The 144,179-nt window shown below is 37.9% G+C and overlaps 2 protein-coding genes across 4 annotated transcripts; both read right to left on the reverse strand.

The window, feature by feature from the left end:
* Positions 1–997: 997 nt before the first annotated feature.
* On the reverse strand, positions 998–22,304 carry LOC123805043 (nuclear RNA export factor 2-like). The gene is given in 23 exon segments (XM_045817471.1): positions 998–1,042; positions 1,180–1,240; positions 5,762–5,944; positions 6,461–6,533; positions 7,093–7,135; positions 7,231–7,346; positions 7,452–7,507; positions 7,640–7,747; positions 7,889–7,944; positions 8,029–8,094; positions 8,566–8,602; positions 10,439–10,557; positions 10,731–10,835; positions 10,954–11,042; positions 11,189–11,258; positions 11,370–11,450; positions 11,564–11,623; positions 11,736–11,819; positions 12,427–12,580; positions 12,801–12,936; positions 12,939–12,980; positions 18,017–18,167; positions 22,185–22,304. Coding segments are annotated over 23 exon segments (2,055 nt in total).
* Positions 22,305–26,278: 3,974 nt separating this feature from the next.
* ZMAT1 (zinc finger matrin-type 1) lies at positions 26,279–88,537 on the reverse strand. Of its 3 annotated transcripts, none has more exons than XM_045817570.1 (7): positions 88,181–88,537; positions 46,637–46,743; positions 42,636–42,737; positions 42,384–42,558; positions 40,509–40,574; positions 30,018–30,117; positions 26,279–28,802 (listed from the first exon to the last, which is right to left on the reverse strand). In XM_045817570.1, exons 1-7 carry the CDS (start codon positions 88,479–88,481, stop codon positions 27,494–27,496), a joined length of 2,160 nt encoding a protein of 719 aa, XP_045673526.1. In that variant the 5' UTR covers positions 88,482–88,537; the 3' UTR covers positions 26,279–27,493. The 3 variants fall into 3 exon arrangements, with proteins under 3 accessions (XP_045673526.1, XP_045673524.1, XP_045673525.1); XM_045817568.1 differs by having other exon boundaries at positions 40,293–40,574; XM_045817569.1 differs by lacking the exon at positions 42,636–42,737 and having other exon boundaries at positions 40,293–40,574.
* Positions 88,538–144,179: the final 55,642 nt, after the last annotated feature.

Below are 144,179 nucleotides of genomic sequence, written 5' to 3' on the forward strand. Positions count from 1 at the left end.
CACCCAAGCCCTGGCAACCACAAATCTGCTTTTTGCCATTGTTGCTTTACCTGTTCTGGACATTTCATATAAATGGCTTTTTTTTTCCACTCAGGAAAGTATTTTCAGGATATATCCACATTTCAGTGTTTTTTTTTATCGTGGAAAAAATCATGTAACATAAACTTACTCTTTTTACCATTTTTGAGTGAACAATTCAGTGGCATTTAGTACAATCAAATTTTGTACAACTATCACCATTATCTAGTCCAGGAACACTTTCAAAACCCTAAAAGGAGACCCTATATCTATTGAGCAGTCATGTCTTCTTTTCCCTTTGCTCCTGACCCTGGCAAACACTAATCTACTTTCTGTGTCTGTGAATATTCATATTCTGAATGTTTCATATATATGGAATCATACAACATGTAGTCCTTTGTGACTTCCTTCGTTTAGACTAATGCTTTTAAGGTTTATCCATGTTGTGCAGGCAACCATTGCAAAGTCCTGTGTGCTAGGACCCATGCCTGCTTCTGTGGGCCTCTAGGTAAAGCATCTGACTGAGTCATGCTGTCTCCAAAGGCTGACCCTGGAAGTAATCTATGTCCCTTCTTATCAGAATTTATTGACAAACTACCTATGGAGTCAAGCCTGACATAACTGCTAGGGAATGCCAAGGTGAATGGCAGAGTTGAAGGTGGGGAAGGGAGGACCTTTAAGTCCTGCACCCATTAGCTAATGGCTGTGCAGGGGAAGAGCAATCCAAGACATACAACATACTATATGTAACATCACTCTTTATTATGAAAAAAACAACAAAACAAAACCAGCAATTGTGAATGGGGAAAATAAACAAAACAAATGACCCTTCAGATGGTTATGTTACCTGACCTATAAAGTAACTTCAGCCTCTTGGTCAGCCAGGCCACCAGCCCAGTCATGGGTATGGCCTTAGGCTGGAGAAAACACAAAACAGAACTACGGGGATGAAGGCAAAGATGACAACTGAGGGGTCTTTTTAAGATATTTGTTTGAAGGCCTCCTCTGGGATCATGCCCTTCATCTTCAGAGGAAGAGTTGGGATGTCAGAAGAGCCAGTTCCCTCATTGAGTTTCATTCCAGGGCACCAGGTTCCACTTTCTTGGCCTTCCCAAAGGCCCAGAAACACTCATCATAACCCACTTGAGACCCAGACCTCACCTTGAGCATAGTGAAGACCTGAGCAGCTCTGGTGTAGTGCCACTCATTGTCCTGAAGGCACCTGGAGTGGGAGAACAGGTCATCTCCCTTAGTACCACAGGGCAGACACTCAGACCAGGCAATGCCACCACTAAGTCTATGTCGCTATATCTATGCTGGGACAGATGTGCCAGAAAAGAGCACAACGTGTAATGATGAGGAAAGGCCTAGTGAAAACCAAAACCTCTGTCACTAGCATCCATACCCACTAGAATACAAAACAAAACTAGAAGTGTTCAGAAGAACGCAGGAGCTTAATAATGTTGATAAAGAAAGATGGTTGAAAAAATAACAAACGGAAACCTAAAAATGCAAGTTTTCAATTATACTTTATTGCGCTATAGTGCACATAACATAGTGCTTGCCATTTCAAAGTATACAATTCAGTGCTTTTTAGTATATTACACAAATGTGTAACCATTACAAGTACCTAATTCCAAAATATTTTCATCAGCTCAAAAACTCCTTAAGCATGAGAGATCACTCCATATTCCTTCCCTTTCCCTAGACCCTGGCAATTGCAAATTTGTTTTCAGTACCTATGGATTTTCCTATACTGGACATTTCATGTAAATAAAATCATACAATATGTGAGCTTTTGCGGCTGGCTTCTTTCACTTAGTGTAACATTCTCAGGGTTTATCTATGTCATGATGTATGTAAGAACTGTGTTCTATTTATGAATTTATAATATGCTGTTATATGAATGTACCATATTTTTAATCAGTTCATCTGGGTTGTTTCCTAGTGGAAGAAAACTGCGATGAACCTTCCTGTACAAGCTTTTGCTTGAATGTATGTTTTATTTCTCTTGTCATATATTTAGGAGTGGGATTACTAAGAAATATGGTAACTCCATGTTTAACATTTTGTGAAACTTCCAAAAAGTTTTCTGCAGTGGGTGCTTCATTTTGCATTTGTACCAGTAATATATGAAAGTTCTAATATTCCCACATCCTCATCTACACTTACCTTCTATTTCACTTAAAAGCCGTCTTAGTGTATGTGAAGTGGTATCTCATTTTTTATTTGCATTTCTCTAATGATGCTGAATATATTTTCATGTGTTTGTTTTTCAACATATCATCTTTAGAGAAATATCTATTCAAATCATTTTCTCATTTTCAAATTAGGTTGTTGTTTGTCTTTATTGTTGAGTTGTAAATGTCCTCCAGATATTCTGGAAAGTATACCTTACCAGATATGAGATTTGAAAATATTTTCTACCATTGTTTGCTTGTATTTTCACTTTCTTGATAGGGTCTTTGAACACATAAAATATTTTTATTTTGATGAAGTGAAAGTTGTTTGTTTCTTTAGTTGCTTGTAGTTTATGACTCATATTTAAGAAACTGCTGCCTAATTCAAGGTCATGAAGATATACACATATGTTTTTTCTTAAGAGTTTTTATAGCTGTAGATGTTACATTTAAGTATTTGAGCCATTTTAAGTAATATTTAAATAAAATGTTTGGTAATGGTCAAAATTCATTTTTTTGCATGCAGATACAGAGGTGTCCCAGCACAATTTGTTGAAAAGCCTAGGTTTTTTTTTTAATTTAAAAAATTGACACCTAGTTGAAAATCAAATGACTATAAATGCTATGGTTTATTTCTAAACTCTCAATTCCATTGTATTGATCTATATCTCTACCAAAATATTAGTACCATACAATGTATTTTTTCTTTTTTATTGAATTTACTAGATGACAATAGTTAAAAAATTATATAGATTTCATAATGCAGTCTTGATTAAAATAACTTTGCAGTAAGCTTTGAAATTCTTAGGATTGAGAATCATGAGCCCTTCAAATTTATTCTTCCTGTTTGATATTGTTTGTAGTATTCTAAATCCACTGCATTTCCATGTGAATGGATGACCTTATCAATTTCTTGAAAAGAGCCAGCTTAGGATTTTGATTAGAATGGTATTGAATCTTTGGGCCAGTCTGAATAGTATTACCATCTTAACAATATCACATCTTGAAAACCAAAACACAGCATGTCCTTCCACTTTTAGGTGTTCTTTAATTCATTTAAAAAATATCTAGCTGTGGCTGGTGTGGCTCAATGGATTGATTGAGTGCTGGCCTGCAAACCAAAATATCTTCACTTTGATTCCCAGTCAGGGCATATGCCTGAGTTGCAGGCCAGAACCCCAGTTTGGGGTGCACAAGAGGCAACCACATATTGATGTTTCTCTTTTTTTCTCCCTTCCTCCCACTCTCTCTAAAAAGAAATAAAATCTTAAAAAAATTAAAAAAAACTATATTTCAAACACTTTGAAATGTAAGGTTTTTACTACATTAAGTCTTCCTAAGTATTTATTATTTTTATTCTATTATAAATGAAATCATTTCCTTAATCTCATTTTAGGATTGCTCATTGTAGGACAAAGAAATGCAAATGATTTTTCTATATTGATCTTCTTTATCTTTCTGGTATTTTTTCCATTACCATTTAGTCCCTCATAACCCATGCTGCCAGAAATCACCACACTGTTCACCATGCCCACCAGCCCTTTTTCCTTTTTGATCAATCCCTCCACAACCTAACCTCGGCCCCATTAGTTGTCATCCTGCTCTCCATCTATGAGTCTGTCCTCATTTTCCTTGATAGTTCAGTTTGTTCATTAGATTCCACATATGAGTGAAATCATAGGGTACATGTCTTTCTCTAAATGGCTTATTTCACTTAGCATAATGTTCTCCAGGCCCATCCATACTGTCACAAAAGGTAAAATTTTCTTTTTTTATGGCTAAGCAGTATTCCATTGTGTAAATGTCCCACAGTTGATTTATCCACTCATCTACTGATGGACAATTGGGCTGTTTCCATATCTTGGTGATTGTAAATAACACTGCAATGAATACAAGGGTGCTTATATTCTTTTGAAATAGTGTTTTAGGTTCCTTCAGATATATTTCCAGAAGCAGAATAGCTGGGTTGAAAGGCAGATCCATCTTTATTTTTTTGTGGTATCTCCATACTGCTTTCCACAGTGGCTGCACTAGTCTGCATCCCCACCAACAATGCGAAATGGTTCCCCTTTTCCCACAACTTTGCCAGCACTTGTTTTTTGATTTACTGATGATAAACATTCTGAGCAGCGTGAGGTGATATCTCATTGTGGTTTTAATTTGCATTTCTCTGTTGGTTAGTGACACTGAGCATCTTTCCATAGCTCTATTGGCCATCTGTATGTCCTTCTTGGATAATTGTTTATTCAGATTCTTTGTGCATTTTTAATTGGGTTGTTCAGATTTTTTATTGAGTGTTCCAAGTACTTTATAAATTTTGGATATTAGCCTCTTACCAGATGTATTTGTGAATATGTTCTCCCATTCTGTGGGTTGTTTTTGTTGTTGTTGTTGATGATGATAATGATCATTTCCTTTGCTGTGAAAAGATTTTTTGTTTGATGTAGTCCCCTTTATTTTTTCTTTTGTTTCCCTTTCCAGGGAACATATATCAAAAAAAAAAAAAAACATTGCTACAAGCAATATCTGAGATTTGTCTATGTTTTCTTCTAACATTTTGATGGTTTTGGGTCTAATATTTAAGTATTTGAACCATTTTAAATTTATTCTTGTGTGTGGTGTAAAAAGATGTTCTACTTCCATTTTTCTTTGCATATCTGTCCAATTTCCCAAACATCATTTACTGAATAAACTATATTTAGCCGATTATATGTGCTTGCTTCCTCTGTCGAACATTAACTGACTATAACATTTTGGGTTTATTTTTAGGCCCTTCAATTCTGTCACATTGACCTATGTGTCTATTTTCATGCCAGCACCAGGCTGTTTTGATTACTATTGCCATGTTGTACAGTTTGAGAATAGGTAGCGTGATTCCCTCAATTTTTTTCTTCTTTCTCAGGATTGCTGTTACCATGTGGGGTCTTTTGTGGTTGCACATAAAGTTTTGAAATATTTGTTCTAGTTCTGTGAAATGTGTCATTGGAATCTTGATAGGAATTGCATTGAATCTATAGATTGCTTTGTGTAATGGGGACATTTTAATGATGTGAATGCTTGCTATCCATGAACATGGCAGATGCTTCCACTTATTTATATCTTTTTTAACTTCTTTCTTCAATGTCTTATAATTTTCAGAGTACAGGTTTTTATATCCTTGGTTAGGTTTACCCAAGGTATTTCATTCTTTATAAAGCAATTATGTATAAAACTGTTTACTTAATTTCCCTTTCTGTTAGTTCATCATCAACATATAAAAATGAAACTGATTTCTGGATACTAATTTTGTATCCTGAAACTGCTAAAGTCATTCAGCTTTTCTAATATTTTCCAAATGGATTTGTTAGGATTTCCAAGTAAAAGATCATGCCATCTGATTATTACACTGTTAAAAAAAAACTTTACATATATCAATATAAAATTTGGTTATTTTTTCATTGGCCTACTACTTTTGAAAGCAAAACTATCCAAATGCATATTTCTCCAAATTACCTATGTGTTCCCATTATTTAGCCAAACAATCTGTGATCTACCTCCTACCCTCGAGCAAATCCAATACTCACTTCTGAGACCACTGTGGTTTCATGCCAGACTGGATAGAGAAAAGCAGCATCATATCTTGTTGCTCCTGGGAGAGGGTGGTCTCAGAACTGCAGGAGGATGTGAGCACGGGGATGGAGAAAGTCCTCTGAGTCTCCCTGGTGGTAGCATCTCTCACAAACAGCTCATCATTCAAGGTGTACATACTGGAAGGGAAAATGTGTCCACAGACAACAGACTAATAAACAAACCCGAACCCTAAACAATGATCCTACTTCCATCACCACTAAGGATCCAGATCTTCCCTAACGTGACTAAGTTTACCCACTGGATTCCTTACGTGGAAGCTCCACCACTCCCACTAAGCTTACCCTTTGAGAGAAAGTCTACCACTTTCACTAGATTTTTACATATAACCCCCTTCCAATGACTCTGAAAAACAGTCCAAGAACGAGGACAGTCTAAAACCATTTTCAGAGGAACACATAATGTCACAGAAGTCATGTCATTTCACTAAAGTAAAAATGTAGTTAGTGTTGGTATCATGAAGAGAACCCAGTGTTCTAACTCCAGAGCTCACACTCTTAACCCCAATGCTGGACTGTTTCTTGGATCTACCTGTTGACTTTCCACAATAATGAAAAAAAAATCTGCACTGCCACATACCCACACCCTTGACACTGGGCTGTGCTACCAGTTTCTACCATGAGCACAACACTCACCTGGAACTGCTGGCAGGGGTAGCAATGAAGGTTCGGGAGAAGGCACACACACAACCCTGAGACTGTCCTTCCACTTCAACAACACTAACAATTCCACCTCAAGAGTCACAATGCTTCACAAGCTCCCACTGCATTCCTCAGTAAGGGTCGGACTCCACACATGCCCAAGGGGACAACAGTTCACTGGGAGTCAGGGTGACAGGAATGGGGAGGGCAAGGATAGGTGCAATCTTCTCCCACTAACATGGACCCTACTATGCCCTGGGACAACCACTTCACAAGTTCATTCGATTCATTTTTAGCAGCTACCCAAGAGGTGGGCATTATTAGCCCCAGTTTGCAAAAGAGGAAAAAAGAGTTCCGTGTAACTAGCCCAAGGTCTCAGAGTAAGGATCAGGGATGAAAGCCACCAAAACCCACACTTGTATCCCTAAGAGCTCAGCTGTGTGGGGCTGACAGGCATGGGTGCAGGTCAGAGCAGGATGGGTTCGGGGCAGAGTGGAAGCAGGAGAACACAGAGGGAACAGGAAAAAAGGGGAGGGGTCAGGGAAGTCGAGAGAGTTCTGAGAGAGGTCCCAGGCTGCAGGAGGGACAAGTGGGGCATCTGGAGGGGGGGGTCTACACACACTCACCCTCCTTCAACACTCCACTGACCCAGACAAAGATCATGCTTTCCTGAAAGAAAAGAGTGCAGGTGCTCAGTCACCATCTACACCTCCCAACCACCTACATCTTTCTGGGTCAGCCCAAGGGAAGAAGTGGATTCTCACCGACAGGAACCACATGTCCAAGATGAAGGAGCTGAAGTCATTCTGAGTTTTGGGCAACACACAGAGGGAGCACACAACATCACGTTTTGTATGTTTCAGCAGTTGAAAGCGCAGGTCTGTGGGGGAAGGACTGCAAAGGTCAAGGCTGCCACACCCAGGGATCTATGACTGGCCCCTTCATGACCCCTTTGGCTGCCCAATCTTCCCCATCCTACACACACTGGGGTCCTTGAGGTTCTTCATATTCCTGTTATTTTTGAAGTACTCAAACAAGCTGCTTCCTGGAGACACAAAACAAAGAAAAGACCAGGATGTGGTAGTCTGGCCAGTGTGGGTGTTGCTACAAGCTGGCCTGTGTCTGCTTGGGAGACACACAGCCCAGGAGCAGAGTCCAAGCTGTGATACTCACGGATCTGGATCATTCGGGTTGAAGGGAATGGTTAAGGAGAAACAGGCCTCATCGTGATAAGCACCAAGGAGACTCTGTCTGTCTCCAGAGTCATAGATCAAGTAATATCTGTGAGGGGACACTGAAGACAGTATATCTCCATGGTCTGGACCTCAAATGGGACTTGAAGACTCCCATGAGCAGTCTTGTGCTTGTTGGCCCAGTGTGTCCCAGCCATCTCTCATTCCTGGTGGGTCCCAGGGTACTCACTGCTGGAGGAATTGCAGCATCAGGCTCTTCACAACATCAGGTCCTTTATAGCTTTCCTGCAATGAAAGACATTTGAGGCAATGTGGCTGATAAAGCCTCCCTTGCAATAAATACCCCAAATGTTGACCTTTCTCCCTCACTTTGTAAGGCTTTAAGTTGGGCTTGGCAATGTCAGCAGTAATTGGTGGGGTTAAATCCTGGCCATCCTGGAGAAGGGAAGAGGAAGTTGACTGTGTAGACAAAGGAAACTTGTCCTCAATAATTAGGGGAATGGATGGGTTCATGGGATAGTGAAGGACAGAAGTCAGGAATGAAAAGAACTTAGAAATTTAATGGGAAATATTACAGTGGGTATCTGCATCATGAGGTCCTGGAAGTCTCTACTGTTCTATGCAACTTTTGTGTGTGTGTGGCTGTGTATGTGTTTCTGTCTGTGTGTGTCTCTGTTCCTCCCTCTCTTCCTCCCCACCTCCTTCCCTCCCTCCCTTTCTTCTTGTCTCACTCTGTGTCTGTGTACATTTCCACAGAGACCATATTCATATCTTTTACAGAAGTCCATGTACCCCAAAATGCATAAGGATCTGAAGCAAACGTGTAATTTAGGCAAGACTCAAAGTGCTTGAGTGCAGGTGTGCAGGTCGTCATTGTGAGTAGAGATGATGAATTAAGGCACTTACCAAGCGTAACAACTTGGGGAAACATTTCCTGATGGCACTGTCCAAATCCAAAAACAGAAAGAAGTGGTTAAAAGTTTGGGTTGCAATGCTTCCATTTAGTGAAAACACTGATGACATGAACAGAGACAGGTGTTCTCCCCACATAGCGGCCCCCTCGTCGGCCTCTGAACTCAAGGAATCTGGGTCCATTGCCTGCTGAGCACTGGCCATTTGCCATATGGAATCTCAGAAACACAGAGTCTCCTCATCTCTTTCCACACCTTCAGATTTATATTTCCTCCCACCCTCCATCAAGTTTTCCATCCTGCCCTCCCTCTCTCTCAAGCCCTCTGCATCCTGCTAGTTAGCTCCTGTCCAGAGGGCCATGATTCCTTTTTCCAGTGCTTTAAGACACAGCATTTAGACCCAGACTCCAAGGCTTCTTAACCTTCTCTGCATCCCTGTGTTCCTCCTGCTCCCCAGTAAGGGCTCCAGAGAAGCGGTAGGGGGTGGGAGCCCAAAGCTCTGCTACCTCACTGGGGGCCCTGCATCCTACCAGGACCAGGGCCAACCCCATGCATGGTCCAAAATGTTGGGGCAAGGAGGTGAGCAAGGGAGGGATAAGGAAGCAGGAAGGGGAAAGGGGAAGGAAACGAAGATAGAAAAGGAGATCGGGAAGACATAGGGGAGTGGGGAAAAAAGAAAAAGGGGAAAAAGTGAAGGGAAAGATGTGTGGCCCTGAGTGGAGGATGGGGGCCAAATAAGGAGAAAGAAAAAGGGAACAGGACACCCCTACAACAGCCCTTTCCTTCATCTGTTCTTGGATGGCCCTGAGTCTCCAGGTAAGAATGGAAATCATGCACTTGGTGGTCTAAGGGCCATGGGATGCTGGTTGAGGCTTTGTCAACTGTAGGAGCTCAGTCCAAACTGAGAGTTGGAAATGCAGCAGCCATGGGGTCAGGTGACCTCTCCTAGAAGGAGGAAAGGCCAGACCCCAGCTCAGCATGGGCTTGGGGGTCTCTGATCCCCTCTTATGATCACCACCTTCTCTCCTTATGGTTCCTGAGCATCTGTGCCGGTCCTAGTTGGTTCCTTGCCCGAGGAATCCTACCTGTGTGGAGTATCCAGGGCTCCTCTGAAGGACAAGGCAGGTGTGTCATGAGTGGAGTGAGGGGCAGTGCCCCTAATAGGATTGTCTTCTGTCTCCTCAACCCCCTATGCCCTCTGCCTTCCATTGCTGCCTCAGGAGGCCCTTTGCTCACTGGTGCTGGCTCACTTCTGACCCTGACTCAGGAAACCCTGGATTTTCCCAAGGATGCCCCATCCCCTGGCATTGTAGTAAAACAAGGGTTGTCATGATGACAGCCACCCAAGTACTGGGCCCTTGGCATGGGGTGGGAAAGTTGCCATGTCAGCCTGGGATTGGAGGGGACACAGCTTTTGAAGCATGGGAAAGAAGGTTCCTCCCAGAATAGGATAGGGATCCTCTATGTCATCTCAGAAGCAGGAAGGCCTATCTGAGTCTGACTCTGAGGTGGAAGATATTTCCTAGTCCAGGCCACAGTATCTGCCTTGAGCCTCAACACTCAATCCTGGTGACTAGGGGGAGCCCTGCATTCTAGAGCATACCTTTAGGTTGGCAGGCTAGAGAAACGTAGATGGAGAGAAAGAAACCAGACCCCTAGAGAAAACTAGATGCAGAGTCAGGAACCAGACGCCAGACATGGGGAACAGGTGAGCAGGTCAGAGGAAGGATGAGAGACCTTTACACATAGGTAAGGGACACAGAAAAGAGAAGGTGGAGTTTGTGGTTCTCTCAAAGACCCAGGGTGCCAACTTCTGTGACAGGGTTCCCAGGGATCAAAGGTGTCCAGGAGGGCTGACAGGGCTTCACACTGATCTTTTGTAGGTGGATTGGTCTGGGAAGGTGTCACACAAGGGATTCCCTTCCAGCCACAGCTCTTCGAGCTTCAGGCCTTTGATCTTCCCCAACTCCCAGGTGGAGTTAAGTTGCACAATGCGTGGAGGAAATTAAAAAATGGTCCCAGGGAAAGAGGGACATCCAAGCCCCTGAACCCACAGCCCCCTCCTTTACCCACAGGTTCCTGTGTCTGACCACCATCAGCACTCTCATAACCACTACCCACTACCCTCAACCACTCTTTGATCTGTCCCTCTCTCACCTCATTTTTGGACAGGTTCAGGATCCTGATTGTGGGGACCATCTGTGTAATATCAGATAGGCCATCCAGCTGAAACAGTCTGTTGTTGTGCAAGTTCAAGGACAACAGCTTTGGGAAAGAAGAGTTAGAGTGATGGTTACTATCTGGGACTTGGGAGGCAAAACTGCTCTCTGTCCCACCTGTTCCACCCCCAACCATAACACCAGGACTGGACCCATGGCCTCACCTCAGGGAAACTCATTTTGATGATCTGCAGAGTGGCAGTCATGCAGTTTCTGTGATTCAGTATTATATCAATATCATGGTGCACCAAGTCTTCAGGAAATCCAGAGTGGAGAATGAGAAGGTTGAGAGGTGGCCAGGACAAGAACCAAACCTTCCCTCATAACCATCCCTAAGGCTCGCTCCCAAGCAGTAACCTCTGTCCTCACCTGCCCCAAAATTTCTGCTGTCAACCGTACCTGGGTCATAGCATAGACTCTGGAGATCAAGAGCTTTCTGGGAGACATCATATCTTTTGCTCATGGTCAGCTGCACAGAGAGATGGAGACTGAGCTCTGATGTGGTGGTGACAGGGAAATCAGGGTTGTGAGGTCGAACTGCTGGGTCTGGGGCTAACATGTACCCTTGAGACTGTGTTACCTTTAGTTGTGTCGTTTTTTCTGGTGCCAACTTATCCCGCACAGAGTAAGGTACAGCAGAAGTATCTACAAAGATAGGTATCTGCAGGGAGAAGAGGAAGGGTAAGCACTGGGAAATCAAGTTCCAAAGACAAGGACCAGCCCTTCGTGTTTTCCTTTCTCAAACTAAGTACAGACAATGCCCTCAACACACACCTTTTTGTTTTCCTCATCACAAATCTTGTAGCTCTGAACCCTGTGCTGTGTGTAGTGGAACTACAGGGATTCAAGCAATGACAACAGTGTCAGGGGCTCATGGCCACAGCTGAGCTAGGCCTCTCCGCATTCCCTGTGTGCCCCCTCATCTGGCTTCACCATCCTGTCTTACGTCCACTGGAGTGAAGGGGACACTGCAATGGCTCTGGATTGAATTCATTAGCCAGGTCTTGTCACACTTTTTTCCAAAGGGAATCTAAGGGTCAAAAGAAGGGCACAGAGACAGGAGAAACAATGTGGGATAAGGCTGGAGAACAGACCTGACACAGCACTTTTCCAAACTGCTACTCAGCTTTAAAGGGCTCTTAAAGAAGAGATCAGTGGCACGATTTCTTATGTTTCTGCCAAATTGGGGTTCTTACAACCATTACCTCACCATTCAAAGCTCTCCTCCCCATAATCAACTTAAAATGTTAGACATTTTCCTTCTTTTATAAAGTTCCAGGTGATCCTATCTAGGACACTGCTCGACCCTCTGACAAGCTTTCCAGAGACTCAGCGCCCCATCTCCCACACTCAGTGTGAGACACACAGAGACATCCAGTATGAACTTGCTCCATTTCCATGGCAGTAGTTCCACTTTTGCCTTTAGACAGCCTCCTCCATTTTCCTTACAGTCAGCCTGTTTCCTTTTATTGCTTCTCTGAATGTGCCCTTAGATGAGTAAAGAATGTTAAGTCCTAGTAATAAAAAGGGAAGATTGTAAACTGTCCCCAGCAGAGTACTATCTCTACATGAGACCAACAGAGGTTCGCCTGACCTTTCCCTCCAGCACACTCCATACATTATTCCAGGATACTCACTGTGATCTTGAACCAACTAGACTGGGTTCCATCTTGTTTGTCCTCCACCATCTCTCTCTTGAGATGCTTTCTATTGCTCCACAGAGTGACACGGATTTGGCCTTCATTATGCCATTTCACTCTCCACTTGTCGTATCTCATAGAATAGGGAGTACTGTGGAGAAGGAGTGGAGGAGAAGGGTGGCCATAAATGATAAGAAAATCTTCTATACACTCTTCCTTCTCTGACATCAAGACTGCAATTGGTGAATCATGATTTAACCTCTAGCACTCCTCAGTTTGCCAGTGAGATAATAAAAAAAAAACATTGACAGTGAAAGAACTGCATGGTCCCAAGGGCTGCTACATGCAAACCAGGCTGCCTGGTCACTTACTGTCTTACTTGGTACTTCAGGACACCCCTCCTGTCAACATTTCCACCATCCTTCTGGATGTGTGAAGGCTGAAGCTCATATCCACCATGCGGACAATGAGGGTTCCTCTTGCCAAAATCACCTCGAAAGGACTCCAACCTTGCTTTCTTCCTTGGAGTGGTCTACCAGTATCATTGTCTTCTGAAACAAGGAAAACAAGTGCAAGTTTGGAGACATGCCTCTTCCTGCTTGCCATGTACCATTTCTTAGGCTATCAGCATAGTAGGGCAAAGTTCCAATCTTCCCTAAGGGACCAGTCCCTCAAACCCCAGAAAGGAAACTCCTCTGCCTGCTCACATAGGAGAGCCTTTTCTGACAGGTGATGCTAGCCAGGGACAAATCCTGCAGGATGAAGCAGGAAGAGCAGGATGAAGAGGAGGAGGGGAGAGGGGAAGAGGAGGAGGAAACTGTGTTGAAACTTTTTAAAAATGGAGCAGGGTGTATAAAGAACAGAGGTGTATGCCTCCAAGGGTTGCATAGACTGGACACCAGCCATACATCAGAAAGCCATGTGAATCTTGCCTCTCTCAGGGCTCTCTAACTACCTCAGCAATACATGGGAGGCCATCTCTCTCATGCTTCTCAAACTCAATGAGCCACTAAACTGATTCCACTAACACTCAGCAAGCTGTGCTTCCTTTGCTGGTGCAGTACAAGCTTTAGTGTCAGGTGCAACACAGGTAGCAGCCTCCTAAACTGTCCCCCTCCCTCCAACCTCGGTCCGAACAGTACTCTATTTGAAATATCCAGAGAAAGCTTTCTCTTCGTCCAGTCTGAAATGCTTTTGAGACCAGGCAACAACTCTTTCTAATCTCAGCTCTTCTATAACATGGAAACTGGAATGGTGTTTCAAGTACTATTTCCCAATCTCTACAGGTTCCTCCTTTCTCTTTCTGTTATTGATTTCCAATTTGATCCCTTTATGGACAGAGAACATCCTGCATGTAATTTCATTTTTTTTAAAACCATAGAGATTTCTTTAAAGATTTTATTTATTTATTTTTAGAGAGGGAAGGGATGGAGGGAGGGAGGGAGGGAGGGAGGGGGAGAGAGAGAGAGAGAGAGAGAGAGAGAGAGAGAGAGAGAGAGAGAGAGAGAGAGGGAGAGACAAACATCAATGTGCAGTTGCTGGGGGTTCTGGCCTGCAACCCAGGAATGTACCCTGGCTGGGAATCGAACCTGGGACACTTTGGTTCCCAGGCCACACTCAATCCACTGAGCTACGCCAGCCAGGCTGTAATTTCATTTTTTAAACGTGTGGGGGTTTGTTTAGGTGCCCAGGTCATGGCCTGTCTTGATGAATGTTACAGACACACGAAAAACACTGTATGCTGCCGCTGTTGGGTGGAGTGTTCTATTTGTCAGCTGGATCCTGTTAGTTTACTGCATTATTCGAATCTCTTCCATCCTTGTTCATTTTCCCTCTAGCAATTTTGTCTCTTGCTGAGAGTGGCTGCTGAAGACCCCAACTGTCATTTTGGACTTTGCTACTTCTCCTTTCAACACCATCAGTTTTAGCTTTATGTAGTTTTTGGCCATATTGTTAGTAGTGTACATCCTTAGGATCAGGATGTCTCCCTGGTTGAGTCATTCTTTTATCTCCATATCATGCTTCTCATCTCTTAAAATTTTCAGCCCTGACATCTACCCTATGGGAGATTGTAACCACAAGTATGCTCCTAAAGTGTCTTGGTAATGCTGCACTCTGTGCTCTCTCCTAGGAGTTGTGTTGCTGTCCACCCCTCACCTCCACAAACACTCCCAACAATGTATGTTAGTTCTCCACATGGAGGGAGTTGGCTTTTTGTTTCCATCTACATAAACGAGGTAGTCTCGATTCTCTATCCCATATGTGGATTCACTAATGGTATTTTATCTTTACCACATGCACTTGAAACAGTGCACCAGCAAACAACAACACCAGTGCTTTGAGTGGGCAGGAAAATTACAGAAATTAGACTGTTAGAAGCCAGCTTCCTTTGGGGTCTCATATTTAAGGCGCTCTAGGTTTGTGTGTTGCACATTTGTACATCAATTACCCCATGTTTCCTCAGGGCCACTCGTGAGTAAAATTCTGATCATGGCTGATCATTCAGCAATGTGCTGATGACAACCAGGCCTCAGGTTAATGCTTCCAGAGAGTCATTGCTCTCACTGTGTGGCCCACTGTCAGGACAATCTTAAAAGTCACAGGCCTTGAGACCTTCCATGTGTGTGGCACTGGAAGTGAAATTGAACATGGGTAGAGCATTTTACCCATGAATACCACTTGCTTAGTTCCCAAAACTTGGAGGACACTTGAGTGCTCTCTTTCTCTGACACTGCACAACCCAGCAATCAGGACATTCTCTAGGCCCCGCTCCGAAAGTCTATCCAGAATCTAGCCACTTCTCACTACCTCCATTACTACGTGCTCTGCACAAGATACCAACATCTATATGGCATTCCATCTAGTCCTCTGGTTTCATCCCTGCCCCCTCACTGGTGGTTTTCAATCCAACAGCAGAGCACAGGTCTACACACTTCACTCTGCTCAAACATGCAATAAAATCGTTTGAAGCCCACGAGCATGTTAAAAAGTCATGAGTTCGTAACACCAGTAAACAACAATAACCACACCAAAGTGGCACCTTATTTGGAAGTGTTGGTGAATGCCAGGAAATCAAACCATGTCCATGAAAATCAAATACAAGTAAAAAAAAATAAAATATTAAAAGGGAGCAGTAAGGGTAAGGAGTGAACACATGGTTTACAGGAAGAGCTAGAGTAATTTTTGAGAACTGACATTACTTCAGCAATAACGTTGCCGAGGAAAAAGTAAAAAAGTGAGTTTGCTAACAGCTGCAGCACTTTTCAGACCAACCAAGTGATTACAGTGCCTGAACAGGGGCCAAGGCTTCCCTCATCAAGGTGCTTCATATACAAGGCACCTCAGTCATGGCCTTGTTTTGGGAATCTCTCAGGAGAGTGGATTTGTGATAAAAGCCACAGAGGGATACTACCACACACACCCACACACAGACACCCATACACACATACAGACATCCACTTATTGAATATTTGCATCTCAGCACAATCTCTGTTTCACAGTCTTGCTGCCAGAATCAAAAGTGGTAACAGGGCCATTATAAAGCAGCTAGTACCTTCCACTTTGAACGATGCAGCCAACTTTCCTTGTTCCCAAATTACTTATAGGTGAAAATCACCTATTAAGGCTCACCACCATCGTAATAAAGGTATAAAGCATATGCCACACTCCAAAATGTTCCCAATTAATTTCCTCTTTATCTCCCAGGTCTATTTAAACCTTGATCTGCTTTCTGTCACCATATATTACTTTTGTCTGCTCAAGAATTTCATGTGACTAGGACCATGCATTTCATAGGCCTTCGTGTCTAGCTTCTTTAAATCAGCATAATTTCTCAAGCTGCATCCGTGTTCTTGGATTTCTGGCTGCTGAGTGAGATCCCCTTGTATGTATCTGCTCACCTTTGATGTTGCCTTAATGAGGTTTCAGGAAGAAGTGAAAGTAGATCTTTGTGTTCAACAAGCCATCTTTCCTGAATAGTCTTCTACTTGTTTGCAATGGATATGACCTCTTCCTCTGTCACTCCTTTATCTCTCTAGGGAAATATTATCTGAAGACCCTTACCAGCCTTTTCTATCAGTCTATTCCCTCAGTGAAAATCATTTGATTTGTTGAGTTTGCTCTGTCCCTTCCTTGCTTACCCTGGGCTATGACTCTCTCCTGCAGGGGAGGCTTCACTGCCCAGTAGCCCTGGGCTTGTGGGTGGCTTGGGTTTAATCCATCCCTTGGCTCTGGTCTCACCAGTGGATTAGCTTCCACCCTGGCCCTTCCACTGGTGGCCCCTGCTTACCATTGTGTCTTCCCATGTCCTTTCTGTTTTATAGACAGATTATTCTCTCTTCCTTGCATGGGAATTATTCTTTCATGTTTCCTACTACAGTTATTTATTTATTATTAACATATGATATGTATTCATTATTAGAAGTTATTCATTATTCCAAAACCACGAGTATAAAAATTACAAATTTAACACTGTAAAATGTTTGCACTCTCAACCCTTAAATTGTTTTGGCAATATTCAACCTTGTTTACACACTAGAGTAACTTGGGGAGACTGAAATAGCCACTAGCATTTAGCAACACCCATAACAATCAAAGAGAATTGGGGTCAGACCCAGACCACCATATTTTTTAAACCTTTCACGTGACTTCAGTGTGCAACCAATGTTGAAAACCACTGCGGTAAAATACCAACTTTTGGTTTATGCATGCCAGAAGATCCTAGGAATGACTGCCACCTCATTTTGCTGACTGTCCACTCAGTGTTTGAGGTGCTAGTGATTCCAGTAGCTTGGATCAGGGACTGGTAAACTATGGCCTATGGGCCGAACTTAGCCTGTGGCCTGTTTTGTGGAGCCTGTAAGTTGGGCATGTTTTTTTCATATTTGAATTGTTGAAAATCAAAAGAATAATATTTCTTGACACATAAAGGTTCTTTGAAATTCACACATCAGCACCCATACATAAAGGTTTACTGCAACACAGCCATACTGTTTCTATGGTGGCTTTCACCTTACACTAGCAGAGTTGAATGGTGACAACAGAGACCAAACAGCCCGCACAGCCTCAAATATTTATGCTCTGGCCCTTTCCAGAAGAAGTTTCTTCAGCTCTGGTTTAGAGCAAGTGTCCCTAAAGCAAGTGCACAGTACCTTGAGTGAACGGTTGGAGGTCCCTTTAGCGAAGCCCAGGGAAATTTATTACAGTTAATTGTTTCAATGTAGGGTCTTTCCTCAGCAATCTTTCATGGTCAGGGTCAGGGTCAGGTGTGGGAACTGAGTAAGGGACCATCATTAGACATCAAGCTGGCTGAAGTCACCAGATCCAGAATTTCATTTATTTATATTAAGCTCTTCTGTGTTTATTTCAAATAAATATTTATATTGCATTTCTTTTCCACTAATCAGACTTTTGAGACTGCTCAGATTTTTCAAGATCCAAGGTACCCGTTGACCAATAAGCCACCTTCAAAGGTTCCTGTACATCAAAACATGTTACCTGCGAGGTTAAGTGCTTCCACTTAGCCTGTGTCTCTAGGATTCCAATATCTCCACTGAGATAAGGGGACTGTGTCAATGGCAGTATCTACCATCCCATCTCCTCTGTAGCTTACACAAGTCATCCACTTCAGAATACTTCAGAGATGAAGATGTCCTTCCAATATGTTTCTCAATGCTGTCGGGGAAAGGAGTGTCCTCTGAGTCCTTAACAGCAGCTCCTTGGTCCACCAACATGCTGGCCTTAAATGCATTTCAATGCAGATTACTGCAAGTGATAACTTTTGCAGCTGTTTTACCACTGCATGCTTTGGGACGCCAAAGAATCATCCAACATCAACTGGATCTTTTCTATCTTCACATCTTCCTAGGTCAGATAACCTATTTGAAATCCCCATTTCCTCTCGGGCCCTTCAGTTGCAACCCATTTTAAGGTCAAGTACTCTACCTATGACTTTAGAGTTCATTCTAAGTATTTCATAAAAATAAGGCATCTGCCCTGGCTGGTGTGGCTCAGTGGATTGAGTGCCGGTCTGCGAACCAAAGGGCTGCTGGTTCGATTCCCCGGTCGGGACACATGCATGGTTGCTGGCCAGGTGCTCGGATGGGGGGGCGAGCAAGAGGCAACCACACATTGATGTTTCTCTCCCTCTCTTTCTCCCTCCCTTGCCCTCTCTCCAAAGATAAATAAAATCTTTAAAAAAAAATTTAAAGTAAGACATCTTTAATGACATTTATTACATAGCCTACAAAACCTCTGTGAGGGCCTGGAAAGTGGGCTTAGATGCCACACAGCCAGGAGAAGCTCATTCATGCTATGAGACCTCTATATGTACCAGAAACACCACTGCTGTCTGCCTGCTACTTGACATGTATGACAGAGCCTGAATTCCACAAAATCTGCTGTGGTTGTTCCATAAAACACAGACACCTCCTTCATCATACATAGCTGACCACATCATTGACCTATATGTGCCTCCCATGTCATTCAGTTACACCTCCAAGTCTCAGGATGGTATGCTTGATACGTGGAGAACTGTTTGGGGAGCCTGTATGCAAGGGGTTCTAGCACGCACATGCACACACTCACTCAGTGACTCACATAAGTCTCTACTTTTGTTTTAAGCTTTTTGGTCTCCACAGTACAGCAAAGTACATGAGTATTTACAAGCGTTGCAGTACTTTCCAAATTAGCCAATTCACTGTATATTTCACGGAGCCAAATTTGTAAGACTGTAAATGAAACTGTTCACAATGAAAATGTTATTTTTTTATTTGTTGCAATTATTTTGGAAATATTAGTCTTACATCCAAATCGCTATTACCATAGTTTGGTAGATTTTCTTCAGTCTTATACAAAGGCAATTATATTTAGAGTGTTGCTTCTCTTCATATTTACACCATTATTAACTATGTAATTATGTGTGTATTTTTTCTTGCCTTACTGCAATGCCCAGGAGTCTCAGCTTAGATCTTGAACAAAAGCGGTTATTTATGAGTCATTTTTGCCAATTCTGTCTTCAAATGAAGTGCTTTGGATGTTTCACTGTTATGTATGGTGTTCATTATAAATTTTTTACATACCTGTTATCAGTTTTTACAAGTATTTTTGTATTCTTGGTTAGCTGAGTTATTGGTGTTCATGTTTAATTTCCATGGGTTGTTGAATTTTATTGTATGCCTGGTTTTTCTCCAGAATCTTTGTGATAATCACCCTATTCTTAGTCCTTTTTCTTATTAATGTATTAAGTTACATGGTGCACCTCCTAATGTTAAACCAGCATTGCAAATGTAGGATAAACACAACTTTGTCATGCCGTATTATGTGTTTTGCGCCATTGCCGCATTTAGTTTGCTATTGTCTTATTTCTACTTTTCACATTTCTATACCTATTTAAGATGGACCAGTGATTATGTCTTCTCACTGTTTGTCAAGAATATTGCTTCAATATCAAAGGGTTTTTTTCCCTGGAATTCATCCATATAAAATTTCAAATTATGCACCTGTCTTATCTTTTATAGCTTTGCTGTAAGTGCAAGCATGATATGATACCATTTCCACTCACAAGTGGCTGCTGATCTGTGCCTCCTAATTTTCTCAACCCACTATACTAGAGGTTTGTGTTCTTACATTTTGAAAGCACTAACATCTAGCACTTTCTCCAACTCTTTCATATCTGTTATCAATTTCATTGTTTTTTGCTCTTATTTTACATAGGTACAAAGTATTAATGTGCTAGAAGAAGATTAGGTTGAACAAGGTCTACCCTAAAACGTTTTCTAAAACACAGTAGTACCTCAAATAGTCTGTGGGGAAAAAAGTTCCATTCCCATATAAGTTGAGGAAACTAGCTGCTTTAGACTGAATGTTTATGTTTCAACTTCACACCCCTAACTTGATGATACCTGAAGACGCGGCCTTTGGGAAGTGATCAGGTCACGGGGGAAGTGCCCTCACCTATGGGATTATTGTCCTTATAAAAGAGACCCAGAGAGCCCCTTTGGCCTTTCTGCCAGGTGAGGACACAGGGAGAAGACAGCCACTTGTGAACCAGGAAATGGGCTCTCACCAGACACCGACCCTGCCAGTGCCTTGATTTTGGACTTCTCAGTCTCCAGAACTGCTAGAAATAAACTTGTGTTGTTTATAGGCGACCCAGTCCAGGGTGTCCCCTTGTAGGAGCCTGGACCAACTAAAACACTACCCATCCCTTTGAGATTCAAGTTGCATATTAGCATATTACCTTAAGAAACGTTACAGTATGGAAATCCTTTTACCTTCATTTCTGTATGTCCCAGATTCCTTTAATGGAAGATCACATTTTTGTTGTTGCTGTCTATCGGACATATTGTGTCGCTGAACAAACTTGGAAGTGCTGAACTGAGAGAAAAATAAGGTGGATATAATATAATAAAAATAAGAGCAAAAGTAATAATATTCTTTAACCATCCATCAAATAATATGTAAATTGCCCACGATGTAAACACAGTCCTTTATTTCCTGAATTGCGCTGACTCCATAGCATCTACATGATTTTTATGAACAATACCCCTCCTGATTTTACTTAACATGTTTTTCTTAAATGCATTGTCTATTGTTTTCCACATGAAGAAAAGCAGGGAGTTTTCAAGGGGTCTAAGAAGCAATGGTTAGAAAATCAAAACCTAGGAGTGTTTGGTTGGAATGGTTTAAACTCTTTAGGGACCCCAAGCACAGAAAGATTGAGGCATCCCACCCCACATGCAGTTTAAAGAAACTACTGAGTCCTGGCTTGGTGGCTCAGTTGGTCAGAGCGTCCTGCCATACACTGGAGCATGGACTGGTACACCAAGATCGCGGGTTCGATCCCAGTCAGGGCACACACTTAGGCTGTGGGGTTCACTCGCTGGAGTTCGCTCGGGCGGGGGGAGGGGGAGAGGCAACTGATGGATGTTTCTCTCTCATATCGCTGTTTCCCCTCCCTCTCCTCTCCCGCTCTCCCTTCCTCTTTCTCCAAAATCAATAAACATATCCTCAGGTGAGGATTTAAAAAATAATGATACAAAAAGAAACTGCTAAGCACCAAAGAAAATATTATAAATAAATTCTGAAACTTTGCATGATGCTTCTTTCACACTTTTACTGAAAACAATCAAATTCCTTTGAAAATTATTTCTCTCTTTCTCTTTGGTAGCAAATAAGGGACAGACACGGAAATCAGATTTGTAATCCTGTATACAAAGTGGCATCTAAGAGGTCACTGGCGTCCTTAAGAACACATGAACAGAGAAGGGCAGAGCCATCACACAGTACAGACAGTGAATATGGGAGGGTGAAAACAAGAGCAGGACTTTGATGTGGGGACAGGGAGGGGAGGCAAGGCGCGGGTCTTACCCGGTTTCTCGAGCCTGGGCACTGAGAGAAGCCCACAAACCCCTGCCGCGCTGCCCTGTGCCACGGCCAATTCTCTCAGAAAACTTGTGCTAGGGACTCCCAGTCCTCTTACCTAAATGGTGCCCCTCCTACCCAGTACCACCCAGCGCTCACCCAGGCAGGATGTAAATGGGTGGGAAGGTTAGTGTTTGAGCCAGTCTCGTCAAAATTTCCCGAGCCAGGGCACAGACTACAATTTTCACAGTCTTCTGAACCTACAGGTGAGACTCCCCAGAAAGCTAAGCCGAGCTACAGTTTTGGAGTTACCACACACTTCAGTGGCAGACATGGCCACAGGGCGTAACATGGCTGCAAGACCCATGTAGCATGCAGCTGTGGAGCCCTACCTGACTCCCAAGACCTCTCGACAGAGGCTCCAAGATGGAAAGATGCAGGTTTGAAGAGCCCTCAATCTTCCTGTGACTGAGAACTGAGTCTCGCGTGATCACAGTGCTGTACGCGATCATAGCGCGGTACAAGACCGTAGGGATATACATGACCCACAGTGATTGGGTTATACATGACCCACAGTGATTGGGTAGTGGCAGTGCTCACGTAACTGCCAGAGCTTTGCCTGTCCAGTGATAGTAGGAGCCTCGAAACTGCTGGCTTAAGAATCGGCAGCCTGCCGTAGTCTTCAATCTTTACTCCCATAGTCCTCAGTCTTTACATGATCAAGGTGGCTGAACCGGACATGTGATCATAGCGGCATACGTGACCGTAGTATCCACACAACTCTAAGAAGCCATTCATTTATGTAATTTTGTGGGCTGGAGCTTCCACATGCCACTAAGTAGTAAGGGCCACACGACAGGGGGAATACACATGGTGGGCAAGGTTTTTAGGAGTCCACGGTGCTCTAGTGGCTTGAAGAGCTAGATCTACCTCATGACTGTAGTGGCAACAGATCCAGAGAGACCACAGGAACTCAGGTGCAGATGTGACCAGTAGCTCCGGGCCTGCCATGTAACTATAGCACCCACATGATGGCAGCATCCGCGTGACCACAGCTTTAGGAATTCACAATGCTCACAAGCTGGGTACAATGACAGCAGGGTCTCCTGATCTGCGTGTTTCAGGAGACCATCCTCTTCACAACACCCTGCGATCTGAGGTTGCCCATATTCCTGGCTTCCCCAGTGATAGTTGTGCCTCCAAGTGACTTTTCTCAATACACAACTTGGGCTTCACCTGCCCCCACTTCTTCTCTAGTGTGCTAATTTTATGGGTGTTTTCTGATACGTTAAACATAATATGTAAATTAATACGTGGCAACAAAGCAGGTCCTTCCTAAAATCATAGTCGTTGCCTTATTGTAGCAATTACTTCAAAAGACTAAGCTATGGGCAATTAAAATAAGCATTTGTATTGATCATCTTGAAGACAGACTTTAAAAAATTTACTCACTTCCAATTTCAATGGATATCTCTACATGTGGTAAATGTTCCTAACATTCTGATTAGGTACATATCCGCAGTGTTCCATGTTAAACAATGCTCTGATTCAACATTACTTTATGCAAAGAAAACAGCATTCAACCTAAAACGACATTAAAGAAAGAAGACTAAGCTTTGGGTACAGGTAAGTGTTGTTGACTTCATTTCGTGTGAGTCTGAAGAAAACATATTTCTGGGTGCTCTTTTTGATTTATGCTGTTTCAAAGCTCTAAATGTTTTCTTTCAACTTGTTTTCTTTTTTTTTCAAATACTAAGGGTAGAGTTTCCATTTGCTTTGTGTCTGTTTTTCTCCTGTGTTTACATGCCACAGGTCTTGACTTCCAAGGTGTTATTCTTTTCCTTTAGAAGTGTATTTTCCTGTCATAATACTGCCTAGGATCAGCTTTCTCTGGATTCTTGCTCCATCTCCTTCCCCACAAATGTGTTCACTCAATTTGATTTCTGAAACCAGCATTTTTCATTTTGTTGTTCTAGTGGAAACTATATGCTTGCTAGTCTGAAATCCCTAAGGGCTTAGTTCACCACAGCACTCCGATCTGTTGCTGACTTTGTGCAGTTTTTCCTGCTCACCTGTAATTCAGAACTTGGCAACTTTGCCCAATGTTTCAGTTACTTTCAAACACAGTTTTGCAGTTTGATCAAAAAATAATACTGTTTCAGATTAGAGTGGTGGCAGTGACGATGAAAAGAACTGGACATTAAGAGAAATACTTCGGTGAGATGATCAAAGGGAATTGCTTGTGGTCTAATGTAGGAATGAAGATGTGCCCAAATGGTGTTTGGTTAAGGAACTGGATGAAGATTTTACAGAAATGGAAAAAAAGAACTGGGAGATGAATGGCTGGTAATGGCAGAAATAGGCACCCTAGTTGGCTATATTAAGTTTGAAGTACCTAAAAGATAGTTGAGCGGATATATCAAAGAAATAGTCTTTGAATTGAGAAGGAAAAAAAAAGTCCATTTTAGATGTCACGTTCTTTGAGAAACCTTTCCTGAATGCCCACTTCCCATCCCTTTCAGCTTGTTACCCTTGCTACCCACAGCATCCATCATCACTCCTACTGGAGTCTTTATTAAATTTATGTTGCAATTTCCTATTTATTGGTTCAATTTCTCTGTGAGTGTGAGCTGTTTGTGGAATAGAGCTTATGTCCTCATATTTTTCTCAGGCGCTTTCTTGCCTCAATGCTGACAGTCATTTCTTATTTCCATGACAAGGTAGTCAATTCAACTTTTTACATAGCTCCAAGTATTGAAAATCATTTTCCAAATTCAGCCAGATTTGCCTTTGTCTACCTTCTATTCAATTGAGGATATACCTATGAAGCTACAGGCTAGTCATTTACTTGTCTGAACAGCACCTTCAATAATTTGCCTTAGAGCATATGTGACCTTAGGTCTGGATGAGCATACTACTTCTTTAAACCAAGCATGTAATAAAAATCCCAACACTTTTCCACGTGTAATATCTTAAACTATGTCTCCTCACATATGTTTTTTGTAGTGTCTCCCATAGGCAAATGCAGGATTTAATACTTATTCATTAAATTTCATCTTACTAGATTCAGCACTTAACTCCAGAAGTAGAGCTCATTTGGGATCCTGTGTATGTCTCGACTTACACTCTTACCGCCAAGTGCTCAGATGTAGAAGTTGGGAGCAAAGCAAATGTGTCAAAGTTGGGCACACGTCCTTTTACCCAGCTTTAACCAGGAAACAACACTTCCTGGTTAACAGAAAATGTATTTTATGGTGGCATAACACTAAGTGTATTTTTGTCCTAAAGTTTCTGAAAACCATTTTCTAGAGCAATTCACTGGTGACCCTCTCAGTAATGTAGTCAACACCACATCCTTATCCCTCCCCCAATATGCCATGCCATCCAATTTAAGTGATTTTACTGTTTAAAATTTGTATGACTTACCCAGTATTGATTCAAATTGTGTGGCTAATTTTAATGAATTTTTATCTATTTAAGTTATTTTGAAAAGATCACAGTAACTTGGTATCTTAGTGAATATTCTTACGACATATAGTTTTGAATTCCCATCCCCCAGATTTAATCACAAAATGGACTTCTGCAGAAGAACTTACCAATTCTAAAGATGCTCACAATTTAAATTGGCTCACATTCTTTTTGTGAAAAAATGTTGCTCTCTTGGCATGTTCAGAGGAGAGAATTTGCCATTTTTGTGGCTAGTTGACAATCTATTTGTTTGATTGGTGTTCCTCTTTACCCTTTTCTCCAGTACATCAGATGTGTTAAAAACAGGGAAAGTGATAATATAGCACCAAATAATCTTATACCAAAAGGCTTGTGGAATAAAAGTTCATTTGGGTACCATCTAAATCCCCTCTGGGCTATTCATTCAACTAGATATAAACCCACCCAATCATAATTTTACCATTTTATTCAAATCTTAAGGAAAGCCAACTATTAAATGACTTGCCTAAGTGCACATACATCGCCATCTAAATTTATTTACATCTTGATAGGATGAGCATATCAAGGGATACTATAGCCTATTTTCTCCTGTCCCTAATGACTTCATATTGAATTCTCATGGTATTCCCTCAAGGTCACACAGAAACTTGACGGTACTACTGAAACCAGAATCCTGAGATTTCAATTTCCAGGCTATCACTCCTCCTATACTATAGTGATGTTCAAATGCTTGCAGGAGGTGCTTATCATAAAAAAGGGGAGCACTAGAGTAAAACAATAAGCAAGATGAAATGATTTAAAGGTAACGTACCCTCATAACCCATTCCCAGTTATAAATTCTTCCTTCTTCAGCTTTAAGTATATATAGTCAGTCGGATTCTCTATCTTAAAACTGAGCTCAAGTCTGAATATTTGCTTCTACTAAGCAAGATGTAGAAGAAATAAAATTATTACAGCTTTATAATGTGACCTCCCCAGAGGTACACACTGTTTATTTCCCCTCTCACTCTCAAAGTAAAATCATCTTTGGTTGGAAATGATCATTTACATAAAACAATATGTAGAAAACACTTTAATATAATATAAACATTTCCAGAATAGAGACTGACATTGTATCAGTACTTTTAAAACTATATATCATCTAAGATTATTATAGACTGTTTCATTTTCCACTTTGAGCACTATAAAATACAAAAATACACTTCAAATTAGATTTAACAAACAAAGAAGTCAGTCTAAATCTCTTCATAAATTTTTCTTGGAGAAAATCAAGAAACATAAACAAACACACAATAGCAATAAAGTACTGACAACACTAACGCAAACCCAAACAGAAAATGGATTCTGTAATGCCTGGTAATTCTTTCACTTAAAATAGATTATCTACCATGAGTAAATAATTCACTATCACAACAATTGATGAATAGAAATAGAGACAACTTCATTAAGGAAAATTACATTATATGTAAGAAACACATAATTTCTCCTTTTTTTTAAGGAAAATGAGAAAAAGTAACTTGACAAAAAGGCATACTGAATACTTTTACATCACTTGGCTCTTTCTAGAGGTTCAAGTCACTGTCCGCTTAGGAAACTCAAATAACATGAATTTCATGGAAACAAACTATTCAACTTATTTCTTTAATTCAACCTTAACTTAGCAAAGGCAAAAAATTCAAAATCTAAGAGCAGATTCACCCCAAAGAATGACTCTCCTGTCTTTTATTCAACAAGTTTCCTTTTTTCTTATGTTCCTGTGTTCTTACCATCTTATATTCTTCCTTAGAGACTAGAGTTAGACTTGTTTATTCTTTTGGTTTACTTTATTTCCATTAATAAAAGAACAGCAAGCTGTCCTGAACTGACACTGACTGTAACTGCCTCTCTTTTTCGTCATTTAATGTTCTTTTTTCTAAGTCAGTTTTCTTAACTGACTTTTTCATTGCATCTTTGGGTAAACAATATTAAAAGTTTAAATTCCTAGAACAGACTCATCCCAAAGCATTTCCTCTTTTGTTTTTTCTTCATCAGGTTTCCTTTTGTCTTATGTTCTTGTGTTCATATGTTCTTTCGCAACAACTAGGTTTAGGCTTGCTTGTTTCTTCTTTTAATTCAATTTAAATTTTTACACACACACAATAAAAACTTTCCTGAACCGACACTGACTGTATGCACCTCTCTTTTTCTTCACTGAATATTTGTCTAAATCCATATTCTTGTCTTCATGAATCTTTGGGTAAATAAAATTTGAAGATCAAAATCCAAGTATAGATTCATCCCAAAGCATTTCCTCTTCTGTCTTTTCTTGAACAGACTTCTTTTTCTCTTTCCTGTGCTTATGTTCTCCTTTCGTAGAGGTTATACCATGGCTTTTTTTCTTTTTTCGGTGTTTAAGTTTTCCTGAACTGACACTAACTTCATCTCCTCTTTTCTTTTGTCGGATGCTCTTGTCCTTGCCTAGCTCTACATCTCCATCACTCTTTTTTCTTTTATGCTTGGACTGCTCTTTCTCTGCCTTTTCTTTACCTTCCTCCAGGTGCCTTCTTCTCTTCTGATGTCTCCGTTTATGACCTCCTTGAGGGTCACTGGTATTTTTTTCCGAGGAGAGGTGCTTGTAAACTTCTGATTCTGCACTGTATAAGCCAGAGTTATTTTCTTGCTGACTAAGGCTTAGGGGTACTGGTTTTTCTGCAAAATAATCTCTGGTGGGTTGACTGTAGGTCATACAGTCTAATTTCTGTTTGCTGTCATGAGCTGGTAAGCAATGAGGTAACTGATTTTCCACTGCTTGTGAAACATTGTAAAATTCTGGGTAGGTCTGAGAAGTCTCAAATGGGAGTCTTTGCTCGGACATTCTATATCTAGGTCTGGAATCAACCATGTCTCTGTACTTAGGGGTTTCTATAGAGCTATCACTTATCTTTCTGAAACAAGTCTTTGGATGTAGTCCTCTAGCTTTCTGCACTTTGATGTAATCTTCCAGTTCATCTTGGAAAGAGTCATATGTCCTCTTTGAATAAGCTGGTAACCAATAATATAACTGGTTTTCCACTGGTGAAATATTATATGGTCGTTGGTAGGTATGGGAAGACTGAACTGAAAATCTTTGCTCATACATTCTTTGTCTGGGTCCAGAATCAACTTCTCTGTACTCATGTGTTTCCATAGAATTCTCTCTTATCTTTCTGAAACAAGTCTTTGGGTGTAATCCTCTGGCTTTCTGCACTTTGATGTAATCTTCCAGTTCATCTTGGAAAGAGTCGTATGTCTTCTTTGAATAAGCAGGTAAGTAATGAGGTAACTGATTTTTGACTGTTTGTGAAATTTTATATGATTCTGGGTATGTCCGGAAAGTCTCACGTGGGTGTCTTTGTTCATACATTCTACGTCTGGATCGGGAATCAATAACTTTTCTGTACCCACGGGTTTCCAAAGAACTCTCTTCCACCTTTCTGAAACAAGTCTTGGGCTTTGGTTCTCTGACTTTCTGCACCTTGATGTAATCTTCACTTTCATCTTGTATCTTCTTTGAATTCTTCACTAGATTAATAATAATGGATTCTCTGCAAAGAAGACCATAGAAAGTTATTATTACTGGATTATTTTAGCTGAATATTTTCTTTGCTTTCAAAAACAGTAGTCTAAAATACCAAAAAACAACAAAAACCAAAAATTTAAAAACCTACCTCAATATAAAAGCTATAAATCATGACTTATTATGCCAAAAAGAATCAGCAAGGATAGTCAGATACCTCCCAGGTACCTCACAATATTTTGCACATAAAAACTTTTTCAGGCCTAGGAAGATGGGTACAAAGAAGCAGACATATCTGATATTATTATAGTACTTAAAATGTAAGGCAAGTTGGGATGTGTGGGAAAGGACCAATAATATTTAATGTCCTAAAGATGGTCTCATCTGAATGTCATGCTGTTTTAAAAGTTTTGGTACTCAGTTCCTTGTACAGATTTTTTAAATGTGGTGGCTATTTATTCTGGAACATTGAGTTTTTTTAGAAGACTAACTGAAAGTTAATTTGGTGACTCAGACAATTTAGTTCCTAAGTGTTCAGACACTATAGTATAAATCTTTTCTACTAGAATAAAATCAGGTAATACTATGCTTTGACTTTCAAAGCAACAAACTAATATACAATAGCTAAGTGACCCCCTGTCCTGCTACTTGACTTATACAGCCCCCAATTGTCCACGATCCTCTCCTTCTTAAAATAATAGAGTGGAATAAACATTTATTGAGCTCCTACTATGTTCCAGGCCAGGCACCTTACACATATTTTTATATTTCATTATAACCACTTTATATCAGAGCTGTCCAAAGTTATATACTTGATATAGAGATACATCTGGTAATCCAACCCAGGTCTAACAGCAAGACCTTTGTTATTAACCACAATACTTCAGTGGAAGGATGATGACCAGATCACCGAGTCCCTGAAATTAATACAACCTACCAGGGATTATTTGAATGTGTATGGTTAAGCAGAGAATGAGCCTTTAACAATTTCTCCAGAGGAGGAAAATGCTGTCTGGTAAGAAAGAGGGCCAGTTAACCAGCTCTGCCAATATACTATCATGATTAGAGAACTTACTGGGGGATACTAGCATGCAATGTGTTATAAATACCATAAACCATACACAGGATTAACTCATAGGGAAATTATTGCCCAGAAAATTTATAAAATACATGCAAGAGTACTTGACAGAAGCCCTGGTCTTTGGTATCACAGGAGCATTTTGGCAAAAAAAAAAATACTTACTTAATTTGATGTTCACTTCCTTGCATATGGGACCGGAACATTTCTAACGATGTAAATGTGATATTGCAAATATGACAAACATAGGTTCTGGTACTAAATGCTGAAAAAAACAGAGTTAAAGTTAAAAAGGTTAGTATGGATATACTTAGAATCACACAGTTGGACAGAAATTTACTAGATATCATCTACTTACACTTTCCCAATTTAAAGATAAGGCCCAGAGAGGTCAAGTGACTTTATCAAAGTCACAGAGATAGTAATAGGGATATCCTCTCAGAGCCCATGTATCTTAATTTAAAGCCCAGAATTCTTTTTTTTAAAGATTTTATTTATTTATTTACGGAGGGAAGGGAGGGGGGAAGAGAGAGAGAGAGAGAGAGAGAGAGAAACATCAATGTGCGGTTGCTGGGGGTTATGGCCTGCAACCCAGGAATGTACCCTGGCTGGGAATTGAACCTGGGACACTTTGGTTCCCGGCCCGTGCTCAATCCACTGAGCTACGCCAGCCAGGGAGCCCAGAATTCTTTACATGATACCATACTGCTTCTCTAGCCTTGGCTTTTTTCCTAAAAATCTGCTATCTGTCTGCTTATTCTTTCTATGTGGGAATACAGCAGGCACTTTAAATTTAGCATGCCCAATGAACGAACCTTTGCCTCTAAACCCCTCAACCAACCTTTTTGTTTCTTCCTAGTTCTCTTTACACTCAACAAAACCTTAAATATCTCAAAAGATTAAAGACAAAAGCAAATTTTCACACTGTTATCTGAAATCATGTAGTACATTAGTTTACCAAAAGTCATTTCCACAGACAGATTTTAGAAAGGAGAGAGGTTTAATGAGATCCACTATCAGGACAAAAGCTGAAAGCAAAATTCTACAACAAAACTACTAGTTACCACTTTAAAAGAGCCAAGAGCTACAGAATAGGTATATTAGCTACATTCTGCTTCCTAGGTAGAATTGGAAACAGGACAAATTAATTTTTATTTACTTAATCTCATCATCTTTCCACTTCTCTTTGGTCAGAAGAAGCAAATAAATAAATACCCTAAAAAAGAGGTAATAAATTGGTGGTTGCAGATATTTTAGGATCAAGAAAGATCGTCTTTGAAATCAAGTAACAACTCAATTGTTTAAAGGATGTGCAGATAATCATTACAAAGTGTACCGACCTTTCCCAAGCAAAGATTGTTCATGGAAACAGGAGACTACTGTCAAGGGGAAAGAGATGCTGACTTTGAAGAACATGAAAACTCTATGCACTTCTGACATACACGTACTCAATAGTGGGCCCAGAAGAGCTCAGCAGGTTATGCCTAAGTTTGAATGAATAATTCCTTAAAACTATTCTCTCTCACAGTGCTTTGATCCTGTGCTAACAAAGTCATTTTCTGATTATAATTTGGTTTCCCATATTCTTTGATACCAAAAAGAGGATAGCCTGGATATTTTTTAAACCCCGAGAACTGGAAATATGTACAAAGTGGGGCAAAAATAGTTTTACAGTTATTAGTACATGAAACACAGACTTTATTCTTGTATTAATTATTGTATTATTTTCCCCACAAACTCTAAAACTACTTTTGCTCCACCATTTATATATGTCCCCCTGCTGTAAATCAATACCAGAATGACAGTGTGTTAACTTAAGCGGCAATGTTTCTCAGACTTCTCTGATAAGAATCACCTGGAGTGTTAGTTTAAAATACAGATCTCTGGGCCCTTGCCCTGGAGAACATGATTGGCTGCCTCTGGGGCAGGGAATTTGGATTTTAATGATACCCTTGGTTATGGTTATCAGTGAATGTGTGAGAAATGCACCAAGGGAATACTTTCCAGTTCCTTAGTTATTTGTCTGCATCTTCCAAGTCTGTCTGTGGTTTGGTGATCCCCTAATTTGAAGGTGATCAACTTTGAAGATTCTGGACTTGATTTTTAAAATAATTTTTAAAGATTTTATTTATTTATTTTCAGGGGAAGGGAGGGAGAGAAACATCTATGTGTGGCTGCCTCTCATGTGCCCCTTACTGGAGACCTGGTCCATAACCCAGACTTGTGCCCTGACTGGGAATTGAACAGGCGACACCTTGGTTCACAGGCCCACACTCAATCCACTTAGCCACACCAGCCAGGGCAGATTCTGGACTTCTTGCAAAGCTAAGGACTAAATTCAGGACTCTACATGTTCACAACAACACTTTACAGGAAATTATTACTATACGTATTTAACAGGTGTGAAAATTAAGGCTCAGATTTGCTTGGTCGACACCATATACTTTGAGGGCATCTAAGATATGCAAGATAAGCAAAAATCTCAGTTTCCTCTAAATTAGTGTTTCCAAATGTTACTTACACATTAGAACCACATGGAGAACTTTAATACTTTTCATGTTGCAGTCCACATCATATCCATTAAATCAGAAGAGTGGACCCAGGCTTTCTGACTTTTTGAAAGCATTCTAAACCATTTTTCTGTGCAACCATTGTTGAGAATCACTACCCTAGATTATTAAGCCAAAGATATTCACTATAATTATGAACTCATATTTCAGAGGTTTTACATATCTGTTTAGAGCTATAAAGTATATGGTATATAATGTTCTTCTCAGTTCTTCCATTGTTTCTTAAAATTATATCAGAAGATTACCTATATTATTATAGGTAATACAAGAGTTTAGAGGAGCTGCAGGTCACACATGAAATATCCAGAGGCAGTTCTGAAAATGTGGTCTCATTACTATTGACTTAGCCATTGTCTTTTTCACACACCTTATCTTTTTCTAAGCTATTGATATCTCAGAAAATAATATATAAAAATGGTGTAAACCCTTTCTGTGAAGATTTAAAGCCTATTTATTGGTCCCAATATCAAAATTCCTGGTCTAATACTCCTGGCACCTGCCTCCATATGTTTCTTATACTCTCAACTCTCCCCCTCCCCGCAATCTGAATCTTCCCCTTGGCCCCATCCAGCTTTGTTGCCCTCAGCCTTGCTAGGATTCCTTGTTTTTGACTTCACCCCAAAACTCAAGTTTCTTTGCATCTTGTACCTTTCAGAATCTTCCATAACCACTTGTGGGTCCCACATTTCTCCCAATCACAGCTCAATCTTGTAACTCCCTCGATTAAGGTGTTTGTTTTCAAAGCACAGATATGGGAAGTGCTGTTTGTCTTTATAGTCTAACATTGTGGTTCTCAATCTTGGCTCCATATTTCAATTATTTGGGTAGTTAATAAAGAGAAAATAAAATACTAATGTGTAGGTCCCAGGGATTCTAATTTAATTATTTGAGAGATGGCCTGAGCACTGGGATTTGTAAAAGCTCCCTGCATTATTCTAATATGTAGTCAAGGATAAGAACCATAGGTCCAATGTCTTAAACAAAGAAAAATCAGTTGAGAGAAATGTGTAAGCAAAAATACAATTAATATGGGATTAGGTTTGTGAAAAAATGTGTCTAATTTAACTGTTTTTAATATTATGATAGGAAAACAAAACACTTTTTAAAACTAACATTTGTTGAAGACCTATTCTGTGATGGACACCATATATACTGCTTTATTTCATCCTTTTTCAATACTATGAAGAAGCCTTATTTTCATTTTATACCTGTAGAATCTGAGGTTCAACTAGGCAAGTAACTTCGAATATGCCTCTTGATTTATGTTTACCCCTTTACAAGACATTGTTCTCAATAAACAATTACCAAATATGAATTGAGGAAAACTATAGTCATTACCATGTAAAGCACTGAGAAGAATATTGCAGAATAAAATATAATCCTATGTCTGAAGGAGGCTATTTTACTTAAGGAGCTATAGTTAATGCAATTGTCAGTGAACAATAAAGTCCATGAGAAATCAGAGGAAAGGAATAATACCAAGAGCTAGAGCAGTGAGGAAAGTCATGATATATCTTGGAGGACAAGTTTTTGAACTATAAGGAAAGCAGATATGGGCATTCCAGAAGATGAAAGCAGTATCAGGTATGGCAGAGACAGAAATAGGCATGATGTGTTGAATTCAAATAATCTGTTCAATAAACACTGAGGACCAATGTGGCACCAAGCGGCATGCTAGATCCTAAGGGTACGAGATGCATAAAACAGGCAGGTTGTTCACAAATCCAAGTCATAAAGATATGTGAACAGAGGATTTCAATCTCATTTGGTAAAAAGTAAGAAAAGTGTGCTAACATGTATGGCAGCTCAAAGAAGCAGAGTCAGTGAGAACATTACAAGGATCTGAAGAGGGATACTGGAAGAAATGCTTCCTTCGTTAAACTTGGAAGGAAGAAAAAAATTGTTAACTTGATGAAAAGAGTTGATGAAAAGAATTAAGGTAGGCCCTGGCTGGCGTAGCTCAGTGGATTGAGCGCAGGCTGCGAACCAAAGTATCACAGGTTTGATTCCCAGTCAGGGCACACGCCTGGGTTGCAGGCCATGGCCCCCAGCAACCACACATTGATGTTTCTCTCTCTCTCTCTTTCTCCCTCCCTTCACTCTCTAAAAATAAACAAATAAAATCTTTTTAAAAAGTTTAAGAAAGAGTTAAGGCAGAGTAGATAGCATTGAAAAAGCAGATATGGCATATATATGTACACATGGAAAATTACGCAGCCACAAGAAAAGATGAAATACTGCCATTTGCGACAACATGGTTGAATCTTGAGAATATCATGCTAAGCAAAATAAATAAGACAGGAAAAGTAAAAAACCCTATGATTTCACTTGTATGTGAGACATAAAACTGAAAGCTTCAAATGAACAGACAAGGCAAATAAACAAAAACTCATAGACACAGACAACAGTAGCATTGTTATCAGAGGACAGAGGGGTGGGGGAAAATACAGGGTAAAGGGGGTCATATATATGGTGACAGAAGGATATTTGATTTTGGGTGGTGGAAACACAATGTGATACCCAGATGATGTATCATAGATGTACACTTGAAACCAATGTTAACCCAATAAATTTAATTAAAAAGAAAAGAAAAAAAGCACAGAAGTATGTGAAAGAACTTTTTTAAAAATACATATTTTATTTATTTATTTTTAGAGGGAAAGGAAAGGAAGGAGAAAGGGAGGGAGAGTACATCAGTGTGTGGTTGCCTCTAGTGTGCCCCCTACTGGAGATCTGGTCCACAACCCAGACATGTACCCTGGCTGGGAATTGGACTGGTGAACCTTTGGTTTGCAGGCCAGCATCCAATCCATTGAGCCACACCAGCCATGGTTGAAGGAACTTCTTAATAATTTGGAATTATTGTAGAATTAAATATAAGGGGGTGAGATGGGAGAGGCCAAAGGGTGCCAGATTAAAGAGAGATTTGAAAGTTATGATAAAGAACCTAGACTTTTTATTTTGTGCATTAGGAACCTTGAAGCAATTTAAGCATTAAGTGACATGGTCAACTGTGTGTTTTAGAGAAATCACTCCTCTAGCTACAGTATGAAGGATGAGTTTGACAAGAGCAAGCCTGGAAATAAGGAGACCATAGTTATATACTAGACCAGGAAAGAGACTGGAATGGGCTAGAAAGGTCACACAGTAGGGGCAGAGAAGAACAGGGAGATTAGTGAAATACTTAAATATTTAGCATCAGAACTGGCAAAACTTAGTGACTAAGTGAATGTGGGAGATAAGGGGAAAGGAGAAATATTGAGCAATCTAAAATAACTCTCAGCATCTTAGTTTGGCACCTGAGTGGGTGGTGATCCTGTTAACTAAAATTGGAATGTCAGAAGGAAATGTTATTTTAGGAGGTGGGAGAATAAGCAATGATGAGCTTGAGTTTAGATACACAGAATCTGAGATGTCTGTTATATTTCCATGTAAATGTGTCCAACAGGCAGTTAGATATAGGAGTTTGAAAGGTAGAAGATAAGTTAAGAGTTATTTTGGAGAAATCAGAGCATGGGAGTAGTTAAAATAATCAGAGTGGATGAGATCTTCTGAGGACAATGGATGGGTGGGCATTAGAATAGCAACACAATGATAAAACCCTCAAAAGTACCACTCTTTAAGATGATAGAGAAAGAGGGGGGGCATGTAAAGGCCACAAAATAAAGGGCAGAGTTATGAGAATGAACAGGAGAGAGTGATGTCAAAGGGGCTAAGAAATCAGAGATTTTAAAAGAGGAATGATTAGTAAATGGAGTAAAGCTGTACCTTGGATTTAGAAATTTAGATGTCACCATGACTCTGTGAGGAATAGTTTCAGTGGAGTGGTGGAATAGTGTTGTCGAGGGCTAGGGAAATGTATGTCAACAAATGGCAGTGAGTTGAGGAGTAACCAAAGATATACATATTTGAAAAAACAACAAAAACTTGGCTAAGAAGGGAAGGGTAAAGTGTAGCAGTTAAAAGAGATCTCATGGTTAAGGGATAATTTGGTTGAGGCAAGAGACTTGGTAATCCATATTTAATGGCCATTTTTTTTCTTGATGAAATAAGGAATAAGCTTGCCTTACAGGTGTGAGGAGGGGGAGAATAGAACTGTAGAAGGGTATCTTAGAGAGGGGTGTAGATATAAAAATCACTGCTGAGAGAAAAATGAAAGGATTTAAGTAGGACCAAAAGTCCATGCAGGTTGGATACCAAGACTCTGCAGAGGTACCCAATTTACCCTACATAATTTTCTATAACATCACTCAGTATCCTGAATATAAAAGTAGAAAAGGTGGACTGTGCAATTGATCCAGGGCTGAAATCTTACTACTAGGGAATGAGAGAATAACAATGAGGTATAAGTAAAGCCTATCAGAAGGTTGTTATAGCACTGAAGTGTGAGATGATGTAGTGGAAATGTAATGGAAGGGTACAGGGTGGAGAAATAGTTCTAAGAAAACTTGGCAACACTGCCTGATGGACAAGGATATAGGGAATTATGAAGTAAAAAATGCTCTCAAAGATTCTAGTGTAGGTGACAAATAGTGGTACTACTAGTAAAGACAGAAAACTTGGGAAATTCAAGTTGGTTTTAGAGGACATTATTAATTAAATTTTAGATATATTGAGTTACAGGTGAGGATGAGACATCTAAGTGCAATAGTGCTAAGTGCAAAGGTCTAGAGATTAGTAAGGTAAACAAAACAAATACAATAAAAAAATACATACATACTTTAGTTCCATATCGTTATGGTAGCCATTCCTGTGCTAAAAAGATCTGGGCTGGATGAGAGACAGGAGGAAACAGTGAGAATGAAGAAGAAAGAGAGAAAGAGATTAGATACAGTAAAAACATAAACTATAGCAGATGGAAAAGGCTGCAGAGACAGGAAGAAGGGAGAACATGGCTGGAGAGTGAAATAGGTAAGGTGGCACATGTCAAATGGTTTTTGTCTTACCTCTTGCTCACTTGTAATATGGGCTTCTGATGTTACCATTCTTTGAAATTCTCATTGGCTAATTTAAATTCTCCAGCTATTTTTAATCTCCAAAAAGTTACTGTTCTCAAAAATGGAATGTCAAGGCCAGGTTGACAATCTCTTTTTGAGCTCTAGCTTCAGAGGTTCATGTAAAAATGACTTCACTGAATGGATTAAATTATGTTTATGATCAGCATCCTCTCCCCAGCCAGATGAAAAGATCACCCAAATCCTCTTTCTCTTATTCTAATAACCCTGAAACTTCAGAGTACTACCATGATCCTCCCTTTAGAGTGCAAACACTTCTCATAGCTGACTCAGTTTCAACTTTACCTAATGCTACTAAACTAGAAGCCACTTATTTCAGATACCCTCAGCCAAACAATAAAAAAAAAAACCTTGACCAAGTGGAAGTTCGCCATTTCTTCAAACATCTACTACTTTCAGAAGTCCTGTGACTTCTATTTCTACACTTGCCTAAACCAACATTTTTTAAAATCCTGAATAAAAATTCATATATCTGCATAACTTTTGGGGATATGTTGAATCACATTAAGCAGGAAACTTAAGAAGTACAATCACATAGTTGGCACTCAATATATAAAAGTTAAATACTTCACTGACTCATACATTAGACTAATCTCTATTGAAATAGGTATACTCTTGCCAGTTTCTATCTCTAGCACTGGAAATAGAGGAGTTAAATGAAGTTTCTCCCCTCAAAGTCCTTACAGTCTAATGGGAGACAAAGATACATGGAGAGATAATTAGAAATGTAGGTTAAGGAGGCACAGGAGACATGTCTGATGCAAGTAAAAAGGCTTCCAAGGAAGTAGTATGTTAAAGAATGAGTAGAAGTTCGCCAAGAGGGACATGGAGGTGTTCCAGGCAACATGGCAACATGAACAAGGACACAGAGATAAGAAATAGCATAATTATTTCTGGAAACCATAAAGAGTTTGTAGGTTCCAACTTATGTAAATCATGGCAGGGAGTAGCAGAGGGCAAGTCTGGAGAAGGTAGGCAGGGACAAGGTGGTAAAGAGCTATCAAGCTTAAATTTTATCTTTAGAAAATAGAAAAACAATTAAGAATTTTTAAGAAGGGAGGGTAATGATATGGACAGATGTGCACTTTAGGTGAAACATTCTAGTGGTTAAATTGAGGGCAGATTTGTAGAGACAAAACTGATGGCAGAGAGAGCAGTTAGGAGATTGTGGCAATACTGTAGAACAATGCTTCTCAAAATCTACTGAGTACAAATCACCTAGGAGGTCTTGTTAGAATGCATATTTTGATTCAGTAGGTCTGCAGGGAGGCCTGAAATACTTTTTTCTAATAAGCTATCAAATGATACCAATGATGTTGGCCACAAATCATACTTTGAGTAGTAAGGCTCTAGGAAAGATGTTGAGGGTCTGAACTAGTGTGAGAAGAGTAGGCTGGAGATATGGTAAAAGTAATATTTTGGAGGTAAAACAGTCATAGCTTGGTACTTCATTAGATACAGAAAGTGAAGAAGGTGATTTTGGAGAATTCATGGTTAACTTCAGGTTTCTACTTTGAATGATTGTATGGATTTGAAATAGCTATGAGGTATCCAGAGGAAATAATAGCTGCCATTTGGATACATATATGAATCTAAAGCTACACAGAAAGGTCATAAGCATACACATGTGAGATGAAATCAGGGGGTAGATTAGATCACATTTGTATAGTAAGATCAAGAATAGAACCATGGGACTATCTGTATTTAGGTAATTACCATATTTTTCAGACTATAAGATGCACCCCACCCCCAATTTGGGAGGAATAGTGGTTGTTAATGCTGCCGTTGAGTTCTGTTTACATTTACATTAGTGAAATATTACTTTATTTATGTTATTAAATATTTTACCACATTTTTTGCTTCATTTTTCCCCATTTTTCTCCTCTAAAACCTAGGTGCGTCTTATGGTCCAAAAATATGGTAATTTTAAGAAGAGCCCTCAAAGAAAAAAGATAAGACATAGGATCATAGGAGAAGAACCAGAGCATAAGGAGTTACATATGACAAAGAATAGAGCTTCAAGAAGAAGGAAGTAATGCACATTTTCACATGAAGCAGAAAAAGTCTTGTAAGGAAAAAAATTAAAAATAACAGTGAGTGAAGGGAAAGAGGTAGGTGAAAGGAAGAATATGAAAAGGGAATAAAATACACTAGTAGTGAGAAGGTACCTGTGGGGGAAAATGAAAAAAAAGATATGGTTAGAAGAGCAAGTGGATCACTTGGATTAGGATTAGAATCTTTATTGTGCTTGAATTCTTGTCACTCCATCTTAGCACCTTTGTTCATCCTCTCCTTCCCACTCTTAACAATCTAAATCATGTATTTCCTCTAAGAAGATTTTTTTGAACCATGATGTTTTATTCCTCTGGTTACTATAAATATGTACACAGAAATCCATGTCTGTAGCCTCGTGCAATGAAGTATTAATAACCCAAGTAATTTATACATTTGCTCTGGGAAAATGGTATACCCATCTCATTTGTATTCCCAAGAATGACTATGCTATCACCCAAGAGACACTTAACCCATACTTAGTGAATGAATGGTATAAGCACCCAATACTAATTTAAAACATTTCTTTATATATGTATGATATAACAAGGAGCCATGGAAATACCTATATTTGATTCTGTAATTAATAAGGGTGATCTAAAACTTTCTGGTTCTCATGCTCTAAAAAACAATAGACGGAACTAAGTCCTTACTCTAAGTCTTTACTTACCTAAAAATTCTATGATCCCATGAGTACTTACAACATCCTAATCAATAAGAGTAAAATTGTAGGTATATAAGTCAGTATGTATTTTAAAATATAAACTTCCTATGAAAGAGTTTTGTGATATTTTACTGTTTACCATTTGCATCTGATTTTGCTAGAAGAGGTTTCTCTCTTATCTTGTCTACAAACTTCTTTTTAGCTTCATTTCTTTTGTGTTTTTTTCCAACATAATGTTGTTGGGCCATTAACGGACTATTAAAGGAAGCAGGGCAGAGCTTGCAATACTTGGTTGGATTATTCAAATCCAAAGCAGTGTTGGAAGAGGAAGGCATAGTCTTGTCTTTAATCCCACCTGGAGGAGGCTTGACTGCAAGGGGCTTCGGAAAAGTTGACTCTGCAGAAGTAGTAACAGGCACATCTGTTGAAATAGTCATAATGAGAAGTGATTAACATGTGTTCAGCTATTAGAGCTACACTGATTATAAAATATTAGGAAAATTTAGAATTCTTTTAAAACCTACTATCTTTGGACTTTTTCCACACAGCTGTAAGATAAAGGAACTCAGGTTAAAAAGAACTGCTTTCTGTGAGAAAGGAAATTTGAATACAAATCTGTCCTCAAGTTTCTCCAACAAAGATGCAGGAAGGAATGTTTGGCATCAGGAATTCACTAATTATATTAATTAGAAAAATCAATCAAGGCATGAGAGCTGTCTTAGGATGGTTCTTGAAATTACTGAGAGTAAAATAGATGGTACCAAATACTAAGTTGCTGTACTTGAGCAGCACATTAAGTCATCTGTGTAGCCCAGATTTATTGTCTGTATCAAAATAAAATGTATGCAGTTGTTTGAGGCTATGAAATTATATGATTTCACAATTACAGTTATTTCAGAGCTCCTTCATTTAGTCTCCTCCCTGAGCCCAAATTGATGTATTTAAGTGGCTGAAGGTAAGGCTTTACAAGATACTTTCTTTTGTAGGGCAGACTGATTCTGACCCTTTTTAGACTGATAGGCAGAAAAACAAAAATATAAAAATTACAGAGGCTAGAATAAATTTTACAATAATTCTGGTTTTATTTATTAAGACAATATGTTTTAATGCTGGATGAGGCCTATACTATTATTTGGAAATTAATGTTGGTAAAATTTCCATGCCAGGCATGTTATATTCTTTAATTGCTGAAGCTAGCAAAAATGTGGTAAATTATTTATTCCAGAGATTAGTTATCTTATTTTTGTGCTAGCATACAAATTTTTCAAAGTACATGTTAGGTTTTCCATGGTATACTCTGCCACCTCAGGCCAGAAGTGAGATCTTTAGGTCAAATTTCTCATGTACTTCTGGTCCAACATCACTGGAAGGAGGAAAGAGGCAATGCTTTATATTTATAGTTCACTGTATCTTTAGGATCTAGCATAAAACAAGTATTCAATAACTACTGACTGATAATGCTGCCATACTTTTTCTTTTTTATATGACAATTTTTAAAATATTTTATTTATTTATTTTTAGAGGGAAAGGGAGGGAGAAAGAGAGGGAAAGAAACATCAAAGTGTGGTTGCCTCTCATGCACCCCGCACAGGGGACCTGGCCTGCAACCCTGGCATGTGTCCTGACTGGGAATCAAATCAGCAACCCTTTGGTTGATAGGCCTGTGCTTAATCCACTGAGCTACACCAGACAGAGACATACTTTTTCTTTATATTCGTAGGAGAAAGAAATGAGCAATAAGAGTAAAAGGAGATTCCATAACTTACTTATTTTTTGCCTACAGTTATAGCCAGGAAAGGCAGCATCATAACTATATTATGGGGTCTGAACCCACATATAAAACAATGTTCTGGAAAGTACTACAGCAAAACAAGAATGAGATAGATGCTAAGGGGAAGAAGTAAGGAGCTATGGATTGATTAGAAACTGAAGAGCTCAGGCTGCTTATTGTTTATTCTTTATAGTAACATAGAGAATCACTTGCTTTTATTTGGATTTAATAAGCTGAAAAGGAGAAGTCAAAACATTTCTTAAAATTCAGCTAACAATTATAATCTCCACAATAAATGAAAAGAAGACAGAATGAGATTAACTGGGCAGCAGAAGAAGAATCAGTATAAATCAATAGACTTTCTCAGAGTTTAAGTCTCTGAGAAAAAATGGATGACAGAGTTGGGGAAAATGACAGAGAAACCCTGTATTGAAGCTAAAGAAGTAAACATAATCTTACCCATATCTGGCTGAAATCCTGATGGAGATACCTGATCATGTTCCTCCATTAACTGCTTCAATTTTTTAGCATGGACTTTCCCCACATAGTGAGATTGAGCAACAACTGGAGAACTAAAAATCATATTGCAAAGATCACAAAATTTGTTTCTGTCCACTACTTCACTCTTATGCACCTGAAATAAGGACAATATTGTTAGAAAGATACAGTAACTCAAAATTTAGAATTACAACATCAACATAAGGCACTCACCTGAAAATTTCTAACATCCATCTTCATTTTTTTACTAGGCACTTCATTTTGTTCTCCATATATTTGAAAATAAAACCTAACATTTTGAGCATGTTTTTCACTCTGAAAAAAGATATAATATGATTTTGTTTATTCATTAACAGAGGCACCTCAAATTTATACCTCTTTGAATTTGAGGGCATTAGTGAGTTGTAATATATTTGCTGCATACCAAGTTTACGAAAGAGCTATACATGCTTTCAAATCTCTAACTCTCAGTGAAAGTGAAAATAGTGCTATAATTTAGAGGCCAGTAACATTTAGGATCTTATTTTTGACAGGGACTCCTAGTTGTTGTCTAATATCAATTTTCTTCCTCTTCCTTAGTTATACATCTTAGTCAATATAACCAGTTTAAAAACTGCATGTTCCAGCCTCCCTTTCAGCAAGATAGAACCATGTGACTAGATTCTGGCCAGTAAGTTGTAAGTTTTTTGTGGAACTTCTTGGAAGTCTCCTTAACAGGGTGGGTAATGAGCCCATTTTCTAATCTTTCCTCCTACTTCTGGAATTGAGATGTAAAAGTCAGAGCTCCAACAGTCATCTGGGTCTATGGAGGATCTCGAGGACAGAAACTAATTTGTAGGAGCAGAAATACAGAAAATGCCTGGGTCCCTAATGATGCCATGGAACTATAGTATCAGCCCTGCACTACCTATGTCTTAAATTCTCTTTTTGTAAGTAGATTAACCCTTCTAGGTTAAGCACGTTAGAAAAATCTCTGAACAAACATATAACAAAATACATAAGAACCATAAAAATGTTCGTGTAGATAAAAGGGAAACTAACATTCCTGAGCACATACTGTGAGTCAATCACTCTCTCTCTACAGAATTTTAAGTTATAAAATATATTCATCATATAGAAAAGCACAAGAAATAATATAGCTGAAGCCCATACCCATTATCCAGTTTTAACATTTTGCTATGTTTCTTTCAGATCTCCTTTTTAAAAGAGGTAAAATTTTACATATACAGTCCTATCTCCTCATGCCCATAATCCCTTTATCTTTGCTCTCTCACCATAGGTAACCATTATCTTAAAGTTGGTCTGTATAATTTCCTTTCATGCTTTTATTCTTTTACTACATATGCATGTACCCTTAAACAGTTTTATATACTATTGTCATTTAAAAATCTTTATGAATATGGAATAATTCTGTTCATACTTTTTTTCAACTTGCTGTTTATAAACTTAGTATTACACTTCTAATATTTACTCATATTGATCCATATAGCTGTAGTTCATTTGTGTTACAAATGAATATTATGCTATATAATATTCCACTACATATGCCATTGAAAGCAGTTATGTTTTTATTTATTTTGCTATTGCAAGTATTTCTGTACTGAACATATATAAACTTATTTCCTAGTATACATGTCAAAGAGTTCTTTCAAAGTAGATACCTAGAGGAGAAATTCTTAGTTTACAAGGTATAAGGATTTTTCAAGTTTGAATAAGTGTTATAAAATTTCTCTGCAAATATGTTGAAACAGATAGCAACTCCAAATGCAGTGTATATAAGTGTTTCTGTCTTCCTATATACTCCCAAAGTGTTAAGTGCTATTATATATTAATTTTTTGCCAGCATTATGGTTTTGATAAGGTAGCTCATTATCACTTTAACTTTCATATCATGTATGATTACTAGTGAAGTTGGATATCTCATCTATATCCTGTTTATATTACTTTTCCATTTTTCTACTGAGTTTCTTATTCTAATTGATGTACAAGTCCTTTATACACATATATTCTAGACACTAATCCTGTTAGTTATATGAGTTATAAATATGACTGAATATGTGGTTTGTATTTTAACTTTTTAAAAAATATTTTATGTATTTTAACTTTCATGATGCTATTTTTATCATGTAAAATTTCCCTATTGGATATCATGACTTATTTTAAATCTACAATAACAACCTAAAGTTATTGTAGACAAAGGCAAACAGAGAAATACAAAAACAGAATAGAGTCAAACACACACTCATATATATTATATATATATGAAAATTAGTACATGATAGAGGTGTCACTACAAATCAGTGAGGCAAGAATAGATAGTCAAATGAATAGTGCTGGGACACCAGGCTATCTGTATTTGTAAAATGTTGTTACCATTCTCCATATGTGAAAATCAATACCAGATAGATTAAACACTTTAACATAAAAAATAAAATTTTAAGTGTATTAGAAGAAAATATGAGATATCTATATGATAAAAGTACAGAGTGGTTTCTTAAACATGTATAAATAAAACCTCATTAAAATTCAAAACTCCTGCAGAACTGTTTTTTTACATATACAATATACACTATACTGCAATAGTCTAACAGTATTAAACAAGCTGTATACTAAAAGAGAAAAAAAAATCTCCTTTTCAGGATTCATGGAAAGTCATGCAGTTTTGATTTGACAACTTAACAAGCTTAAACACCAAACTACAGGTGGCATTGAAATTTAAATAAAAAATATGCTACATTACATATTAGACTGCTTTATAGCCATTAAAATATTATAAAAGAAGAAAAAGATGTAATGCTAGGACAAAGTGTCCAAAATATGCTCTTAAATGAAAAACAAGTACAAAACAACATATACAATTCTCTTTTACAAAAATATGTGTGTGTTTTCAGAAAGCATACTGGAATCATATAAGCAAAAGAGAAGTTAAATAATACAAATGATAGAATTATGATTGATTTTTACTTTCTTATATTTTGTACATTTTGTTGACTGAGTAGTATCGCATAAGCCCATAAAAACTTATTTTTAAAATTTAAATTCAAATGGTTCCAACTACAATTATTATAGAACCCCTGGATTGTGTGTCACTCTTTACTAACTCTAAATCTTAGAGCTATGGAATCTGAGGATGAGTTAGACAAACTCACATATTGGATTTCATTTAATTTTCACAAGTAGAGTAAGAAAGATTTTACCGCCCCCATTTTGCAGGTTCAAGAAACATGCTCAGAGAGGTAAAGTGACTTGCTCAGGGCTCCACAACAATGGTGGAGTTAAGTCTTGATCCTAAATCCTTTCAATCTACAGCCAACACAATTTACCTATCTGTAATTATACTAACTGAATCCCAATGAAGATAAAAACTTATAGTTGCTAATAAAATTTGCAACTAGGAAAATGAAATAAGGTGTTTTAAAAACTATAGCTGGCATTCTATTTCTTTTTAAAAAATGTACCTAGTATTTTTAGTAACCCAGATACCAGATATGAAAAGGAAATCCAATAGCTCATCATATGATGTAGAAATGGGATGCAACAGCAAATGAAAAAGCACTGGACATGAAATCACAAGAAATAATTTTTAAGTTTAGCCATGACAATGCTAGCTCTGGAGAATCACTATCTCTCTGGGTCTCAGCTCTTTAATCAATAACGCAAAAGAGGGGGATTTGGCTGGGGTTGGGGGGAGCAGTGGGGAGTGGAATGCAGACAACTGTAATTGAAAAATAAAAAAATAAACAAAATAACCCCCAAAAAGTAAGAACATAAAACTTTTACCTCTAGGATTCTATGTTTCTGTACCAAAAACATGTGGCTAAGTCAAGTGCAAGACTGGTTCATTTTGTTTTTTATAGCCTTCAATTACTGTAAAGGAAAACTCTAGAGTTCTATAATAGCTCTTAATTCACATTAACAGTTTTCCTTACATTTACTACAAAGACATGAAGGATATAGTAGTGGTTTGATGAATACAAAGAGATATAAAATGGTGTGAAGAAAATAAGACAATCTTTGTAGTAAAGAAGACTGTTTAAACTCTAATTCCCCAAACTTAAGCTAGTAAGTTATTGTCCCTTTCTGAGCCAGTCTCCTTATGCATCAAAGGGAAATAATATCACCTGCTTCACAGAATCCAAAAAGATAACATAGGAAGTTTACCTGCTACATTTAAAAACATGCTTTAGACTCTGTTCCCATCCTTTTTAACCTACCTCATAATGTGATATCCTTTGTGATTCAAACTGTAGCACTAGTCCGCATGCATTACAAAAGTCTTCTGTAAAAAGTTCAGGCTTTTCCTGTTCATTCCAAGTTGTATCTATGAATAAAATAAAGGAAGGTGAGACTGCATATCCCATTAATGAATATTTAGAGGTATCATTTCCATTCTTCAACTATATATTATTTCATATACCACCTCAAACCTGAGTGCTTGTGGGGCTATGATAATAGCTTTTTCTTATCAAGTATGCAATTTAATATGGGCATCTTAAGTCTTCCTATAATGTCTGATATGGCAAGAGTTATTTATTTAGTATTAGAAATCTAGGCAATACTATTCCAAGTTATGGGGGTACCAGTGACTTCATGAGCTTCTTGGAATGATTTGGGGCACCAATAATGACAGGTAGGACTAAAACATCCAGGCTTGGAATTTTGTGTTTTAAAGCAGACAGTCTGAAGACAGGCATTGTTTTAAGACTGCCACTTATCTGGACCTATTGCTCCAATATTATCTAAAATTCACCTGGGACCACAAACAAACTTTGTCCATGGTGGGCAAACATCCTCCATTGTTGTACAAACACTAGCAAACTTATTTGGTCAAATGAGCCTCACACAGCCTCTAAAAGCTATAAAATAATGTTCATATACTAACATCTAGAAGTTATGATATAGTGTTTCTCACTGTAATAAATAACATATACCAAAACTTCCTACATTTACACTTGAAGTCCACACTTCTATCTAAAGTTCTTGACAGCTATAATGTATTCCATCAAAAATTATTCATTTATCTATTGGGTATAAATCACAAAACATCAAAAACTTGCTTGCTATTTGGTTATTTAAATGATAAAGCTTATACCACATAAAAATGTATGGAAAAATGTCAATGCTATATTACATATATAAAAAGTTACAGAACAATAAATATAATACATTCAATTTCCAGTGTTAAAATATTAAATACATAGTACATATAAAAATATGAAAAAATGATGCCTGGAGTGGGGGGAATGGTGGGGGTAAATGGAGACAACAGTACTTCAACAACAATAAAAAAATAAAAGAGGTTAATTTTGAAAAGCTAGAAAAGGAACAAAGGTAGAAAATTTAACATTGTATTTTCTGTTCAACTGTCTTAATTTTTGTGCAAAGCATGTAGGACTCTCTATTTTAAAAACTTTAAAAACATTTATTTATTTATTTATTTATTTATTTATTTATTTTTAAAGAGAGAGTGAGAAACATAAATGTGTGGTTGCCTCTCCAATATCCCCATATTGGGCACATGACCTGCCCAGCAACCCAGACATGTGCCCCAACCAGGAACTGAACTGGTGACCTTCTTATTCACAGGTCGGTGCTCAATCCACTGAGCCACACCAGCCACAGACATTTTATTTTTATTGTTGTTATTTTTTAATGTGGACACTCTTGTTTTAAAGGTTATGTGAGATACAGTCAACTAAGCTTCAATTTCAGTACTACAGTATAGACTAAGAAAAGGCTTACTTCAAATATTTCAGTGTTCCAGGTACAAAGGGGGAAACATGGCAATGAATAAGTATTTATAAATAGTAACCTTAAATGTAAATGGATGAAATGCTCTAATCAAAACCCATAGGGTAGCTGAATAGATAAGGAAACATGACCCGAACATATGCTGCCTAGAAGATACCCACTTCAAAACAAAAAACTTACATAGACTGATAGTGAAAGGATGAAAAAAAAATATTCCAAGTGAATGGATAGGGAAAAGAAGCTGGGGTAGTAGTACTTATATCAGACAAAACAGACTTCAAAAGAAGACCATAAAAAGAGACTGAGAAGGATACTTAATAACACTCAAGGGAAGAATCCAACAAGAACATAAACACTGTAAACATATATGCATCCAACATAGAAGCGCCAAAATATGTAATGAAAATCTAGGAGGACTTGAAGAAAGAGACAGACAGCAACACAATTAAACCAGGGGATTTTAACACCCGATTGTCAACAATGGATAGATCTTCCAAGCAAAATATCAGCAAGGAAATTGTGGCACTGAACAAAGCCCAAGATCAAATAGACTTAATGGATATACACAGAACCTTTCATCCCAAAGAAGCAAAATAAGCATTCCTTTCAAATGCACAAGGAACATTTTCAAAGATAGGCCACATGATAGAACACTAAAGCAACCCTCAACAAATACAAGAAAATTGAAATTATATTAAACATTTTCTCGGATGACAAGGGCCTGAAACTAGAAACCAAACTCAGGGAGAAAACTCAAAAACAGTCAAATTCATGGAGATTGAATAGCATGCTATTAAACAATGAATGGGTTAATAATGAGATCAAGGAAGAAATAAAAATATTTCTGTAAACAAATGACGATGAATACAAAACAGCCCAAACCTTATGGGACACAGTGAATGCAGTCCTGAGAGGGAAGTTCATAGCAATTCAGGCCTACCTAAAAAAGACAGAAATACTTAAAATAAACAACCTAACCCTAAATCTACAAGAACTGGAAGAACAACAAACAAAGCCCATAGAGAGCAGAAGGAATGAAATAACCAAGATCAGAACAGAGAGGACCCAAATAAATAAAATCAGAAATGAGAGGAGAGATTAAAATTGATCCCACAGAAATACAAAGGATTATTAAGAAATTACTATGAACAACTATATGCCAAGAATATGAAAATTTGGCTGAAATGGACAAATTTCTAGAAAAATATAATCTTCCAAAACTAAATTAAGAAGAAGCAGAAAGCCTGAACACACCAATAACAGCTAGTGAAAGTGAAGTCATAATCAGTAAACTCCCAGCAAGCACAAAAAAGCTCTGGACCAGATGGTTTCAGAGGAGAATTCTACAAAGCATTTAAGGGTGAGCTAACCCCTATCCTTCTCAGACATTACAAAAAATTCAAAAAGAGGGAATACTCCCAAACTCTTTTTATGAGGCCAGCATCACCCTAATCCCAAAACCAGACAAAGAAAAAACAAAGAAAGAAAACTACAGGGTAATATCACTACTGAACATAGACACTAAAATCCTCAATCAAGTGTTGGCCAACTGCATCCAAAAATACATTAAAAAGATCACACATTGTGATCTAGTGGGATTCACTCAAGGGATGCAAGAATGGTACAATATTCACAAATCAATAAATGTAATACATCATGTAAACAAAAGGAAAGACAAAAATCACATGATCATATCAACAGAGGCAGAAAAAGCATTTGATAAAGTACAGCATCATTTATGAAAAAATACTCAGCAAAGTCAGAGTACATGGAGCATAGCTCAACATAATAAAGGCCAAACATAAGAAATCTATAGCCAACATTATACTCAATGGGCAAAAACCTAAAAGCTTTCCCACTAAGAACAGGAACAAGACAATGGTGTCCACTTTCAACACTTTTGTTCAACATAGTAATGGAAGTTCTAGCCAGTGATCAGAGAAAAAAAAGAAATAAAAGGCATCAAAATTGGAAAGGAGGAAGTAAAACTGTCATTGTTTGCTGATGATGTGATAGTATACATAGAAAACCATATAGACTTCACCAAAAACTATGCAATGAATTAAGTGACTGGCAAAACAGCAATATACAAAGTCAATATTCAAAAATTGAAGGCATTTTTGTACACTAACAATGAAATATCAGAAAAGAAATTTTCTCAGCAATTTTGAGAAAGAAGAACAAAGTAGGAGGGATCACAATACCTGATATCAAACTATATTACAAGGCCACAGTAATCAAAGCAGTCTAGTACTGGCATAGAACAGACACATAGACAAACAGAACAGAATAGATAGCCCAGAAATGGAACTAGGTCTCTATGGTCAATTAATATTCAATAAAGGGGGCAGAAGTATAAAATGGAGTAAAAACAGCCTCTTCAACAAATGGTGCTGGGGGATCTGGACAGCTTCCTGCAAAAAAATGAAACTTGATCACCAATTTACACCATACAGAAAAATAAATTCAAGGTGGATAAAAGACTTAAAATATAAGTCATGATACCATAAAAGTCATAGAGAACAGAGGCAGGAAAATCTCAGATATTCTACACAGCAATATTTTCACCAATATGTCCCCTAGAGCAGGGACATAAAGGAAATAAACAAATGGGACCTCATTAAATTAAAATGCTTCTGCACAGCTAAAGAAAACATCAGCAAAATGAACAGAGAACCACCTATATGGGAAAACATTTGCCAGTGATACCTTGGACAAGGGTTTAATCTCCAAAATATATAAAGAACTCACATGAGTCCACTCAAGGAAGACAGAAAACCCAATTAAATAATGGGCAAAAGACCTGAGCAGGCACTTCTCCAAGAAGGACATACAGAGGGCCCAGAGACATATGAAAGGATGCTCAGCTTCATCAAACATCAGAGAGATGCAAATTAAAACCACAATGAGATACGACTTCACACTGGTAAGAATAGCCATCATAAACAAATCAATAAACAACAAGTGCTGGCGAGGGTGTAGAGAAAAGAGAACCCTTGTGCACTGTTGATAGTAATGCAGATTGGTACAGCCACTGTGGAAAATAGTATGGAATTTCCTCAGAATATTGAAAATGTAACTGGCTTTTGACCCAGCAATTCCACTGCTGGGATTATACCCTAAGAAGACTAAAACACTAATTCAAAAGAACCTATGCACTCCAATGTTCATAGTAGCACAATTTACAATAGCCAAGCGTTAGAAACAACCTAAACACCCATCATTAAATGAGTGGACCTAAAAACTGGTACATTTAGCCAAAGGAATACTATGCAGCAGAAAGAAAGAGGAGCTCCTATCCTTCTCGAGCACATGGATGGATCTGGGGAACATTATGCTAAGTGAAATAAGTCAGGCAGTGAAGGACAAATACCATATGATCTCCCATATAAGTGGAACCTAATCAACAAAACAAACAAGTAAGGAAAATATAACCAGAGACATTGAAATAAAGAACAAACTGACAGTAACCAGAGGGGAGGAGTGAGGGGATAATGGGTAAAAAGAGGAAGGGTTGTCAAGGAACATGTACAAAGGACACATGAACAAAGCCAAAGGGGTTAGGATCAAGGGTGGGAGGTGGGGATGGGGGTCCTGGAGGGGAGTGGTGGGTGGAAAATGGAGACAACTGTACTTGAACAAAAATAAAAAAAATACTAAAATACATAAATAAATATTTTAGAAATTACCCCAAAATAGTCATTTTATAAAGTATTTAATGGTGATTTCATTACTAAAGGTGTCAATGGGACTGAAAATATTTAAAAATATTTCATCTCAACCCAATAAATGTAGTCAGTGAGTTAGTATTGAAATTTTGAGGTAATTATACAATGCAAGTCAAAATGTAAAATATATTATGTATAATAAATTAATCCAAGTTGTACAGTACTTGAGAAATTTTATTATATTTTACTGATTTTTAAAGAGAGAGGGAGGAAGGGAGAGAAAGAAACATCAATCTATTGTTCCACTTATTTATGCATTCACTGATTGATTTTTCTATGTACTCTAACTGGGAATGGAACCCCCAACTTTAGCATATTGGGACAACACTCTAACCAACTGGGTGAAAAATTTTCTACCCACCCAGGGAAAAAAATGTTTCTTATTGATAAGTAAAGATTTGTGCTCACCTTTCCCCCCCAAAAAATAAAAATTTCAGTATTTAAGAATACTTAGTAACATCTCAGAAATGACTTGATGAACAGTTAAAATTTTACCCTTATAATATAGATTATCTCCTCTGAATTACATTTTAAATTGGTTTAAAATATATGAATGATTCATCCAACTTTGACTGTAATATCAGCAAGGTACGAACTGTGTTTCAGGACTTTCCTTGCTTCAGAATCAGCTACTATATGCAATCTGAACATAGAAGTACGATCTTGAACTTACTACTAAAAACTTTAATAATAAGTAAATATTATCATTTGGTGGCAATATAACTTACTAGAGGGGCAAGTTTCTTTTAAGAAGACAACAGAAAACTAACAATATAGACGTTCATGAATTCTTAAAATTTAACACTCATTTATTTAATATATCAGCCTACAATTCCAGATTTCCTCATTTACAATAATCAAAGTTTGAAACTGACACTCGAGTTGGGAAATACCAAGGCTAAGTATTTTAACCCAACCTTTCATTGCTGGTATGCCAGGTCATTTCCACGAAGCCCATGACGTTTCTGGCGTCTCCATAATTTTTCATTTAAAATGGTATTGCCCCAACTTATTGCCTTTTACTAATTTCTCCAAACAAGTTCCTGGTGTCTTTTTCTTTATTAAATGACATAATATTCCAGGATCAAAATAACAGCCATTCTTCTCCCCCACAAATCAGGTTTATGTTAAATCTAGCTTATAATGTTATTTCATATCCATCTCTACCTTTTCATTTCCTATAACACTACCTTAGTTCAGGCCCTCCATGCCTTTAGGCATCATTTAGCTTTACTGATATTTTACTGAGGTGAGTTTAAATGTAGCAAAGTTCATACAACATGATGAAGTGGGATTTATTCCAGGGATGCAAAGTTGGTACAATATCTGCAAATCAATAAACATGATAAATCACATAAACAAAACAAAGAATAAAAACTACATGGTCATATCAACAGATGCAGAAAAGGCATCTGATAAAAATCTAGCAGTCATTTGTGATAAAAAAAAAGCTCTTGGCAAAGTGGGAATAGAGGGAACATACCTCAACATAAACAGGCCATATATTACAAAACCATAGCCAACATCATACTCAATGGGCAAAAACTAAAAAGCATTCCCTTTAAGATCAGGAACAACACAGGAATGTCCACTTTCACCACTTTTATTCGACATAGTACTGGAAGTCCTGGCCACAGCAATTAGACAAGAAGAAATAAAAGTCATCCAGAGTGAAAAGGAGGAAGTAAAACTGTCATCTGTAGTTTACATGATATTGTACCCAGAAAACCCTAAATCTCCATCAAAAAGCTACTAGATCTAAAACAAACAAGCAAGCAATATGTAACCAGAGACACCGAAATACAGAACAAACTGAGAGTAACCAGAGGGGAGAGGGATAATGGGGGGAAATAGGGGATGGGTTGTCAAGGAACATATATAAAGGACACATGAACAAAGCTAAAGGGGGTAGGGCTGAGGATGGAAGGTAGGGATGGGTAGGGTCAGGGGGGAGTGGTGGAGGAAAAATGGAGATAGCTGTACTTGAACAACAATAAAAAAATAAAGTGAAAAAAGGTAAAAAAAGCTACTAGATCTAATAAATGGATTCAGCAAAGTTTAAGGTGAAAAATTAATATCCAGAAATGAGTGGAATTTCCTTTTTTCCTTTTGCTCTTTATCCTCTCCCAAAGATATGTTATTGATTTTACAGAGAGAGGAAGGAGAAAAGTGAGAGTGGGAGGGAGGGAGAGGGAGAGAGAGAGAAGGGAGGGGGGACATGTGTGAAACTGGAACATTCATCAGTTGCCTCTTGTACATGTTCTGACCAGAAATTGAACCCTGTAACCTAGATGTGTGCCTAGACTGGGAATCAAACCCACAAACTTTTGGTGTACAGAATGACACTCTAACCAACTGAGCAACCCAGCCAGTAATTGGTGGCATTTCTGTATACCAATAATGAACTATCAGAAAGAGAAACTAATAAACAAACCTATTTATTACTGCAACAACAACAAAATAGTAATAAGATACCTAGGAATAAATTTAACCAAGGAGGTAAAAGACCTGTACTTGGAAAACTATAGGACACGGAAGAAAAAAAACTGAGAAAAACACAAATAAGTAGAAGAATATACTGTGTTCATGGACTGGAAGAATTAACATCATTGAAATGTCCATACTACCCAAAGCAATCTATGGATTCAATGCAATTCCTCAGCATAGATGGAACTGGAGAATATGATGCTAAGTGAAATAAGCCAGTATTTGAAAGACAAACACCATATGATCTCACCTATAAGAGGAATCTAATGAACAAAATAAATTAATGAACAAAACAGAACCACAGGCATGGAAACACAGAAAAGAAAGTGACCAGAGGGGAGGGAGGAGGAGGATAATGGTGGAAAGTAGCGGAAGGGACTAGTCAAAGAACGTGAATGAATGACCCACAGGTATAGATAAGAGTGTGGGAATTGACTATGGGAGTGGGGGGTGAGATGGGCGGAGGAGGGCAAAGGGGGAAAAATCAGGACAACTATAATAGAAACACAATAAAAATGATTACAAATACCAATGGCACATTTCACAGATTTAGAACAAATATTCCAAAACTTTATATGGAACCAAAAAGACACTGAATTGCCTCAGCAATCTTGAAAAAGAAGAACAAAGTTGGAGGGATCACAGTACTTCATATCAAACTATATTACAAGGCCATTGTAATCAAAACAGCCTGGTACTGGCACATGGGACAGAACAAAGAGCCCAGAAATAAACCTACACCTTTAAAGTAAATTGATATTTGACAAAGTAAGCAAAAACATACAATAGATTAAAACCAGTCTCTACAATAAATGATATTGGTAAAATTGAACAGGTACATGCAAAAAAAAATGAAACTAGGTCACCAATGTACACCATAGAGAAGAATAGACTTAAAATGAATAAAAGACTTAAATATAAGTCATGAAATCATTAAAATCCTAGAAGAAAATAAAGGCAATAAAATCTTGGACATTTATTGTAGCAATATTTTTACCAACATATCTATCTCTCAGGGCAAGGGAAACAAAGGAAAAATAAACAAATGGGACTACATAAAATTAAAAAGCTTTTGCATGGCAAAAGAAACCATCAACAAAATAAAAAGGTAACCCAGTGTATGGGAGAACATATTCACCAACGGTACATCTGGGAAGGAGTTAATTTCCAACATATATAAAGAACTCATAGGAATTTATACAACTCATGACCACAACTCATTCCTGTCAGAATGGCTATCATCAATAAATCAACTAACAACAAATGCTGGTGAGGATGTGGAGAAAGTGAACCCTAGTACACAGCTGGTGGGAATGCGGACTGGTGCAGCCACTGTGGAAAACAGTGTGGAGTTTTATCAGAACATTAAAAATGGAACTGCCTTTTCACCCAGAAATCCCATTTCTGGGAGTATATCCTAACAATCCTGAAACAGCATTTTGAAAGAATATATGTACTCCTAGTAGGTAGCAGTATTATTTATAATCATCGAGATCTGGAAACAGCTGAAGTGCCCATCAGTAGATGAGTGGATAAAAATGTTGTATAAGGAGGATCCAAGATGGCAGAGGAGTAAGTAGAAGCTACACTAACCTCCTCCCAGAACCAATCTGGAATTACAACTAGATTGGAGAGAAATCATCCAGAATAACCAACTGAACAATAGCTGGAGAGAAGCCTTATAACTGTGGACAGACAGAAGAAACCACTTCACCACCATGTGACTGGTATGGAGTACAGAGAAGATGTGAGAGGGCTGGCTGGGCTCCTTCTGGGGGCAGCTGAAGTGCTGGAGGGAAATTTTATCAGTTGGGGGGTTCCCCCCAAGAAGTGTGGGGTATAAATCACAAAGAGAGCTCCCCAGCCTACAGCACCAGGCTGGAAAGGAACCCAAATAACATCCATCTGTGAAAAGCAGCGGGATTTCTGCCTGCCAGGGAAAAACAACCAGAGTCACAGAGAGCCTTTTTTTCAGGTGTGGGTTTGCTTCCTGGGATGTTTCATTTTGTTTTGGCAGCATCTATACAACAGCACAAAAGACATGGTGGGGGGAGTGACTCTCAGTCAGCCAGCTGGAGAGAAGGACCCACTAAAGAATGAACCAAAAACAACCAAAATAAAATTACAACCAGAGAGCCCATATAAACAGCATAAAGGGCATCCCAAGTTCAGGAGATCAAAAAGACTGCACCAATGAATCCCACAGGTCTCCTGCCACAGAAGGTCACACCATGAAGACAGGGAGTCAAAGCAGAATAACCTAAGAAGCAAAAACAAAAAAGAAGAGTCACCTAAAATGGGGAGAAAAAGAAACAACCCCTGATCGAAAGAGAGAAGTAATCTAACCCTGGCTGGCATAGCTCAGTGGATTGAGTGCGGGCTGCGAACCAAAGCATCGCAGGTTCGATTCCCAGTCAGGGCACATGCCTGGGCTGCAGGCCATGGCCCCCAGCAACCATACATTGATGTTTCTCTTTCTCTCTCTTTCTCCCTCCCTTCCCTCTCTAAAAATAAGTAAATAAAATCTTAAAAAAAAAAGAAAGGAGTAATCTGCAGAAAGAGTGCTAAATGAAATAGAGGCAAGTAAACTATTAGACATTGAGTTCAAAATAATGATTATAAGCATGCTGAATGAGCTCAGTGAGGACTACAAAGAACTCCATAGAAGCTACAAGGAACTTACTGTGAACCACATCAGCATGAAACAGGAAACAGAAACTCTCAATAAGAGCCAAGAGGAAATGAAGAATATGATATCTCCAATGAATAACATAGTAGAAGGAATTAAAAGCAGGCTAGATGAAGCAGAGAACTGAATCAGTAAGCTGGAGGACAAGGTAGAAACAATTCCCAGACAGATCAACAAAATTAAAAAAGACTCAAAAAGAATGAAGAGTATTTAAAGGAGCTACAAGACAACATGAAATGTAATAATATCCATGTCACAGGGATATCAGAAAGAAAAGAAGAGGAGCAAGGGATAGAAAACCCGTTTGAAAAAATAATGACAGGAAATTTCTCTAACTTCATGAGAGAAAAAGTCACACAAGTCCAGAGACACAGACATCCCAATCAAGGTGCACCCAAAGAGGCCCACTGCAAGACACATCATAATTAAAATGGCAAAATTAAAAAAACAAAGAGAGAATCTTAAAGGAAGCAAGTGAGAAACAGATAGTAACACACAAGGTAGCTCAGATAAGGCTAGCAGCTGATTACTCAACAGAAACACTATAAGCCAGAAGGGAATGGCAAGAAATATTCCAAGTAATGCAAAGGCCTGCACAAAGACTACTCTACCTAGCAAGGCTCTCCATTAAAATGGAAGGTGAAATTAGGAGTGTCCCAGACCAAAACAAACAAACAAATAAGGCTAAAAGAATACATCTCCACCAAATCAGCATTGCAAGAGATGCTAAAGGGCCTGCTTTAAGAAAATGAAGAAAAAGAGACAGAGAGAGGAACACAAGTACAAATGGGAGAAATGGCAACAAATAAGTAACTACAAATAATAACCTTAAATGTAGATGGATTAAATGCTCCAAACAAAAGATGTAGCATAGCTGATGGGTAAGAAATGCCTTTAGACTTGGCAATTCCACTGCTGGGATTATACCCTAAGAAGTCTGAAACAGTAATTCAAAAGAACCTATACACCCAAATGTTCTTATCAGCACATTTTCCAATAGCCAAGTGCTGGGAGAAACCTAAATGTCCATCAAAAAACTGGACCAAAAAACTATGGTACATTCATCCAATGGAATACTATGCAGCAGAAAGAAAGAAGGAGCTCCTACCCTTCCGGACAGCATGGATAGAACTGGAGGGCATTATGCTAAGTGAAATAAGCTAGGTGGTGAAAGACAAATACTGTATGGTCTTACCTTTATAAGTGGAACCTAATCAACAAAACAAAGAAGCAAGCAAAATATAACCAGAAAGACTGAAATAAAGAACAAATTGACAGTAACCAGAGGGGAGGGCAGAGCAGAGAGGTATAAGGGGGGAAAGAAGGGGAAGGTTGGTCAAGGAACATGTACAAAGGATCCATGGTCAAAGCCAAAAGAGGGTAGGATTGAGGGTGCGAGAGGGCAGTGGATAGGGCAGGGAAGTGGTGGCAAAAACATGGAAACAATTGTACTTGAACAATTAGAAAAAAAACCATGAGCTACATATATGCTGTCTACAAGAGACCCACCTCACAATAAACATCTACACAGACTGAAAGTGAAGGGATGGAAAAAATATTCCAAGCAAATGGACATGAAAAAAGAGCTAGTGTAACAATACTTATATGAGACAAAATAGATTTCAAAAGAAAAGCCATAGAAAGAGTCAAGGAAGGACACTACATAATACTTAAGAAAATAATACATCAAGAAGATATAACTCTTGTAAACATATATGCACCAAACATAGGAGCAGCTAAATATATCAGGAATATCTTGGAGGACTTCAAGAAATATCAACAGCAACAGAGTTATAGTAGGGGATTTTAACATCCCATTGTGAACAATGGATAGATTTTCCAAGCAAAGAATCAACACATATATTGTGGCATCGAATAACAGTCTAGATATTATGGACTTAACAGACATATACAAAACCTTTCACCCCAAAGAAGAAAAATGTACATTCTTTCCAAATGCACAAGGAATATTTTCAAAGATAGACCACATAATAGGCCACAGAACCAACCTCAACAAATTCAAGAAAATTGAAACCATATCAAGCATTTTCTCCAATCACAAGGGACTGAAACTAGAAACCAACCTCAAGGAAAAAACTCAAAAACATTCAAGTTCATGGACACTGAATAACATGCTATTAAACGATGAATGGTTTAACAATAAGATGAAGGAAGAAATCAAAAGTTTCTGGAAACAAATAAAAATGAACACACAACAGCCCAAAACCTATGGGACACTGCAAAGGCAGCCCTGAGAGGGAAGTTCACAGCAATACAGACTTACATAAAAAAAGATAGAAAAATCTCAAATAAACAACCTAACTCTTATCTACAAGAAGTAGAAGAATAATGACAAACAAAGCCTAGAGTAAGTAGAAGAAAGGAAAAGAATCAAGATCAGAGCAGAAATAAATGACATAGAGACTAAAAGAACTATTCAAAGGATCAATAAATCTGGGAGCTAGTTCTCTGAAAATATAAACAAAGCTGACATGACTTTAACCAGATCCATAAAGAAAAATAGAGAGATTCCAAAAAAATAAAATCAGAAACAAAAGAGGAGAAATTACAACTGATACCACAGAAATACAAATGACTGTGAGAAATTACTATGAACAAATATATGCCAAGAAATTAGACAATCTGGGCAAAATGGACAAATATCTAGAAACATATAATCTTCCAAAACTGAATCAAGAAGATGCAGAGCCTGAAGAGACTGATAACAACTAGAGATATTGAAGCAGTAAACAAACAACAACAAAAAAAAACCCCTCCAAGCACAGAAAAGCCTTGTACTGGACAGCTTCACAGGTGAATTTTACCAAGCATGTAGGGAAGAGCTAACTCCTATTCTTCTCAAACTATTCCAAAAACTTCAAGAACAGGAAGGATTCCCAAACTCTTTTTATAAGGCCAGTATTATCCTAATTCCAAAACCAAGTAAAGACACACAAAAAAGAAAGAAAACCATAAGGTCAATATCGCTGATGAACACAGATGCTAAAATCCCCAACAAAATATTGGCAATCCGGCACTGGCTGGTGTGGCTCAGTGGATTGGGTGCTGACCTACGAACTAGGAGGTCCCCAGTTCAATTCCTGGTTCAGGCACATGCCTGGGTTGCGAGCCAGATCCCCAGTGCGGGGTTGCTCAGGAGGTGGCCACACACTGGTGTTTCTCTCCCTTTCTCCCTCCCTTCCCTTCTCTAAAAATAAATAAAATCTTTAAAAATATATTGGCAATCCAGATCCAGCAAAACATTAAAAAGATCATATACCATGATCAAGTGGGATTCAACCCAGAGATTTAAGGATGGCATAATTTTCAGAAATCAATAAATGTAACACACCACAGAAACAAAATGAAAGACAAAAATTATGTGTTCATATCAATACATGGTGAAAAAACATTCTATAAAGTACAGCGCCCATCCATGGTAAAAACACTCAGCAAAGTGGGAGTAGAGGGAGCATACCTCAACATAAAAAAGCCATATACCAGAAATCTGCAGCCAACATCATACTCAATGGGCACAAAAAATAAAACTGTTACCCCTAAGACCAGTAACAAGACAAAGGTGTCTGCTTTCACCACTTTCATTCAACATAGCACTGGAAGTTCTAGCCACAGCAATCACACAAGAAAAAGAAATAAAAGACATCCAAACTGGAAAGGGACATAAAGGAAAGGATAAATAAATGTCATTCTTACCCAGAGTTTTACAACAAATTCACATGCACAGCTTTTCAAAATCATTTAAAATAGAAGGAGAAATAAAGAGCATTCCAGATAAGAAAAGGCAAAGGTTTAGGACACAAAAAAGTCTCAATAAATTTAAGACTGAAATCATATCAAGCACCTTCACTGACCACAATGCTATGAAACTAGAAATCAATCACAAGAACACTGAAAAATATACAAAGACATGGAAGCTAAATAACAGATTATTAAACAACGAATGGGTCAACAACGAGATCAAGAAAGAATCAAAAGATACCTTGAAACAAATGAAAATGAGAAAACAACAACCCGAAATCTGTGGGAAACAGAGAAAGAAATTCTATGAGGGAAATTCATAGCATAACAGGCCTATTTGAAACAACAAAAACAACAAAAAGCTCAAATACACAATCTAACTTTACACTTAAATGAACTTGAAAAAGAACAAAGCCCAAAGTGAGTAGAATTAAGGAAATAATAAAGATCAGAGCAGAAATATATAAAATGGAGTCTTAAAAAATGATACAAAAGATCAATGAATCCAAGAGCTGGTTCTTTGAAAAGATAAACAAGATTGGCAAGCCTTTAACTAGACTCATCAGAGAAAGAGAGGGCTCAAAAATATTTTCAGAAACAAAAGTGGAGAAATAACTGACAAGAAAGAAGTACAAAGGATTGTAAGTAAATATTATGAACAACTATATGCCAACAAATTAGACAACCTGGATGAAATGGATACATTACTAGAAACATATAATCTTCCAAAACTACATCAAGGAGAATCAGAGAATCTGAATAGACAGATTATACCTAGTGAAACTGAAGCAGTAATCAAAAAATTCCCAACAAACAAAAGTCCTGGACTGGATGGCTTCACAGGTGAATTATACCAAACATTCCGAGAACTAACACCCCTCCTTCTCAAACTATTTCAAAAAATTCAAGAAGAGGGACAACTCCCAAGCTCATTTACAAGGCTGGCATTATCCTAATTCCAAAATCAGATAAACACACTACAAAAAAAATTATAGGCCAATATCCCTGATGAACTTAGATGCTAAAATTCGACAAAACGTTAGCAAACCGAATACATCAAACTTCAAAAATATAATACACCATGATCATCTGGGATTTATTATGTGGATGCAATGATGGTACAATATCCACAAAACAATAAATGTGATATGCTATAAAATGAAGGATAAAAACTACATGATAATATCAATAGATGCAGAAGTAGTATGATAAAATTCAGCACCCATTTATGATAAACACTCTTAGCAAAGTGGGATCAGAGGTAACATACTTAAACATAATAAAGGCCATATATGACAAACCCACTGTGAGTACCATACTCAATGAGCAAAAACTCTAAGTGTTCCCCTTAAGATCAAGACCAGGACAGGGATGTCGCTTTCACCTCTTATTCAACATAGTACAGGAAGTCCTGGCCATAGCAGTCAGACAAGAAGAAAAAATAAAAGGCCTCCAAAATGAAAAGAACTGTCTTCATCTGCAGATGACATGATATTGTATATAGAGAACCCTAAAGATTCCACCAAGAAATGACTAGAACTGACAAATGGATTCAGCAAAGTAGCAGGGTACAAAATTAATATCTAGAAACCAGTTGCATTTTATATGTGAAATGAATTATAAAAGGGAAATTGATAAAACAATCCCATTCATGTTTGCTTCAAAAAGAATAAAGTACTTAGGAATAAATCTAACCAAGGATGTAAAAGACCTGTAGTGGGAAAATTATAAGACACTGAAGAAAGAAATTGAAGAAGATACAAATAAGTGGAAGGACATATTGTGTTCATGGATAGGAAGAATTAACATCATTAAAATGTCCATGTTACCCAAAGCGATCTATAGATTCATCACAATTCCTATCAAGATTCCAGTGATGTATTTCACAGAAGTAGAACAAATATTTTAAAATGGAATATTTTATATGGAACCACAAAAGGCCCTGCATAGCAACAGTGATTAAGAAGGAAAAACAAAGTTGGAAGAATCACTCTACCTAATATCAAACTATACTATAAGGTCATAGTAATAAAAATAGCATGATACTGGCATAAAAACAGATACATAGATCAATGCAACAGAATACAAAACCCCAAAATAAACCCACATCTTTACAGTCAATTAATATTCAATGGAGGGAGCAAGTACATACAATGGGCTAAAGATGGTTTTTTTCAATAAATGGTGTTGAGAAAATTGGACAGACATGTACAGGAAAATGAAATTAGACCACCTTCTTATACCAAACACAAGAATAAATTCAAAATGGATTAAAGATTTAAATGTTAGACTCGAAGCATAAAAATCTTAGAAGAAAACAGGCAGTACAATCTTGGACATTACTTGTAGCGATATATATATATTTTTTAAAATTTTAAAGCCACTTTTTATTTTTTAAAGATTTTATTTACTTTTAGAGAGGGGAAAGGAAGGAGGAAGAGATGGAGAGAAACATCAATGTGTGGTTACCTCTCACACACCTGCTACTGGGGACCTGGCCCACAACCTAGGCATGTGCCCTGACTGGGAATGGAACCCATGACCCTTTGTTTAACAGGCTGGCACACAATCCACTGAGCCACACCAGCCAGGGCTGTAGCAATATTTTATTTGATATTTCCCCTCAGACAAGGGAAACAAAAGGTTAAAATAAACAAATTGGACATTAAACTAAAAATTTTTGCACAGCAAAGGAAACCATGAACAAAATAAAAAGACAACCCACAGAATAGAAGAATATATTTGCTTATATACTCGATAAAGAGTTAATATCCAAAATTTATAAAGAACTTACAAAATTCAAACCAAAAAGAAATTCCCAATTAAAAAATGGGCAAAGGACCTGAATAGACACCTCTTCAAAGAGGTCATACAGATTGCCAATAAACATATGGAAAGAGCTCAATGTCACTAATTACCAGAGAAATGCAAATTAAAACCGCAATGAGATATCACATCACACAAGCCAGAATGGCTATCATCAATAAATCAACAAACAACAAGTGCTGGCACGGATATGGAGAAAGAGGAACCCTTTTACACTACTGGTGGGAATGGAGACTGGTGCAGCCACTGTGGAAAGCAGTATGGAGACCCTTCAAAAAATTAAAAACGGATCTGCCTTTTGACCCAGAGATCCCACTTCTGGGAATATATCCGAAGAAACCCCAAACTCTAATTCAGAAGAACATAAGCTTGCTATGTTCATTGCAACATAATTTACAATTTCCAAGTTACGGAAGCAGCCCAAATATCCATCAATATATGGGTGAATAAAACATCTATGGGACATTTATACAATGGAATAATGTTCAACTGTAAAGAAGAATAGTAATTTACCCTTTTGGACAGTATGGATGGACCTGGACAACATTGTGTGATGTGAAATATGCTAGTCAGAGAATATGTGGAACCTAAAGTACAAATTGAACTAACAAGCAAAATAGAGACAGACTCATATATTGAGAGCAAGATGACAGCTATGGGAGTGGGGGTTAGGGGATGAAGGGATTCAGCAAAAAGGAAAAGGCCTCATGGACATGGACAACAGTGTGGTGATTGAGGAGGTATAAGGGGGACAAATAAAAAATGCAAAAAAGCCGCCCAAAAGTAAAATGGTTTACCCTAACTTTCTTTAAATAGCATGACTTTCTAATCAACTAAAATATGATTATATTTACATTCTGATTTCAGGAACAAATCTTTGTATAAATGTCATTCTTACCCAGAATTTTACATCAAATTCACATGCACGGCTTTTCAAAATCATACGTGCTGAATTATAATTAATATCTGTAGGTATCTAACTTATCCAGAAGTGATTATTAATGATCAACCATGTTGGAAATTACTGCCCTATAGGATAGTCTAAGATCCTAAAGCACAATGGCTGTCCAATATCCATTTGGTGGCTCAGATAACTGTATAAAAGTCTTTTCACCTAGAATGATACTTATGAAGCTAAATGTGCTTTAGTCTAACCAGAATAGATTTTTTTAAAAGAAAGGAAGTGAAAAAAGACAAAAAAGAAAAAGAAAATAATCTTTGGCACTACCTCAAATCTATTTAAATTTCCAGGGTTGAGGCCCAAGAATCTGTGTTTTTAAATAGGGTCCCCAAGTTATCTCTTAAACAGCCAACCTAGTGATCCTAATTCAACCTTCCTTCCATCAAGGTAGTTCTCAGCCCTAGCTGCACATTAAAATCACCTAGGCTGTTTTAAAAACATACCAATATCCAGGCTCCTTCCCAGACCAATGATTCTCAGCCATAGTTTGTCATTTGTTTTGTTTTTTAAAACTTCCCTGGTGATTCTATTGTACAGTGAAGTTGACAAGCACTGGTATCTTCTTTTTTTTATCTAAACCCGAGGACATGCTTATTGATTTTAGAGACAGAGTAGGGAGGGAGAGAGAGAGAGGGGAAGGAACATCGATGTGATAGAGAAACATCAATTGGTTGCCTTCCATATGTGCCCCAACTGCAGATCCAACCTGCAACCTAGGTATGTGCCCTGACCAGGAATTGAACCCACAATCTTTTGGTGAATGGGATGATGCTCCAACCAACTGAGCCACACCAACCAGAACTGGTATCTTTTTAGTCATCAAATATCCATGCATTTTTGTTGAACTGTAATCTGATTTCCTAGAAAGGGGGTCTTGAGCTTTAGTGTGTGTCCAAATCACCTGGAAAGCATGTTAAAAAAGATTGCTGGACTCCACCCCCAGCAACGAGGGCCCAAGGACATACATTTTTAAAAAGTTCTCTGGTGATGCTGATACTGCTGATCCAGTTAATCACACATTGAGAACCACTGTCTTAGAGCTTCCACAGGTCCTAGTTCTATTCCTTTAATCATGGGAAGTATAATCACTCTTCTAAAATGGCAATCTTGAAATATATTAAGAAAACTATTATGTATTTATTCCTTCCCTCCCTCTTCAGCCTTTTTGTGAATTAACCCCAGTTCCATCAGGTAGCATGATTTCTAATCCTATTACTAGTTTTCCTAATTCCCTGCCATTCATACATTGTAACACTGGAGTTCCGGCCAAGATGGAGGCGTAGGTACAAACACTTCACTTCCTTGCACAACCAAAAGGAGGATAACAACCAACCTAAAATCAATAAACCACCAAAATTGCCAGAATATCAAATTGCATGTAACTCCAACAACCAAGAAATTAAAGAAAAAATCAACCAGAACAACCAGACCGGTAAAGCAGACCACGATGGCCAGCTTAGAAAAACTGCGATGATGTGGCTGAGTGGGGGAGTGGGGCTGACTGCTGAGCTCAGCAGAGCTGGGCAGGAGGGTCTGACTTAAGGGAAAAACTGAGACTCAGAGCTGACTGTGGCTGGGGTTGCCCACAAAAGTCTGTTGGAAAGAGTGCTAGAGACATGCAGGCAAACTGCATTGTTCCCTCTCTGGCCCCTCCCACACAGGCAGACAACAAAGAGGATTGCCCTGCCTGCCGAATATCTAAGGCTCTGCCACCTTACAACCTATCAGCTGCACCAAGACAAAGAAATATGGCTCAAATGAAAGAACACAGCAAAACCTCAGGAAGAGAACTAAGCAATGAGGAGATTGCCAACCTATTTGATGAAGAATTTAAAGCCCTGGTAATCAAAATGCTCACAGAACTGATTGAGCTTGGTCAAAAAATGAAAGATACCCAAAATGAAATACAGCAAAATATTCAAGGAACCAACAGTGACAAGAAGGAAACCAGGATTCAAAGCAACAATTTGGAACACAAGGAAGAAATAAACATCCAATTGGACCAGAACGAAGAAACAAGAATCCAAAAAAATGAAGAGAGGCTGAGGATTCTCTGGGACAACCTGAAACGTTCCAATATCTGAATTATATGGGTGCTAGAAGAAGAAGAACAGCAGCAAGAAATGGAAAACTTATTTGAACAAACAATGAAGGAAAACTTCCCCAATCTGGTGAAGGAAATAGACTTCCAGGAAGTCCAGGAAGCCCAGAGGGTCCCCAAAAAGTTGGACCCAAAGAGGAACACACCAATGCACAACATCATTAAATTACCCAAGGTTAAAGACAAACAGAAAATCCTAAAAGCAGAAAGAGATTAGGAAACAGTTACCTACAAAGGGGTTCCCATAAGGCTATCAGCTGATTTCTCAAAAGAAGCCTTTCAGGCAAGAAAGAGATGGAAAGAAGTATTTGAAGTCACGAAAGGCAAGGACCTACATCCAAGATGACTCTATCCAGCAAAGCTTTCATTTAGAATGGAAGGGCAGATAAAGTGCTTCCCAGATAAGGTCAAGTTAAAGTTTATCATCACCAACCCTTATTATATGAAACATTAAAGAGACATCTAAGAAAATGAAGATCAAACATATGAACAATAAAATGACAACGAACACACAACTATCAACAAATGAACCTAAAAGAAAAGAAAAACAGTGAAAACAAAAACTAAGCAACAACCAGAACAGGAACAAAAACAGAGAAATGGACATCACACAGAGGGAGTTAGTTCAGAGGGGAGGGGAAAAGGAGGAGTAGCGGGGAAAAGGTACAGGGAAGAAGAAGCATACTAATTATGCTTCTAGTAGGCCTCTATTTTTAGTAGGCATAAAATAGATGGAGAGAGAAAAATGGTATAGGAAACAGAGGACTCAAAGAACTTATATGTGCAACCCATGGACATGAACTAAGTGGGGGGGAATGCTGGAAGGTTGGGGGAGCAGGGTGGAGGAAGGATAAAGGTGGGAAAATTGGGAAAACAGTAAGAGCATAATCAATAAAAATACTTAAAAATAAATAAATGCAATCACTCTAATTGTATTTAGGGGTCACTATAATGACAAGTAAAATGAGATCATCACATTTTTTAAATTGTGACTAAATAACAAATTAAATTTACCATCTTAACCATTTTAAGTGTACAATCGAGTAGTGTTAAGTATATTCACCTACTTATTTTGAATATTTCTCTTCTATTAATATTGCCTAAGAAAATTAAACTAGACCATGTTCTTACACCATATACTCAAAATGGGTTAAAGTCTTAAATGTAAGACTAAAAACCATAAAACTCCTAGAAGAAAACATAGGTAGTACAATCTCTGAAATTTCTCTTAGCAATATTTTTTCTAAGATATCTCCTCAGGCAAGGAAAACAAAAGAAAATATAAACAAATGAAACTAGTTCAAACTAAAAGTTTTTGCACAGCAAAGGAAACCATAAACAAAATGAAGATACAACCTACTGAATGGGAGAAGATATTCACCAATGATACATCTCATATGGGGTTAATAGCCAAAATTTATAAAGAATTCATACTACTCAATACAAAAAAAATCCAATTAAAAAATGGGCAGAGGACCTGAAGAGACATTTCTCTAAAGAGGACATACAGATGGCCCACAGACCTATAAAAAGAAGCTCAATATCACTAATTGTCAAAAAGTGCAAATTTAAGCCACAATGAGATATCACCTTACACCTGTGAGAATGACTATCATTCATAAATCCACAAACAATAAGTGATGGTGAGGATGTGGAGAAAAGGGAATCCTCACCATCCTTCACGGTTGATGGGAATGCAGACTGGTGCAGCCGCTATGGAAAACATTTCCTCAAGAGATTAAAAATAGAACTGCCTTATGACCCAGCAATTCCAATTCTGAGGATTTATCTGAAGAAACCCAAAACACTCACTTAAAAGAGCACCCCTAGTTCACTGCAGGGTTATTTACAATGGCCAAGTTATGAAAGCCACCCAAGACTCATCAATAGACAAGTGGATAAAGAAGTAGTACATTTACATAACAGAATATTACTCAATCATAAAAATATTAAATCTTACCATTTGTGAGAACATGGAATGACCTAGAGGTATTACACTATGTGAAGCAAGTCATTTAAAGATAAATATCATAAGTGAAATCTAAAGAACAAAATAAATGAAAAAACAAAATTGAAACACACTCATAGACATAACAGACTGGTGGATGTCAGATGGGAGAGGGTTTGGGGTATTGGATGAAAGAGGTAAAGGGATTAAGGTGTACAAATTGATAGTCACAAAATAGTCACAGGGATGTGATGTATAACATAGGGACTATAGTCAATAATGTTGTCATGACTACGTGAATGCTAGGTAGCTGCTGGAAATATTGGGAGGAACACTTTGTAAAGTGTATGACCACTGTTCTCTGCACCTGAAACCAATGAAAAGTAATGTTGAAAATGAACTGTCATTTAAAAATACAAAATAGATAAGTATAAATTTTTAAATAAAACAATTTTTATAAAGGCAATATAGCCTAAGATAACTTCACCATTTTTTGGTGGTCACATCATACTGTTGCCTCATGCTATGCTAAGTTTTTAAAAAAGGTTTCATTTATTTCATTTTAGAAAGTGGGAGGGAGAAAGAGGAGGAGAGAAACATCAGCTTGTGGTTGCCTCTCGAGTGCCCTCTACTGGGGACCTGGCCAGATTGTGCCCTGGCTGGGAATCAAACTGGCAACACTTTGGTTTGCAAGCTGGAGCTCAATCCACTGAGCCACACCAGCCAGGGCCCATGCTAACTTTTGACTAAAATGTAAGCTTCTTTTTCATCTGTCCCTCCAGGAAATTGTTATATAGAAAATTTTCAGGCCCAATATAAACTTGTATTTGTACCATTTAACTTTTACCTAGTTAGATTCTACCAGACATTCCTGCCTCTTAATTGTTTTTCTCTTTAAAAAAAAAATCGAAGGTGTGTGTATGTACTGTATTTTGCTGTGTATAACATGCACCCACATTTTTCCCCCAAACTTTCTGGAAAAAAATCTTTCATTCTAATTTTTAATTCAAATTTTATTATTTATATTTAGATATGTGTTTTTTGCAGTATAAAGGAATTTTAGCATTTATTTTTGAACAAATCATAACACAATAAATTTTATGTAACAAATAATTATGAAACACAAGAACATATACAATGTATTTCAGGTACTACCCATGTAAAATGCACATCTTATTTTTTCCTCAAATATTTGAGCAAAAAAAGTACACATTACACATAGCAATATATGGTATTTTAATTTTATTTTTTAAAGATTTTATTTATTTATTTATTTTAGGGAGAGGGGAAAGGAGGGAAAAGCTGAGGGAGAGAAACATAAATCAGTTGCTTTCTTGCACACTCCCAGCTGGGGTCCTGGCCTGCAACCCAGGCCTGTGCCCTAACTGGGAATCAAACTGGTGATTTTTCTGTCCACAGGCTGGTGCTCAATACATTGAGCCATATGAGCCAGGGTTCAAGATCTATTAAATCCAAGTATGTCAACAGGAGGCTTGTGGAAGGTGGCTTTTTACTGAGAACAATATGTTGTGGGGTACTGTTTTTCAGAGGTCACTCCACACTGTCATTCTCAAGCTGCATTCACCATAAATTTGACATGATTGTGATGATGTACACTTTCTAATGGTGATACATGAGGCTTGGAGAGGTCAAGCAATTTGCCCAAAGTAACACAGCTAGTTAAGTGTAAGAGCCAGGATTCACATCTCTTTGCCCAAGATTCCCCTGAGAGCTGGTTCTTTTAAGAAGGCAAAATTGCCCTGGCTGGTATGGGTCAATGGGTTGAGCACTGGCCTCCAAACCAAAAGGTCACCAATTTCACTCTGATCAGGGCACATGAATGGGTTGAGGGCCAGGTCCCCAGTTGGAGGCATGTGAGAGACAACCAGTCCATGTTTCTCTCTCACATCAATGTGTCTCTCCCTTCTTATCTCCTTCCCTTCCCCTATTTCTAAGAAATTAATAAAATATTTTTAAAAAGAAAGAAGGAAAAGGTTTTGTATGAAAAATTTCTTCTCTAGCTTTGGCATGTGTAAAAACCACATCTGCATCGCAACAGGTGCTAAAGAAGACCCTACTCTACCCCCATCACTACTTGAGACATGTTGTTTGGACTCCCCAAAATAAATAGCCTATAGCCAATTCTGAAAGTGGGAGAGGAAACTGGTGATAGTATAGATGTTTTTCATCCTGTATCAGAGGGAAGGCCTAGAGGGCAGGTCAACCTCAGGGAGTAGATGATAAATTATGAGTCATGTGAGTAAATGATGTTGTTTTTAAGGAAGATGGTTGGGGCAGGAACTAATGTTTTCTGAGTACTCACTACCTGCCAAAAACTAAAGTTACGAGTTCTGGCAAAAAAACGAAGCTTAGGAGCTCACTCTGGTAGGCATGGGGACCAAGGAATAGCTAAAGAAACTTGGGGATTTGTATCTTCCTCTTTCCTTTTTTTTTATTATACGTTCTCCATGTTTTTTATCTGGTTAGAATATGAAACAAATGTATATATTTTTATTGTTTATTAAACACGGGCTTATACAGATTCTTAATTCTGAAAGCACTGAGTTGTAAAAAGCACTACAATGAGACTACATTACAGTCTTTACCCTGCTATTAATTAGATGTATGACTAAGAACATATCACAACCCTTCAGATTTCCATTTCTTAAGTTTTTTTATTGATTATATATAGGTTGATCATCATCAATGGAAAAATGTTGTATTTTAGATAAGAATACATATACACAGAAGCAAAATTTTGGTGGGTCCTTACAGAAGGATGCAAATATCTTAGCTGCTTACAAATAATAATTCTGTCAGGAAACACAAAAGATGATTTGAAGTTTTAAGCAGCTATACAGTTCATATAGACTTTATGGGCCTAAAATTAGAAAGATCCCAATATTTTCCACCTACTTTTCCATTGTCTAGTTTCAGTGTCTATGTCCTAACCCTAAAGTTTGTTCTCTCCAAAGTATTTCTTTGCAAAAACACATACAGCATTTCTCTTATCAAGCACAATGTTTGAGTCCTTATAGTGCCAAAAAGGAAAACAGGAGTATTATTTTGGTTATAATTTAAGTGTAAATGCTTCAGTTTTCTTCCTTGGCAATGAAATCTGAATTCCTAGCAGATGGTTCTGCATCTTTTGATCTAATTTAGTTAGAAGTTAGGAGAGATAGTGTTAAAACATCTAAATAGATTACACATTAGAATAGTCATGGGGATGTAAAGTACCGCATAGGAACTATAGTCAATTATATTGTAATAACTATTTATGGTGCAAGGTTGGTACTAAACTTATTGGGGGATCCCTTCATAAATTATGTAAATGTCTAACTACTGTGCTGTACACCTGAAACTAATATAAAATAATATTGAAAAAATAAAATAATATTGCATGTCAACTGTAATGAAACATAAATTAAGTTAAAAAAGAAATATAAAAAAGAATATTCAATGACAAAATACTGAATGCTGTCAAGTGTCTTCATCTCTCATCTGCAACAAATAAACTGTGAACATGGAAAGGCTAATTAACTGCTGGTTAATCTCAGGAACAGTGTTTTACTATTCCTAGCATAGAGCACTTCTCAAGTGTCCTTCATTCCCTGACATATTTGAATTTTGTATGCTGTCATGAACTTGGAAAAAGATATGGATGGGAGCAAGATTTTATACTCAGATTCAAAGCTCTGTTTAGTGCAGCCTTGTAGTGAGATCTTAATAACACAATAGTGAGCTCTCAAATATGAACTGGGAGTTTCTGATGCTGATACCATTACTTTGTGTTTTAACATAAAACAAAAGCAGTAGGGAACAAGAAAATACTGTCAAAAACTCAGCTCAAAAATGGGAAAAAATCCTAAGTCTGATAATGGAATGAGGGCTTAAACTCATAGTACCTAAGAAAGATAAAATAAAACCAATATTTAATACATAGTACTTATTTACATTCAAAGTATAAGAGGGTAAAGTTGCTTTGAAATGCTGTGATCTGTGCTCACAATAACCTTTACTTTATAAGGTTGTCAAATATTAACAAATTTAAGTATAACATTTAAATATCTGTTCTCCAGAAATCAGACACATCAGACAGTTCTTTAGAGAGGAGGAATATGATCATATAACAAAACTGACCTACAGGTAGAGTTTCAGGTTTGGATGATGAAACACTTCTGGAGATGGACAGTGGTGATGGTTGTTGCATAATGTGAATGTACTTAATACTGAATTGAATGTACTTAATTGTACACTTAAAAATACCAAAAAAGGGAGAGAAGATGGTGGTAAGATAGGTGGGAGTGGATCCCACTTCCCTCTGCACCCAGTTGGAACATCTATCTGATCTTCAGAGGAACAGAGTGAACAGCCAACAGTATCCCAGCTTATATGAAGTTTGGAAGCCAAAACTGTAGAGGACACTGAAAAACAGACGGTAAGGAGATTGTACTAGGATGGTAAGGTCCCTGGGAACTGTGTGGGGACCAAGGCTGCTGTGGCCCCCAGCAGGGCACCTGCCATAGGATTCCTGGAGAAGAGCCAGGTCAGCAGCTCCCTCCCCTACCAAAGCAGAGACAACAGTGTGGCCAGGAAAGACCTGGATGCTTGAAGTTGCTGGGGGGAATAAAGATGAAGTGGGAGACGCACAGAGGCAGTGCTCACCCACTGGGACTGTGGACACCTGCTTGGTCATTACCAGAGAAATTGGAGAGCCAGGTGATACCTGGAGAAGGGAGAAGAGTTGGGCCATGTGGGACCCTGACCTGGATAGTCTCCAGTCTGGTTAGAAAGTTGGGCTGTGTGAAAAGCCAGGTGCTTGTTAAGAATGGTGGGCTTAAAGGCTCTCAGCCGATATTTAGGAACTCTCATGAAGCAGCTGGACTGTGCCTTGGCTGGATTGGGCCCTGCAGCTGGTTTGCACTCTGGCTGGCTCACGAAGATGAAGGAGGCACACCACAAGGAACTTTCAGAGGGGAGCAACAGGGCTCCAGGTCTTAGCAGTCCCCAGAGAGACATTTTAGTGGGGGAGGTAAACTGCCATGAAGAAACTCTGAGAGTACCCAGCACCCAGGCCAGCAAAGAGGGAGAAGGAGGTGTGTGAGTCACCCCTAATTCATGTACTTCACTGGTGGCACAACTGGTGGATTAAAGGCACCAGGGCCCAGGAGCACATGAAACACCTGGGCTGGAGACTGGGCAACTGTGAATATTGTGGCCCAGACCTGACCCCATCCTTGCAAAACTATAGGAAGGGAGAAAAGCGAAGCACAGCCCCCCTCTGCCTGCTACATCCAGGAAGACCAGCAGAATTCCCTTGGTAGGTTTAAAGTCAGCAGGAGGCCTTTTTTATCCTTGTTTCCTTTTTTTCCCCCAAGTGAGACAATGAGACCTGGAGCTATGAAAGATCCAGTAACAGAACCAAAGAGGGAGTGCAAGGCTAACCCCAACAACTGAGAAACTGAGACAAATTTCACTTTGCTATCCTATAAAATTTGCATTATATTGTTTATTTGTATTATTATTTTTTCATTATTTTTACTTCTTTTATTTTATTAGTAATTTTTTGCTTATCTTCTTTCTGTTTAGTTTTCTTTGTTTTGCTTGTTTAAGTGCATTGTTTGACTGGTTTTCCTTATTCTCTCTTTCATATTGTATTTTATTTTCCCTTCTTTCACTTCACTCATGTTCCAATAACATAATAACATTTTGGTTGTATAATTTCTATTCCCGTTATTCAGATCATATAGTTCCTGTCATATTATTGTTGTTCCAGTAGTGTTGTAAACAAATGTTCCATATAATTGTAAATACTACACAACACCCCTCCCTGACCTTAGCCCATTTCACTATCTCCCTGAGCTTTATTACAGGGGTGGTTAACTCTGTTCTCTCACACACTACACCTACTTTCTATTCTTTCCTCTCACTATCTCTCACCATCTAACCTCACACAAGTGCTCTGTTTTCTGGATTCAACTCACAAGCCTTCTCCCTCTAATAAGAGTCTTATCTCTTTTTCACCTTTCGTAAAAAAGTGGCTAGTTGGATGAAATATCATGGTTAATGCTATACTTATCCAGGATCTACTATCTCCTCTCTACTTGTTGGTACTTTAAATCCCATAGAATACTCTCCCACTGTCTTAATCCATTTTGCCTTCCCCCTGCCACTGATCACATACAAGATTATGTGGGAGCTGTGAATATCAATACATCTTTGGAGAAAAGAACCCACCAACAGTGAAAAACCCAAGTACAACAAGAGAGCCCACACAAACAGAAGAAATGGCAACCTGAGAGCATCCAGACAAAGAGATCAAAGAGACCACACCACTGAATCCCATAGAATTTCTACCATAGAAGTTCACCCTACAAAGACAGCTGGCAAAGTGGAACATCAGGAAACACAGAAATGAACAAAAAAGAGACAGCTAAAATGGGCAGTCAAAAACAGAAGCTACAATCAAAAGGAATGGAAGACTCCCCACTAAAAAGCTAAATGAAATGGAGGTAAGCAAATTATCAGAAAGAATTCAAAATAATGGTTATAAGGGTGCTCAAGGAACTCACAGACAACTACAGGGAACTGACTAAGAACTACAATAGCATGAAAAAGGAAATAGAAACCATAAAAAAACAGGAATAAGTGAAAAATGTAATTGCTGAAATAAAAAAAACACACTAGAAGGAATTACAAGCAGACTGGAGGAAGCAGAGGACCAAATTAGAGAGCTGGAAGAGAAGGTGGAAAGAAACACCTAGGCAGAGCAGCTATACGAAAAAAGACTTAAAAATATGAAGACAGCTTAATGGAACTCCAAGATAACATGAAACAACAACAATCAAATTATAGGAATAACAGAAGGAGAAAAAAAGGAACTAGGGATAGAAGCCTTGTTTGAAAAAATGACAGAAAACTTTCCAAACCCGGATAGGGAAAAAAAACCTCCCAAGATAAAGAAGCACAGAGAGTCCCAATCAAGATGAACCCAAAGATGTCTACTCCTAGACATATCATAATTAAAAGGCCAAGTTTTATAGACAAAGAGAGCATCTTAAACTCAGTAAGGCAGAAACAAGGAGTAACATACAAAGGGGTTCCAATAAGGCTAGCAGCTGACTTCTCAACAGAAACACTTGAATCAAGGAGAGAAAGGGAAGGAATATTCCAAGTAATGAAAAACAAAGGCCTGTGATCAACATAACTGTACCCAATGAGGCTCTCAATTAAAATGGAAGGCAAAATAAGAGTTTCCCAGACAAAAGAAGGCTGAAAGAATACATCTCCCAAACCAGGGCTACAAAATATGCTAAAGGGACTACTATAAGAAGATGAAGAAAAAGAGTGAGAGAGAGAGGAACACAGTTACAAAGGGATAAAAATTAATAAATACCTATCAATAATAACTTTAAATGTTAATGAACTAAATGCTCCAAAAAAAAAGACACAGAGTAGCTGAATGGATGAGAAAACATGATCCACAGACATGCTGCCTACAAGAGACGCACCTCAGAATGAAAGACTTACACAGACTGAAAGTGAAGGGTTGAAAAAATATGTTTCTACCAGCAGAAAGGAAAAAAAACAGGGTAGCAACACTCATATCAGACTAAATAGACTTCATAACAAGGGCCATAAAAAGGTACCTGAAGGGATACTTCATAATACTCAAGGGAAGAATCAATCAAGAAGACATAAACATTATAAACATGTATGCACCCGACATAGTACCCAAATACATAGGGAAAATATTGGAAGACTTCAAGAAAGATATTGACAGCAACACAATAATAGTAGGGGATTTTAATACCTCACTGTCAAGAAAGGACAGATCTTCCAAACAAAGTATCAACAAAGATATTGCGGCATTAAACAATGTCCTAGATCAAATGGACTTAGCTGATATATATATATATATCTCGAACCTTTCATCACATAGAAGCAAAATGTGCATTCTTTTCAAGTGCACATGGAACATTTTTAAAGACAGATCACATGATAGGACACAAAGCCACCCTCAACAAATTTAAGAAAACTGAATTCATATAAAGCACTTTCCCTGAACACAAGGGACTGGAACTAGAAACCAACATCAAGGAAAACACTCAAAAACACTCAAATTCATGGACATTGAATAGCATGCTAATAAACAATGAATGGGTTAAGAATGAGATCAAGGAAGAAATCAAAAAGTTTCTGGAAACAAGTGAAAATGGACACAAGACAATCCAAAACTTATGGGACACATGGAAGGCAGTCCTGAGAGGGAATTTTATAGAGATACAAGCTTATCTAAAAAAGACAGAAACATTTCAAACAAACAACCTAACCCTACAACTATAAGAAGTGGAGGAACAAAAACAAAGATAGCCCAGAGCAAGTGGAAGCAGGCAAATAATCAGGATAAGAGCAGAATTAAATGACATAGAGACTAAAAGCATAATTCAAAGGATCACTAAATCCAGGAGATGTTTCTTTGAAAAGATAAAAAAAATCAACAAGGCTTGATAGAGAATAATCAAGAAAAAAAGAGAGAGGGCCCCCCAAAACACAATAAAAAATGAAAGAGGAGAGATTACAACTGATACTACAGAAATACAAATCACTGTAAGAAATTACTATGAAGAACTGTATGCCAAGAAATTTGAAAACTTAGGTGAAATGGACACATTTCTAGAAAACGACATCTTCACAAAACTGAATGAAGAAGAAACAGAAAGCCTGAACAGACCAATAATAGCTGGTAAAATTGAAGCAGTAATCAAAAACCTTCCGGCATACAAAAGTCCTAGACCAGACAGTTTCACAGGAGAATTTTACAAAGCATTTAAGGAAGACCTAACCCCTGTCCTTCACAGACTGTTCCAAAAAATCAAAGCAGATGGAAGATTCCCAAACTCTTTTTATGAAGCCAGCATCTTCTTATTTCCAAAACCAGATAAAGACACAATGAAGAAAGAAACCTTCAGGCCAATATCGCTGGTGAACACAAATGACAAAATCCTCAACAAAATATTGGCAAATTGTGTCCAAGAATATATTAAAAAGATAATACACCATGATCAAATGGGATCCATCCCAGGGATACAAGGATGCTTCAATATTCGCAAATCACTAAATGTAATACATCACATAAACAAAATGAAAGACAAAAATCACATGATCATATCAATAGATGTGGAAAAAGCACTTTATAAGGTACAGCACCCATTTATGAGAAAAACACTCAGCAAAGTGGGAATAGAGGGAGAATTCCTCAACATAATAAAGGCCATATATGAGAGTCCTACAGCCAACATCATACTCAATGTGCAAAAACTAAAAGCTTTTCCATTAAGATCAGTAACAAGACAAGGATGTCTGCTTTCACCCCTTCTAGTCAACCTAGAATTGAAAATCCTAGCCACAGCAATCAGACAGGAAAAGGAAATAAAAGGCATCCAAATTGGAAAGGAAAAAGCAAAACTGTCACTGCAGATGACATGATAGTGTACATAGAAAATCCTATAGACTCCACCAGAAAACTCCCTGACCTAAAAATGAATTTGGCAAAACAGCAGGACACAAAGTCAATATCCAGAAATCAAAGGCATTTTTGTACACCAACAATGAAATATCAGAAAGAGAAATCACGAAAAAATCCCATTTGATATAGTAACAAGAAAAATAAAGCATCTAGGAATAAACCTAACCAAGGAGGTAAAAGACCTGTTCTCAGAAAACTACACAACACTGAAGAAAGAAATTAAGGAAGATACAAATGCATGGAAGCATGTACCATGCTCGTGGATTGGAAGAATTAACATCATCAAAATGTCCATACTACCCAAAGCAATTTACAGATTCAAAGCAATACCTATTAAAGTACCAATAACATATATCACAGAAAGAGAACAAACATTTGAAAATTTCATATGGAACCATAAATGACCCTGAATAGCCTTAGCAATTTTGAAAAATAAGAACAAAGTAGGAGAGATCACAAAACCTGATATCAAACTGTATTACCCTAGGATTATACTCTAAGGTTCCTGAAACGTCAATTCAATAGAACCTATGCACCCCAATGTTCATAGCAGCACAATTTACAATAACGAAATGTTGGAAGCAATTTAAGTGCCCACCAGTAAATGAATGGATCAAAAAGTGTGGTACATTTACACAATGGAATACTATGCAACAGAAAAAAGGAGCTCCTACCCTTTGTGACAGCATGGATGAATCTGGAGAGCATTATGCTAAGTGAAATAAGCCAAGCGGTGAAAGACAAATACCATATGATCTAATCTGTAAGTGAAACCTAATCAACAAAACGAACAAGCAAGTAAAATATAACCAGAGACAGTGAAATGAAGAACAATCTGACAGTAACCAGATGGGAGATGGGAGTGGACAATGTGGGGAAGAGGGAAGGGTTTTCAGGAACTACTATAAAGGACACATGGACAAAACCAAGGGGGGGTGGAAGCAAGAGAGTGAGGTGGGGATGGCTGTGGTGATGGGGGAGTGGTGGGAGATAAATACAGTCAACTATAATTCAATAACAATAAAGTAATTTTGAAAAAAGAACAAACTGACAGTAAACAGAAGGGAGGTGGGAGGGGGTAACAGGGGGAAAAGAAGAAAAGTTTCAAGAACATGTATGAAGGACACATGGACCAAACCAAAGATGGGTAGGATTTCGGGTAGGAAGTAGGGATGGCTGAGGTGGGGATGTGGTTGGGGGAAAATGGATACAACTGTACTTGAACAACAATAAAAACATTTAAAAAATTCTTAAAATGGCAATTTTTGTTATGTATTTTCTACCACAGTTAAAAATATATTGGGACCCTGGCTGGTATGGCTCAGTGGATTGAGTGCCAGTGTGTGAACTAAAGGGTCACTGTTTGGATTCCCAATAAGGCACATGCTTGGGTTGCCAGCCAGGTCCCCAGTGCGGGGTTACGCAAGAGGTAACCACACGTTTCTCTCTCTCTCTTTCTCCCTCCCTTCCTCTCTCTAAAATAAAAATATAAATAAATCTTAAATACACACACACACACACACACACACACACACACACAGTCTCTTTCCCAATACCTATATATATTGGGAAAGAGACAAAAGCACCTTTTTCTTCTAGAGCCATGACATGAAGGACAGTTGCCCCATATCAATCCATCACGCAGAGGAAACTGCATGAACAAGTTAAAAACCATTGTTTTGCTACCATGACACAGCAATCCTCTCTTGAATACCAGTTATAAGGGTTATTGTAAATGAGAGTGATTTGTGACAAATTGTAAACGGGATATGATAAGAAAGTTTATGTAATCAATGCTCCTACAATTTGATTATATGTACATGTGGCTTTAGCCTTCAGTTAAGAAAATGAATCAACCAATTTTTTATTAATGGAAGTGTTTAATCTCTTTATTTCCTTCCTACAATGAATGTTCACATGACTTGAGAAAATAAAACTTCCATAATAATTTGAAATGGGGGAAAATTATGACCTATAGCACTAAGCAGCAGGAAAAAAATAAGCCTTTGAGTTGGTCAGATTCATATCCTATCTCTATCCATAATTATATAACTATGAGAAAATTATTTAACAATTTTGAGCCAGTTTTTTCACCTAAACAGTACAGAATTACAATGTCTGTCCCCAGGTATAACGAATATTAAATGAAATAAAATTTTTAAAAATGATTAACAAATGTAGGCACTTGATAACATATGCCTGTTTGCTAATCTAGAAGCTTTGCATTTTTTAGTTAATGTTGTATATAATTGCTTTATTTCAGATCAGAATACCTTTAGAGATCATCTAGTCCAGGGTGTCTCAATGTTGGTATTACTGTCACTCTGGGCCAAATAATTCATTTTTGTGAAAGGCTGTTCTGTACATTCTAGAATATTTAGCAGAACACTCAACCTCTACTAACTAGAAGTTGATAGCATTCCTCAGGTGTGACAACCAAAAATGTCTCTAGACATTGCCACATGTGTCTTGTAAGGCAAAAATATCTCTATTTTTAGGATGACTAAGCCCAATATCCTCATTTCAAAATGAGAAAGCAAAGGCCCAGAGAGCTTATAGGAAATAAAAGACTGGGGAAGCTAAAATGTAAAAGATATAATTCTGCATTCAGGTGGATTTGAACCACAAAAAAAATTCCATTAGTCTGGGGGACACATTAGTCTTAGCAGAGGAAGGTCTTTAAGTAAGTGAAATACAAATGTGGGTAGTAATTAATTCACATTCTATGCACTTGAGCATTACTAAAATCCCCTATGTTGATATAAAAAATATGTAATTCAGCTTGTACCAGAATGCCAACCTTTCATGATATAAAAAGCAAACAGGATTCACTTGTAAGAAGCTCACTTTTTAGGGACCCCTGTTAGATTGTGCCTACTCCAAATAGTTATATTATTATGCTAGAGTAAAATATCAATGCCTTTAAATTCTGTATTGAAAAAATGCAATTGAGTGTAAAATCTAAATTATTGTAATCAAAACTTTCTTTTAATTAATACTGGTAAACAACACCAATTTAATATTAGATATATTTTTGTGACAAAAGAATAACATATGGTTTGAGTCAGAAAAAAACAATGAAACTGTGTCCCTACAATTTAGTTCATTCTCTATGAATACAATTAAAAGCTATACAAGATCTCTGAGGAAGGAACCAGAAGATTATCATATCTCCTCAGTTCTAGGTCAGACAACTTTCTCTGCTCACACCAATTAAATGTTCTTTCAGTTACCCTGCTAAGAAGTTTAAGCGTATTCAAATTAGGTGACTCTATATATAATTGTCTATATTTAATAAGTTGAATATTACTTGCATTTGTTAAATGACAATTAGATTTAGTTGTACAAAACCCAAATTTCTTCCTTAAGACAACTCATCAGATGTTTACAGCAAAAATAGCTATTACTTGTTTTAAGCTTTGCTGAAGTAGGAATTTTGTAGCCCAACTCATCTTGAAACAAACAAACAAAAAAATCTAACATTGTAAAGAACTCTGCATATCCTATTTTACTATAGTGATGAAAGTGGAGCAAAACTCAGAAGGGTTGGCTGCAATACTATAATCATAAATCCCATTCTTAGTCACAGATTTAAAATTAGACATTAAGAAATATAAGAAATAATCACATTAATTCTGCACAGAGCATATGTGCTACATAGTCTCCTTGATTACACCTTTATAGAGATAACCTCCCTGAAACATTTTAGAAGAAAAAGGATTTTTGTAAGTAGCTGACTTAATCTTTGCAATCTTTTTATACCATCACAGTCTTAGGAAAAAATCAGCAGAGTTCAACACTAAGTTATAGGAGACTGGGGACCTGCCTGAGCTATCCTTGCCAAGAAGTTTTAACTTTCTTTTTCCCCTAAAGGTCTTGTCTCCTACCTTAACTCATAAACTAAGCTCCAGCAAAACCATTCGCAGATAATTCTGTAAAGAGTCTTACATTTCCTGTCTCAGGACCAATGCTCATTCCTACAGCCATTTCTAATCTCTGTCCATCAGAACCATTCCCATGCTTCCAAGTCCTTCATAAATGCCATCTCTTCTAGGCTTTCCTGTTTCCTGAAAGGGAAATGCTCTCCTGCTCTTCTTGAGTGAGCATCAGATACTTTGTCCACCCCATCCCTGCACCTTTAGCTGCCCATTATGAATCCTCATAGCTATAATGCTATCTAGTAACCTTACTTTCTCAAGTTATAAAATTAGTATCTGACTTATGAGTTTGGCTATTTTGAGGCAGAATATTACAATAAAAAGTTATAAAGGTTTTCCCATGGCATATTAAGAGTTACAAAATACAACGAAATTATCAAAATTAATTGGGAGTACTGGTTATATGTTTAATGTTTACTAAGTCTTTGAACTTTATAAGCATAATCACTCTGTGGCTTGCTAGCTGAGCAGACTTCCGTATGAAGTTAAAAACTGAGTTCAGTTCCGGACAAGATGGAGGTGTAGGTGGACACACTGTGACTCCTTGTACAACCAAAAGAAGGACAACAACAAATTTAAAAACAAAAAACAACCAGAACTGACAGAAAATTGAACCGTGTGGAAGTCCGACAACCAAGGAGTTAAAGAAGAAACATTCATCCAGACCAGTGGGAGGGACAGAGACAGGTAACCTGGCGGAGAGGACTTGCAGCAAGACAACAGCTGCCGCTGGCAGACCCTGCGAGGTGGTGGATTGCAGACTGGGTGGTCCCACATTCTCATGCAGATAAATCAGGAGGAACAACTGGGGAGCGAGACAGACCAAGCAACCCAGATTTCCAGCATGGGGAAATAAAGCCTCAAACCTCTGATTGCAAACACCTGTGGGGGTTGATGCACCAGTGGGAGACATGGCCTCACAGGAGAGTTCGTTGGAGAGACCCATAGGGTCCTAGAATGTACAGAAGGCCACCCACCCAGGAATCAGCACCAGAAGGTCCCAATCTGATTGTGGGTAATGGGGAAAGTGACTGAAAACCAGCAGAGAACAGAGCAAGCGCCATTGTTCCCTCTTGGGCCCCTCCCCCACATAGTGTCACAACACAGCAATGTCTGTTGCCCCGCCCTGGTGAACTCCTAAGGCTCCATCCCTTACTACATAACAGGCACTCCCAGAGAAAAAAAATGGCCCAAATGAAAGAACAGATCAAAGCTTTAGAAAAAAATACAACTAAGCAATGAAGAGATGGCCAACCTATCCAATGTACAGTTCAAAACACTGGTAATCAGGATGTTCACAGAATTGGTTAAATATGGTCGCAAATTACATGAAAAAATGAAGGCTATGCTAAGTGAAATGAAGGCAAATGTACAGGGAACCAATAGTGACAGGAAGGAAACCAGGACTCAAATCAATAGTGTGAACCAGAAAGAAGAAAGAAACATTCAACCAGAACAGAAGGAAGAAACAAGAATTCAAAAAAAAAAAAAAAGAGGAGAGGCTTAGGAATCTCCTGGACATCTTTAAATGTTCCAACATCCAAATTATAGGGGTACCAGAAGGAGAAGAGGAAGAGCAATAAATTAAAAACATATTTGAACAAATAATGAAGAAGTTCCCAATCTGGCAAAGGAAATAGACTTCCAGGAAGTCCAGGAAGCTCAGAGAGTCCCAAAGAAATTGGACCCAAAGAGGAACACACCAAGGCACATCATCATTAAGTTACCCAAGATTACAGATAAGGAGAGAATCTTAAAGGCAGCAAAAGAAAAGGAGACAGTTACCTACAAAGGAGTGCCCATAAGACTGTCAGCTGATTTCTCAAAAGAAACTTTACAGGAAAGAAGGGGCTGGAAAGAAGTATTCAAAGTCACGAAAGGCAAGGACCTATATCTAAGATTACTTTATCCAGCAAAGCTATCAATTAGAATGGAAGGGCAGATAAAGTGCTTTCCAGATAAGGTCAAGTTAAAAGAGTTCATCATCACCAAGCCCTTATTTCATAAAATGTTAAAGGGAATCTAAGAAAAAGAAGAGAAAAATATCAACAGTAAAATGACAACACACTCAGTTATTAGCAACTGAACCTAAAACAAAAACAAAAACAGAAATGAAGCAAACAACTAGAACAGGAACAGAATCACAGAAATGGAGATCACAAGGAGGGTTATCAGCAGGGGAGTGGGTGGGGAGTGGGGGAAAAGGTACAGGGAATAAGTAGAATAAATGGTAGGTAGAAGATAGATGGGGGAGGTTAAAAATAGTATAGGAAATGGAGAAGCCAAAGAACTTATATGTATGACCCATGGACATGAACTAAAGGGGGGGAATGTGGGTGGGAGGGGGTGCACAGGGTGGAGTGGAATAAAGGGGGGAAATGGGACAACTGTAATAGCATAATCAATAAAATACATTTTTTAAAAAAACTGAGTTCAAATCCTGTTTAAATCCATTAATTCACTTGATCCCATTGCAGCTCCTTTGCATGAGAAAGCTACTATGCCCTTCATTCCAACAGGTTAATAAATGTGAATGAATCTGCTAAACTGGTTTCAGGTAGCAGACCCTAACAGATAGGTGATGGATACAGTAAGGGGCATGCTTAGTCAATATTTTCACATACTGACACCTAATAAAGGCAGAGGATCAGAAAGTAACAAATGGTTATTAACCTTTCTCCAGACATTCTCTACACTGCCAAATGCAGAGAATTAAAAATTACTTCTAACAACTTGCTATTCTTTTTAGATACCAACATTAGATTTACAATATAATATGTTTTTCAGTGTGCTTATAGAATATAAACCACCATGGGAAGAGTAAAGACTTATAATAAAAAATGGAACAGTCCTGATAATTTAGGAGTCTGAATAGTTATATTTAAAACTGCACCTCCCCAATGATGTTATTTATTCATTTTATAATTTTACTATCAAGCACTACTTTGAGCTCTTTAATATAACTGTGTCTAATTCATAAGTATATCCTCAGCTCTCAGCACAGTGTGTGGCACACACACACTGGTGTTCAATAAATGATTCCTGAATAAATAAAGGGAAGGTTATTAACTGAATTTCTTATGGTAAACCTGAAATTTGACTGAATAATATAGAGACAAAGGAAAGCCTTGTTAGGTGATTGCTAGGCAAATGGATTATTAATTAAATAAAAGCCAGAATGCCCTCCAATCTAAACCAGAAACCATTTAATAATGTATTTTTCTTAAAGAGGTAAACAAGAGGTGTTTTGTATATTTTTGTTTTGATTTTTGCTATGATTACACCAGGGACTTCAATAGGGGGGGGGGGATTCATTTCTGAGCCATTGAATATTTTTTTAAAACTTCATTGAATGAAATAAGAAGTGCCCTACAAAATCTCAATACTTCCTTTACCATGAATCCTGGGTGTCTTTTCATATGTCTGGTCATGGGGCACTTCTTTTGATTGTTGTTTTTGTTTTAAGGCTAGTTGCTGGATTTCCAATTTGTAACTTGTGAAAGCTTCTAATCTTCCCTGCTTTTCAATTTCTAATCTCTACTGACATTTGCTCATTACCAACCTAAGACAGATAAGATCCTCAGGAATGTTAGCTATCCTTGAAAATGAATCACCCAATGCATAGCAAGCCACTTTTAATGGTCCTATTTACATTAGACTTGTAATAATTGGAATCTCTGACAATTCTCTGCCACCTTTTAGAGAATTTCCTAACTAGGACTTAAACAAAGAAAAGATATTGGCACACCACCAAGCAACATTTTTCTCTCTTGTCTTTTATCCACTACCACACACAGCACCCATTTATGGCCTTTACAAACATCTGAACAAAAATATTTTGAGACCGAATAGTGCTTTAGGCAGTGTACTATATCAAATATCTCATTTGTTAAGTGAAAAGGTAAGAGTTTTGTTTGGTCTGAACAGTTAATGAAAGATACTTACCAAAAATGAAATGTTAGTTTTATGTAGCAATTATATCTGGTTTTTCATGTTCTAGTACGTTGTTTCAACACTAACAACACAGATTTTATTACTCACTGAATATTACATGATAAATATTTGGGCAAGTTGTCTTATGGATTATAAATCACTGTTCTAGTGCACAGCCATGGAAATGTCATTGAAAGAATATTAATGCAGAACTGCAAAATCATGGTTCATAGGTTCAGATCTGAAATCAACCTCGGAATCTGGCTAGTCCAAAATCTCTATTTCACACATGTCAAAACCCAAATCCCAAAGGAAGCTTGGGATCTGTTTACAAAATTTAACAACAGAACCTAAGTTCACTGCACCAGGCTCATACACTAGGGCTCTCCTCATTTTACCAGCCTGCAATAGTATAGGCAGGGTATTAATGCAAGTTTGTGAATTTTTATCTCTTAAAGCTGTTAATACTTACATATATTAAAAGATACTGCAACCAAGCCAGGCAAAAAGCCATTTTCCCCATGAAATACTAGTCTTAAACCTTACTACGAAAAGGCCATGGCAGCCAAACTGAATTGTGATCTTGACCACCTAGAACACTGTTCTCAATTCCTTGCTGGTTATAGACAGAAAATTTGGTATACTAACCAAAAAAAAAAAAAACAGATTTCATATTTTCATCCCAGAACAACTGTACAAATCCAGGCTGACTGAAGACATTAAACAGAGGATTTCAAAGGTTGCCTTCAGTAATTAATTTTAAAAATCATCATATTACACTGTATTTCTAATTTCTATATTAGTAAGTAGCATTTATGTAATGTGCCCATGACAAATATCAAAAGGCATTTTTTTTACTGCTTTGCCTTTCCTCCAAAGTGAAAGGTGTGAAAGGATATGGAAGAGCACCCAAGGATATATCATTTAAGAATGTGTAGAGAAAAATCATTTTATGGGGCCATTTTAATGAGGTGTCCTACTAAGAAAAAGGAACTTATATTATTCTACTTTATCTTGGAATCCATGGCCTTTCACTTTGGAGACAAGTTAGCAACATAAGGTAACACAGCAAATATTGTAAATTAATACGAAATTGACGATGGCAAAATGCTTTTGAGATCTCCAGTGGAATTGGTTTCAACCATTTAAGAAGTATTTCCAAAGATGCTTTAAAATACAATGACAAATTTTAGTTTGCTATTAGTAGGCTATTTACAAGTATATAGTACTTTGTGTGAACTAAATACCACTTAGACTGAAAGTCAAGAAATATATTTTTCTGTTAGGAGTAATATGTGTTGTAGATACAACAGCACTTATTAAAACCAAAACCACCTTAAAGATGGACCCCAAAACCCTGCTGTACAAGGTTTTTCCCTCAAAGAGCCAAAGAAAACTCTCCAAAGTGGTTGTTCAAATCGGTGCTTCCGCCAGTCTCTTCCTCTCTTCTTTCCTCAATACTAACTCCCTCCTCCACCAGACCCTACGATTTTAAAATCCAACGGATCTTACTTGAAAGCTCAAGTATACACTTTAACGCCCCCAAATTCCTAACTTCATCTCTTCTTAAATATTCTTCTGCAAGTTTCTACACTGCAGGATGCTGAATTTCACCAAAGGGGGGTTTCTCCCTCTGATTTCTTTGGCCTTTTCTCTTTCAATCTCTGTCTCCTTTCCTCGCCAGTATCTCTTCCCTTTCCTTGACCCTCTCTAGTTCCACAGCACTTCTACCTTGTCTTCTATCTTTATCAAATCACACCTCAGCTTCCTAGAGCATACTAAGGTGCTTTGGCTGGGAGAGAGATTGTTTTTTTGTTTTTTTCTTTTTCTCCATCAAACTCCTGCCTTGAGAATACCTGCGATTCCTTTTCCTGGGAGCCCCCTTCTTTTTCGGGGGAGGGTAGAAGTAGGGAAGACTCTCTGCTTCAGTCCATCTTGCACACTCTGGCTACTACTGCGGGGCGGGGCGGGGCGAGATTGGCCTTTACTGCGCCACAGCAGGTGGGGGGTGGGGCGGTGGCGAACCGCGCCCATTCCGATCTCTGACCGGCAGAAGAGAGGCAGCGAAGGACCTGGGGTCGCCCCCATAACCCGGGACAGGAACTCACCTTCTCTGAGGCAAGGGCGAGTGTCTACTTTAAAACTACTGCCCCCCCTCCCCGCCGCCGCCATAGTGGAGCCGCCAGAGCCGCTGCCGCCGTCGCCACAGCCACAGGCTGGCGAGCTGGCAGGGGTGGAGGTGGCGGAGGAGGCAGGCTCAATCACTGCCGCTACCGCCGCCGCCGCCGCCGCCGCCGCCGCCGCCGCGCAGGCGGTGTAGGAGGAGGAGGAGGGGGCGACAGAGACGGTAGCTGCCTGAGGGGAAGAGTCTGCCGCCAGCGGTGTGAGCGTGTTCAGCGCCGCCGCCATCGCAGCGAGGCGCGGACAATTGCACTTGCGCCTCTCTCCAGTTAAATCCCATAGCACCGCCTCCCATTTAGCACCGCCCCCTTCACCCCTCTAGCTCCTGCATCAGCTCCAGTCCCGTTCTCGCTCCTCTCCGCCAATAAGAACGCTTTAGACCCGAGGACTGTCTCGCCTTACCCCCGCAATTTGGCATCACCAGTCTCCCTTCTGAGGGGAAGTAAAGATGGCCAAGGGCAAAGGGCAAAAAGTGCGAGACGTAAAAGCACGTGGGCCTCACAGAGTGAGGCTCTTCCTTTGGAAGAACTCATCTAAAGCCAGTTCAAAGGGGAAAAAATGTCAGGAAAAACCAATTGATTCCACTTCCAAAGTATCTCTAAAATATCTCTCCTGTCTTTCTTATAGCTTTTAGTACAAAGTACAGAAATAAACATCATTCTTGGTCATGACTCATGACATATTTTCATCATGTCCCCATAAACAGTTGCTTGACTATCAAACTGCTCATCTAAATTAAAAACCTGTGAATTCAGTACCCAACCAAAGAACTAGAATAATGCTGATAATAAAATCTGCTCACCACCTTTTCCTCAACCTCCCTCCCAGAGAAACCAATATCTTCATTTATATTTATTATTTCCATGTTCTTTTTTTCATAGATTATCACATACATGCATGCCTAAACAATATCGTTTAGTTTTGATTGTTTTCAAATTTCACAAAAATTTGTGTCTTTTGTGGGTAGCGTTTTGGGACATTTCTCTCACTAAATATCTTGTTCCTAAGATTTATCCATGTAGCTGTAGTTCATTCATTGTCAATGCTGTACAATATTTCACCCATTTCCTCTTGATGGACATGTGTCCTGGTGCGTCTGTGCAAAAGTGTCTTTTAAGTATGCCCTTCTTTCCAAACTCATTTTCTTGCCCTATTTCAAGTCCTTATCTCTTTTCAGAACTATGACATCTGTCCCACTGGTCTTTTTTCCTCTGACCCCAGTCCTTCCAATGTATTTCAGTATTGCTGTCATTTATCACTAGTTTCCCATTGCTTTTCAGATACCAAGGTCATGGCTTTGTATTATTACATCCCTAATCTCATCCTCTTATGCTGCTCCTACCATAATCACTCATTTGCTTTATGATTCAGCAATTTAAATCTTCTTATAGATCCTTATGAAAATTATGGTTTTTTCATGATGTAATGTAAATGTATTTGTTTCACTTCTTGAGATGCCCATTTCCTCACATTAGGCACCTTACCTAGCAAAGCCCTCTACCCCCCTTGAAACTCAGATAACGCATCACTTCTTCCAGGCAACCTCTATCTCTACTTAGACTTAATTCCACCCTATGTCTGTGCTACAACTATACCTTATGCATATGTGTATTGTGTATCTCTCTTCTCAATAACCTGGTACCATTTTAAGACAAAAGAGAGCTTGTTTTATTTTTGAAACTCTATTATCCAGAATAGTGAAGTCCTAGGGCAAAATTCTCAAACCAGTGGATATTAGGCCTAGGTCCCTAAGTCCCTAGATCTGGCCCACATATGTGTTTTGTTTAACTTCATAATTGTTTATTTGCTTCTTTGCAAATGTTTGAAAGGGGCATTTCATGCAAAAAAGTCCCTTAAAAGTATTTGTAGATCGGCAGTAGTGTCTGTGCCCTAGACCTGAGTAGCAAATTCAGAGACTTGAGTGTTGGGCTCCTAAGAACATATCTTTAGGTTGTTTTTGTAGTTCAGTAATTTGCTCAATATTGTCTGAGTCATTGGGGTTGTTTCTCTAATTTTCTATCATGTCCTTTTGTAACTTAGTGCAACATTTCTCATCAAAGAAATTGCAGGATAGGTCATGCACAAGAAATATTCCACTGAAATAGCCAGTGGGACAAGGTAAGCATAAAAAGAAAGTGTAATTTCTTCTAATATAGGGGTAGGGATCTTTCAAAAGGATTGTTCCTCAAAATGTGAATCACAGTCCACTTGTAAAAGAATATTCAATCAGAATATCTGAGGAGTGTGGGAATTGATGTTATACAAGTGTATTTTTATTGACATGAAAAGTTGTCATACATATACATTTTTATGGAAAGGAGGTTATATGGAATTTTACATAAATTATGTCTGTGTATGCCTAACATATTTATCTCAGTATATTCTCATTTTTGTTCTTTGCTCCCCACCCGCATTACACAGTAACAGAATATTTTTTATTAGCCTAGAGAGGATCTGAAGAGGACATCCTGCCAAGTGATTTAGCATCCAGATCTCTGCCAGAATCACTTTAAATGTTCAATATGCTACATAAACATCCAGAAAGTTCTCATTGTTTGAGAACTATAGGAAATAGCTTTCCATAACCTAAGGTTTTCTTCTATGATTGGTTAAGGGAAGAACACAATTAAGTACTGGTCACTTAATCACCCAATGGAGTTTGGAGTCAGGAAACAATTTCAGTACCACAAATCCTCTGGTTTCATGTACACCCCGACTTTTGGATTTTCATTTTTATGTTATTCATCCTCTTTACATGACTGTGCAGCTCTTGCATTAAGAGATATAAGCTGTTATTTTTGTCCTATCTTGGATTGTTCTTTCTGCTAGAGACTGTTCTCTGCATTCAAGTGACAATGAAGTTAAGTAAAAGTAATTGCACAAATAATGTCTAGTAGAATATTTTTTAAAAATGTAGAACTAATCTTTCAGCTAATAAGTATTTTCTGGATGCAAATAATATCAGAAAATATCACTGTAGCCATTTTTTATTATTGCTAAAGGGTGTATTTCACATGGTGTTTTAAAAATACTTAGGACAGCCCTGGTTGGTGTGACTCAGTGGATTGAGTGCTGGCTTGAGAACCAAAGGGTCACTAGTTCAGTCTCCAATCTGGGACAAATGCCTGGGTTGCAGGCCAGGTCCCTGGTGGGAGGCATGCAAGAGGCAACCACACATTGATGTTTCTCTCTCTCTCTTTCTCCCACCCTTCCCCTCTCTAAAAACAAATAAATAAAATCTTTAAAAAATACTTAGTACAGTTATAGAATGCAAGATTTTATGCTATAATAAGGGTCTATTAGCTTCATAATATCTGGTGTGTTGTGTGTGCTTATGTGTGTATACTGGGTAGCCCAGATCCAGGCTTTGAGCTCTTCAACAGAGCCACTCACCACAAGTTTTTCTTCATTTTTTTTTCTTTTAAAATAGCTTTGTTCTATGTTAGTTTTGGTCCTCAGAAGACATCAGAACAGAGGTTCTGGTCAAGGAAATTGTCCACCAAGACAAATCTCTGGCAGACATTTTGGATACAAACTCCAGAATGAAGACAACTATGGATCTGATGGGAAGTTTGTTCCTTTGAGATGTTAACTTGTTGCAGGAAAACAGGGTAAAGAAGAAGGCCATTTAGAGAACTCTCAGCTGCCCAGGATATGAAGGCAAGAGGGGTGAAGATAAGAAATCAATGGACATGTTGGTTAACTGTCCTGCCTGTGTCTGTTCCCAATGCAGAAGAGATGAATGAAGAAGGGGAGCAGGTGTATGTCAACAAAAAGAAGGTCAAGCTGATGAGAAGCCTCACCCACAATCTTGAGACATTCCAGGAAGAGAAGGGGAGTCTGCTAATGAACATCAATCTCAATAACGCCCTGGGATAAGAGATGGAGGCTTTGATCAGTGAAATCTGCAAGCCCAATGAGTTTGACAAGTACAAAATGTTCACTGGGGACCTGGGCAAGCTGATAAACCTGCTATTCTCTCTGTTGGGGCACCTAGCCCAGTGAAAAACTTCCTTAGTGGCCTTGGTGAAATGCCAGTAATAAAGAAAGAAGCTCTCTCAACAAGAAGAAGAATATCCCGGCAAGGCAGCATTAGGATGCCCAGGAGCTCAAGGAGAACTTGGACCAAAGGGAATGCATGCTACTGGACTTATGGCCCATTAACTTTAAGAGGAACAACTCCAGGTTACCAGCATTTCATGTAAATGAAGTCAACACTCCTCACTGAGTAGCAAAATGTGGACAAAATCAAATGTGTTCAGAGGCAAGTCAAGTGTCTGCTAGAGAGTCTTCCCTCAGATTTCATTCCCAAGACTGGGGCCCTGGCTCTGCCTCCAATCTTCACCAGGGAAATAACTCATCTTAGGGGATGTACTTTCATTGGTATTGTCCAACATTAGCCTCTCTATTTTAACCTCTTCTAAAATGCCAAACCAAAAGGCCACCCATTTCACCCAAGAGAGGGACATCCACCCAAAATAAACAAATGGAGACTGACCTAAACAGGAGAGACTTAACCTAGGACAGGCAGAAACCACCTGAAAACCAGCAGAAAGGGCAAGGACACAAAAAGGGCCAGCACTACTTCCATGGGCAGGGGGCCGAGGTTGTCACATGGCTGTGGGAGCTTCCCCTGGAGAGTAGTGAAGCCTGGACCTCAGACTGGGCTCTAAAGCACAGAGCACCAGTGCTGGGATCACCCACCTATGTAGCATCCAGTGGTGAAAGACTGGGTTTTTTGCCCATTGGAGAAAGATGGAGCCCACTGGAGACAAAGCCACTTTTTTCTTCTTTTTTCCTTGTTTTTGTTCTAAGGGGCCAATGCAAAGGTTTTGCGTTCCCAGCCACTGACCTTGGGCTTGAGCAAAGGGAGGGCTGCACAGTCTACAGTCATGTGAGGCGAGTTTTGAGTGGGAGGCTTGGGGGTGAGATCGTGGGGAATGGATGATGGGTTTCTGGGGCTAGGATATAAAACCATACAGCAGCAGACATTTTTCTTGAGAATACAGGTCCCTCCCAGGGGAAAAACGATTACCCCATTCTGTGGGCTACCATTCACCCCACTGGAAGCCTCTTAACCCCATTTTCTGGAATCCTACTTGCCTCAAACTCTGGAATTCTCCTCACCCCACCCTGCATCCCTGTTTTTTTTCTTTTTTATATTTTAATTTTTTCATTCTCTCTTACTTTGCCCCAACCTTTATCTTATCCCCTGCTGAGGAGACAGTAGCATAGGGGACTCACAGGTGTTAGAGACTAGCTTTAAGGCATGGCCATTTCATATACTTTCCCAGGAACCAGACTGGTGTTTTCCCCTCACAGGAGAGCCTAGGAACACCCTCCTGGTTTCTGGCAGACTGAAACTCTGGGCTCTGGATGCCCTACCCACTATCAAGCTAGGGGGTTCATCCTGCCTAGTTCAGGGAAATAATCTGGCACAGACTAAGTCATGTGGCACAAACACAAGGGAATACACCCACCATTCCTTTAATGTGAATGTCATCTCCCACAGGAGATCCAGGGATCCCATCCTCCTGATTCCACCAAAAGCCCTCTCAGAAACAGATAGGTCAGTGGCTAGACTATGATTAACAGTAGGACTGCAGGCAGAGGCAGGTGGAGGTGGTTTCAACTGCGCCTTTGGACATTAGTTGACCTACCTCTGGACCCTGTGTTGATAAAAAGCCAGCCTTGTAGAGCAGTGAGACCCATCCCAGAAGCACCCAACCCTGAAGGGGACAGCCACAAACTGTGATCACTTATAGCTTTGAACAGAATGCCTAGAGCTACACTGGACAGCATCTGACATTGACTTGCACCAGCTTCAGACAACATGAGAGTTGTATCCAAGGGTGAACCCAGTAGGCAGGCACTAAATTCTGCTGAGATGAATTCTACACTATTCTTTTTCATTATTTTCATTATTTTTCTTTTGCATAGCTTTTTAAATTCTTTTCTTCTTCAATATTTATCTTTATTTTTGTCTTTAAAATCTCATATTTTACTGTTTCTGGTTGTTACTTCATTTTGCATTCTTCCTTCCTTTACTTATTTTTTAAATTTTATTTTTTCCTTTTCTTTGTTCTTTTGTGATTTCCGGACTCTATTCTTTACTCTTATTATATCTCCTGCTTCTATCATTGCATAATCATTTTTCTTTCCTATGGTTTTATTGTATTCTTGTTTTTCTTATAATATTCTATTTCTTTTTCCACTTTCATTATTATTTGCTCTTTTATCATTGAGTTTGCTTTTGTTGGAGGGGTTTGCTTGTGTGGGTTTTTTCTGTCTTATTTTGCTTTGTTCTGTCAGCACTGGTACAACAGCATACAGGATGTGGTAGGGGTTGAGCCTGTCAGTTAGCCAGCTAGAGCAGACAAATCACTAACGAATGGGACAACAACAATCAAGACCAAAATATAACAGAAGAGCCCAAATAAACCACAGAAGGGGTATTCCTAGAGCATCCAGCTCAGAAGATCAATGAGACTGCAACACTGAGTCCCATAGGACTCCAGGCACATAAGGCCATGCCATGAACACAGGGAGTCAAAGCAGATCTACCTAAAACATAGTAACGAACAAAAAGAGTCTGCTAAAATGGGGAGACAAAGAAACAACTTCCAAAGGAAAGAAAAGGAGGAATACCCAGAAAAAAAGCTAATTGAAATTTAGGCAAGAAATTTATCAGATATAGAGTTTGAAGGAATGTTTATAAGGATGCTCAAGGAACTTAGTGGGAACTAAAGGAACTTAGTGGAAATTAACAACAGCATGAAAAAGGACATAGAAAGCTTGAATAAGAACCAGTTGGAAATGAATAATGCAATATCTGAAATGAATACACTAGAAGAAATTAAAAGGAGGTGAGATGAAGCAGAGGAAAACAAGGTAGGAAGGAAAAATACCCAATCATTGCAAAAAGAACAAGGATGGTTTAAGGGAACTTTGGGACAACATGAAATGTAACAATATCCACATCATAGGGATACCAGAAGCAGAACAAACTGAACAAAAGATAGAAAACTTGCTTGCAGAAATAATGACAGAAAACTTCCTGATCCTGGTGAAGGAAAAATTAACACAATTTCAGGAAGGAGAGAGAACACAAATAAGAGGAATCCAAAAGGCCCACACTAAGACACATTATAATTAAAATGGAAAAGTTTAAAGTCAGAGAGTCTTAAAGGCAGCAAAAGAGAAACACACATTAACTACAAGGGAGATCCAATAAGATAGTGGGCTGCTTACTCAATGCAAACACTTCAGGCCAGAAGGGATGGGCATGAAGTATTTAAAGTAATGAAAAGCAAGGGTCTGGAACCAATACTACTCTACCCAGCAAGGCTATCATTTATTTTTAATTTTTAATTTAATTTAATTTAATTTGTAAAATATTTTATTTATTTTATTTTTATCAGTTTATATTAATGCTCAAATACAACTGTCTCTGTGCTATCATTTAAAATTGAAGGTGAAATAAAGAGCTTCCCAGAGCAAAAAAAAAAAAAGTTAAAGTACTTAATTACACCAAACCAGCACTACAAGAGACATTAAAAGGACTGTTTTAAGAAGAAAAAGTATTATAGAGAGGAACATAAGTATAAAAGAATGAAGTGACAATGCACAAGTATATCAATAATAACCTTAAATGTAAATGGACTAACTGTTCCAATCAAAAGACATAGGGTAGCTGAATGGATAAGAAAACATGACCTATACATGCTGTCTACAAGAGACACACCTCAGGAAAAAAAAAAAAAGAACTACCCAAGCTGAAAGTGAAGGGATAGAAAAAAAATATTCCATGCAAATGGAGATTTTAAAAAAGCTAGGAGAGCAATACATGTATCTGACAAAATTGATTTCAAAATAAAGGTCACAGAAAGAGACAATAATAAAACTAAAGGGATCAATCCAAAGAGAGGATATAACCCTTATAAACATATATGTGCCAAATATAGGAGTGCCATAATATATGAAGAAAATCTTGGTGGACTTTAAGGAAGAAGCCCACAGAAAGTTATTATAGATTTTAACACCACACTATCACCATTGGATAAATCTTCTAGACAAAAAACCAACAAGGAAACAACCTTAAATGACATGCTAGATCAAGTAATATCTACAGAACATTGGGCCCCAACTCATCAGAATACACATTCTTCTCCAGTGTCCACAGATCATTCTCAAAGATAGACCATATGGTTGGACACAAAAGAAGTCTTAAATTCAAGAAAATTGAAATCATATCAAGCATTTTCTCAGATTACAGTAGCATGAAACTAGAAATAAAACTCAGTAAAAAAACCCCCTCAAAATCATTAAAATACATGGAGACTAAATAGTATGTTATTAAATAATGAATGGGTCATCAATGAGATCAAGGAAGAAATAAAAAAGTAGCTGGGAACAAATGAAAATGAACACACAACAACCCAAAACCTATGGAAAACAGAGAAAGCAGTCCTGAGAGGAAAGTTTATAGCATTACAGGCATAACTCAAGAAGATAGAAAGATCTCAAATAAACAACCTAACCCCACACTTAATACAGCTAGAAAACCAACAACAAATTCCAAATAGAGTAAAAGGAAGAAATAATCAAGATGAGAGAAGAAATAAATGAGAGACATTTAAAAAATTTTGAAAGATCAATGTATCCAGGAGATGGTTCTGTGAAAAGATTAATAAAATTGATCAACCTTTAAACAGACATATCAAGAAAAAAAGAGTCAGGATCTAAATTAATAAAAGCAGAAATGAAAGAGGAAAATAACAATGGATGTCACAGAAATACAAAGGATTTTAATAAAATATGAACAACCATAAGCCAACAAATTGGACCACATGAGAAAAATGGATAAATTTTTAGAAAAACACAATCATCAAAGACTGACTCAAGAAGAAGAAAACCTGAATAGATTGATAACAACTAATAAAATTGAATTAATAATTAAAAAAACTCCCAGCAAAAAGACCTGTATGAGATGACTTCACACTCTAACTTTACCAACCATTTAAAGAACACCTATGCTTCTCAAAATTATTCCAAAATATTGAAGAAGATGGAAGCTTCCCAACCTCTTTTTATGAGGCTAATATTATCCTAAGTCCAAAACCAGGCAAAGGCACAACAAAGAGACAAAACTATAGGCCAATATCCCTGATGAACATCAATCCAAAATACTCAACAAAATACAAGCAAAATGAATCCAGCAATACATTAAAAAGATCATACACAATGATCAAGTGGTATTTATCCTTGCGTGCAAGGTTGGTACAATATTCATAAATCAATAAATTTGATACATCACACAAAATGAAATGTAAAAATTCACATGATCATATCATTAGATGCAGAAAATGGATTTGATAAAATCCAGCACCCATTTGTGATGAAAACTTTCAGCAAAATGGGAATAGAGGGATCATATATCAACATAATAAAGGGCATATACTAAAAACCTATAGCCAACATCATACTCAATGAGTAAAAACTAAAAGCATTTCCTCTAAGAGCAGAAAGAAGATGGGGATGTCTGCTTTCCTGATTCTTATTCGACATAGTACTGGAAGTCCTAGCCACAGCAATCAGACAAGAAAAGAAATAAAAGGAATTCATTTTGGGAAGGAGGAAGTAAAACTATTATTATTCGCAGATGACATGATAGGGTACATAGAAACCCCAATAAGCTCCACAAAAAAAAATACTACTAGATCTAATGAATAAATTTAGCAAAGTAGCAAAATACAAAATCAATACTCAGAAATTGATGGTATTTCTATACACCAAAAATGAACTGTCAAAAAGGAACTAAGAAAACAATCCCATTTACTACTGCAACAAAAATATGAAGTAAATAGAAATAAATTAACCAAAGAGGTAAAATACCTGTATTTGGAAAACTATAGGACATTGAAGAAAGAAATTGAGGAAGCCACAAATAAGTAGAAGAATATACAGTGCTCATGGATTGGAAGAATTAACATCATTAAAATGTCCACATTACCAAAAGCAATCTACAGATTCAACACAATTCTTACTAAAATACCAATGGCATATTCTGCAGATGTAGAACAAATACTTCAAAAATTTGTATGGAACCAGACTTCCAGCCAAGATGGAGATATAGGTAGATACACTTTGCTTCAATGCACAACCAAAAGAAAAACAAAAAAATCAAAAACAAAAAACAACCAGAACTGACAAAATTTGTACTGTATAGAAGCCCCAAAATGAAAGAATTAAAGAAGAAGCATTTATCCAGACTGGTGGGGGGCGGGGAACAGAGGCAAGAATCCGGGATGGAGAGGACACACAGCAAGGCAGTGGCTGGAGGGCTAGGTGGGTGATGTAGAGTCTGGTGGCTCCACATTTGTGAGTGGAAAAACTGGGAGGAACAACTTGGAAGGGAGACAGGCTGTGCAACCTAGGGTTCTAGTATGGCAAAAGAAAGCCTCAAAACCTCTGGGGATTACAGCAGCAAGAGAAACTCCCAGCTTCACAGGAGAGTTCATTGAGGAGAACCACGGAGCCCTAGAGCATACACAAATCAACCCACTCTGGAATAAGCACTAGAATGGCCCAATTTGCTTGTGGATAGCAGAGAAAGAGACTGAAAACCAAGAGCCAAGGAAGCAGTATTGTTCCCTCTTTGACCTCTCCCACACAGACAATGCCACAACCCAGCAAAGACTGTTGCCCCGCCCTGGAGAATACCTACGGCTCCTCCCCTTTCAACATAACAGGTATACCTAGACAAACAAATATGGCCCAAATGAAAGAACAGATCAAAACTCTAGAAATAAGAGCTAAGTTACAAAGAGATAGCCAACTTATCAGATGCAGAGTTCAAAACACTGGTAATCAGGATTCTCACAGAAATGGATGAGCATAGTTGCAAAATAGAGGAAAAAAAAGTGAAGGCTATGAAAAGTGAAATAAAGGAAAATGTACAGGGAACCAACAGTGAAGGGAAGGATACTGGGACTCAAATCAATGATTTGGAACAAAAGGAAGAAGTAAACATCCAACCAGAACAGAATGAAAAAACAAGAATTCCAAAAAATGAGGAGAAGCTTAGGAACCTCTGGGACAACTTTAAATGCTCCAACATACGAATCACCAGGGTGCCAAAAGGAGAAGCGGAAGAGCAGGAAATTGAAAACTTATTTTGAAGGAAAACAAATAATGAAGGAATAGTTCCCCAATTTGGCAAAGGAAATAGACTTCCAGGAAGTCCAGGAAGCTCAGAGAGTCCCAAAGAAATTGGATCCAAGGAGAAACACATCAAGGCACATCATAATTAAGTTACCCAATATTAAAGATAAAGAGAGAATCTTAAAAGCAGCAAGAGGAAAGGAGAGAGTTTCCTACAGAGGAGTGCCCATAAGACTGTCAGCTGATTTCTCAAAAGAAACCTTGCAGGCAAGAAGGTGCTGGAAAGAAGTATTTGAAGTCATGAAAGACAAAGACCTATATCCAAGATTACTCTATCCGGCAAAGCTATCATTTAGAATGGAAGGGCAGATAAAGTGTTTCCCAGATAAGGTCAAATTAAGAGTTCATCATCACCAAGCCCTTAGTAAAAGAAATGTTAAAGGGACTTATCTGAGAAAAAGAAGATCAAAAACTATGAACACTAAAATGACAACAAACTAACAAAAGACAACTATCAACAACTGAACCTAAAGAAAACAAAAACAATGACCAACTAAGTAAACAGGTAGAACAGAAACAGAATCACAGAAATGGAGATTACATAGAAGGTTATCACTGGGGAGGGGAGAGGGAAGAATGGGGGAAAAGGTACAGGGAATAAACATAATTGGTAGGAATAAAATACTAAAGGGGAGATTAAGAACAGTACAGGAAATGGAGAAGCCAAAGAACTTATATGTATGACCCATGGACATGAAGTAAAGGTGGGGGAGTCCTGGTGATTGGAGAGCTGTAAGGTGGAGGGGAATAAAGGTCATAAAAAATGGAACAACTGTAATACCGTAATCCATAAAATATACTTTATAAGAAAAACAAAAAAAATATATGGAACCAAAAAATATCCCACATAACCTCAGTAATCTTGAAACAGAAGAACAAATTTGGAGGGATGACATTACCTGTTATGAAACTGTATTACAAAACCAGTGTAATCAAAATAGTCTGGCACTGGCATAAGAAAGGACACATCAACCAATGGAATGGAATAGAGACCCCAGAAATAAACCCATGTCTCTATGGTCAATTAATGTTTCACAAAGTAGTCAGGAGCATAAAATGGAGTAAAACAGTTTCTTCAATAAATGGTGTTGGGAGTACTGGACTAGTACTTGCAAAAGAAATGAAACTAGACCACCAACTTATACCATATGCCAGAATAAACTTAAATATAAGTCATGATACCATAAAATTCTAGAGAACAGATGCAGTAAAATTTCAGTTTTATGTAGCAATATTTTTGCTGATATATCTCCTAGGACAAGAGAAACAAAGGAAAAAAGAAACAAAAGGGACTACATCAAATTTAAAAACCTCTGTACAGCTAATGAAACCATCAGCAAATTGAAAATGGATCCCACTGTATGGGAGAACATATTTGCCAATGATATATTGGATAAAGGTTTAATCTTCAAAATATATAAAGAACTCATATGGCTCAACACCAGGCAGACAAACAAATTAAAAAATGAGCAAAGAACCTGAATAGACACTCCTCCAAAGAAAACAAATAGATGGCCCATAGACATATAAAAAAATGCTCAACTTCACTGACCATCAGAGAGATGCAAATTAAAATCACATTGAGATACCACCTCACACCTTCCAAATATGATTATCATTTATAAATCAGCAAAGAACAAGTACTGGCAATGATGTGGAGAAAAAGGAACCCTAGTGCACTGTTGGAGGAAATGCAAACTGGTGCAACCACTCTGAAAAACAGTGTGGAGTTTCCTCACAAAATTATAGTGGAACTGCTTTTCTGACCCAATGATTCCACTTCTGGGAATATTCAATAAATCCCAGAACACCAATTTAAAAAGATATATGCACACCTATGATCATAGTAGCATTATTTACAATAGCCAAGATTTAGAAGCAGCCTAAGTGACCATCAGTAGATGACTTGATAAAAAAACATGTGGTACATTTATACAGTGGAATATTATGCAGCAGTAAAAATAGAAGGAATTCTTACCTTTTGTGACAGCACGGATGGAACTGGAGACTATTATGCTAAGTGAAATAAGCCAGGCAATGAAAGATAAATACCATGTGATCTCACTTATAACTTGAATCTAAGGAACAAAATAAACTAATGAGCAAAATTGGATCAGAGGCACAAAAACAAGGAGCAGACTGATAGATATAAGAGGGGTCAGGGGAGGTTGGGACTGGTTAAAAGAAGGCTAAGGGATTAGACAATGAACATATATGCATCACCCATGGACATGAACAATAGTGTGAGGATTGACTCTAGGACAGGGGGGCTGGTGAGGGGGCGCAAATGGGGAAAATTGGGACAACTGTAACAGCACAGATAATAAAAAGTAGCCCTGGCTGGTGTGGTACAGTGGATTGAGTGCTGGCCTGCAAACCAAAGGGTTGCACCTTCGACTCCCAGTCAGGGCACATGTCTGAGTTCAGGCCAGATCCTTGGCAGGGGGCACTTAAGAGGCAACCACACATTCATATTTCTCTCCCTCTCTTCCTATCTTTTCCTTCTAAAAAATAAATAAAATATTTTAAAACATATAAAAATTAAAAAATTTAAATTAAAATGATCATTATTTGTGTATTAATGACTTATTTGATTCTATTTTTGTTAGACCTAGAAAATTATGTTTTAACCTTGCTTTGTGAAAAACCTAATGAGATGAAGAATTCCAAAGATAAAAGTAAAATAAAATAGCTTCATTCAAGAGGTGTTTGGGAGGAAGTCTGAATATTTTTACATGAGTGTATATTTCAAAACTACTCAGAAGCACCACAGAACGTTTAATCTATTCTAATAATATTTGGCATTTACTGGGTACTGAATATGTTGATAGAGGATGTGATATACCTCAGGTGCTACAAAGTCTGACTGTGGACACATGTGTTGACTCTCACTTTAGTATTCAACCCAACAGACCAACTCTTCTGAGTATTTATGTCTTGTCAGCCTCCAGAGACAACACAGATATCAGGTCCCAAGAAGGAAGGAACTTGCAAGTCTACAGTAAGTTTATACAGTAATGATTTTCATAGTCCTTCCTCCTAAGGAACCTATGGCCATTTACTTAGCTAATGGTACACTGAAAAAAATTACCCAGGTATTTTTAGGCTTTTGGACATAGGGTTCTAGTTGACACTGATGTCTAAAGACCTGAAACACATTCATGGCCCTTTGTTGAAGAAGAAGCATAGCCCAGGATTTACTCACTATGGTTTTATTGAGTCTGTCTCTCCAGGTTTGGATCACTGTTGTTCTAATGAATCTATGAAATAATCTGCTTGTTAGAGCCCTGAGCCACAAATATGTCATCAGAATATGTATATATGCCAGGTGGGGGAAACTCCACATTGGTTCCTTAGCCTATGAGGAAAAAATCTATCATTCTGGGGAAATATAAGTGGAAACCTCTGAAGCTGCTACCACTCCAGCCAAGACGGAAAAAAAAACCCATACAGAATCCTGTGGGGAGTGGAATAAATTTGCACAATCTTTAATGATGTAAATGACACAAGGATAATGATATCCATCACTTTCCCATTTAATTCGTTAGTCTGGACCATAAACAAGTTCAGAGGGATTATGGAGGAGAGTGAACTACCACAGACTCAAACAAGGATTAGCCTAAATAGCAGCTGCTGTATTGGATGTGATATCCTTACTAGAACAGATTAACGTAGCTGCAAGTATATGGTATGCAGCTACCAATCTAACAAGTGGGTTCCTTACCATTCTTACTATGAAGAATGTCCAGGTGCAGTTCACATTCACATGATTTGGTCAACAGAATTAATTTGTGGCTTTGTCTTTTGGCTATGTTAACCATCCAATTATGTTATAGCATAATTTTAAAAGGTGTGAAGCACAAATAAATAGACCCAGACTTATATGGCCAGTTAATATTTAGCAAAGGAGGCCAAGACAGACAATGAACTAAAGACAGTCTATTCAATAAATGGTATTAGGAAAATTGGACAAATAGATGTAGAAAAATTAAACTAGACCACCTTCTTACACCACATACAGAAATAAACTCAAAATGGGTTAAAGACTTAAATGTAAGACTAACAATTATAAACCTCATAGAAGGAAACATATGCATTAAAATCCCTGAAATTTCTCTTTGCAATATTTTTCTGATATATCTCCTCTGGCAAGGGAAACAAAAGAAAATATATTAAATGGACTACTTCAAATAAAAAAGTTATTGCACAGAAAGGAAAACGATAAACAAAACAAAATTACAACCTACTGAATGGGAGAAGATATTCACCAAAAATACATCCTGTAAAAGGTTAATATCCAAAATTTAAAAAAAATATTCATAATATTCAATACCAAAAAACCCCAATCCAATTAAAAAATGGGCAGAGGACCTGAAGAGACACTTCTTTAAAGAGGACATACGGATGGCCCATAGACATAACAAAAGATGCTCAACTTCACTAATCATCAAAAAATGCAAAATCCACAATGAGCCATAATCTCACACCTGTCAGAATGACTGTCACCAACAAATCTGCCAACAAGTGTTGGTGAGGATGTGGAGAAAAAAAGAACCCTCACCCTCCTGCACAGTTGCTGGGAATACAGACTGGTGCAGCCGCTATGGAAAACAGTATGGATGCTCCTCAAAAGATTAAAAATAGAACTGCCTTTTGACCCAGCAATTACAATTCTGGGGATTTATTTGAAGAAACCCAAAACACTCACTTGAAAGAGCATAAGCACCCCTAGTTCATTGTAGGGTTATTTACAATAGCCAAGATATGGAAGCCACCCATGTACCCATTAATAGGCAACTGGATAAAGAAGTGGTACATTTATATAGTAGAATATTACTTGGCCATAAAAAATTACATTTGCAACAGCATGGAATGGCCTAGAGGTATTATGGTAAGTGAAATAAATCAGTCAAAAACACACATCACACCATATGTGGAATCTAAAGAACAAAATTAATGAACAAACAATATTGAAACAGATTCATAAACACAGTGAACAGACTGGTGGATGTCAGAGAGGAGGGGAGTTGGGGGACTGGGTTAAAAAGGTGAAGGGATTAAGAAGTACAGATTGGTAGTTACAAAATAGTCACAGGGATGTAAAGTACAACATAGGGAATATAGTCAATAATAATTGTGTTAATTATGTACAGTACCAGATGGATACTGGAAATATTGGATGAAACACTTTTTAAAGTATCTAATTGTCTATCCACTATGCTGTACACCTGAAACCAATATGAAGTAATATAGAAAGTAAACTGTGATTTAAAAATAAAAAAATATAAAAGACAATAGGAGAAAAAGTGATGTCCTATCTGAAATATAATTTCTAAAGCAATACTTTAATTATGAAGCTGGTACATAAGGAATGAATGTATTTTAATTAAATATTAAACTGTTCAATAAAATAAATCACATAATAATCAGCTTAGGATAAAATGGCTGCATATAGGGCTCACAAAAAAACAGCCTCTAGGCAGTATCTGAAAATTTGCTCTAGACATCTCTGGTTCTTTATCGTGATCTTATTTTCTTCATGGAAAAATAAACTAGTAAAGAACTGTTTCCATTCTTCTGTTCAAGTAAATCCTAATCTATATTTAGAGATAACAAAGGTGTGAGTTTCAGCAAAGATGGAGGCATAGGCAGAAATGCTTCACACAACCAAAAGAAGAACAACAAATTAAAAAAAATAGAACTGCAAGAAAATCAAACTGCACAGAACCCTAACAACCAAGGAGGTAAAGAAACATTCATCCAGACAGGTAGGAGGGGTGGAAATGGGAAGCCAGGTGGAGAGGACATGTGGCAAGGTGGCAGACTGTGTTGTGAGGCAGAGGCTGGTGGATTGGGCTCTGCCACATTCACATGGATAAGACAGGAGGAACAACTAGGGAGTGAGAGAGACCACAAAATGCTGAGTTTCAGCATGGGAAACTAAAGACTCAAAATCTCTGGCCTTAAAATTCTGTGTGAGTTGCAAAGGCAGGAGAAACTCCCAGTCTCACAGGAGAGTGTGTTGGAGAGGCCCATGGGGTCCTAGAACATTCACAAACCCACTCACCTTGGAATCAGCACCTGAAAAGGCACAATCCACTTGTGGAAAGTGAGGGAAGTGACTGAAAGTGGGGTGAGAGCCAAGCAAACAGCATTGTACCATCTCTGACACTGGCCCCACACACTGTGTCAAAATGCAGCCAAGAGTGTTGCCCCACCCTACAGAATACCTAAGGCTCTGTCCTCTTACACCCTAACAGGTATGCCAACACAAAGAAATATGGCTCAAATGAAAGAATATATAAAATCTCTAGAAAAAAAGCCAAGTGACAAAGAGGTACCCAACTTATGCAGAGTTCAAAACACTGGTAATCAGGATACTCACAGAAATGACTGAGCCTGGTTGCAAAATGAAGGAACAAATGAAGGCTATACAAAGTGAAATAAAGGAAAAAATACAGGGAACCAACAGTGAAGTGAAAGAAACAGGGACTCAAATCAACGACTTGGAACAAAAGGAAGAAATAGACATCCAATTGGAACAGAATGAAGAAACAAGAATTCAAAAAGTGAGGAGAGGCTGAGGAACCTCTAGGACAACTTTAAATGCTCCAACATAACATACGAATCATAGAGGTACCCAAAGGAGAAGAGGACATTGAAAACTTATTTGAACAAATAAGAAAGGATATTTTCTCCAATCTGGTGAAGGAAATAGACTTCCAGGAAGTCCAGGAAGCTCAGAGAGTCCCAAAGAAGTTGAACCCAAGGAGGAACACACCAAGGCACATCATAAATAAGTTACCCAAGATTAAAGATAAAGAGGGAATCTTAAAAGCAGCAAGAGGAAAGGAGAAAATTTTCCTACAAAGGAGTGACCATAAGACTGTCAGCTGATTTCTCAAAAGAAACCTTGCAGGCAAGAAGGGGCTGGAAAGAAGTATTAAAGGCAAGGACCTATATCCAAGATTACTCTACCCAGCAAAGCTATCATTTAGAAAGGGAGGGCAGATAAAGTGTTTCCCAGATAAGGTCAAGTTAAAGAGCTCATCATCACCAAGCCCTTAGTAAAAGAAATGTTAAAGGGACTTATCTGAGAAAAAGAAGATCAAAAACTATGAACAGTAAAATGACAACAAACTGGCAAAAGACAACTATCAACAAGTGAACCTAAAGAAAGCAAAAACAATGACCAACTAAGTAAACAAGTAGAACAGAAACAGAATCACAGAAATGGAGATTACATGGAGGGTTACAGTAGGGAGGGTGGGGGGGAAAGTTACATGGAATCAGAAGCAAAATTGGAAGGCATAAAACACTCAGGGGGAGATTAAGAATAGTATAGGAAATGGAGAAGGCAAGGAACTTATATGTATGATCCACAGACATGAACTAAGGGGGGAGAATGCTGGTGGAAAGAGGGATTCAGGGTGGAGGGAGATAAAGGGGAGAAAAATGAGACAATAGTAACAGCATAATCAATAAAATATACTTGAAATGTGGCAAAAAAAGGATAACAAAGGTGTGAAACATGTTATACAGTATATGGGTGGCATCATGTGGATTGCATCATATGAGAAAGAATCAACAAACAACATGTGCTGGTGAGGATGTAGAGAAAGAGGAACCCTTTTTTACACTATTGGTGGGCATGCAGATTGGTGCAGCCACTGTGGAAAGTGGTGTGGAGTTACCACAAAAATTAAAAGTGGAACTGCCTCATGACTCATCAATTCCACTTCTGGGATCATATCCAAAGAAACCCCAAAACACTAATTCAAAGGAACATAAGCATCCCTATGTTCATGGTAGCATTGTTTACAATCACTAAGATGTGAAAGCAGCCCACATGCTTATCAGTAGACAAGTGGATAAAAAAACTGTGGTACATTTACACAATGGAATACTATGGGGCTATAAAAAGAAGGAAATCTTGCCTTTTGCTACAACATGAATGGAGAGTATATTTTATTCTGTGTTTACCACCAGAAAAATGATTTTAGTGTATTTCCATTACATTCAAAGATGTTAAATAGCACTGACAGAAAAAAAAATTATAACCACCTTTACACAGGAACTGCATTTGTGTTCAATCATACACCATCATATATTTATAGTGGTTATACATAGCACATATTTTAATAGTATAATATATAATACCATATGATCTCTTAGTACTTCTCTAGCTCCCAAACACTTCTGATATCTCTCCTTCCCTTTCCCTACCCCCTCACATCTTTCTTGTTAGCAAAAGTATGGGCTGAAGGGTACTTTTTGTCATGTGATTTAGTGTTTGAGTGCTCTGCCTGATTGTCCTCGGGGCCCCTCAACTCCCTGCTACTTGGTATGTGATATCCAAGATGCAGTTTTGGGGATTTCTTCACCAGATGACACAGGTCTATGACTGAAAACAATATGTATTGCAATCTATTTTAAATATAGATTGTGAAAAAGTATAGAAAAACATAATTAATAGGCATATCTAGTGATAACATATTTCCCCTCTTTTACATTATTATTATGAATTCAAATAATTTAATTTTGCCTTTACTGAGTGGCTACATTATCACATTGTGCTGATAGTCAGTGGTTGCAAAATGCCTGCAGTCAGAGCAAAGAGACTATGTTGTGCAGGGACTTAGGAACCCTAGGACAGTGGTCAGATTCAGAACCAAGCAATGGATGACAAGATGTCAACCACCTAGAACCAGAACTGACCAGTTTCACTTCCACCACCAAGAAACTTCCCAAACCACCCATTTCCAAGCAAAGTGTCTATATGGGACTGTTTCTATAACATTGCTAGAGGGAAGGGGATGGTTTGGACACAATGCATTAAACTTCCCGAGTCTCCATACATTAATCTCCTTTTAGTTGGCTGATAGAAATACAAGTGATGATATATTCATTAACATATACTAAGGAGAATTTGTCAAATGCCAGGAGCAATACTGCTTAAGTTATGTATGTCCTTACTGTTACACTTCACTACACTTTTATATGGTGTGTACTTTCATTTCAGTTTCACAGATGAAGAAATAAGTGCTTAGGGAAAATATTTAACTTTGATCAATTATCATGCAATTGTTAAGAAGTCTGAAGTCAGGTTTTTATGAAATGTTTTATACATTGGATCTCTTTTTGAGCTTTCCATTTTGTTCCTTAATGTTTTGTTATCACCTTTCCAGCTAAGACACTTCTTACTTGTAGGTATACAATAACCAAATGGATCATTACCTTCAACTTAATGACATCTCCCCATTCTACTATCCCTTTTCTATCCAGGCACAAATAATGCAGGGCTGGTGCCTGGATGAAGGGCAAATAATAGGACGAGGCTCACAGAAAACTGAGAACCCACCCCAACAGATTATTCTATGTGCTATAAGACAGCTCAATATCACTAGCCATTAGAGAAATGCAAATTAAAACCACAATGAGGTACCACATCACATCAGTCAGAATGGCCATCATAAACAAATCGACAAACAAGTGCTGGTGAGGATGTGGAGGGAAGGGAACCTTAGTGCACTATTGGTGGGATTGGAGACTGGTGTAGCCACTGTGGAAAACAGTATGGAATTTCCTCAGAAAACTAAAAATGGAACTACCTTTTGACCCAGCAATTCCACTGCTGGGATTATAACCTAAGAGCCCTGAAACACCAATTCTAAAGAACCTATACATCCCAATGTTCATAACACCATTATTTACAATAGCTAAGTGCTGGAAACAGCCTAAGTACCCATTGGTAAGTGAGTGGATTAAAAAATGTGGTACATTTACACAATGGAATACTTCATAGCAGAGAGAAAGTACTCCTACCCTTTGCAACAGCATAGATGCAACTGGAAAGCATTATGCTAAGTGAAATAAGCCAGTTGGTGAAAGACAAATACCATATGATCTCACCTGGAAGTGGAACCTAGTGAACAAAACAAATGAACAAAATAGAACCAGAGACATGGAAATAAAGAGCAAACTGACAATGACCAGAAGGGAGGTGGGTGGGTGATAATGAGGGAAAGGGGAAGGGGCAAATCAAGAAACATGAATAGAGGGCTCATGGGCATGGGCAATGGGGTAGGGATTGACTGTGAGAGCACAGTGGGGGGGTGGGGCAAGGGAGAGCAACACGGGAAAAGGCGGGACAACTGTAACTGAACAACAATAAAAAAGAAGAAAGAACAAGGAAGGAAGGAAGGAAGGAAGGAAGGAAGGAAGGAAGGAAGGAAGGAAGGAAGGAAGGAAGGAAGGGAGGAAGGGAGGGAGGACGAATGATGCTCTGGCTGGTGTGTCTCAGCAGATTGAGCACTAGGCCCCCAAATCAAAGGGTCACTCGTTCAGTTCCCAGTCAGGGCACATGCTTGGTTTGTGCACCAGGTCTCCAGTAGGGAGTGCATGAGAGGCAACAAACATTGATGTTTCTCTACCTCTCTTTCTCTCTTCCTCTCTGTCTAAAAATAAAGAAATAAAATCTTTTTTTTTAAAAAGAAAGAGAAGTCTCTGTCAAATGCTTCTGTCCTTCCCCAGTATGATAGTTTTAAAATTTGGTAAAAGAGAAGTACCTCTTTTCAGGGAATATATGTCTCTATACCTGATACCATACTTAGAACTGTGTGGATCTCCCAGTGAAGAAAAAAAGATCTAAATGTGTTCTCAGAACTAGCATTATTATTAGATGGTGACGAAGTAGGAGGGAGCAGATACTACTTCATCCTACACACAGGAGGAAAACCTAGCTGATCAATGGAGGAACACAGCAAACAGCCAACAGTACCCCAGCATATGTGAAAATAAGAGACCAAAAGTTGTAGTGGGTACTGAAAAACCTAACAGTAAGGAGAGTGCTTCAGGACAATAAGGTCCTAGGGACCAGCACAAGGACCAGGGCGGCTGCAGCTCCAGGCCTGGTGTGCACTGGGTCTGCCACAGGGTCCTTGGGAGAGAGCCGGGTCAACTGCCCCCTCCCTGGCCAAACAAGGTTTAAGCAGCACTGGGAGAGACCTGGTTGCTTGAAGTCACAGAGAGGGGAATAAGGACTAAGGGGAAAACACACAGGGACTGTGACACCCACGGAGTCCATGAATGCTGGTTGGGGATTGTTGAGAGTAGAGCAGTGACAGGCCCTGACCCTGATAGTCCCTGGTCTGGCTAGAGAATTGGGCCGTGTGAGAGGCCAGGCCACTGCACGAGAGCAACAGGCTTGAGTAAGAGGAAATTCTCAAAAAGAAAAAGTGTAAAGAGAGACACTGTTTGGGGAATTCAACTGCAGGAATCGCTCCAGCCTCCTCCCCACCCAGGTGGGCAGTGATCCCGAGGTTGTGCAGAAGGCCCTGTGCACCCTTATAGCACTGAGAAGGATGCATGCCTAAACCCCTGGGATCGAGGCAGCCTGACCAAGTGTGTGTGCATCCACACCCCAGCCCACAGCAGTAACCAAGGAGGAAAATGCGCTCTCAGGAGGGCCTGGATCCCACACCCAAGGCACCTAGGAGAGGTGCCAGGCTAGCTCCAGGAAAATGCCAGGGAGGCTAACTGAGTGCAGATTGGGAAGGGAAAAAAAGCCATACCAATGGCCCCTCAGCCTGCTGCAGCCAGCAAGACCAGAAAACCGGTTTGGCCAGTTTGAACCAACAAAGCCTTTTTTAAAGTAATTTTTTAATAATTACTATTATGTATCTTTCAATTCCTTTTTCCTCTCTTTCCTTCTTTCCCGTTTTATTCATTTTTCCTTGCTTTCCAATTTTAACTCTTTTCCTCCCTTCTACTGCTTTTTCTTAAATACCCACAAGGGACACAAAAAAACCTGGAACTGTGAAAAGACCAGAGTTGGATGCAAATAGGGGGCATCCCAACAGCTGAGAGAGTGTGACAAATATCACTTTGCTATTACAGAGAACCTGCAAGTTATTGCATATTAGTATTATAGTTTTTCATTATTCTTACATCTTTTATTTTACTATTTTAATAGTATTTTTGTATTCCTCTTCTTTCTGTATAGTCTTCTTTGCTTGGCTGGTTATATTGTAGCATTTGACAGGTTTCCCCTGTTTTCTCTTTCACAGTGTATTGCTAATTTATTGTCCCTCACTTCACTTGTGTCCCATTAGGACACTACTCAAGGTACTATATTCCCTATTCTTGTTACCCAGATCACATAGATTCTGTCACATAATTGTTGCTCCACTATTATTGTAAATAGTACCTGTTCCATACAATTGTAAACACTACACAGCACCCCTCCCAGATCTTAGCCCACTTCACGGTTTCCTGAACTCTATTACTATAGTGGTTAACTCCATTCTATCACACACTACATCTATTTACTATCCTTTACTCTCACCTTATATCAGAACCTGACCTCCCACAACCTCACTGGTTTCTATATCCAACTCACAATCCTTCCCTCGCCAACAGGAGTCTTATTCTCTTTCCATCCTTTCAAAAAGTGGCTAGTTGAGTGAAAGATCACGATTAACATTATACATAGCCAAAGAATCTCCTACCTCTTCTCTACTGGCTGCTACTGTAAACATCATAGAATACTCTCTTGCTGTCTTAAATAATTTTGCCTTCTCTCTCCAACTGATCACAAAAAAGAGTAGGCAGAAGCTGTGAACACCAGGATACCTGCTGGAAGAGGAAACTCAACAACATAAGAACCACCAACAGATAATAACAGAACAAGGTGAAGGAGGGAGTAGAAACCAAACAAACCTCAATCCAGGACCTATGTGGAAATAGATCTAAATAGTTGAGGAACTACCCAGTAGAAACAACTGAACAAGAGTAAGACAGAATCCTCAAAACCTTGTACACACAGAAGAACCAGCTTCAACACAACCTGCCCTCACCAGCACAACAAAATACAAGATATGGTGGACACAGTGACCCTCAGTTAACCAATTGGTGGGAAGGACCCACCAAAGAAAAAACCCAAAAACAACCAAAACCCAAAGACAAACACATAGCCAACTTAAATGACAGCCTAAGACGAGTGAGCTCCGGAGATCAAGGAGACTGCACCACTGAATCTCACAGTTATTCTATCACAGAAGCTCACACCATAAACCCAGAGAGCCAGAAAAGATCAATTTAAGAAGCTGAGGCTAACAAGAAGAGTCTCACAACCAGTGGGAAGACAAAGAAACAATCCCCAAATGAAAGGAAAGGAGGAAGCATCAGAAAGAATGCTAAATGAAATAGAAGAAACTCAACTAGCACCCAGTGAGTTCAAAGCAATGGTTATTAGGAAGCTCAATGAGCTCACAATGAATTACCAGAAACTACAGGGAAGCTACAATGAACTCACTGCAAACTATATCAACATTAAAAAGGAAATAGAAACTATCAAAAAGGGAATGAAGAATACTATGTCTGAACTGAAGAACACAGGAGAAGAAATCAAAAGCAGGATTGATGGAGCAGAAGCTAGGATCAGTGAGCTGGAGGACAAAGTAGAAAAAAAAAACAACCCAAATGAGCAAGAAAATGAAAAGAGGCTCAGAAAAAATGAGGAGGGATTAACAGAAATGCAAGACAATATGAAACATAAAAACATCTGTATAATAGGGGTACCAGAAGGAGAAGAAGAAGAGCAAGGGATAGAAAAACTATTTGAAAAAGTAATGATGGAAAATTTCCCCAATTTGATGAGAGAAAAAGTCAAACAAATTCAGGAAACACATAAAGTCTCAATCAAGAGGAATCCAAACAGGCCCACTTCAATACACATGATAATTAAAATAGCAAAATTCCAAGACAAACAGAGAATCTTAAAGGTAGCAAGGGAGAAACAGGAAGTAAGATACAAGGGAGCCCTGATAAGGTTAGCAGCTACTTCTCAATGGAAATTCTCCAAGCCAGAAGAGAGTGGCAAGGAATATTCCAAGTAATGAGAACCAGAGGGCTGCAACCAAGCCTACTTTACCCGGCAAGATTCTCAATCAAGATAGAAGGCAAAATAAGGAGCTTCCCAGACAAAATATATCTAAAAGAATACACCTCCACCAAACCAGCTCTGCAAGAGATGCGAAAGGGCCTGTTTTAAGGAAAGAAAGGAAAAAAGAGACAAAGAGAGAGAGGAACACAGGTACAAACATGGCAATGAATAAATACCTATCAATAATTACCTCAAAAGTAAATAGATTAAATGCTCCAATCAAAAGACATAGAATAGCTGAATGGATAAGAAAGCATGATCCACACATACGCTGTCTACAGGAGACCTACCTCTTGACAAGTGACCTACACAAACTGAAAGTGAAGGGTTGAAAACAAATTTTCCAGGCAAACGGACAGGAAAAAAAGCCAGAGTAGCAATGCTCATATCAGACAAAATAGACTTCAAAAAAGGGCCATAAAAGGTGACCCAGAAGGTCACTTCATAATACTCAAAGGAAGAATCCACCAAGAAGACATAAACATTGTAAATATATATGCACCCAACATAGGAGCACCCAAATCCATAAAGAAAATCTTAAAGGACTTCAAGAAGGATATTGACAACAACACAATTATAGTAGGGGATTTTAACACTCCACTGTCAAAACTGGACAGATCTTCCAAACAAAATATCAACAAAGATATCATGGCATTGAACTATGCCCTACATGAAATGGGCTTAACTGATATATAGAGCCCTTAATCCCAAAGAAGCTAAACACACATTCTTTTCATATGCACATGGAACATTTTCAAAGATAGACCGCATTATAGGACACAAAATAAGCCTCAAGAAATTCAAGAAAATTGAAATTATACCAAGCATTTTCTCTGACCACAAGGGACTTAAACTAGAAACAAACCCCAAGGGAAAAACCCCAAAACACTCAAACTCATGGAGATTGAATACCATGCTATTAAACAATGAATGGGTCAAGAATGAAATTAGGGAACAAATCCAAAAGTTTCTGGAAACAAAAGAAAATGAAGTCACAACAACCCAAAACTTATGGGAAACAGTGAAGGCAGTCCTGAGAGGGAAGTTCATAGCCATACAGGCCTTCCTAAAAAAGATAGAAACATTTCAAACAAACAACCTAACCCTATACCTATAAGAGCTCGAGGACCAACAAGAAAAACAGCCCAGAGCAAGTAGAAGAAAGGAAATAACCAAGATCAGAGAAGAATTAAATGACATAAAGAGTAAAAGCGCAATTCTAAGGATCAATGAATTCAGGAGCTGGTTCTTTGAAAAGATAAACAAAATCAACAAGCCTTTAAGCAGACTCATCAAGAAAAAAAAAAAGAGAGGGCCCAAATAAACACAGTCGGAAATGAAAGAGGAGAGATTACAACTGACACCACAGAAATACAAATAATTGTAAGAAATTACTGTAAGAACTGAATGCCAAGAAATTTGAAGCCCTAGGTGAAATGGACACACTTCTGGAAGAATATAATCTTCACAAAACTGAATGAAGAAGAAGCAGAAAGCCTGAACAGACCAATCACAGCAGATGTAATTGAAGCAGTAATCAAAAAATTCACAACACACAAAAGCCCTGGGCCAGATGGTTTCACAGAAGAATTCTACAAAGTATTTAAGGAAGAGCTAACCCATATTCTTCACAGACAATTACAAAAAATCCAAGGAGTTGGAAGACTCCCAAACTCTTTTTATGAAGTCAGCATCATCTTGATCCCAAAACCAGGTAGAGAGACAACAAAGAAAGAAAACTTCAGGCCGATGTCACTAATGAACATGAATGCTAAAATCATGAACACAATATTGGCGAACCTCATCCAACAATACATTAAGAAGATCATACAGTATGACCAAGTGGGACTCATCCTAGGGATGCAAGGATGGTTCAATATTCACAAATCAGTAAATGTAATACATTACATGAACAAAAGCAAAGACAAAAATCGCATGATCATATCAACAGATGTGGAAATAGCATTTGATAAGGTACAGCACCCATTCATGATAAAAACACTCTGCAAAGTGGGAACACAGAGAGCATTCCTGAACATAATAAAGGCCATACATGAGAGACCTACAGCCAACATCATACTCAATGTGCAAAAACTAAAATCTTTTCCACTAAGATCAGGAACAAGTCAAGGTTGTCCACTTTCAACACTTCTATTCAATATAGCATTGGAAGTTTTAGCCACAGCGATCAGAAAAGAAAAGGAAATAAAAGACATCCAAATCTGAAAGGGGAAACATACTGTCATTATTTGCAGATGACAAAATAGTGTACATAGAAAATCCTATAGACTCCACCAAAAAACTGCTTGACCTAATAAATTAATTGGCAAAACAGCGGGATATAAAGTCAATATCTAGAAATCAAAGGCATTTTTGTACACCAACAATGTAACATCGGAAGCAGAAATCAAGAAAAAAAATCCTATTTGATATAGCAAAAATAAAATACCTATGAATAAACCTAACCAAGGAGGTAAAAGACCTGTTTGCAGAAAACCACACAACACTGAAGAAGGAACTCAAGGAAGACACAAACGAATCAAAACATATACCGTGTTCATGGATTGGAAGAATTATCATCATCAAAATGTCCATACTACCCAAAGCAATCTACAGGTTGAATGCAATACCTATTAAAGTACCAATGGCATATTTCACAGACATAGATCAAACACTTCAAAAATTTCTATGGAACCATAAATGACTCCAAATAGCTGCTGCAATTTTGAGAAAGAAGAGTAGAGTAGGAGGAATCACAATACCTGATACCAAACTATTACAAGGCCACTGTAATCAAAACAGCCTGGTACTGGCATAAAAACAGGCACATGGACCAGTGGAACAGAACAGAGAGCCCAGAAATAAACTCAAGTCTCTATGGTCAATTAATATTTGACAAAGCTGGCGGCAACATAAAATGGAGTAAAAATAGCCTCTTCAACAAATGGTGTTGGGAGAACTGGACAGCTACGTGCAAAAAATTGAAACTTGAGAACCAATGTACACCATACACAAAAACAAATTCAATGTGGATAAAAGATTTAAATATAAGCAGTGACACCATTAAAATCCTAAAGGAGAACATAGGCAGGAAAATCTCAGATATTTCACACAGCAACATTTTTACTGGTATGTCCCCTAGAGCAAGGGACATGAGGGAATGAATAAACAAATGGGATCTCATCAAAATAAAAAGCTTCTACATGGCTAAAGAAAACAGTATTAAATTAAAAAGAGAACCAACAGTATGAGAAATCATATTTGCCAATGATACCTCAGACAAAGGTTTAATCTCCAAAATATGTAAAGAATTTACATGACCACTCTAGAGAAGACAAGCAACCCAATTAAAAATGGGCAAAGGACTTGAACATACAATTCTCCAAGGAGGAGATATAGAAGATCCAGAGACACATAAAAAGATGCTCAGTATCACTAGCTATCAGAGAGATGTAAATTAAAAGCACAATGAGATACCACTTCACACCAGTCAGAATGGCCAATATAAACAAAGCAACAAACAAGTGTTGGAGAGGTTGTGGACAAAAGGGAACCCTAGTGCACTGTTGGTGGGATTGCAGACAGGTACAACCACTGTGGAAAACAGTGTGAAATTTTCTAAGAAAATTAAAAATGGATCTGCCTTTTGACCCAGCAATTCCAGTGCTAGAATTATATCCCAAGGACCCTGAAACACCCCAATCTAAAAGAACCTAGGTGCCCATCAGTAAATGAATGGATCAAAAAACTATTTACACAAATTTACACAATGAAATTCTATGCAGCAGAAAGAAAGAAGGAGCTCCTACCCTTTGTGACAACATGGATGGAACTGGGAAACATTATGCTAAGCAAAATAAGCTAGGTGGTGAAAGGCAAATACCATATGATCTCACCTTTAATAGGAACCTAAACAACAAAGAAAACAAACAAGCAAAATATAATGAGAGACACTGAAATAGAGAACAGGTTGACAGTGACCAGAGGGGAGAGGGGAGGGAATTTCAGGGGAAAAGGGGAAGGGTTTAGAGGAACAAGTATAAAGGACACATGGACAAAAACTAGGGGTGGGGTGGAAGTGGGAGGAAGTTGGGGAAGACTGGGCCGGTGGGCTGGGATGGGAGTAAGAGACAGAAAACTGTACTTGAACAACAATTAAAATAGAAAAGAACTAGCATTATTAAAATAGAATGTCAGCTCTGAATCTACCTCATTACAGTGATATCAAATCAGGAGCCACTAAAGGATCCTGGAGGACAATACCTATGACTCTAATCAAAATAAATAGGCACACCAAGCACTCCATGTACCATATGCTTAAGGTCTGAAAATGTGGAGCTTTCTGGTTCTGCTTGTCCTGGCTCTGCCTTATTTGTCTCATCGTTTGGATCCAAGATTTTACCACTTCAGTTCATTGCCAAACTTCTCGGGCTCCTTTATATATTATTTGTTTGTAATATTCAGTCAGCTCACAATTTCCCCATAAGAAACTACTCCATAGCTCTTGGAAGGCAAAAGGCAAACATTCAGCCACTTCTGTATAATTTTTCAAATGTGAAACTTTGCTTCAATATCTGGAGGCTAGCTCAGGATTCACATCAGGAGTTCCAACACCACCACAACATAGTCCTTACAGATATTATCCACAAGCCAGAAACAGACAATAACTATCATCTCAAAAATGACAGCCTCAGCCCAACAGCTCAGCACTTTGAAGATGATGACCTCTGCCCAGTAGATGAACATATCTCAAGAGATAATCTCAGCACAACTTGGCAGCTGCAGCCTTGGTACTAACATCCCCAAAATTCCTGCTACTCCAATCACATCCCCAAATTCATCAAGTAAAGATTTTGACCTTTTTGTTCCCAAATTCAACCACCGGTTCTTCCACCTCACCCTTTACCTAGTTGGATCCCCTATAATATCCCCAACTGCCTCTCTTCTCTCCTCCTACCTTATCCTTCAACTTCAATCTATACAGGCCCCTGATATCTATCTGGATGATCCCAGTGCCACCATGGTTATTGTTTACTGCTTAACAGAAGATTCCACCTATCCTGTATTGGCCGAAAAGTTCGTTTTTTTTTTTCCACAAGATGAGTCTAGTAGTGCTTAGTTGTCTGTAACTTCATTCAAAACAATTTTGTTAGATTGTATTGTGACAGCTGTCATATCCGTGTACATTTAAAAAAAACTTTTCAAAATTGGTGAATTTTTCTGTACTTATTTTAATATTGAAGATGGAAGAACATATGCAACATTTTGGCATATTGTGCTTTATTATTTCAATAAAGGTGAAAATGCAACTGAAACACACAAAAAAGGATTTGTGCAGTGTATGGAGAAGGAGCTGTGACTGATTGAAGAGACTAGACTACTTATTGTCCTCTCCACCTCTAGTCTCTTCATTTCTTCCCAGCATTCTCTTGACCTCATTAACTTCCACTTCTTGAACCTCATATTTTTCCTGCATCCCACCATCAATCTATGTTATACACAGCAGTATCCCTCTATTAAGACTACCTGACCCTCACATGTCTGCAATTAAATTGAGCTGAATTTTTCCACCAAAAACTCCACTCTCTAAGCCCCCTTGGGCGACTGATTCGCTTGTGGTACCACTCACTCTTTTTCAGCAGGTTCACATAGTCTACTCCTCTATTTATCCCCTTTCTGCCCTAAGCAACCTGACCTTTGCTTTATGCATATTTAGTACACAGGTTTCTCTGTATCTAACTAGAAAGTCCATTTCTGTCATCTAGCTTTCCCACAAAAAGAAGCACCAAATGAACTTTTACCTATTATGTTGGGCCTTATCATAATCTTTGGTATAACAGACACCAATTTAGGTATTTTTAATTTATTAGCACAAACTCAATTCACAGAGACCACCCAGACAACAACTCCTGGAAGACCATATACAAGGTCTGTCTGTTAAAGGTCCCGCCATTGTTAATATAATGAGAACAGTTTGTGTGGCATCAATGTAACCTGGAAGCCAAGGAAAATGGACTGGAATGCATATGTATGAATAATGACGACTTCACTGTACTAGTCAGTGGGGGTGGTAGACACCATTGAGTGAGCATGTACATTGTGTAGCTACCACATTCAAAATGACTGAGCAAGTAGAGCAAGAAATCTGTATCAAATTTTGCATTAAGCTTAAACATTCCTCCATAGAACTATTTGGATGACTCAGAAGACTGCAGCTATGAGCAACTGATGATTGGCAGCTTCATCACAACAATGTACCCACTCATGCATCATCTCTCATGCACAGTTTTTTGTAAAATATCAAATCACCCAGGTGACTCAGCCCCATTGCAGCCCATATTTGGTACCCTGTGACTTCTGGTCTTTCCCAAAACTAAAATCACCTTTGAAAAAGGAGGAGATTTCAGATCATGGAAGAGATTCAAGAAAATATGACAGGGCAGCTGATGGCAATTGGGAGAACTGTGTGAGGTCCCAGGGTGCCTAATTTGAAGGGGATTGAAGGTGTCATTGTCCTACGTACAATGTTTCTTGTATCTTGTATCTTCTTCAGTAAGTGTCTCTATTTTTCATAGTATGTGGCTGGATAATTTATTGACAGACCTCATATATATATCAAGTATCTCTAGACTTAGAAGCCCTTAATGTAGCACAGATGTCTCTAGTTGTTACAGTAGCTGATAAAAAAAATATCATTAGAGTTCTTGCCAACATAGAGGCATAGGTAGAAATGCTTTGCCTCTTCACTCAACCAAAAGAAGGATAACAACCAATTTAAAAATAATAAGCAACCAGAATTGCCAAAAAATCTAACTGAATGGGACTCTGACAACCAAGGAGTTAAAGAAACATTCATTCAGACTGGCAGGAAGGGCAAAGACAAGCAACTGGGCAGAGAGGACCAGAGACAATGTGGCAGACCTTGTGGGCAAGGCAGTGTGGGCTGACTGGGAAATGAAAAACTCAAAACCTCTAGCTGTAAAACACTGTGGGGGCTGTGGGGGCTGTGAAGGCAGGAGAAACTTCCAATCTCACAGCACAGTTTGCTGGAAAGAGGGGCTAGAGTGTACTGAGTGAGCTTCATTGTTCCCTCTCTGACCCCTACCCCACAGACAGCACCACAATGCAGCAGAGTGTTGCCCCACCCTGGCAAATACCTAAGGCTCTGCCTTCTTGCAACATAACAGGTGCACCAAGACAAAGAAATATGGCCCAAATGAAACAACAGATCAAATCTCCAGAAGAAGAGCTAAGTGACAAAGAGATAGACAACCTATCTGATGCAGAGTTCAAAACACTGGTAATCAGGATGCTCACAGAAATTACTGAGCTTGGTTGCAAAATGAAGGAGCAAATGAAGACTATACAAAATGAAGTAAAGGAAAAGATACAGGGAACCAACAGTGAAGGGAAACAAAACTGGGACTCAAATCAACAATTCGGAACAAAAAGAAGAAATAAACATCCAATTGGAACAGAATGAAGAAACAAGAATTCAAAAAAAAATGAGGAAAGGCTGAGAAACATGTGGAACAACTTTAAGTGCTCCAATATCTTAATCATAGGGGTGCCAGAAGGAGAAGAGGAAGGGCAAGGAATTAAAAAATGTTTTGAACAAATAATGAAGGAAATTTTTACCAATCTGATGAAGAAAATAGACTTCCAGAAAGTCCAGGAAGCTCAGAGAGTCCCAAATAAATTGGACCCGAGGAGGAACACACCAAGGCACATTATAAATAAGTTATCCAAGATTAAAGATAAGGAGAGAATCTTAAAAGCAGCAAGAGAAAAGGAGACAGTTACCTATAAAGGAGTGTCCATAAGGCTATCAGCTGATTTCTCAAAAGAAACCTTACAGGCAAGGAGGGGCTGGAAAGAAGTATTCAAAGTCAGGAAATGCAAGGACCTACACTCAAGATTACTCTATCCAGCAAAGCTATCCTTTAGAGTGGAAGGGCAGATAAAGTGCTTCCCAGACAAAGTCAAGTTAAAAGAGTTCATCATCACCAAGCCCTTATTATGTGAAATGGTAAAGGCACTTACTTAAGAAAAAGAAGATCAAAAACTATGAACACTAAAATGGCAACAAACTCATAACTATCAACAACTGAACCTAAAAAACAAAAACAAAAACTAAGCAAACAATTAAAACAGGAAGAGAATCACAGAAAGGGAGATCACATGAAGGGTTATCAGTGGGAAAAGGGAAGAGGGGATGGGGGAAAAGTTACATGAAATAAAAAGCATAATTGGTAGGAATAAAATAGACAGGGAAAGTTAAAAATAGTGTAGGAAATAGAGAAGCCAAAGAACTTATATGTAAAAGTCATGGACATTAACTAAGGGGGATGGAATGCTGGAGGGTGGGAGGTGTGGAGGGCAGAGGGGATAAAGGGGAGAAAGAAATTGGGATACATGTAATAGCATAATCAATCAAATATACTTAAAGTAGAAGCATAATTGGTAAGTACAAAATAGACAGGGGGAGATTAAGAATAGTGTAGGAAATGGAGGAGTCAAAGAACTTACATGTACAACCCATGGATATGAACTGGGGGGGCTGGAATCCTGGTGGAAGGTGGGTGCAGAGTGGAAGGGAATAAAGGGGAGAAAAAAATTGGGATATTTTTGATAGCATAATCAATAAAATATACTTTAAAGTTAGCATTAAAATACTGCCATAGCAAGGTGATATTTCTGACTTAAAGGGGACCTCATGCTGCAGGTATACCAATCATAGAGAAAGTCTCCAGAATATTGCAACAGATAGAACAAACCAAAATAATGAATAATATTAGGAAATTAAGAGATTTCTTGGGCCCCGGTTGATTTCTACTCCTGGCTGTCCTCTTCTGCCTGCAGTGACAAGTTCTGTACTATCTTTCAGGGAGCTATAATTGCTGGTCTAATTACCTTGAATTGTCTTTGTAATCTCTCTCAAGCATAAGTTTATTTACAGGAAACCTGGCAGGTTGTTGTGCTAACTCAAACATTGAGGGAAATATGTGAGGAGCACAGGGAAAAAACAACAACAACAACAACAACAAAAACACGTGTCCTCATTGATGTCTGATTTAGTGCCAGCAACCTCTAAGCCACATTTTCTACTTGTGTCCATTACCTCCTATAGCATCATGATTAGGCTCACTCTGCCCATACACACATTCTGCAAACTCATGGACCCTTTAGATGCCTTTTTTAAGCTTTGCACTTGTAGCTGCATGTATTAAATCTCCTTCCAGTGGGAATTCCTTTTTATAAAATTTCTATGCACTTGGTTCTCTATCTCTCTCTGTTTCTCTTCTTTCTTCTATTCCCTTCCCTTCTCGTTCCCTTCTTTCTCTTTCTCCCTCTCCCTCCTTCCCCCAAGACATTTTCTCCCAGCGAGCCATCCTCCCAACCCCTTGCCTTAGGATTTCTCCACTTGTGTGAGTAATATATCCTTCTTTAATTGTACCTAAGGATTATTGTCATGATTTTAACTATCTAAACCTAATATTTTCAGGAAAAGGGCTTTTTAAATATCACAGTGAAGTTGCCATAACAAGGGTTTACTTACCCCCCATAACAGTGGAAATAATCTGGGTAAGCTATCCTCCTTCCAACTGGTCTGAGTTTGACTAAGCAAGCAGGTGCCTGTGCCAAACTAAATTTTGCCAGAGGCTTCTGCTCCCATTCACTGTCTCCAGGCTCTTTTCTATACCATTCAATGTGACAAAACTAAAAAAGGAGACCACCACAATTCCATGTATACACCCATTAAAGCAATATGGGCAGAAGATGAGGAGAAGAGATGGAAACTTTGAGAATAATACGCTATAATCTGAAAAATATGTTTTTTGGAAAGGAAAACCAAGTAAGGATGAAAGTTTGGTCTCTTGGAGAGAATAGCCAGAAACAGGGGAAGACATTTGCTGTGACATAGCAATTTATCCATTAATTCAACATATATTTACTAAATACCTACTATGTTCTAGGAGTTGTACTAGATGTTGGTGATATAAAGTTGAATAAGAGGGCATAGTTCCTGTTCTCAGGGAGTTTATAGTCTTATAGAGTAGGCAGAGAAGTAATCAGGCTTACAAAACATATAAAGAGTGTTATGAGGATATTCCAGGATGAAAAGAGAAATCTCAGATAGGTAATTTCCTGAATACAGGACATTCAGTGAGATTTTACAAATAAATGACTTTTAAGTTGGACATTTAAGTATGAAAAAGAGTAGGCCAGTTTGAGAGTGTTTTAGAAATATTTGAGAATTCAAAAGAGACAAGCATATATGATGGCAGGGAGACATGGGAAAATATGGTCTATTCAAAGGTCAGCGAGTGATTAGTTGAAGTGTCATGCACACAGAGAAGAAGCCAAAGGAAAGGAATGTCAGGAGTCAATTAATGAAGAGCCTTGGGTGATACGCTCATAGGTTTGGATTTTATTCTTTGGTCAATGGGAGCCTTTGAAGAGTTTAAAGGAGAGGCATGATAGAATTGGATTTGTATTTAAGATATATCACTTTAGCAGAACTGTTGAGGGTAATTCAAGTAGGAGAAGATAGAGGCCAGTTAAGAGAAGTTAGCAGCAATCTGCAGTTTTGCTTATATAACAATAGTTAGAATTAAGGCACTGACACTAGGAATAGAGAAGAAGGAACAAATCCAAGTGATAATTAAGATGTAAGACTTGGTAGCTGAGTGGTTGAAAGAGAATGATAAGAAGTGATCAAGGATGAGTCCAAAATTTCTGATTTGGACAATGTGGCTGGTATTGTTGTTTGCTAAGAGAGAAAATACAAAAAATAATAAATAGAAACAGATTTGAGAGAAATTAAGGAAGGAAACGGGGGAAGACATATTTTGCATGCACAGTTTGTTTTGTCTAATGAGTGTCTTAGAAGCAACTGAGTGTGCAAATATATAGCTTAGGAATAAGATCAGGAGATTCAGATTTGTGAACTATTAGCATATCTGGCTGAGGTCATGTAACAAACATGTGTAAAGTGAAACGAGAATGAGTTAAAAAATAAAACTCACAACAGGAAAGGCTAATATATTAGGACCAGTTGAGGGGCAGACAAAGCCAGTAACAGAGATTAAGAAGCACCAGCCACATTGGATAAGAATCACAAGAAAGTAATGTCACAGAATCAAAGTAGGAAATATCAATTGATGAAGTGTTCAAATATCATAAAGACTGAAAAGTATCTGCTAGAATTAACCTTGGTAAAAAGCCATTTTACTGGAGGGCCTGGGGAAGAGACATTAGTCTACAGTAAGTTGAAGAAGGAATGGAAAATAAAAAAGTACAGATAGCCCTGGTTGGTGTAGCTCAGTAGATTGAGCACTGGCCTGGGAACCAAAGGGTTGCCGGTTCTGTTTCCCATCTAGGGCACAAGCCTGGGTTGCAGGCCAGGTCCCCAGTAGGGGGCACATGAGAGGCAACCACAGATTGATGTTTCCCTCCCTCTGTTCCTCCCTCCCTTCCCTTCTCTCTGAAAATAAATAAATAAAATGTTTTTTAAAAGTACAGTAACTATAAGAAACAATTATTTTTAAAAATACCTTATCTTGAAAATAATAGGTTAAAGAATCTCTCCATCTTGCTTATTGACTATGATAAAAAAGCCAGTGGATAATGAAATGCCAAAGATCCAGGGAAGAATGAGGACCATTAAAGAAACAAGGTCCTGAAGTCATAGGAGAACAGGGGATTTTCAGAACATAAGTGAAGGATTTCATTTTGAAAGGGGAAATCTCCATTCCACTGAAAATCTAAGGAAGATTGTATGGATGAGTGCACATGCAGATATTGTTGTGAGGGTGGGAGGAGGAACTTCAGGGAATGCAATGTTTTGGTCTGTTTTTTCTTGGACAAGTAGGAGATAAGATTGTTTAGTGGAAGCAGCTGACTCAAGGACAGTAGTTAATGTCTAAAATAACTACTGAGTTGAGACAGAGAGAGAGAGAGAGGGAGAGAGAAAGAGAGAACACACACCCATGAGGGACACAAAGAAACATTTCTTGATAGCAACTGAAGGATAGGATGAGGCTTGTAGAACTAGAGTTTGTAGAGGCACATGTGCTTGGAAATACCTTATTTTCCTTGGCTGTAATTAACATCCTCAGTTGATATAGGAAAAAACAGACAGTTAAATAAAATTAGGCTTCATTGTTGCCAAGTAAGATGATAAAATGGTCAAGAAGGATACAGAGCTGAGAATAATGGTTAAAGTAATGAATTGGCAAGATAAGGTAGTGAAGACAAAGGTTTCTTGAAAGAGAAAATAAAGAGTCAAATGTTTGAGGTCTCTGTGAGATCATATACTAATTTAAGTGGAAAAAAGTAAAGCTAGAGGTGAAAATGTAAGAGGAGGTAGTCTAAAAGTAGCATTAGAGCCTGAGATGTCAGAAATACAAAAATTATACATGATTACTGTAACCAGGTTGTGGCCATAGGAGGATATTTCTGGTATGGTGGGAAGGTGAGGATAACTGTAATTGAAGAATCTGTGAAGTTAGAAGTTGGTTGATTTGTGTCAGTGGATATTGAAGGCAAGAAAGATGAAAAAGGTGGGATAGATAGTAAAGACATGAATATGGGGGAAGTGACTAGAGAATTGGTAGAGAGTAATGAAGACAGGTAGCTGGCTAAATACATGTATAAACAGATGGTACAAGAGACAGTTTTATATTAGGATATGAGAATAATGATTTGGAAGTGGCAATTGGGTCTCCGAGTCATCTCTGGGACTGTGGTATGGGGGATTGAAAGAGGTATCAAATTTCCCTTAAAAGCTGGAAAAAAGGAAATGTTCTCAAATGAGAGCTGAGTATAAGTTGCAAGCATTCTGCATAAAATGCATGCTTTACTAATGTTCAAGGAAGAGAAACAGTAGCCCAAAGTCCTCTCATTAACTAAAGATTAGTGCAAGCTGTTGAACTGGGGAAGTTGTGGTTCCCAACTATCAACATTCAGATCCCAGAGACTTATAAACTACACTTTCCAAAAGATACAGAGATGCCAGAGAAAGAGCAGAAATCTTTACAAGCAGCCTTCTTGTATTATTCTCAGGATCTGATTTTTGGATCCAACCTAAACCACAGATTCAGAATAAGCCCAAATATAAAGACCTTAGCTGTAGAAATGTAGTTAAATAGCAGCATTAGATAGAACAGAGAGCCCAGGAATGTCAGAGCTGCAAATGTATTCATGGAGATCGCCACCTAGAGACTAAGTGTCTCATTGCTATACATCAGAGAAAAAGACCCACAGAAGCAAAGGGACTTGTCCAATTTTACACAAAGTTTCATAGAAGAACCTAGACTGGAATTCAGGGATCCTATCACAGACAAAGAAATTGAGGCCTATTGAGGTTAAATTACTTTCCCCCACATTACTGAGCTACCAAAAGGCAGCGACAGGATTCTTGTTTAATGAGATTCCAAAACCAATCCTCTTTCTGAATTATGATCAAATAGACAATTCTTCAATTGTTCAATAAAATAGTATTTTATTGATAAAAAAAGAGATGGAGATAATAGTGTAGTTTCCAAACAATAGGCAGGCTTCAGAAGAAAGGAAGTATTCTGGTTATAAAGGTTTGAGAGACTGGAAGAGCTAAAATTATGGGCAGAAATAACAGATGTGGGATATCTTGGATTACTTGACTTCAAAGTTTAAGGTGGAGCTCAGAGCAAGTGTGGTCTCAGGTGGTATATAATAGAAAAGCAGACAGAGAAAGGTTGCCAAGATCCTCTTGATAAAATGTTTGGGGGTCTCAGAAGAATTCATAGTTTAGAATAACAGACTAATTTAATCAGTTCATCCCCAGACCCTCACTTCTAGGGGGCAAACAAAAGCCTTCTAGGAAATGGTTGGCCACAACTCTGAAAAGGTCTTTACTCAGTTGAACAGAGTTTAGAGAGTAAATGGAATTAGGGCAGGGTGCAGTGGAATAAATTATGTAGAAGTAATATTTAATATAAGAAGTAACATTAAAATTCACTAAGGACCTATAATAAGAGCTATAGTGATAAAGACGAAGCTGGCATATAAAACTATGTAAGTAAATCCTCAGAAAGTCAGCTCTGCTGCCTCAACTGGTATAGCCTTAATCATCAGACTTGTGTATAGTAAGGCTTCACTTAATGTCATTAATAGGTTCTGTGACTTTAAGCTAAAAGACACCTAAGAAGAACAATTTACTATAGGCTAATTGATATAAACTAGGGCATTGATATAAACTTAACCTAGGTTAACTTCCTAGGGCATTTCATCAATTTTATAATGAAACTAGGTTGAATAAAACATTATTTGGAGAGCTGCTATACTCCTAAGGTTCTTCTCCAGCTTCACCCTTAATAGGACCCCTTAATCACCCCACATAGTCTCCAGAAGAATCTTGGATATTAAAAGTATCAAGAATAGCTCTCATAACTTAAAAAACCACAAAGATTGGTGGAAATGATGGGTATGGAGAGATAGTATCTTGAACCTCAAGACATTTTTGGAATTATTCTTGGGACCTAGACTTTATAAACTAAAGCCTTTAGAAGATTGGTAAGAGCGCCCACTCATTTCTGCCAAAGCCTTGTTTAGAAAAGAATTCAGTATACTTAGCAAAACTTTGCTGGCACAACAAAAACTCTTAAACCATAACACCATGTTTAATCTGAAGAAATTAGACATCATCCATCTTATTTGGCAAAGTTTTGTGTATTTCAAATAAAAATAAAGACAGGCAAAAGATAATGGGTTGAAGAAATGAGACATCAGGAGTCCCTGAAACACACATAAGATATGGATGAGAATCGATCTGGGACTCATTGTCACCCTGCCACTTTCAGCTCACAGATTATCTACTACTTAATATCTTGTCCCCCTCTCACCCATACACTAATACAAATATACATTCTTTTCTACACTACTGCTCTTTGATGGCCATTTGTTCTTTTCTCAAGAATTCTTGTAACAGATTAAGATACTGGATTTATAGAGAGCTTTATAACAATAATAGTATTTGTTAGATGCAATTAACACAATTTAATTAAAAACCACTAAGGTTATGCTCATTTTTTTCAGATGTGGAAATTGAAAGATCAACTTGCCCAAAACCATATAACTAAGTGGCACTGTTAAGGACCCAGCATTCCCACATAGGCATCCAGGTTGTAGCTACTAAATCACTGTGAAACTGTATGTTTTTTGGTTAAGAAGATTCATTGTTTTAAAAAAATCACACAATTTTGTGATAACATAGATAGTAACTCTTTGTCAACTCATTTCATAGACAAAGAAAATGAGATTATAAGAGGAAAAGTAACTAGCCTGATAACATATAACTCATTAGCAACAAAACTGATAATCTAACCCATGTCTCTGTGACTGTAAAATATCACTACCATCCACAAGATATTTCCTCCAATACCTTCTGCATTGAGCTCAAGTCCACCAACAGTAACTTCCTTTGAAATAAGGTTTTGCATTAAGCCATCTGTCTTCATCACTCATATACACAAAGAGAAAGACTGTTATAAAATTTAGGTAAGCCATTAGTTGACAGGATATAAGACAAGTAATTTTTTATGAGAAGGAGGAAGGAAGGAAAGATGTATAATTGGGGAAAGTCCAGCCAGGGCAGACACCAAAGTATTTGCCTCAAAAGTAAGGGGACAAAAGAAGAACATTAAATAACTGAAGAAATAAAGTCTAAAGTGGTATTGAAGAGAGTACTGAGGAACTAATAAAGCAAAGTAATGACTGGGTGGTAAAAAACAAATCTCACCTACCTTTTAGTATAGTGGATATAATTTGAAGAGTACTTTGCTTTGTACAAAGTGCTTTATGTAAAGCATTTCCTACAGAGCCTTCTTCTAGCAGGCATTAAATAATGTTAGCTTTATTTTTGTTTTCTTTATATCTTTTCACTCTTGAAAATATTTTGAGATATATCAGGTCAGGCAGTATCATATCTGTTTTAACAGTAGGTTGTGTCTTATAGCAGAAAGATAATGGACTTTGCGGCCAGCCAGAGAGGACTTAAATCCAGTTTCAATCACGTAATAGTTGGTGCTGAGAAGGCGAAAACACAATTCCATCCTGAAAAAGATGTTCAAGTTATTGTTTTCCTAAATTTCCATTGTTTTCCCTGAAAATATCTTAGGGAGAGAGGTGAGATGCTCCTGAGAGCTCCCAACATGTTGTATCCAAATTCAGATGAAATCTTTATGGGAAAAGAGGGGTCAGACTTTCTGGGGGGACATATTTGTATTTTCACCTTCTCAGTTACCTGTTAGAAATGCTTTCTTTTAGCTTTTTATACAACAACATCCCAAAGAAATTAACCTTCTAATATCAACTTACACATTGGGCAAGAATATAAGTTCTCATGTGATATGAAGACAGAATGTAACAGAAGAAAATGAAAGAGAAAAGTCATGAGTGCTGAATTTTACAATTTATAACATGATGGTTGGCATTTCATAATTTTTAACAAGAAAATACTATGGCTTTACAGTATCCCAAGAAAATGAAAGGGTTTCCTGTGTAATTGGTAAGGGGGAAGAAACTTTTCCAACACCTTAAAACCAAGCTGGACCTCACTTTAAGGAAAGCAAAAGCAGAGGATGCCACCAAAATGATAGATAAGCTGCAGATTTTGAAAAGATGAAGGATGATTTGCCATATTCTCTGGTATCATATCTGTTTCCTTGGTCAAGCTGTTTGGAGGACTATAGTAAAAAGGCTTAATGGTAAAGAGAATTATTTTCAATTATTTATGCTATTATAATGTAGGAAGGAGAAGTGGCAACAGGGACCCCATATAGTTGCTGTCTCTGGGACACACTTAATAAATTACTGTCCAGGACCTTTCATTATCACCTCTATGTAACCATCCATCATGTTCTTGGTATAGTGTGAGACTTTCTCAAAGCTTGGAGGTAGAAGACCACAGGAACAATGTTCAAGATGTGTAGCATATAAATATTCATGTGGGCAAATGCTGGCTCCTGTGTCTGCAGGCACTTATAACATAATTTCACAGCCTAGATGAGTTATCAATCTTCTCTAGTACTATTTCCTTAGAGCAGATGCTTTGTTGACCATATGTAAACATTATGATGACATGGAACACTCATTTTAAGAATGTTCTAAAAGGGCTTGAAAAATCAAAGGATATGTAATTTGAATAACAAAATGGTCCTTTTTGGCTAAGATATAGGATATTTGAAGGGTAAAAGGAGAGAGAAAGTTAACATGCACACATGAGGACTTTTCATGTAAACTAGTATGTAGTAGGGACATATGAAATGGCTTCTGAGTGATATGATCAGAGCTGTGTTTTAAAAAATAAATTGGTATATTTATTTAAAAAATATATATAGTGTACTGTTATTGGGAATGAAGACTGGTGCAGTCACTGTAGAAAACAGTATGGAATTTCCTTAAAAAATTAAAAATAGAGCTGCCTTTTAACCCAGTGATCCCACTTCTCAGAATATATCCTAAGAATGTTGAAGCACCAATTGGAAAGAATATATGCACCTCTATGTTCATAGTAGCACTATTTACAATAGCCAAGATCTAGAAATAGCCCAAGTGCTCATCAGTAGAAGAGTGTATAAAAAACCTGTGGTACACTTACATGATGGAATACTACACAACTGTATAAAAGAAGGATATTTTACCTTTTGCAACAGCATGGATGCACTGGAGACTATCATGCTAAGTGAAATAAACCAGTTGGTAAAAGACAAATACGATATTATCTCACTGATATGTGGAATTTCATGAACAAAATAAAGTGATGAACATAGAAACAGAGGCATGGACACATGGAACAGCCTGACAGATGTCAGAGGGGAAGAAGGAGGGGGGACTGGATGAAATAAGGTGAAGGGATTAGCCAAAGAACATATATGCATGACCCACAGACAGATACAACACTGTGGTGATGACCAGGAGGAAGGGGTCCAAGGGTAGGAGGGAGGTGGGAAAATGGGGGAAAATGGGGACATCTATAATAGTATAAATAATAAAAATAAAATAAAAATGAAAATAAATTGGTATAATAATAATAATAGCCAACTCTATCAAACATACTTTGTATTTACTTTATATGTGTGGGGGGGTTGTGTGTGGATATGTGTGTTGTGCAATCTCATAGTAACCCTAATACATAAATATTGCTAAAATCTTCAGTTTTTTACAGGCTAGAAAACTGAAGCTTACAGAGGTTAAGTATTTTTCCCACTGTACCACAAGGAGTAAGTGACAGGCAGAATTCAAACCCTGGCAGTGTAATTCCCCAGCCTGTGTTCCTAACTTTGGCTGATTCTCAAACATATGTACATATAGATTAAAGAGCTTTAAAAATATATTCATATCTGGGCTCCACCATAATCAATTAAAACAAAGTATCTGGGGATAAGTTTTAAAAAGTGTTTGGGTAATTCTAATGCACTGTGAGGTCTGACAATCACTTTCCTCTACTCTGCTGTAAGTGGGCAAAATGTATTAGCATGTTTGTTTGTTTAAAGGAGAATAAAGCAGAATGTCCCGAACTTACCCCCACCCAGAGATAATCACAGTTAGACATTTGGTAAATATTTTGTGCATATATAAGTGGTATATTTAAAATGTGTAACGACTAGTACAGGAAGTACAGGACAGATACCAAACAGTCAATACAGACACCAAACAGTAATACCAGACAGACACTAGTCATAACAACTAGTATTTTGTAGCCTTCTCAGTGTATACCAGTTGAATTTTTAAAAATATGTACATATATGTACATGTATACACATAGATATGTATGTACTAATATAAATTATAGATATTTTTCCATGTCAATAAAAATCACCTACATTACCCTTTTTAATAGCTGTCTCACTTCTCACTGTATGGAGTTATATTTTATTTTACCAGTTCCCTAGTTATGTCTAATTTTTTCCTATTAGAAGTGGACTCAACAGTTCTTGTTAGATTTGTTTTAATTGTTTTCTGAATTTGCTCTCCATAAAATACCAAAATGTAATAGAACAGTAGACATGAGTTCCAAAAGAATAGAACTGATCTCATTTTGAAGATAGAAATCGAAATCTTCCCTCACATTTTTTTCTAGCAGTTGTAGGTCAGCCCTGCAGTCAACATTCATCTTACAGAAAAATATGTGAAGTCTCTGTCAAGAAAAGCTTACCTTGGGGTCAGGTCTCTTAAAGTAGAAGGCAGACATTTACTTTTTGTTTTGTCCCACCTGTTTTGGCTTCCATTGAGTTTTAGCCTGTGCTTGAATTTCTGACTACTCTCTTTGCCTCGTATCTGCATTTTGGGCCTCCTTGAATTTCTTCAGCATGTCTACCCGTGCTTGTCTCCAGGTTTACCTCATCATATGCATCTACCAATCCTATGTCTTCTATATGAAGGCCTGGCTTCTGATTTGATCTTTGTCTTGGCCTTTGATTTGGGTGTGATTTCAGGTTTCTAGCTACTTTCCTGCCTAGATAACCATCAACTACATGTCCTTGACCCCTAACTTCTAACCTGTTCTTTGCATTGTGTCAAAGATGTGGATGTCTGTACTATAGTAGAAATAAAAATCCTACTAAGAACAAAGAGTATTGCATACAAATTATAGAATGAAAAAAATGATATTTTATTATTGAATAAGCATATCCAAATTACTTTTGTATGAGAGTACAAAGTCAGGGCATTTTCATACACATTTATATAGATATCTTGTAGCCATAAATGACACATGTTCTGCAGGATTTATGGTATCCTTATGTCTATTAGAGGACTTAACAGGACAATTTGTGTGTCTTTGTGTATATATGTGTATATATGTATATATCTTCATGTAATTCATCTTAACTTACTTCAAAAATTGAAATACTTATTTTAGTTAATTGCCTTCACACAAAGGAACTATATGACCTTTCTTATCTCTTCTGTAAGCAAATGGTTACAACCTGAGACAGACACATCTAAGCTATCAAGGTGCCATTAAGACTTTGCTAGGTGTTTACATTTCAAAGGTGATGAAATACAAACCCTTCAAGAGAGTTATTTATTTACATTACAAAAGGTTACAATAAGGACTCTTGGTTAACTGAGTTTCCCAAAGAAAGACATTTAGAAGAGGAGGACCCATTACAAAAAGGCAATAATTTTTACTTACTGTTATAGTAGCTCTGTTATTGACAACAGTGGGATTTCAGACCCAAAGAGAAGTTATGGGAGTTGTCTAAAATGTAGCAGCAAAATCATCCATAAAGCTGAAAAGACTCAGGAAAACTTATCTTCCAAGTCTGATCTTAACTCACTAAATACTAGCAAGATATAAGATTGCTCCTAAGTTCTCCACTAGCACCCCTGGAGCCCAAAAGTCTGGGAGCTGTCTAGTATCATATAATCCATTCATAGATTTGGACTTTGAAGCATTTTGGACACTAATAAAGATTTTGCTCAAAATTTTTGTGAATGTGTCACTTTGTCCTTTGGAAGTGAATCACAATTTTAAAAGAAGGCAATAGCTGAGTGATTGTTATTAATAGATTAACAAACAGATTTTACATAAATTATGTAGGTTATGCCAAACTTACTCTGAGGAAGATGGGGTTACTCTAGTTTGCTCCATGTTTGAACAAAAATAAGGGTTAAATTTTCTTCTCCTGCAAGAATATAATTTAAAGGTCCAGGCAGTGATAACTGGATTCTCAGCAGGACACTCAAAACTAATAAAAGGAAAACAGGGATATGTGGGACTTGGATCAAGGGGGAAAAGGAGTCAGAAAATGAGGAAGAAGGGTGGAGAAAGTTGGAATGTTGTTTTTTCAACTTTGAGGAGTTGGCAAATATCTCAAATATGAGATGCATGGGTAGGGCCAGAAACAAAGGAAAAACAAATAAATATAAATGGTCTTAACACACAGAAGCTAAACTAAAATAATTTATCATGTTCATATTTACATGTACATATATAAAGAAGTTCAGGAACAAAATTGATGCCAGTTTAAAATTTCAGGTGTGTCAGAAAGGTTAACATTCTAATAGCATTATGAGAGTGAGATAAATATAAGAAAAGAAAAAGAGGCAATCGGTGACATTGATCGGGGACTCAAGACTTGGAAAATTTTAGCTTAAGGTAAAAAGTTATAAGTCTAGCAAGTAATGTGTATGTTAAAGGTTTTGTTTCAGAAACTACAGATAAGGCCTGTCCTGGCTCCTGGGAAAACAGCTGACCTCCTGGGGCACTGCTAAAGATTATAGCTTGGAGAAAATGGGAGGCTTCTGGACCTTTGTGTTCCAGGGAGAGAGAGATGACCACCACCCCTGGGAACAGCTAACTGCCCAGGACAGGAATATTGCAGCCTCTATCACCTAATCCTCCCTGAATCTCAAAACCCTCACCATATCTTGTTTATTCCCTGGTATAAAAAGGCTGACCTATAAAGAGAAGGAAAGATGGTCTGTTAGGGTATGAACCTACCAGCTTCTCAGATTACTGGCCATCTGAATAAAGCACCCATAAAAATTCAATCCCTGTCATTGCTTATTGGGTTTGGTAGTGACAGGCAGGCTGAACGCCGGTGTCTTTTCTGGTTACAACATCATAGATTGTCACTATTTGAAAGAACCAATACTAAATTATTTCAACTCTTTCAATTTATGAATGAAGAAACTGAGGCCCAAAATGAAGAGATTTGACAAAACTCAGAGGTTTAGGAATATAACTTGACCTTTTAAAATCTTAGGAGATGCTTCCTTTCATTTATTTGTTTATTTTAAAAATATTTTATTTAGTCTTACTTTTTGACAGAGGAAAAGGGAAAGAAAAAGAGAGGGAGACAAACATCAATGTGTGGTTGCTTCTAGTGCACCCTGTACTGGGGTCCTGTCCTGCAACCCAGGCATGTGCCCTGACTGGGAATTGAACTGGTGACCCTTTGGTTTTCAGGCCAGTGCTCAATTCACTGAGCCACACCAACCAGGGCAGGAGAAGCTTCCTTTTTAAAATTGTCAATATTTTCTGCTCATTTTTTGATTCAGCCATTTTAGTAAAGATATCTATTATATATTATTTTAATGGTTTATTTATTTATTTATTTTTAGAGAGAGGGGAAGGGAGGGAGAAAGAGAGGGAGAGAAATGCCAATATGTGGTTGTCTCTCATGTGGCCCCCATTGGGAACCTGACCCACAACCCAGGAATGTGCACAGACTGGGGATCAAACTGGAGACCATTTGGTTCACAGCCTGAGCTCAATCCACTGAGCTAAACCAGCCAGGGCTCTATTAGATATTCTTAAAAGGACTAAAAGTTCATAGTTTTGAATCAAAGACAATTCAAATAGAAGTTAACAATCTTTAATATCAGGGGAAATGCCCATTTTGTAGCTCAGACTAAAAGACTTGACCACACTCTCGTCAACTGAGATATTTAAAGTGAAGAGGCTTCCCACCAAGATGGAGGCACAGGTAGATACACTTTGCCTCCTCACACAACCAAAAGAAGACAACAACCAGTTTAAAAACAAAAAAATAACCAGAACTGCCAGGAAATCAAACTGCATGGAAGTCTGACAATCAAGGAGTTAAAGAAGAGACATTCATACAGACTGGCAGAAGGGGCAGAGATAGGCAACTGAGGCAGAGAGGACTTGTGGCAAGGCAGTGGCTGGTGGAGTGGTCAGTCCCACATTTGCATGCAGATACTGGGAGGACTGGGAGGAACAACTGAGGAGTGAAACAGACCACACAACCCATGGGTCCAGAGAGGGGAAAGAAAGCCTCAAGACCTCTGACTGAAACAACCTGTGGGGGTTGAGGCAGCAGGAGAAACTCCAAGCCTCACAGAAGAGTTCATTGGAGAGACCCACAGGGTCCTAGAATGTACACAAATCCACCCACCCAGGAATAAGCACAAGAAGGGCCCAATTTGCTTGTGTGAAGCAGAGGAAGTGACTGAAAGCTGGCCAAGACCTGAACAAGTGGCATTGTTTTCTCTTGGGCCCCTCCTCCTCATATAGCACCAAACACAGTAATGTGGGCCGCCTGGCCTTGGTGAATACTTAAGGCTCCACCACTTACTATCTAGTAGGCAAATGTAAACAAAAAAAAAATTGTGGCCCAAATGAGAGAACAGATCCAACCAGATGGGGAGGCGGTAGGGGATAATTGGGAGAAAAGGGAGAAGGATTTTCAGGAACAACTATAAAGGACACATGGACAAAACCAAGTGGGGATGGAATCAGGGGAGGAAGGTAGGGATGGCTGGGGTGGGGGTGAGTGGTGGTGGGTAAATGCAGGCAACTGTGCTTGAACAACAATAAAATAATGTTTTAAAAAGCTCCAGAAAAAATACAAGTGATAAAGGGATAGGCAATCTATCAGAGCAAAGTTCAAAACACTGGTAATCAGAATGCTCACAGAAATGGTTGAGGATGGTCACAGAATAGAGGAAAAAGAGAAGGCTGTGAAAAGGGAAATAAAGGAAAATGTACAGGGAACCAACAGTGAAGGGAAGAAAACCAAGACTCAAATCAATGGTTTGGACCAGAAGGAAGAAAGAAACATTCAACCAGAATAGAATGAAAAAACAAAAAATTAAAGAGAGAGAGAGAGAGCGAGAGAGAGAGAGAGAGAGAGAGAAGGGGTTTAGGAACTTCCGGGACAACTTGAAATGTTCCAACATCTGAATCATAGGGGTGCCAGAGGGAGAAGAGGAAGAGCAAAAAAATGAAATCTTATTTGAACAAATAATGAAGGGGAACTTCCCTAATCTGGCAAAGGAAATAGACTTCTAGGAAGTACAGGAAGCTCAGAGACCTAAAAAAGTTGGACCCAAGGAGGAAGACACCAAGGCACATCATAATTACATTACCCAAGATTAAAGATAAGGAGATAATCTTAAAAGCAGCAAGAGAAAAAGAGACAGTTACCTACAAAGGAGTTCCTGTGGACTCTCAGCTGATTTCTCAAGAGAAATCTTGGAGGCAAGAAGGGGCCGGAAAGAAGTATTCAATGTCATGAAAGGCAAGGACCTACATAAAGATTACTCTGTCCAGCAAAGCTATAGTTTATAATGGAAGGGCAGATAAAATGCTTCCTAGGTAAGGCCAAGTTAAAGGAATTAATCATCACTAAGCCCTTATTATGTGAAGTGTTAAAGGGACTGATCTGAGAAAAAGTAGAACAAAAATACAAATAATAAAATGACAACAAAGTCACAATTACCAACAACTGAACCTAAAAAAACAAAACAAAGATGAACTAGGCAAACAATTGGAACAGTAATAGATTCACAGAAATGGAAATCACATGGAGGATTATTGATGAGGAGGGGTAGGGAGGAGAATGGGGGAAAAGATACAGAGAATAAGAAGCATAAATGGTAGGTACAAAATAGACAGGGGGAGGTTAAGAATAGTATGGGAAATGGAGAAACCAAAGAACTTACATGTATGACCCATGGACATAAACTAAGGTGGGGAAATGCTGGAGGGAGGGTGGGGTACAGGGCAAAGAGGAATAAAGGGGAGAAAAAATGGGGCAACTGTAATAGAATGATCAATAAAATACAGTTTTAAAAAAGTGAAGGGACAAAAACTAAAGCAAACACATAACTTCTCACCAATAGAATCTTTGAGGTAAACATGACATTATTTGGGCTTGGGTTGGTAAACACCCAATACATTTTACAGATGATGTGTGGAATTGTGCACCTGCAACCTGTGTGATTTGGTTAACCAAAGTCACTCCAATAAATTCAATATAAATGTAAAAAGTAAAATATTTGGAGAAACCACTAAATATTTATTGCATTTAATTTGTTTTTTTTTTTTAAGAATAAAGGGGTGTGGTGTCTTTTTAAAAGATGGCAGTGAGAACAGAGTGGAAAAATAAATATCTAGATCCAAGAGAAAGGCTGATTACACTACAGGTGTCAGATATGTTTTCTGATATGCACTGTAAGGGTATGGGTAAGGATAGCTCAGTAGCATGTTCCTCTCTGCAGTTCTTACAGTGCCTCACATGAGACATATGCCCATAAATATTTTCTGGAATGTGTAACCTTTGATTCTATAAAAAAGATGTTATTCCTACACCAACAGGAGAAAAAAAAAAGGAAACTGACCAGAAGACCAAGGTTAGCTGGGGTTGAAAATGAAAAAGTTGAGAGCCACCTCTCCTAAGTAGGAAAAACAAAGGAAGGAGTGACCTAAAAAATGGTATGGCTAGAACAATAAGGTAAGAAAAAATAAAAGTTATACAGATTGGGAAAGAAGACATAAAACTCTCTGTTCACAGATGACATGATCATCTATGTAGAAAATCAGAAAGAAAAAAGAAAAAGAAAAACTCTTAGAACTAATAAGAAAGTATAACGAGGCTGCAGGATCCAAGGTTAATATACAAAAGTCAGTTGCTTTCCTATATGCCAACAATGGACAAGTGGAATCTGAAATGAAAAACAGTCTCATTTACATTAACACCCCCAAAATGAAATAATAACATATAAATCTAAGAAATAGGTACAAGATCTGTGTGAGGAAAACTACAATACTCTGATTAATGAAATCAAAGAAGTATATGGAGAGATAGTCCATGTTCATGGTTGGATAAGAAGACTCAACATTGTGAAGATGTTAGTGCTTTCCAACTTGATCTGCAGATTCAATACAATCCCAATCAAAATCCCAGAAAGTCATTTTGTGGATATCAACAAACTGTTTCTACAGTGTATATGGAGAAGCAAAAAAAAAAAAAAAAAACAACAACAACAAAAAAACAAACACAGTCAAAATAACATTGAAAGAAAAGAACAAATTTGAAGAACTGATGCTACCTGAATTCAAGGCTTACTATAAATATATAGTCATTAAGACAGTGTGGTATTCATGAAAAAAAAATAGACAAATAGATCAGTGGAACAAAATAGAGAACCCAGAAATAGACATATATATATATATATATGTAGTCAACTGATCTTTGACAAAAGGACAATACAATGGAGCAAAGACAGTCTCAAATAGCCAGGTCAAAATTAAATGATTCTCATATTTAGAAAATTTTGCCACATCAGAATCATCTGGAACCTTGGTGTGATCCATATTTCTGTGAGGAATCCTCAATGAATTAGAATAAGTCTGCAATGGGGACTAGGAATATAATTTTAATAAGCTATATAGGATTGAGAACCCCTCCAATTCTGTCATGCACATTCTTTTGGAAACAATGCAGTAGACAGGTTTTCATCATGAGTATAGTTACTTTTCAAGTATGCCTCACAGGTACCAAGGTCAGATTGTCTCTTGGTTTGAATCAACAGAACAGAACAGAATATTTCCTAGGCCTGTCTACATCCCACATTTGTCTTCTCTTAAATAATTGTGGGAGCAGTTTTAAGTTTACAACAAAATTAATAGGGAGATATAAAGATTTCCCATGTGCTCCTTACCCCCATACATGCATAATCTCTTCCATTTTCAACATTGCTCATCAGAATGATATATGTTTATCAAGGATGAACCTACATCAACACATCATAATTTCCTAAAGTCAATAGTTTATCACAGAATTCACTTTTGGTGTTGTACATTCTATGGGTTTGAACAAATGTATAATGGCATATATCTATCATTATAATATCATACAGAGTATTTACATTTCTAAAACTCCTCTTTGCTCCACCTGTTCAGCTACCCTCCCCCACACCTCTGGCAACTACTGAACTTCATATTGTCTCCATAGTTTTTCCTTTTCCATATAGTTGGAATAATGTAGTATGTAGCCTTTTCAGATTGTCTTTGCGTCACTTAGTAAAATGCATTTAACATTCCTCCATGTCTCTTCATGGCTTGATAGTTCATTTCCTTTTAGTGCTGAGCAGTATTCTACTCTCTGGATATAAATAAACCACAATTTATCCATTAACCTCCTGAGGGACACCTTGGTTGCTTTCACATTTTGGCCATTATAAATAAATCTTCTATAAACATCCTTGTGCAGTTCTTTATGTGGACATAACTTTTAAACTCCTCTGGTTAAGTGCCAAAGAACATGATTGCTGAATTGTATAATAAGAGTGTGTTTAGTTTTGTAAGAAACTACCAAACAGTTTTCCCAAGTGGCTGTACAATTTTGTGTTTCCTCCAGCAGTATATGAGAGTCCCTGTTTCCATCTTTACTTTTATATATCCCTTACAGAGTCATTTTAGACTTAAGCTTTTCACAGATGAGAAAAGTGATATGCTATACAGCAAGTCAGAGACCTAAGCAACACTTGCAAGCCATCACTTGAATCCCTGTCTAGGGATGGTCCCTCATACCCGCTGCTTAATTTAAGTGATGCACTAGGAAGAACTTGCTGAGAGGGCAGCCCTAGAGTTACTGATTCTTCCTTCTAGGCAAAATGTGAGTCTTTAAAAGAGCATCTCTATGCCTGGATGGTATCTTCATAGCAAAGATTTCTGCTATCAGAGTCATGCTTTGGGAAGGCTAAGTTCCATATTCCTTGGGCCTTTCTGAAATGAAAGCTAGTTCCTGTGGAAGAGGGAACTATTATTATGTAGCGTTTTACTTTCAGTATTGAAAACCACACTTAAAAACCACATTTTTAAAATAGTAAAAATGGAAGAGGTTCATAATCCCACCACACTAATACCTGAAAAAAATGTGTAACATTATAGACATAATCATGAGTACATTCTTTGCAATCATTTTCACCTTTTTTCCTGAAGATATACTCTTAAAAGTTTAATTTTTCAGGAAAAGCATATGCATTTATTAACATTTCAAGATTTTTTGCTGATAAATAACATTAAATATTTATATCAATTTACATTTTCACTAACAGTGTGAGAAAGGCTATACTTCCTTTGCACTCTTCATAATGTTTCAATACATTTCATAATACAACTAACATCATAATACTGAAAGCTTTCCTGTTAAGATCAGGACAAGGAAAGATGCCTGCTTTCACCACTGCTATTTGATATCGTAGTAGAAGTTCTAGACCAAACAATCAAGTAAGAAAAATAAATAAAAGGCATCCAAATTAGGAAGAAAACAGTAAAATTGTCAATATTCATAGGAGACATTATCTTATTTGTAAAAATTTGCAAAGAATCCACAAAAATTTTCCTAGAGCTAATGAAGAAATTTGGCAAATTTCAAGGTACAAGATCAACATTCAAAAATCCATTATGTTTTCATACACCAGTAATGAGCAACCTGAAAATAAAATTAAGAAAATTCCATTAATAATAATATCTAAAAGAATAAAATATTTAGGAATAAATTTAATGAAAAAGGTAAAAGACAGTGAAAGACTTATACACTAAAAAAAAATAAAACATTGTTAAATGAAATTAAATACCTAAATAAATGGATAGACATCCATGTTAATGGATTAGAAACAATATTGCTAAGATAGGAATACCAAAGCAATCTACAGATTCAATGCAATCTTTATCTAAATTCTAATCATCTTTATTTGTAGAAAGGAAGTGCTAATCCTCACATTCATATGGTATTGCAACAGTCTTGTAAAAGTATAAAGTTGGGGGACACACACTTACCAATTTCAAAATTTACTACACAGCTATAATAACCAAATCGGTGTGGTATTAGCATAAGGAGAGACATCCAGGCCAATGGAATAGAATTAAATTTTCAGAAGTAAATCCATATATGTATGGCAAATTGACGTTCATTAAGGGTGCCAAGATCATTCAATGAGGAAAGAGCATTTTCTTCAACAAATGGCACTGGAACTACTGAATATCCATGAGCAAAATACCGAAGTCTGACCCTTATCTCACACCATATGTAAATATTAGCTCAAAATGTATCAACAACCTAAATATAAGATCTAAAATTATAAAACTATCAGAAAAAAAAGTAAGGGTAAATCGTCATGATCTTGGTTCTGGCAAATTGGGAAAAATGACTATGTATTGATACTGATATTACTGTTTACAGTAATAGTATAGTTGATATTACTGATATTACTGTTTATAGTATAGTATTGTTGATATTACTGTTTAAAACTTTTAATCAATTAAAAATTAACTTAAACTTGAACTAAATAATCACAATAGTCAATATTATTGTCACAGCTACTTAAATAAAAGTTCATTGATGCATGGCTCCAAAGCAGGGGCTGGTTACCAGGTTGCTGTCTTGTCAGAAACCTGGGAATTCTGAGTGCGTAGCTGATGTAGGTTTCCTCAAATTCTTCACCACAGTCACCTGTGATGTAGAAACATCATCTCCATTCCCTGAAAGTCAAAGCTGTGAAGATCTTTGCTAAGATTTTATGGTATTTTCTAAGATCCTACTGGGGAAAACCTGGGATTGGTACCAAGGTTGCTATTCCAAGTCCCCTGACCTTATCTCCACTCCTTGGTCCCATAGCTGTCCATTACAAGTCTAGGAGAGAGAGGAGAGATGTTATTCTACTGTTCATTGCCATGGTGTCACCTTAATACTCATTTTAAGTTCTAGAGACCTGGATCTATGTTCTTTTTCTCCCACCAATGAGCTTTGTTTTCCTCATATATAAAAATTAGGGAGGTGGCCTGTGTCATCAGTTTATTTTATTCATTCACATTTTGTGATCTAAGATCTGATGCTCAATTTTTGTTAAGGATTGAGTTTTGTCCCACCCAGAAATATGGTGGAGTCCTAACCCCCAGTACTTTAGAATGTGAACTTATTTGGAGATAGGGACTTCATTGAGGTAAAACAAGGACATAATCATAGCTTACTGAAAGGATCTCTCCTCCTTTCATTGGGACATAATTGGAATAACTGTTTATGTAGCCAAGGCCTTACCTTGGGATATTTTGGTATACTCAAAAAAGAAGTCACCCAATTTATAGGTAGTTCAGGTAAAATCTGGTAGAGAGAGGTTCTTGGCTGTGATTCCTGGCCTGAAGATAAGCAAATAATACAAGGTTTTAAAAAGTGCATTCTGAGAATACTTACAAAGCTTCCAGCAAAGCAAATTAAAGGGGACCTGTTTGGTAAATTAAATTTCTTGTTGCAGCTATGTAAATAATCAAACAAATCTAATGATACTAGTCTTGTTTTGTAATCAAGAATAATCTCTCTTGGAGATTAATTTTATCAACAAGGGGAGATTGTAAAAAATATGCTTTGAAGGAAAACTATGTGTTGTCTGTAGTACAACTTCTGATTTATCTGATTCTGATTCATTGGGAGCTATTTTATAACCCTGTGAATACAGAGCAATGAAATATGTTTTCTCTATAGACATGCAAATGAATTCTATACTGGGAAGAACAACACTTTGAACCAGTAGAAAAGCTGTTTCTTTTTTCATTTAAACATTCATTTCAATATTCTTGATACATAAATATGTGTTTTGGATTCTTCTTTGAACAAGTTATAACATCTACTCAATTTTTTAAGTTGCAAGTAAAATAGCTCTAGCTGGTATGGCTCAGTGGATTGAGTTCTGGCCTGAAAACCAAAGGGTCACCGGTTCAATTCCCAGTCAGGGCACATGCCTGGGTTGTGGGCCAGGTCCCCAGTTGGGGATGTGAGAGAGGCAACCACACATTGCTGTTTGTCTCCCTCTCTTTCTCTCTCCTTTTCCCTCTCTCTAAAAATAAATAAAATATTAAATTGCAAGTCAAATAAAATCTTTAGGACAAATTCATTGTATAAGTGTATGAGAATCATAATTTTACTTTTTTTCTGGAAATTATCTTCTAACAATAACAGGAA

Source organism: Phyllostomus hastatus, unplaced genomic scaffold, assembly GCF_019186645.2.
Source record: "Phyllostomus hastatus isolate PE091 unplaced genomic scaffold, TTU_PhHast_1.1 phas_scaffold_28, whole genome shotgun sequence".
NCBI lineage: Eukaryota > Metazoa > Chordata > Mammalia > Chiroptera > Phyllostomidae > Phyllostomus > Phyllostomus hastatus.

Excerpts from the sequence above, each read along its gene's own strand:
- ZMAT1 (XM_045817568.1), bottom strand. The coding sequence starts at position 88,481 with ATGGCGGCGGCGCTGAACACGCTCACACCGCTGGCGGCAGACTCTTCC. Across the intron at positions 46,744-88,180 it reads TCGCCCTTGCCTCAGAGAAG|ATACAACTTGGAATGAACAG; the intron begins GTGAGTTCCTGT and ends TTTTATTCATAG. Across the intron at positions 40,575-42,383 it reads AGGATTTCAGCCAGATATGG|ATGTGCCTGTTACTACTTCT; the intron begins GTAAGATTATGT and ends CTATTTCAACAG.